Source organism: Hippopotamus amphibius, chromosome 1 (assembly GCF_030028045.1).
Source record: "Hippopotamus amphibius kiboko isolate mHipAmp2 chromosome 1, mHipAmp2.hap2, whole genome shotgun sequence".
NCBI lineage: Eukaryota > Metazoa > Chordata > Mammalia > Artiodactyla > Hippopotamidae > Hippopotamus > Hippopotamus amphibius.
Genome location: NC_080186.1, coordinates 50,857,582 through 51,001,760, shown reverse-complemented (window position 1 = coordinate 51,001,760; position 144,179 = coordinate 50,857,582). Strand labels below are relative to the sequence as shown.

Genomic DNA, 144,179 nt, shown 5'->3' with positions numbered 1-144,179 from the left:
GGTGGTCTGTTTCCCTTTGGGAACGTGAAACGGGGCAGAACCACCCATGATCCATTCTGCATGGTCACAATAGGGTCCCTGTGATTTGCTCTGTCTCGGGTCCTCCCACACCCTGTAGTGCTTGTGCTTGTGTTTGTGCTAATGGCCGCCCGGGAGATGGGCTGGAGGCTGCAGCCGCCGCTCTCAGACCCCCTGGAGGAACCCTGGCCTTTTCTTGGGTCAGCGTGGGCACTTTGGTTGGAACGCTCTGGTTGGAGCGGGAGCCCTGCTGTCCCCTTGCTTGCCTGTCTGGGCTCTCTGGGGTCTCGCCAGCAGGAGCGCGGGTGGTCATCCTTGAGCCCCAGCCCCTCGGAGCCCTTGTCTACATGGGCTTTAACTCCCTCAGGCTGCAAGGGTCAGATTTACCACCAAAAATGATAACCTCTACTTTTTTCTTTTGTATTTTGATAAACACGGAAGAAGCTGGAGTTGTTAAACTTTATCTTGGGGAAAACCTCAGAACTGGTTTATTTGGTGTCGTGGAACCTCTTACCGCTTTCAAAACACAATTAGTAATCAACTGTTTTGTATACTTGTTTTCAGTTTTCATTTTGACAAACAAGCACTGTAATTACAGCTATTAGAATAAAATCTCTTAACTATTAAAAAGAAAAGTGTACAACGTGATGATCTGACATACATATATATTGTGGAATGATTACCAAGATCAAGGGGACTTTTGACCAGAATATCTACACGTGGTCTCTCCGGCATGATGGTCCCAGATTAGTTCCAAAAGAGGGTGTTCCAGGGAACAGGGCAGAAACTGCATGACATTTACAACCTAACTTTGAAAGACATAGTCACTTCTCCCAGATTCTTTTGGGGAAAGCAGTCATAAACTCAAGCAAATTCAAGAGGAGGGAATGTAAACTCCATCTCTACATGAAAGGAAATGGCAAAGGACCTGTGATGATGTTTTAGGACTGCCACAGGTGCACGGGTATTCTTGGAATGGCCATCTAAACCTACAACTCTGTCCCATTCCCTGACACTCTGCCTGAGGAACCACCATCAACCCACAAGCCTGCAGGGCTGGCAGGGAAGGGGAAAGTGGTTGTAGGGGACAGTGGCGACCGGAAGGCATAGGCTCGAGGCTGGGCCGAGAATCCATCGCCTGCTGCGTTGATCTATTGTGAACATCTAGAGATCCAGATGTTTATATGAAATATCCCACTTGTTAAGTATTAGGAAATAATTCAAAATCTTAATACACTGCCTGAGTTAATTTAAAACTCTAATTTTTATCTCTATATCACACAATTTGAACTCTTCTGTTTTGTTTTCACATCTGGAGGAACATGAGGTAATTATTTGTTTCTTTTGCCAACTAAAAATTGTCACTTGCCATCTACCTCTGCAAGGATTACATCATGAGCTGCCGCAGCTGCTGAGCTTCAACACCCCCTGAAAGGAGTTCAGGGTGGAGATCCAGGAAAAACTGGCAGAAGAGGTTTTCAGATAGATAGACATTTTCAGGAGAAGATTTTATGAGCCCAAGTCTTGCATCTCTTTATGTCTTGGAAAGCACTAAAATCATTTACCGTGACATCTGCTCCTCGTGACTGGCAGCAAGCCTCTGCCAACATGTGCGCCTGACTGCACGTACCCCCCTTCACTAAAGTCATGTATAACACTGACCAGCGCCCCCCGGCCCCACCTCGCCTCTTTGGAGCTATCTGAAATGCTGTCTCCCAGGCTATAGTCCTCATTTTTCCCCAAATAAAACTTATCTCACAACTCTCACATTGTGCATTTTTTTCAGTCGACATTTTCAAAGAAGTATAGGTCATAAATACAGGTCAGGAGTCAGACAGCCTCAAGTTCCAATCCCAGTTTTGTCACCTGCTACTTCTGTGCCTGATGCTAAGTCACTTATGCTCTCTGAGCCTGTGTCCTCATCTGTAAAATGGGGATACTAATAATAGTTACCTAATAGGATGCTCAGAGTAAAAATAAGGCAAGAAGCCTGGCATAGTTCATGACATATAGTCGGTGCTCAGTCAGTGGTACTTATCATTATGAAGGGGAAAAACTCCTACCCCACTCTGACAAGAAACAGTGTGGAGAAATTTCACCAGGAGTCAAAAGACCTGAGTTTTATTCTGGCCAGAAGTGAGTCTAAGCTATGGATCAGTAGTCAGGGAGGCAGGAAAGTAGGAGGCCCCTGCAAAGCTGATGTCCAAGTCAGGCTATGAATTGAATAAAGTGCATGAAAACACAGGCCATGGTCTACAGAGAGGCTGAAGGACCAGGCAAACAGCATCGTGAGCCCTGGTCTTGGAATCAGGCTGTTACTTAGATGATATTGGGAATATCACTGCATTTCTTTGGAGTTTGCTTGAATTCCTCACAGGTAAAAAGGGTTGATGTGAAGATCAACTGAACAAGCTCATGTAAATTATCTGTCAATTATCTGTAGGGAAACAAACAGCTGTGAAGTAGTGATCCTAAACCCTCAAATCTGAGGCCATTTTCTCTCCCAGCCTAGACAATTCTTGCCTGGTTACTATTCTATTCAGAAGACTATCTCAGGACCCAGCCAGACCAATGGCTGCAGATAGAAATAGGTAAATAAGAATACAGGACCAGAACCAGAGGATGCACTATGGAATGGAAGAGGAGACAGAGCAAAGAACAGTGGCCACCAGAAAACATCCCGAAAGGGGATTATTCATCATGCTGCATGTGGTTTTACGTGTGTCCCAGAGCTTGCTCTGAGGCAAATCTTGAATGGTGCATTTGGCTTTCAGGCAGATTGGTGATCGTTTACTTGTTTATTCAATCCACAGAAAGGTTAATTATGCTAGTGACTGTGGCTGGGAAACAATTCTTGGAAAATGCTTTGGTAACAACAGGTTGGCAGTGTATGAAAACCATCTGCTTCCCACAAATGTTAAGGTAAACTTTCAAACTTGTGGGGTTAGCAATTACAGATTGTATAATAGTTTAGCAGAGGGAAATTACATGCTGTGTTGATGTAGACTTTCTGGGTCCTTGACACCCAGAAGAAAAGGAACACCCTGTTATAAGAAGGATGGTCTTGGGGCATATCAAAACTTTGAGTAAGTCATCTTTGTTTGCATGTATTAAGGCTAGCAGAACAAGAACATCACACAAGGGAATATAGTATTTATACTGAATGTCTCCTAAGTAAATTAAGCCTCTCTGGTTTGCTCTCGCCTTGACCCACTAATGGGAACAGGATCATAGGTGGAAGATTTGTTTCTTATAAAAATATTCAGTTTATTCTACAAAGGAACATAAAATGCTGCTTCTCTGACCCCGTGGCAGAAGCTGCTCTCAAGGGCTGCAATTGTGGTAGCTCCAGCTGCTTTGTCATGAAGAGGTCTACTCTCCAACTCTTCTGATGGCATGGCTTCACGGCTCCCCACCTCCACTCTGGAGGAGAGAAATGGAAAGGGCTAATGGGCTCCCAACTTAGCAAGTGTTGTCAGGGCTACGAATCCATCATTCTAAGGGTACTTCTCAAAGAGACAGATTCTTGTGAAAACCATTCAGCTGAAGCTGAGAGGGAATATTTTAAGGAGAGTGGAGTTCAAAATTATGAATGGCAGCAGAGAGTGGACACAAATCATACTTGCTAATGGAAGTGAAAAATCTAATTGGTCCCTTGCGGTTTCAGCTTGAATAGCAACACCTTATAATGCTTAGGTCCTAGGTGGCTTATGCTCATTACTTATTGAGGAATGGCCACATAAATATATAAATTAACATTTTAGGCAATCTCAGACCTGTAGGTGATTAACACTGTCCCCACAGCATTCTCATCTTGATTGACCGTTTATGATGCTTCTGCTAAGATCTGGAAGGGTAGGGAGAAGAAAATGGTGATAACTACCTTCATTTGTATATGTGAACAACTTGTAAGGGTGGTTAGGGAGAAAAAAAAGGAAACTTCCATCTTTGCCAGAAGACTGTAGGGCATTAAAAAGAGCACAGAATCTGGACTCAGATGCTATTTATTTTAATAGAGACTCTGCCACTAAATAGTTGACCTTGTGCTAGATATTCAAACTCTGCAAATCACAGAATTTTCATAATTAAAACTAGATTGAGGCTTCCCTGGTGGTGCAGTGGTTAAGAATCCACCTGCCAATGGAGGGGACACAGGTTCGATCCCTGGTCCAGGAAGATCCCACATGCCGCAGAGCAACTAAGCCCGTGCGCCACAACTGAAGCCCACGCACCTAGAGCCTGTGCTCCGCAACAAGAGAAGCCACCACAATGTGAAGCCCACGCGATGCAAAGAGTAGACCCCGCCTGCTGCAACTAGAGAAAGGCTGCACGCAGCAATGAAGACCCTATGCAGCCAATCAATCAAGCAATAAATAAACAAAGTTAGGAAAAAACCAAACTGGATTGATAACAAGAATATGCTTCCCATAGGTTTGCTGTATGAGACACAGCTATCTCTCCAAGTGACAGATACCTATTACTTCCTTCTTCCTTGTTAATCAGGTCCCAGTTTTGCTTAGGGGTTCACACTCCCTTTGGCTATATGCTCAGAGAAAGGACTCCTCCCCAGGCCTAAGTGGTTAATCTTGACTAGTCTAAGTCAAACATGGCCATTCCGTTGCCCCTGAGAAAATCTGCTTTAGGCATAGGCATTCTTGCCAAAGAGACATGAAGGGAAGACTCTGGAGGAAGGAGGCCTCCAGAAAATGGATTATTCACTCTTACACAGAGCCCCATAAAGACAACTTCACTTTCCTGCCTTAAGATGTGTCAGATACATATGAGACCCATAACTGTAGCAACCATATAAACCATGAGAACAAAATCAAGAGAATTTTAAAGAATCCAGGCTAGATCCAGGATGCATTTATGAATTAGCAGCCAAAGAGCCATCCTATCTCTGGACTTCTCATTATGTAAGATGATAAATTTATTCTGTTTAAGTTAATGTTTGTTTTACTTGTAGCATCCCAGAGAATCCTACCTGATACAATATAAGAATTAAATAAATAATGTCTATGGAGGGCTACCCTCCAGATATGGGATGAACCACATGCAAATGGAACCTTGCTGAAGTTGCAAACCAGCTTCAATGCATCTCAGTCTCAGACCGTATTCGTGTGATCTGTCCTCTATTGACCGTCTTGAGTGTATGGCAAACTCACTCAGGAGGAAAATGACATCACCGAGAACTTCCACAAATTTCTGTAAATAATGTCTGGCATTCAATTAAACATACCAGGCATATCAACAAGACTAAGAGCAAAAACACAGACAATGGAAAAAGAACAGGAGATAACCTGGTTTGGGGACCCATCAGACATGAACTTTAAAATAACTGTCAATAAAATGTGGGGGTGACAAGATGGAGAATGTAATCAAAGAACTGGTACTTATAAAAATCAAATAAAAATTCTAGAACTAAAAAATATAATAATCAAAATTAAGAATTCAATATGGACATAACAGTGAACTAGGAGTTAGGTCACTAAAAACTATTCAAGCTAAGACAAGGAGAGCAAGAAAAGATGAAAATTTTAGAAAGTATCATGAAAGACATATGAGAGAGGATACAAAGCTCTATTATGTATATGATGGAATTACCTAAGGGAAGAAGAGAAAGAAAGGGTCAAAGGTAGTATTTGAAAGTTAACAGCTGAAAATTATCAAAAGTTGACAAAAGATATTAAACCACAGATTAAAGCAGGATATATAAAGAGAGAACCACACCTAGGAATATCATAATAAGACTACTGAAAACCAAAAACAAAATCATTTCAAAAATAGCCAGAGGGAAAAAACACATTTACCTTCAAAGGAGCAACAGTAAGACTTAATGCCTGACTTTTTAATAGCAACTTTAGAAGTTATAAAACTAGAAAAATGCTTTTTTAAAACTATAAAAATGTTTTTTAAAGTGCTTAAAGGAAATAACCATTAACTCCCAAAGCTAAAACCAATGAAAAATGTTATATACCCAACAGAAGTATTTATGTCCTATGAAAAGAAAGTATGTATAATAACCTTCATCACAGCTTTATTATTAAAAGCCCAAAATAAAAAACAACCCAAGTGTCCATCAATAATAGAATGGATAAATAAATTGTGGTATGGTCAATGGGATACTACATGGCAATAAAAAAAAAAAAAACCTGCTGTTAAATATAAAAGATGATTCCACAGACCTAACATTGAATCAAAGATGTCAGAAACAAAACTACATATTGTATGGTACCATTTTATGAAGTTCAAGAACAGGCAAAATTAACTCAAGGTTGGAGAATACAGAATTGCAGTTACTTCTTGTAGGAAGGGTGCTGTCTGTGGGGGAGGATGGGAGAACTTTCTGGAGTGCTCTATATGTTCAAAACCTTGATTTGGGTTGTACACATAAAAATTCATCAAGCTGAACAATGAAATTTTGTGCTTTGAATGTATGTAAGTTGTTCCTCAATAAAAACAATGTCATTTATATAAAGAAGAAAAAAGCAAAGAGTAAATAAAAATATTTCTACACAAGCAAGCAAAAAAACCCTGAGAATATTTACTGTCAACAGAATTTATTGTCAATAGAAGTAGTTAGTTTCTTCAGACAGTAGGAAAATGATTCTAAACAATATAATCAAAATGCAGGAAAGAATTCAGGACACTTGGTAGAGGTACATCAAGTATATAACCTAAATGAATTTTATATACACAAACAATGATAATGTCTTGTGAACTCTAAAATGTAAGTGTGACTTGGCTTGACATCAATAACCAAAAATCAGGAAAAGAATAAATGGAGTATAAATGTTCTAAATCAGCAATATCTGGGAAGTGGTAAAAGATCTAATTTATATTAGACTATAATTAGTCAAGGGTGCTTGTAATTTCTAGGATACTAGAAAGTATCTAAGTATGGAAAAGAATGTATAACTAAGGTTAATAGAGGAGAAATAATGAAGATAGATGTGAGAGAAAACAGAAGACACAAATACACCAGCATACACATTAAGTATAAGTGGACTAAATATTTTAATTAAAACCAAAAATTATCAGACTGAATAAAACAAAACGCAACAACATGCTCCTTGTAGAAGCCATCTTTAAATATAAAGATATTAGACAAACTGTAAGTAAAAAGATCGCTTCCTAGGCTTTATTTCCTTAGAAGCAGACCCTGACACAATTTGAGTGCAAATAGTTTACTATTAAGTGATGACAGGATCTTATGTAAGGGAGTGAGAAAATAAGACAGAGAAAGGAAGGATACCGGATGCATTAATGAACAGTTTATTTCTTGGGGCAACTATAACTGAATTCTGCTGTGGACTGATGCGGGACAGTGTAAAATGTATATCACTGTTGTCTCAACGGTGGGGTGAGAAAACTGAGGTATTTATCCCTAAACTCCCACACCTTATTGGTAGAGGGCTTTGCCTGGAGGACTACTAACACCCCCTATTTCCTGCCTGCCACAGGAGTCATAAGATAAGAATGTCAGGCAGAGAGTTGAAGGTGCTTTCAGGACTCAGCAGGATGCTTTGGCATTTCCTGTAAAAGTGGGTGCTGAGGAGATACACAGGGCATCCACAGCTCCAGCCACAAGTGAAAAAATATATACCATGCAAACACTAAAAACAAACAAACAAAACAAAACAAAACAAAACAAAAATGTATGGCTATATCAGAGAATGTAGATGAGGCACATTTTTCTTTTTAATTTTTTGGCCATGCCATGCAGCATGTAGGATCTTAGTTCCCCAACCAGGGTTGAACCCATGCCTCCTGCATTGGAAGCATGGCATCCTAACCACTGGACTGCCAGGGAAGTCCCAAGACACATTTTTGCAAATTAAAAAAAAAAACTTCATAAGATAACAGGATAATTCGGCAGTTATTAATATGATCTGAACTGCATAGCTTCACAATATATGAAATATAAACTGACATAAGAAAAAAGAAATCTATAATCATAGTCAGAAATATTAGCATGCCTCTCTCAATAACCAATATATACACTGACAAAAATATCGGTAAAAACAAACAAAAAAAGATCTGAATGGCACAAATAATACTCTGGAACTAATTGACAGCTATAGAACACTGCAACTGAAAGCAACAGTAGCAGTACACACATTATTTTCAAGTGTACATAGAACATTTATCAAAATTAACCGTATGCTAGACTATAAAGCAAGTCTCAATGACTTGCAAATAACTTAAGTCACACATAATATGCCCTCTGCACATGGTGGTTTATAGCTAGAAAACAATAACAAAAATCTAAATAAAAAAATCCCTGAAACTAACAATTATGCAAAATAATTCCAAATGAACCCTAGGTTAAAGAATAAACCACAATGAAAATTAGAAAACATTTTGTACTAAATTATTAAAAAACATATCAAAACTTGCAGGATGCTGCTGAAATATAGGCTTAAAGGAAAATGTGTAGCCTTAAATGCATATGTTAGAAAAAATTTTAAAAGGCCCAAACACAATGTTTTCAGTAATTAACTGAAAGAGTAGAAGGAAGGAAATCAAAAAGAGTAGAAATAAAATAGAAAAAAAAATGTAGTCAAGGAAATAAACAAAGCAAAAGTGACTATTAGAATAGCAAAAGGAATAAATGCTTAGCAAGACTGATCAAGAAGAGAGAGACAGAGACAGAGAAAGGAGGAGAGGCGAGTGGGGAGAAAGATTTGATAACCAGGTATGAAAAATAACATATCACAACATATCCTACAGACACTTTTTTCAAAAGAAGGAAGGATAATGGAAGGATATTGTGAATAACTTTATGCCAGTAAATTTTAAAAGTTAAGTGAAATTGCCAAATTCCTAAAAGAAGAAAATTTGCCTAAACTGACACAAGAATAGAAAACTTGAATGATCTGTAGCTATTTAAAAAGTTAAACTCCAATTAAAACATTCCACCAAATGGAGAAGTCTCTAGTCTCAGACAGCCTCATTAGTTAATTCTTCCACATATTTAAGGAGTAAATATCATCAATCTCACACAAGTTTTTCCAGATAATAGAAAAGAGTAGCTAACTTCATGAGATCAGCATGACCTTGATTCAACAACCTGGCAAGGATATTGGACAAAAGAAAAATGTCAGAGAAATCTCTCTCAAGAACATGTAAAAATCCTAAGTAAAACATCAAGAAGTCCGATGCAGCATTATGCAAAAATGGTAGTACCCAAAACCAACTAAAGTTTACTCCAGAAATAAAAATTCTTGGTTTTGCACTCAAAGTTCAATCCATGTAATTTAGCACATTAACAGAATAAACAATAGACAAACATGACAATCTGAATACAATGAAAGCATTTGATAAAATCCAATACCCCTCCTTCTAAAAATTCCTAGCAAACTTGGAATGGAATGAATTTTCTTAATTGGATAAATACTGTTCTTTAAAACCTTTTATCAAATATCATACTTAATAGTGAAATATTGAAAATTTTTTTCCCTGAAATTGAGAATGAGAAAAGAATGCTTGATACCACCATTTCTATTCAACATTTTACTGAGGACTGGGCTAGCACAATAAGGGAAAAAAAAAATTAAAACCATAAGCGCTGGTATGGAAGAAATTAACAGGTCCTTATTCACAGATGACAAGATTGTATGCAATGAACAATCTGAAAGAATATACAATTAGAACTAATAAGTGAAAGTAGCAAGGTTGATATTTAAAGTGTTTTTATATAGCACTAACATAGAAAATATTTTAAATAATACCACTTACAGAAGCATCAGAGACATGAAATACTTCAAAAAAATGTAACAAAAGATGTGCAAGACTTCTGAACTCACAACTATGAGACATTACTGAGAGAAATTAAAACCAAATTAAGTGGAGGAATATACCATGATTATTTATTGGAAGACTCATACTATTGATTTAATATTATCCCACTCAACGTCCGCAGCAGGACTAGTTATTATTATAAAAAATGACCAGCTGATTCTAAATTTTGTGTGGAAATGCAAAAGGTTAGGAATAGCCAAGACAATCTTGAAGAAGACAATAGTGCAAGATTTAACTACCAAATATCAAAACTTGTTTAAATGTACATTGATTAAGACATTGTAGTATTGGTGCACAGATAGACAAGTATATCAATAGAAGACAAGAGACTGTCAAAAATTAAATCCATATATATATGGTCACTTGGTTCAGACAAATATTCTCTGCAGTGCACTCAGGAAATAATGGGTTTTGCAATAAATGAAAAGTCAATTGGAAATTATTATGGAAAAAGTGAACCCTGATTCCTTCCTAACAGCAGACAAAAATTAATACCCAATGAAATATAGATCTAAGTGTGAAAAGTAAAACATTAAATCTTCTAGAAAAATAAAAAAGGTAGAAAATAACTATGATCTGAGAGTAAGCAAAGGTTTATTAGACAGGACACAAAAATCAACATTATAAATCAGACTCTATAAAAATTAAGAAATTTTATAGCCAAAATTTTATATGCCAAATTTTATATTTCAAGAGTGAAAAGTTAGAGGGGAGGGATAAATTAGAAGTTTGGAATTAAAGTATACAAACTACTATATATAAAATAGATAATCAACAAGGGCCGACTATACAGCCCAGGGAACTATACACAATATCTTGTAATAACCTATAATGAAAGAGAATGTAAAGTGTGTTTATATATATATAAATTGAATCACTTTGCTGTACACTTGAAAAAAAAACAACATCGTAAATCAACTATATTTCAATAAAAATTAAAAATATAAATTAATGCATACATACATGCGTACGTACATAGAATGAAAAGTTAAACCACAAATTGGGAGAATATATTTGCCATATGTATACAGCAAAGAATCCATATTCAGAATTTAAAAAAAAAAAAAAGCCTACAGATCAAGAAGAAAAAGGCAGGAAACCTGAACAGGCACTTCACAAAAGGAAATGTTCAAATAGCCAATAAGCATATGAAAAGGCACTCAACTTCATTAGGTGTTAGAGAAATGCAGATTGAAATGAAAATAATACCACTACACACCAACACAAAGGGTATAAATAAAAACTCTGACAATACCAATTGTCGGTAAGTATGTGGCGCTACCAGATCTCTCATTCTCTGCTGGTGGGGGAATAAATTGTTTGAATTACTCTGAGAAACCTTGAAGCAGTACCTAATCAAGCTGAAGATTTACACTCTACAACCCAGCAATCTATCTCCTAGGTATACAACCGGCAGAAATGTGTCTCTGTTTTGCCTGTTATATCAAAAGGCAAACACAAGAATGCATAACAACCCAAATGTCCATTAATGGTAGAATGAATTTTAAAAAACACTATACAGCAACAAGAAAGAACTATTGCCACATGTAAGAACATGGATGAATCTCACACAGTAATTGAGAGGAATAAACTACAAATGAGAGTATATGATTCCATTAGCTAAAGTTCAAAAACAGGCAAAATTAATCTAAGAAGCCAGAAAGCGGAACGGTGGTTACCTTTGGTTAGGAAGAGGCACAAGGGAGATTTGGGGGATACAGGAAATCTCTTTTTTATCTCAGTGCTGATTATACAGGTACGTGTACTTTGTAAAAATTACTTGACCTCTTGTGATTTGTGCATTTTTCTGAATATACATTATAGGTAAATAAAATGTATTGAAATAAAACAAAACATTATATAAAAGTACCTTGTAAAATGAAAAATATGTAAAAGCAAAATGAATGTCCATGAAAGTACTTTGTAAAAAAGTTTTGATTGTTGTAGGAACATGATAAATGATCAAGAGATATTTGACTTTAAAAAAAAAAAGAATGTCTATATGTGTATAACTGTCACTTTGCTGTATAGAAGAGATTGGCACAACGTTGTAAATCAACAGTACTGCAAAAAAAAACTGCAAAAAAATTTTTTTTGTAAAGAGACGTTTGACAAAGACAGAAAGAAAAAATATACAAAGAACTGGGGGAAAAAAACAGTAGAAAAGAAAGGAGAGAGGGAGGGAGAGGCTGACACTGCAGTACAGCCAGGGATGTTCCACCCTGAGCCACCTCTCTCCTGCTAGCTCTCAGATTCACCGATGCAACTTGTAAAAAATTCCGTGCAACTGCAACTGTCAGTTAACTGCTAAGTACCAAGCTCTGGGCTCTTCTTCAATCGTGCCAAGTATGTATTTTATACCTATTTTGTGCGTAACTATAATGAGGCTTGGAAAGATTAGATAGTTCTGCAAAGGCAAAAAACTGGTAAGAACAGAAGCAAGGATGTGAATCCCTGTTGATGTGACTTCCAGACCACATTCTCAACTGCCGCCCTCTCCTGCTAATATAGTAGTCAGTAGTTATCTATCCAGATACGTTTTGAAGGACTAAGTAAATAGCAAGGTCTAAGGATCTCCTACATACTAAACTGCTTTCCTAATATTTATCTTCCTTTATCTTTGCTTTTAAATCTTCCTTTATCTTTGATGAACAGAGATGATGTTCTTCAGGAAAGGAAAAGTAATGACATAGCAACAACTCGATGTTCTACAAAGCTGTCTAGAGTTTGGTCCCTGGAAGTGTTTGTGGTTTGCACACTCAGGTGAAGGCAATGGGGGTCTAAAGTGATGTGACTCATGTACACTGACTTCATCACTTACCAAAGAAAACAGTCCTTTGCTCTGGAAACAAATGTGTTCCTTCCATTGCTCAGAAAGACCTCCTTATTCACAACCTGATCTTGGCCTCAGGCTGATCTGGCACCTGCAGTGTCAAAACCACACTGGAAACCCTCTGAGTGACATCTTCATTCCCCTGTGTTCTTCTCCCATCCAGGCAGCACTGTCCCTTGCCTCATTTTAACCCTGTGGCATTGTGTCGTACTTTCCTGGAAATTTCATCATATGTTTGTAGTTCACCTACTGGGTGATTTGGCCTTATCACAATTAACCTTTATCATGCATCTTTGGGGTAGCTTATTGAATTTCCATTTTGAATTGGAGGAGAGTAAAGGTCAGAGATGTTAAGAGGTGTGTTCAAGGCCATACAAATATTAAGGGGCATAGCCAGGACCTATCAGATACTAGAGACCAGTCTTTCCTTTCTACACATGCCTATATCACACCTGCAGTTGTAGACTCATATGAACAGCAAAACAGTTTGAAAAAGGGGAAGGAAGGTGAGAAACAAAAAAGCAGACAAACACGATCTGGGTGATCGTGTCTGCAGTGATCTGGGGCTAAATGAAGGACCAATCTTTCATATTTCAGTAGCCTCTGAAACATTGTAATTGAATTGCATTAGAATTATTCAGCTTCATTTTACAATTAATCAGGTCCACTTATACACGCATTCATTAATGAGGCCTTTAGTTACCAGGGGACGCCAGGTACTGGGCTGATAACTGGGATGATGATGGTGTGGACAATGACAGCATACTACCTACCCTCATGGACTTCACCATCTAACTGGAAAGTTAAACAGTTACATTAGCAACATGATAAATTTTGTGGTCTGTTATAATAGGGGAAATTATGACCCTGATCACCAAGCAAAAAGTATAATCATGATTAGGGTTCTGTTGTCAAGAAGGCACAAAAGTGTAAAATGTATTTAAAACAAGATATTATTTTAGGTAACCCTGGGGCATTTATATGTACTTGCCTTAATAACTATGTAATTAAGAAAAATGTTAACTTTTTGAGGATATTCAGAATAAATAAGAGATTATTCTAATATGACGGATTATCTGCCTTTGTTTTACAGTAAAATCAAGGCTCATTAGCATGTCTGGTTCTATCTTCTGTGTTTAGCAGGGTAGGGTGGAAAGAGCGAGGTCTTTGGAGGCACAGACACTGAGTATAAATATCATGTGTGTCATTAGTTTTTTCCGGTTCTTTTTATTTCTATTAGGAAAAGCCATTCATAAGAATACCGTGCAGAGAGCTGTAAGAATCAAGGAATACAATGCACATAAACAAACTTTGTTACCTATTATATTACTTGGAAATGTTTTGGTTGCAAATGCCAAAAATCTAACTCAATTACCTTTAAAACTCTATTTGTTAAAAACTTTTGTCCACACAAAAACCTGCACACAGATGTTTATAGGAACTTTATTCAAAACTGCCAAAACCTGGGGGCCACCAAGAAGTCCTTCAGCAGGTGAACGGATCAGTAAGCTGTGGCACATCCACAGTGATATTATTCAGCTTTAAAAAGAAATGAGCTTGTCACGCTATGAAAAGACAGGGAGGAAACGTACATGCATATTACTAAGTGCAAGAAGCCAACCTGAAAAGGCTACCCATTGTATGATTCCAGCTATATGCCACGTGAGAAAGGCAAAACTATGGAGACGGTGAAAGAATCAGTGGTTGCCAAGGATGGGGGCCGGGCGGTTGGGGGTGGGGGGGTGGCGGTGCGGACAGGGGACACAGACGGAGCACAGAGGACTTTCAGGGCAGTGAAACGACGCTGCATGACGTGAGCATGGTGGAAACATGTCACTATACACCTGTCCAAACCCACAGCACGTACAGCACCGAGAGTGAACCGCAGTGTGGACCATGGGCTCTGGGTGATCACGATGGGTCAGTGTAGGTTTGCCAGTTGTCGCCAGTGTACAACGTCTAGTGGGGGACGATGCGGGAGGCTAAGCGCGTGTTGGGGCAGGAGGCTGTGGGAAGCCTCTGTACCTTCCTCTCAACCATGTTGTGAGCCTAACACTGCCCTAAAAAATAGTCTCTTTTTTTTTAAAAAAAGAATGGTATTTAGTGATTGCCATGAAAGGGTGGGGCGGATCTCACCTCACGCGCTGCTGGGCCCAGGGCCTTAAAGGATGCAACCAGAATGCTCTCCATCTCTTGCCTTTGTTATGCTGTTGGCTTAATTCTTTCCTATGGTAAACAGTCTTCTTACCTCATCCTGACTGGCAATCCTATGGGAGAGAGGGTCTCTCGCTCCACTTTTACATCAATATATAAATAAATCTTAGGGATCCTGGTTGGCCAGGCATTCATCCTGTATTCACCCCTTGAGTCACTTAATGGGACTAGAGTATTATTGTGACTGGCTAGGCGGGTTGCACTCTTACTCTGTGGTGACATGCAAGGCACAGCAGTCCTATGAGAATACTGTGGACTAGGTTCTGGGGGAGGAGCGAACTTCCAAACAAGTAGAGGGAGTGGAGGAAAGCATGCTGCAGAGTCAAACTGCACAACCCACCTCACACTGTGACTAAGCTAAGATCTGCGGATTTCTACAGACACGTGACAATACTCCAGCTATGTGAGCTAGGCCTACATATTTCACTGCTCTGTGCTTCATTTTCCTCACCTGTAAAATAAGGCATTTCCTTTGTAAGCATTAAATGAAATAATAAACCCCAGATGCTTGGTGCCTTGCACATAGAATTGCTCTGTAGAAGGCAGCCATCACTAACAAGATTAATCCTCATCTCGAAGACCTGGGCACAACGGCTCAGAGCGGTTCTCACTTGCCCTTGGCCACATCCATGGAACACCCCCACGGAGAGATCATAACAAGTACAAGAGCCTGCAGCCCTGCAGACATCCTTTGCACTCCGGGAATTATACAAATGATTTCTCAATGATGACATCTGGTCCTGAGGGAGACAAGGCTCACTCTTAGCTGTGCTTAAGGACAATCATATAGCCATCGTTATGTCTTGTGCTGCATGGTGCTTTTATTTTTCAAAGTGTTTCCCATCAATTACATCATTTTACTCTTAAATATCCCTATGAGTCAGGGAAGACATTATCACCATTAGTTGTTGTTCTTATTATTGATTTTTTTTTTCAATGCTCTGCTTGTTATAGAGCAAATACAGCCATTCCCAACTTTAAACTGTTTCTAATACATTTTTTCATGAATTCTGGTGCTTAGCTTTCTCTGGCTCGAATTATTGTCTCCAAATTGAAAACGGCAAATTTCCTTAACAAATGTACAGCAAGATGGCTTAGGCTGAGACTGAGTAGGAGAGCTGGAAAATTTTTTTTACATGCAAACAAATGAATGAACTTCTGCAGAAGCTGGAGTAAGGAGGACCAAGGACTCTGTGAACTAGCAAACACCACAAGTTAGCAGCTGTTCACATGGGGCCCAGACAATTGCCAAATGAATGCATTTCTCAATGTAAACAGAGCCAATGGAAAGTCTGGGCCTTGTGAAATCTTGGAATCTGCCAGATTACTCCAGCTGCATGAAAATGAGTTCTCACCTTCTTTTCATATTATACAGAGTAATAGAAAGTCCGATGCAGAAAGAAGAGTTGTATCTAGGTAAAGGTCGGGAGTCCCAGATTCTACCACTCAGCTCTGCCACTGACTAGCTGTCTGACATTAGGAAAGGGACACCTGCTCTCTGAGACCCGTTAGCTTCTGGAGTGTGGAAATACCAGGAACTTCTGAGGAAGGTAGGTCTGAGTGTAAATCCAGCTTTCCTACATTCTGAGTGTATGAAAAACTATATAATTATCTGAGTTCTAATTTCATCACTTAAATTGCTTATATTTGAAGACTAAATAGCATCAGTATGTACAAAGACCTAATATAGTGCCTGCTGCATAGCAGGAATCAATAATTATTAGTTTCTCTTTCCCTAGAGCAAAACAAATGATTAAGTCTATATATATATATCTGATAGATAAATATATACATAGGTACATAGATATTTTAATTATATGCATATATAATTACTGTTCTAAAAGTAAAACTTTCAGTTATTTAAAATGATTACAAGTACATTTAATATGCAATATACATTAAACATTTTATATTCCGTATGATTTCAAATTCTCAAATAAATAATCCATCTTCAAAAAGAATATCATTATATACAAGCCAGAGTTAGGATCACTCTATTCTCTCATATAGCAATTATTTAAGGACCTTTTATGTTCCATGCATATAACAACTAGAAAAACAGATGCGGTCTCCACCCTGCATCTAAGGGAAGTTCAGGCAATGATGACAACGAACTGTTCCTCCTTGGAGAGAATACCCGGGAAGGATACCTGGGGAACACATCAAAGAGCCACCAAATTCATCCTGAACAGAATTTAGCCAGGTGAAAACAAAAAGACTCCACGATCCCAATGCAGGGGACCTTGGGTTCAATCCCTGGTCAGGGAACTAGGATCCCACATACTGCAGCTAGAGTTCACATGCTGCAACAAAAAGATTCCGCATGCCACAACTAAAAGATTCCAGTGCAGCCAAACAAAAAATTAAATACCTTTAAAAAATAAAAAATTTTTAAAAAACAACAAAAGAAAGCCAAAAAAAAAAAAAAAAAAAAAGAAAAAAAGAAAAGAAAAGAGAGAGAGTAGAGGATTGTAGATAGAGCAAAGGGCACATATGCATTAGCTCTGAGGAGGAAGCCAAGAGATGCTTCCTAAGGCAGAATCTATGGGAAATGATTGGCAAGAGACAAGATCCTTATTTAAAAAAATATAAAATAAGCAGTCACCATATGCTGAAGGTCTACCTTTTCAAGAAATTTCACCTTTTTCTCTAAAACAATCAGTGTGCTCATCTGCAAAAATAGGAAGGGGTTTAGCTGCTCAACTTGCTTTGATATCCAAAAATTCTTGACCTAGTCTCTAAAGGTAATTAGTTTCACAGCCCATCCAATGCCTTAAGGGAAATCTAGTTTCACAGTAAGGTGAGATCACTCATCAGTCACATGGCTTTGGGCAAGTCACTTAACACCTAGGCCTCAGTTTCTCCATTATCAAATGCTATAAACCAATTCACTCTTCAACCACCCACACGAGACCAACAATTTAATGAAAAATTGTATTTTGATGTCACCCCCTGAACTATGATTTTATGCATTTATAATAAAACCTGATTTTATCATCAGCTGGTTACCACTTATTAAAAAAAGAGTGGAAACATCCCTGCATGATAAGACTCTTGTGGGAATGGTAAGGGAATTGGAACTCACTTATAAAATCAAGTAGCAAAACAATTCAGCTGTTGGTTCACTCCAGCCCAGGCTGTGGTTTGCATGAAAAATGAGCTCATCTTCGAATGTAGCAAATTCTGCTTGTTTGGGTAGTGCTTCTAATCGAGGCATATATATTTTCCCTCAGTCACAGGAAAACAAATTGTCAGTGGCATATTGCTTTGATATTTCAACCATTTGCTGGATTTCCAGACTCCAAAATGTCTTAAACAGAAGCATGAAGCATGAATAGGCCAAACTAGAGAACCCAATATTTATGAGCCTATCCGAACCTTGTAAAGATTTGATCAGCAAATATGCCAATTGATACACCATAATGTTTTACAACTGCAGTTGTCTTGGTCTATAAAACTTATTATAATTCTGAAGGGATTTCTGCTTCCTTTGCAGACATTTCTGTTTTACTGCCACCTAGTGGTGTATATTAGAACTGGTAGTATTGCTGCTGAAATTTTAGGAGGCAGAAAGTAAAAAAAAAAAACAAAAGACACAAACAAAGGATCCCAGTAGGCATCTTTGTCTCCTGCCTCACTCATCCCACCTTCCCAGCCAAATAATATCCTCTGCTTACACACATAAACGCAATATTCCTGGCAGAATTTATAAGGCTCTAGTATGGATTATGGCCTACGAGGTAGGAAAAGTCCCAAGTCTATTTTTGCCTAAGAGCCCTGATCTTCCTGATCTTTAATATCTATCAGACCATAAACAAAGCTGATATTTTTACTCCCATTTGATTCCTCTTTCAAAAATCTCTACCAGTTGGAATGCAATACAGAGAAGCTTCTAGACTTCTGATGACAGAGACCAGGTGGTATTGAGGGGCCAGGACTGGTTCTTCAGAAGGATACTGGGCAGACTCATTGCTCAGGACAAGCACACAGGAATGCCAAGTGGAGCTCCTTTCTAGGAGATTCCTAGGGCACCAAGCAAAGGAAGCCAGAGAAAATTCAAGTCACAATGTATCAAGCACACAGGGAAAAGGAAAGGTCCCACACTCTACAGAAGCTCTAAGGCTTCCCACAGAAATAGTGGTTCTAAGGCTGCATAGCAATGTTGAGTCCCATTAGATCAATGATTGTCAACCTGAGAGAGTAGCATCCCCACAATAAGCATTTGAAGTTGGTGGGGGGGGGTGTATATTTTGATTGCCACAATGAATGGAGTGTGCTCCTGGAAACTAGTGCTCAGTGTCCTTCAATGGTCTAGACAGTCCTGCACAATAAAGAATGTTCCATCCAGAATGCTAACACCATCCCCACAGAGAAACAGCATTCACTCGCGGAAGGGGACAAACTTTCATTCCTTCTTTTACTCCTTAATAAAGAATTTTCTGAGTTCCTTTGTGTCAGACGTTGGGTTAGAATCTGTGGATCTGATACTAAAGACATGGCCTCCCATAAATTTCAAAGAATCCCAGTGGGTATTCCATTCATTCTCACCAACACTGTACTTTTGTTGATTTTCTTTATCTCCCTTGAGGATATGGTAACTGGCCAGGAAGCCACTTGGGGAGAGTGCAGCCTTATTACAGTCACGGATGAGGATGCCCAACAGAAGGATGGTGATTACCTCCCAAGGGTGCTGTGGTCCAGCACACTCAAAACATCACACCCTCAAGAGACTAGCAGAGCTGCATTCTGATTCTCAGAGTGTTCATAACAAAGTGGGGGGAAAAACCCTTCTTTTCTTTTTTATGTTACAATTTGTCACCTGCTTATGAAACAAGGGCTGCTTCTGTCTCTGTGTCTCAGAGTCTCTCCACATCACCTCCTTTACCATCTACTTCTAGCTAGGTACAGTCTTGCGTATGTGGTGGGGTACCTAAATCTCAGACAAGCATTGTAATGTCCATCCTACTTCCTTGACACCCACAGGAAACCACTTTATCATTTTCCTTTGGCAACTCCTCATTCCTGGAAAAATCCCTCATTCAGACCCACTACCTGAGGCTTTATTCACTACGTCAGTTCATCAGATACATTAAATCCCAGTTTAGACTCAAGCGGGAACACCCCCTCCCATTGCATAAGAGTTGAATCAAGGTCCTTACATATGTTGATGAGAAAGATAGAGATGGATAGAGGATAGATGATAGATATAATGTGATAAAATATCACATGTAAAGTGTTTGACACATACCAGGCTCTTAACTAAACTTAATATCCTTAATACATTTTTGGACAATTCTGTTGTTATCAATGCCATTTTAAAGATGAGAAACTGAGGCTCAAAGTCACAGAGCAATTAGTTCATAAAGTTAGGATTCTAGCTTATTGCTCTCTGACTCCAAAGCTCAGGCACTTTTGACTAAGCCATACTAGCTGTATATTCCCTTCTCAAAATATCTTCATTTTATGTAGATCATGTAGCATGTTCATATCACGTACAGGCAACTGTGTATACACAGTACATCAGTGTTCTTTCCTTAAATGTGGCTCTCTCTCTCATCACATTCTGACGAGGAGGTGTCCTTTGGAAGTTTTAGTCTATAATGGATAGACTGCAGCTTGCAGCTGAAGCCAAACGAGGTGTCAGCTGTGTGTTGGCAGAGTTTATGTCCCACGCAAAGTATACCAATTTATGCTGCTCTAGAGATAACAGGCAGATTATGGAAATAAGTGGATATCGTTCTTTCACTATGTGTTGTGGGTGGATAAACTGTAAACAACATTTCCTTCATTTGAAAGTGGTAAATGCAACAGATGGGGAAATTTCTGTTAATAGTATATTAGAAACCTTACATATCTTGATTTTGTTTGTAAATACAATCTTGTTCTGAATCACAGTGATTTTCTGCACATGTGGGTGTGGTAGACGTTACTAGGGCTCCTCAGTATTCCTGTCCTCCCCCTTTCCAGACACACACAGACCATACTTCCCAGGCCCTGTTTACATTACAAAGGGCCATGGTCCTCGTCTGGCCAATGCACTGTAAGCAGAAGCAGTGCATGTGTGGGTGTGGCTTCTAGAACAGAGTAACTTAGTTGCAGGTGGGTAACCTTGCAGACGTTTCTTCTTGCAACAGCCATTGTGGAATCATGTGTTGAAATGGAGGGACCATAGGGTCCACGGAGACCAGACTGCTGAGCCAACCCACACACAGAGGAGAATTGTCCTGGAGAATTGCCCAAATCCAAGGCAGAATGTGCATAAACAAAAATAAACTTTTGACTTTTGTATTCTTAAGCCACTGAGATTTAAGTGTTGTCTCTTACAACATAAGGGACATAACTTAGACTCTCCCAGCTAACACTGTGGATGAGGTCATTTCATTCACTCCTTAAAATAGCATACACATCCTTCTGTCCTAATCCAAAATAACAGATGCATTTTAATCTCATACTCTCAGGTCTTCTACAAACTATCTACCTTCCAAAATTATCTTCCACCATCCCCCAAGTGCAACGAGACAACATTCTTTGACCATATCTCACAATTTCTTGCTCTTATTTTAAATCTATGTTATTCCCTTGCTTAGCATACTGTCTCTTCCCTCCACACATATCAAATGGCTACCTGTCTGTCTTTAAAAGGCCCAACTCATATGCTAACTCTTCCAATGAAATCTTCCCTAATCCCACTATTCTGAATTTCTCTTTCCTTCAGATTTTCATATCTCTTGTTGTTCCTTCTAATTGTATATATTATAAATATTTTACATACATTAGTTTCAGATGCACAGCATAAAGATTTGAAATACATGTGCATAGTAATATGATTACCCCATCACCACACAGTTACATTTTTTTTCTTGTGATGAGAACTTTTAACATCTACTCTCTTAGCAACTTTCAAATATACAACACAGTATTATTAATTATTTGTACCTTTTGACCCCCTTCACCCATTTCACCACCCCCCCCCATCTCTGGCAACCCCCAATCTGTTCTCTGTATCTATGAGTTCAGGGTTTGGGGTTTTTATAATTTTTATTTGTATTTTTAGATTCCACAAATACGTGAGATCATACAGTACTTGTCTCTCTTTGCCTGATTTTTTTCATTTAACGTAATGCCCTCAAGCTTCAACCATGTTGTAGCAAATGGCAAGATTCTCTTCTTTTTCATGGCTGAGTAATATTCATATATATGTAAAATCCTTTTAATTGAATTAATTATATTTTTATTGTTGAGTTATATACTGTAAGGTTTTAATATGTCTTGCCAGAATTTTTTTTCTATTCCTAGAGTATGTTATTTTTACTATATGTTTTTAAGTGGGATTTGTGACATACAATTTTGTAACTTGCTTTTTAAATTTAATATATTGTATCATCTTTGCATGTCTATATCTAATTACATCACTTCCAGTGACTGCTCTGTGGTTCATTGTATGAATGTTCCATAATCTAAAATCTAATACTTGAAATACAGGATTTAAAAGGAAAAGAAAAAAAAACTACACTTCATCAACACCTTTGAACACTTGTACATTTTTTCTAATTGAGGTATAATTGACATATAACATTAGTTTCAGGTGTACAACAGAATGATTCAATGTTTGTATACATTGAAAAATCATCATCAGGAATCTAGTTAACATCCGTTGCCACACATAGTTACAATTTTTTTCCCTTGGGATGAGAACTTTTAAGATCTACTTACTTAGTAACTTTCAAATATGCAATATGGCATTATAAACTATAGTCACCATGCTGTATATTATATCCCCATGAGTTGTTTATTTTATAACAGGAAATTTGTATCTTTTGACTCCCTTAACCCATTTCACCCAACCCACACGTCCCACCTCTGGCAGCCACCAACCTGTTCTCTGTACCTGACTTGTACCTATTTGCTTTGGTTTTTGTTTGCTTATTTGTTGTTTAAATTCCACATATGATACAACAAAATATTTTTCTCTATCTTACTTTTTTCACTTAGCATAATGCTCTCAAAGTATATCCATTTTATCACAAATGACAAGATTTCCTTCTTTTATATGGTCGAATAATATTCCTATATCTATAGAGAGAGATACAGCAATCACATTTTCTTTATCTGTCCATCCATCAATGGACACCTAGGTTGTTTCCATGTTTTGGCTATTGCAAATAATGCTGCAATGAATTTGGGATGCATATATCTTTTCAAATTAGGGCTTTCATTTTCTTCAGATAAATATTCAGAAGTGGAATTGCTGGAAACATATGTTAGTTCTGTTTTTAAGTTTTGAGGACTCTCCATGCTGTTTTCCATAGTGGCTGCACTAATTTACATTCCCATTAACAGTGCGTAAATGTTCCCTTTTCTCCACATCCTCACCAACACTTGTTATTTCTTGTCCTTTTGATAATAGCCATTCTAACACGTGAGGTGATATCTCATTGCAGTTTTGATTTGCATTTCCCTGATGTTCAGTGATACTGAGCATCTTTTCATGTACTTGGCCATTTATATCTTCTTTGGAAATATGTCTATTCAGATCCTCTGCCCATTTTTAATTGGATTGTTTTATTTGCTATCGGGTTGTATGAATTCTTTATATATTTTAGATATTAACCCCTTATCAAACACATGGTTTGCAAATATTTTCTCTCATCTAGTAGGTGTCTTTTTCATTTTGTTGTTGGCTTCCTCTTCTGTGCAGAACTTTTTAATTCAATTTAGTCCCACTTGTCTATCTTTGCTTTTGTTGCCTTTACTTTCAGTGTCTATTTCAAAAAATTATTACCAAGACCAACATTAAGGCGTTTACTGCCTGTATTTTCTTCTAGGAGTCTTATGGTTTCAAGATGTATGCTCAAGTCTAAACCATTTTGAGTTGATTTTTGTGTATGATGTAAGATAATAGTCCAGTTTCATTATTTTGCATGTGGCTGTCTAGTTTCCCCAACACCATTTACTGAAGATTCTGGTTTTTCTCATTGTATATGTTGGCTCCTTTGTTGTAAATTAATTGACCATCTTTGCATGAGTTTACTTCTGGGTTCTGTTGATCTAGACATTGACATATCTGCTCTTATGTTAAGACCATGCTGTTTTGATTACTGCACTTTGTAACATGGTTTGAAATCAGGAAACATGAGGCTTCCAGCTTTGTTCTTTCTCAAGATTGCTTTGGCTACTCAGAGTTTTTTGTGGTTCCATACAAATATTAGGATTGTTAGTTCTGTATCTGTGAAAAATGCCATTGGGATTTTGATAGGGATGGCATTGACTCTGTAGATTGCTTTGTGTAATATGAACATTTTAAGAATATTAATCTTTCCAGTCCTATATTATGATCACATATGAGCATATTTTACCTCTCTGATTGGTAATCTTGAGAGGGGCATTCAAATCTGATTCATCAGTATATCCTCAACAACACAACATGGTACCTTAAAATTATGCCCAATAAATATTTAGCAGATATAGATAACAGTGATACTAATATAGTAAGTTTTATCATAAAATCAACTTCGACCATTTGGGGGCTCTATCAAGAAGTGTTCCTTCTCTCAACCACTTTCTTACTTCCCACCGGAAAGAGGGAGCATTATCCCAATCAGGCCATTTTAGCAGTGGGTAGGGATACTGGACACTGAAAAAGTCCTGCCTCTACACAAGGTCCCTCTTTTGGGCCACAAAGCAGGATTAGAAATTGGAGCTGGCTTCCCTCTTTCCCCACAAGCACTCACGAATTGAGGCGTTTATGGCACTTGGGTTTCATGACAGGTAGTAAGAAGATTAGAACTGGGACGAGAGTCGTGGCAGCAGCATTGATATTTATTGAGAATGTAGGGTGTGTCAGGACCTATGCTAAGTGCTTTATGTATACTTTATCCCTTGCTGTTTCCAAGAGTAGCAGGGAGGTGTAGAACACGGTGGATGGTGCATAAGCTCTGAAGCCGGACCGCACGTGCTTGAATCCCAGCCCTGCCACTAAGTAACTGTATAATCTAGGACAAGGTATTGAACTTCCCTCTGCCTCAGTTTCCTTAACTGAAAACAATACTCCCTACCTCACAGAATTATTGTGATGGTAAACGTGTTGGTAAATAGAAAGCACTTAGAAGAGGGCCTGCACATAAGTGCACAACAAATATTGCTTTGAAAAAAAAAAAGACTAATACAGTTATTGTTATGATCCTCCTGTTACAGATTAGGGTACCAAGGCATAAATGGTAAGCCCATTGCCCAAGGACATGCAACAGTTAAGTGATGGAGTTGACATTTGAACCCAACCTTCTAGGCTCAGAGTCAGTGTTCTCAATTCTACCACACAGCCTCTCTGAGGCCCTCCGAATCACTGGGCAAGAATGTTACAAAGAATATGCATTTTGCTTCATTTGGCTGGGTGGAGAGATGGTTAGATAAGATAACTTGTGAGATCCCTTTCAACCTTGAGAAATTTTGTGATCTATAGATGGTAAAACTTAAAATCAGGTAAGGTTCCTAACAATCCAGCGCAGTGGTAACCAGGATGGTCTTTCTGTGATTTAGAAGGTCTGCATCATTCTCTAGGACCTTTCATTACGACCACATTTCTCCAGGCCTCTTTTCTATACTCTAGAGGTTAACAACGGATGCCCCAAAAAGGAGGTGTGATGCTTTAGAGTGAGACAGATGTGAATTTGAATCGCTGCTCTACCACTTATTTGCTGCAAGATCTTGGGCAAGTTATTCAACCTCCTATCAGACTAATCTCCACCAGGTTCTTGTACTTTGTAACTTTCTGGATACTGTCCCTTCCTCACAGCTAAGGGCTTCTCTAACAATTCTGTTTATGATTCTATTATTATCTTCTTCCCCCAGTGCAACAGTTCATCGGTTCAGATGAATTGGCCTAACCCAAACTAGGCCAACCCTAGTAAATTGAACTTAGGAACTCTAGCCTTACTGGTCTCTTGAATGGAAATAATGTAAACTCATGAATTGTGGTGGGTGACTTTTTCCATGGTCTTGGATCAGAAAGCACCAACGTATAAAAGAGAAGAGAATAAATGAAGCTGATGTACAGAGAGACGCAGAGACAAAGGTTGAGGGGGAAAAAAATCTCACTGACTTCCCCGGACTGTTCCAGGGGACTAAGTTCATTTTTGCACCTGGGTTTCATGAGAAATGCCCCTTTTGCTAGCCTTGGCTTTAGTGGAATTTCTGCTATTTACCACCAAAAGTCCTATCTAATCCATCATTCTGAGGCCAGATTCCTCATCAGTAGAATAAAAAAATAATATACACCTTATAGGATCATTACTAAAATTAAATGAGATACCACACAAAGCGCCTCACCCAGTGACTGGCATATAGTAAATCTTAAATAGAAGATGCTATCCTTGGCTAAATTGTCTTTACTAATCATAATTCATATTATTATACTATTACAAATTACCCAACATGTGTTTGCTTTCTTTCACATATTTAAAATATACTTATGATCACATACTGTGTGCCAGCACCGTGCCTAGAACTGACCACACGATGGATAAAGCATAGTATTTACCACCAACAGAGAAATGGAGGAGGGAAGAAAAGATAATAAACCAGTCATTACAATTGAGAGCAGTAGGTATTAATGTTACAAACCAGGTTCATTTTTCAGGCTGAGCAGCAAGCTGGAACACTGAGACTCTGAAGTTTGTAGCAGAGATGGTTTGGTCACAAGGCAGCCAAACAAGGAGATGGAGAAACAAATCCCAAATCCGCCTCCCAGAAGGCAATGGGTGGGCTTGGGGTACTTATGCAATAAGGAATAATGAAGCCGTAGGTCTGAGATTGGGGAAAGATGATTGGAAAAAGGTGCACTAGTGGTCATTCTGTGCAGGTGTAACTAAGAGCTACAGGCCTCTGCACGTTCAAAAGGTCACTCACGCATGCCCAGTTGAAGGGTCGGCGGTCCTACTCAGTCTTGACTAGCTCCGCACAGACTAGACACAGCTGACTCCATGTTCCTAGAAAACAATTCAGACAAACATCTTATTGTTCAGATTACTTGCTGCTTGAAGGACAAGCAAGTCTTAAAAAGATCTTCAATAGTGGAGGCAGGTGAATTGGATTTAACCCATGGGTTCATTAAGACTGGTAGTTTACTGAAGAAAGCAGACCTATCTGCCTAGGAACATTGAGCTTCAGAGAATTGGTAACGTTTGATGTCATCTTGAAAGTTAGAAGCACAGTTGACGAAAACATTTCAAGCAACAACAACTTCTGCAAAGGCCTGAGGGATAAAATTCCATGGGAGGTTTTTAAGGAACTTCAGGCACCTTGACAACCTCAGCTAGGTGAGGGGGGAAAGACAAGGAGATGAGATTGGAGAAGTAACAGCCAAACTGAGGAGGGCCATAATAAAAACGTGTGTATCATCCCAAGGAGGAAGGTTAATGACAACAAACTCTTACCACGTACCAAACACTATTCTAAACATCTGTTAATTCCTCTGAACCTTACATAATTGTAGGCATTGGTACTAACCATGAAGAAATAAAGATATAGCAAGGAAAAGTAGCTTGCCTGAAGTAACACCACGGTAAGTGCAGAGCCAGATTTTGGATCCAAGCAGTTAGGGCTTCTTACAGATTGAATTATGCCTTAGTTAGCTGAAGTGACTATAGCAAAAATACCATAGATTGAGTGGTTTAAACAATAACCGTTTGTTTCTCAAAATTCTGGAGTCTGGCAAGTCCAAAATCAAGGTGCCAGCTAGTTCACTTCCCAGAAAGAACCCTCTTCCTGGTTTGCAGAGGTACACTTTCTTGCTGTATCCTCACAGGATGGAGAGAAAGAGCTCTGGTCCCTTCTTTCCTTATAAGGGCCCCAATCCCATGACTTCATCTAAACCTAATTACCTCCCAAAGGCCTCTCCTTAGATACCACCACATTGGGGGTTGGGGATTCCACATATGGGTGGGGGAGGAACACAAACATTCAGCCAACAGCAAATCATATGCCCCACAAATTCACATGTTGAAATCCTAACACCCCCCCCCCCCCCCATTATGAACTTATATGGAAATAGAATGGCTGCTGAGGTAATTGGTTAGGGTAAGGTTATACTGGAGTAGAGTAGTCACAAATGTACACACAGGGAAATGCCATGTGAACGTGAAGTCAGAAATTACAAGCCAAGGGAACACCAGGTACTGTCAACAAACCACTAGGAGCAAGGACACAGGCATGGAAGGGATTCTGCCTCACCACCCTCAGAAGCCACCAACCCCGCTGACATCTTCTTGGACTTCTAGCCTCCAGAACTGTGAAACAATAAATTTCTGTTTTTAATCCACCCACTGTGTAGTCGTACTTGTTATGGCAACCCTAATACAGGGCCCAAAGTCAACCCGTCTGAGCAGTATGCCACATGACCTTGTTTTTCCAGAGCCATGAGAGCGTTTTAAAAAGGAAAGAAACTTGTCCATATTTGCATTCTGTTCTAAAATCTGCCTGCCCTTGTTCATCTTTTGACCTGATGTCCCCCATTAGTCATAAAGATCATTGGCTTGGGTCCTGTATGTTTCTTTGGCAAAAAAAAAAAAAAAGGATATTTTTTGCAACACAACTCAGTTTACATCAGTATTTGTCCCTTCTCTTTTTGGACAGGGACTTCAATGTAAATTGCCTCAGTTTTATAGATCTATAATTAAAGTGTTCAAAAGAGCAGTGCTTTATTGCTTCCTATTTTTAAACTCATTGTATTGACTTACGTGGGCAAAAACAAAACACTGGAGACAATTTTTTTCCCTCTTCCTTAGTCTGTTTGATAGTAAATGTAAAACCATGAAGTTTTAGGAGGGGGCATTCTTTGGTCCCCTTATTATAGCTATTCATCTCTTTGGGGGGCAGGAGGGAGTGAGCTGACTCTATTGGATGGAGGTGTTTCTCTGGAATCTTTCTCTGGTGACTCGTAATCTAAAGCTGTTGAATTCAAAGAAGGCAGTTTTAACCACAGTATTTAATCTTATGGAGACGTTTATTGCAAAGCTTTTTGTTTTGTCTTGTTTAATATAAACCACTGGAGAGATGTTTCCTGGTTGTGTCATTTCATAAAGCAGAGTGTGAAGTAAAAAAAAAAAAAAAAAAAATCCTGGATAAGAAAAGGCCATTCCTTCTTAAGAATTCTGTCACAGAATCTGCTTCTCTAAGGGACTTGGAGCCTTAAAGCAATGCCAATAAAAACATCAACATTAATAGTAACAATAATAATAGCAACAACGGCTAAGCAACAACCAAGGCGGGGTGGGGTTGTGGTTATAAAGGCTACTTCCAGAGTTAGACACACCCAAGTTTTCATTGCAGCTCTGACTCTTCCTAGCTATGTTCCCTTGAGCAAGTTTTTTATCTTCTCTAAATCTCAAGTTCCTCATCTCTAAAATAGGGATAATAATAGTCCTTATTTCATAAAATTTGAGGGAAGATTAAATGGGATGTTGAATGAAAAGCTCTTAGCGCAATGTCTGACACAATAAATATTCACTGAATGTTAGCTGCTATTGTCATAAACCAGAACACTATTGGAAGCCTATTACATATCAGGTCTCTAAGAATGTTATCTCTAATCCGATAGCAATCTTCAGGGTAATTATTGTTTGTCTCCACCTTAAAGATAAAAGAGTTAAATTGCTTGTTCAAGGTCACTTGGCTAGGAAATGGCAAATCAAAGGCTCCCTAGGGTCTGAAAAAATATATCAAATTTCATCTAAATAGCTCCAAACTGATAGAAGATCTACATTATGGAAAGTCTTCTTCCAATGTCATTATAGTTCTAGTTAGCATTTATAAAACCTCTAAGTCAAGATAAGGTCAAAGGATAATCTTTAGTAGAATATTGGATTTGAACAAGATCAATTTGCTTAGTCAAGCTTTATCACAGAATTTATAGTGAAACTTCAAACGCCATTCAATCTTTTAACTGCACCCCACATAGAAACCTTAGCAACAAGAAGTTTAAGAGTCTCTGTATCAGTCAGAACTCTCTGGGTAAAGATTAATGAGGCCCATCTCAAAATATTCTAAGTAAAAAGGCAATTTATCTTTCCTCTATTTGGGAATTCTAGACTCTAGCTTCAGGTAGAGCTGGATCTAGGCTCTTTGTCTTGTCCCTTTCACACACTGGCTCTATTTTCAGTTCTGATCTGACTTCCACCTCTCCTACTGAAAAAAACGAAATATGTGTTGATATAGATGTCTGCCGGAAGCCTCAACACCTTATCCTCACAGGTTACTAAACTGTGGGTAGGTAGAAGACTCCTTTATCCTCTGATATCTGTGCACTAGTCATTGATAAGAACTATTCAGCCTACTTAAGCCTTAGAGGGTGATCAGTTCTATAAAGAAGTGAATCCTCCAATGGCATTGCATTAATTTCTTATGGCTGTTATAATCAATACATTATCAAAAACTTGGTGGCTTATAACAACACAAATTGGAGGCAAGATGCCCAAAAAGCAGTCTCACTGGGCTAAAGTCAAGGGATCAGCAGGCTGTGGTTCCTGCTGGAGGCCCCAGAGGAGAAACTGTTTCCTTGCCTTTGCTAGCTTCTGGAGACCACCTGCATTCTTTGGCTCAAGACCTCTTCTTCAAATCACTCTAACCTTTTGCTTTCAAGGTCATATCTCCTAGTTCCTCTTTTGTAGTCAAATCTCCTACTGCCTCCCTCTTTTAAAGACATTTGTGATTATATCTGGACCCACTTGGAAAATCCAGGATAATATCCCCATCTCAAGATGCTTATCTTAATCACACCTGCAGTCCCTTTTGCCACAGAAGGTAACATTAATAGGTTCCAGGGATTAGGACATGAACATCTGGGGGGCCATGATTCAGCCTACCACAAGCATAGTCCTGGAAGGTATGATAACTAATGCAAACAGGCGAAGAAAGACGCATTTGATAAAAGAGAAACCAAATTATACAGAGAATGGAAAAATCCTTTTCAGCTTCTGGGATCTGGTTTGGCTTCCTGACAGATAATTATCATAATGATGAGAGCCAACATTTATATTCCTCTTTATGTGTCAGGCATTGTTCTAAATGCCTTATTTATATAACTCAATTAATCTTTACAAAAACATCATCCTCACTTTATAGAAGATGAAACTAAGGTATAAAGCTGTTAAGTGACTTGCCCAAGATCACATTGAACTAGCAGACCCAGGGTTTGAACCCAAGGTATCTGATTCCCAGGTACATACTTTTGACCATTTAAGTTGGAACTTAAAGAATGGAGAGCAGACTGACACAATGAGGAAGCAGAAGAGTATTGTAGACAGAGGGAAGAGAGTGAACAAAGGCACAGAGGCAGAGAAATGAAAGGGAGATTCAGGCCGGTGAGTAGACCAGGTTAGATGGAAGTTGGCAAGTTTGGGAGAAGTAGTGGGATAGCGAGCTAGGTCTAGCTTGAGGCCAGGGCATAGAAGACTTTGAAACCATGGACATCTTCCATCTTCCATGGCTGATGGGAGCGCTTTGAGACATTAGACTAGAGAAGGGGGCATATCAGAGTTGTACCTTTGGAGGGCTGATCTGGTGATGATGTGAAAGCTGGACTGAAGGAGGGAAAAGGAAGCTGCCTCCTTTCATCTACTCCCCTGGCACTTTGCATATCATAGAACACGCCCCTGTGTCTTACCCACTAGAGACTGAGCCCCACAGGAGAGCCCAGGGTATCATCCAGCTCCAGAAGCACGTGCCAGTAGATGATACAGAAAAGCGCAAAACACAATACGGTTAAAGGGCAGGAGGCAGGGGGCGTGGATGCTGGGGCTGCCGATGGAAATAACACCATTTTGGAGTCAATTTAAAGCACCCTCACCCGAGTTTGCTGAAGACTTTAAGCATAATGAAAAATAATGCCTAGAAAATTTGGATATATGAGGGTTTATGTTCAAATCTTGCCTCTGTAGGGTTCTGGGTAATTTCTCAATACCCTAAGCCTGTATTCTTAATCTTTAAAATAGAAATAAAATTATTTTATTGGTAATTGTTAACTTAGAAGGTAATAGTTATTTGGCTCAAATGAGGGATGTGGCATGTGGATATCACTCCAAATTATTTTTTTAAATATTCTTATTTAATTGCATCACCAACTTACATTTATGTCCCTGTTAGTACTTTTCCTCCATTTTGCAGTTGTGACACTGAACCTCAGGGAAAAGAAGGGATTTATCTAAAGTCATAGAGTGGAAGAGCCTGGATGTGAAGCAAGTGTAAGATTCCCAGCTGCGTGCACAGCTCATAAAGGGAAATGCAGCTTAAGGGAAAGAGTGGAACAGGCGTGACCGCGCAGCTTAGAGAGTCGCGCTTCCAGAAGGACCTCACAGATCTTTGAGGAAGTTTCAAAGCCCACGTTTGAAAAGAACATCCAGGCTATTCTCCTATCAGCAGCCACACACCAGGAACCCGCGGAGGAGGCCCAACCTCCAGCAGGGAAGGAGATCTGGTCCCCGCCCAGCAACAGCCCTCTGCGTCCTTAGCGACCCGGGACGAGAGCAGCCTCCGCTCAGGAGCGGGGCCCTGTGATTGACCCGATTCCTGGGCTCGTTGGCCCGATTCCTGGGCTCGTTCCCCCGCCTCACCCCGGTCGCCACAAGCTTCCGCAGGTCGGGTTTCTGGGGAGAAGCACTGATCGCGCACCCCGAGCCGCCCAAGCGGTAAGGCTGCCCCCACTTGAGCTCTCCAGGGAAAGGACTCAGGACTGACACGCAGCTGCTGGGTAGAGGGGACCCCACAATCACAAATTCTGGTCCTTGAAGTTTCCAGATAGCTTCAAAGAAGTTGTAGGGATGGGGTTACCCTCATAGAGCAGGTCCTATTGCAGACCACACAATGAGTGAAGCTAGGGTTTGGGGAAGAACCCTGGTTTAGTTATCAGACTGGAATGCTGGAAACAGTTGTGCTCTCACTCGCTATGTGACCTTGGTCAAATAACACCCTCTCTGGGCCTTGGTTTTCCAATCTGTAAAACAAGCCTTTGGATTAGAATGATTTATAAAGGCCTTTCAATCTTTGAGATGCTCTGACAGGGAATGGTTAGACTGAGACCAGGCTTATAGAACTTCTAAGTTTCCCCTGGCATCAGACTTGTTTAAACACCCAATGAATATCTAGTGCTGGATCTCAGTTTTAGATTCACTGCATTGTTGCAGAAACAAACCAGTGATAACAAGAAAAATCCCTCTTTTCTATGCACGGTGCTCCTTCAGATGCATGATTTTATTGGTTTATCTCTAAATCCAGAGAGCAGAACTGGAATTATGCTGGTTTCACAAATGGGGAAACTGAGCTTCTAAACTGAATTTGAGTTCTTCACATGTCTCTCTTAAAGCCCTGGTTTCCTCTCTGACCTCACAAGAATCCCATCATGTGATTTGTAGTATAGGAGGGCAGAGTCACCAAATGGCTATCAACCAGTTTTGCAGACCTCTTAGGTGGGATTCCCAATTCTGCTAATTACTGTTATGTCATATTGGATAAGCTACTTAGCTACATTATGCCTGTTCCCTCAACTGTAAGATAAGAATGATAATAGTAATTAAGAGGATCTGACTCATGTTTTTATTAGAAATATTAAGTGAGATATTAACATAGGTGACAACTTGGTCTTGTTATTATTGACAAGGATGCTACAGTTGCCTAGTGGAAAATCCAGAGGAAGAGTTTTACTTATTTTCCATCCCCAAAGATTTGAAGAGGTTTTGAGAATCATGTCTTCAGTTTGGAAGACTGCCTGTGGATCAGATGCGATGCCTGAGATGGTGGTGAAAATCATTGGAAGTAAACACTTCCGATACCTTGTGGAGAAGCCAAAGATGTAAGTTTACTATTTGAAAAATATCTGTTTTGCTTGGATGATAATGAAGTTTGGGGTTTTTTTTTTAATCCAGAAATTTACATTTTAAAAATGCCGTCCATGGAAAATTAAGTCATTAAGATGCAACAGTAAAAGTAAAATAGTGTTGATAACTTCTATGCACAGTGTTTTCCTGAATTTTTCATCTTTGTAATTCCCCATACTCCTTAATTACTTGGGCTGATTTTCCAAATAGATGGGAAATATAAGCTTTGAGACATTTATAAATATTAATGGAGTATTGCTGCTTCTCCTCATCAGGTTTGTGATCTACTACATGTAATTTCTTGGGGGTGGGGGGGGAGGGAAAGAGGAAGGTTGTTACTCAATTTGTTATGGATTAAAGGAGTGGGATTAGTAATGAATCATAAATTGTAGGAGTTTCACTTACTTTTCTTCATATTCCATACTCCTCCAATAGGGGCTTCTTAGAACATAATTAAGAGGGTTTTCTTCCTCCAAACTCACCACAGTCACATTTGAAGGGGGACACTCATATATTGCTAAAACTCACTAGATGTTTGGCACAGAAAAGTATGACCAGTTCTTCCTTCCAGAGTTTTGGTGGTTTGCATAAGAAAAAGAAAATACTAGCCCAGCCTTCTATCTAGTAGACATTCCATAAATAGCAGCCAGTCCATAATTGCCTTTCCCTCCTAAAATGGTTTCCTTAGCTCCTTCCTCCATTTCAGAAACCCACAGACCAAACAGACTAACAAAAAGATCTAGCTTCGGGGATATGTGTATAAAAACAGATGATTGAACTTGGTGTACCCCCAAAAAAATAAAATTAAAAAAAAAAAAAAGATCTAGCTTCATTGAAAGTAGGTTCAGAAAGCAATGGACACCGCCCCTGGCTATCATCAGAATCACCTGGAGAGTCCTTAAAAATAAAGATGTGGGGTTCACCCCTAGACCTATTAAATCAGAATCCCTGAAGATGAGGCCATCAGGACTACTGTTATGGAGTATAGGCTTTAGAAGGGCAAACGGGCTTTGCCTTCCCACCAATCAGTACTGTTGCCTCAAGAGATTGCAAAATGAGTACTGTAATCAATTAGTAATGCCTGCCATGGCATAGGAAGCAAGCTTTGCAGCACATGAGCCATGCATTTGGGATCCCCAAAGACCTGAGAGATGTGAGTTTGAATTCTGGCTCTGTGCCTTCCTAGCCTTTTGACATTGAGATAGTGAATTAACATCTCTGGCATCAGATTCTACAGCTATCAAGTGGGGATAAAATCCATCTATCTAGTAGGGTTGTTGTGAACACCTTTCCAGTGCCTAGTAATATATTCAGCATCCTTTAATAAATGATTCTGCTGTTAATATTGAAGCAAATCTTTCCATGGATACAAGACATTAAGTAACAAATCAAATCTCTTTCTATGAAGCACTTGCCATCCCTTTTGTATTCTATGCCAGGTTATCTCTGTTTTGTAGATAAAGAAACTAAGATACTGTGATGAGATAAGTGATTATTTCAAGATCTGCTGATCTTGACAAATTCCAGTCATTGTCCAAAAAAGTAAATAAGGTCAGTTGGAATGCCTTGCTCAGTTCTCCTACCTGGAAGACATTGGTCTTCTACTAATTTCCATTCCTCTTTGAGGTTGTTTGTTTAACCCCTTCATCCACAACCCCTTCCTTTTTCCAGGGGTATCAGAGTCTAATACCTTCCTAATGAGGGTGGATGCTCGGGGAAGGGTCCTTGTCCTTTTAAAGTAGAGAAAAATTCCATCTGTCTTAAAAGAAGGTGCCTATATTTATTTCTCTTTATTCTTTAAACTTTAGGTTTGGGAAATAAGAGTACATTACATCTGCTACATTAATTGGAAATAAAAGACACAGTTCTGTTTCTTCTGTGACACAGACAATAAAAAATTGTTATTTTTTAAATATTCAGATAAACTTTGTTGCTTCTGTTTCTATGGACTTGATGTTACCTTTGCTGGAATAACATAGGACAGTTAATAAGCTTTCCTAAAATATTCTTGCATGGTTCAAAAATAAATAACTCTCAAGAGGCTTCTTGTTGCTGAGGTAAGGACAGACCCACCACTATCATGCCTTTGCATGTCCCAAAGTCTGACTCTAAAAAACATTTTAGCTATGCTACATCTACACCCTTCAGTCAGGGCCTCAAGAAGGTGTTTTATTTGGGTTGAATCAATTGAGCCCATTAGAAGAAAGAAAGAAGGAAAGAAAGAAAGAGAAAGAAAAAGAAAGAAAGAAAGAAAGAAAGAAAGAAAGAGAGAGAGAGAGAGAGAAGGAAGGAAGGAAGGAAGGAAGGAAGGAAGGAAGGAAAGAAGAAAGAAAGAAAGAAAGAAAGAAAGAAAGAAAGAAAGAAAGAAAGAAAGAAAGAAAGAAAGAAAGGAAGGAAGGAAGGAAGGAAGGAAAAGAGGAAGGAAGGAAGGGGAAAGAAAGAGAGAGGGAGGGAGGGAGGAGAAAAAAAGAAAGAAAGAAAGAAGGAAAGAAAGAAAAAGAAAGAAAGAAAGAGAGAGAGAAAGAAAGAAAGAGAGAAAGAAAGAAAGAAAAGAAAGGGAAATCTACATAAAAAACATAAGTAAAAACCAAAAGAGGAAGAAGTCTCTAAAAGGAAAATCTGGATTTAAAAATAAAAATTACAAATTAATAATTGATGGAAAAACAGAAATCTCATGTAACCACATTTAGTTCAGATTTCTTATAGGATATGTGGAAACGATGGATAGTATATCAGACATAGAAGTGATCTTCAAGGTACAAATCAGTCTATTAGTTTGCTAGGGCTGCTGTGTGAAAATACCATAAACTGGGTGACTTAGACCAACAGAAATGTATTGTCTCACAGTTCTGGAGACTAGACAGCTGAAACCAAGGTGTCGGCAGAGCCCTGCTCCTTCTGAGGTGCTCAGGAAGGATCCTTCTGTTTCAGGGCTCTCTCCTTGCTTCTCCCTGTGTATGTGTCTGTGTACAGATTTCCTCTTTTTATAAGGACACCCGTCATTGGCTTACGACTCTACTACTCTAGCATGGCCTCATCTTAACTAATTATATCTTCAGTCACCCGATTTCCAAATAAGGTCACATTCTGAGATACAGGGAGTTAGGACTTCAACGTATGAAATGGGGGGGGGGAGCACATAGCTCAACCCATAACAACCAGTCTCCCATTTTACTGATGAGGGGAGAAAACCGAGGCCTCAGTGGACTTAAAGTGAGGCCACTTATTAAGAATTAAGACTGGAATAGCACTCCCTCCCTCTTTTTTTCATTTAGCCTGTACAGTTACTAACAGGAAATGAATGGAAAATACTCAATGCCTACTTAGAGTACATATTTTTCACAAAATAGATCAATGTACAAACTTTAAAGAGTAAACCAGGTGTCCCTCAGTTTGTGCCATCATCACCATAGGTCCCTGCACCAGCCTTCCAGCCCTGCGCCCTGCCTCACTCACTCCTTCACTCTGAATCCTTGCTCCTCAAAGGGTGGTCTGTGGACCATCAGCATCAACCTCACCTGGGAGCTTGTTAGAAATGCAGAATCTCAGGCCCCTCTCCAGACACACTGAGTCAGAATTGGAACTGTTGTCAATTCCCAGGTGAGGCCTATGCAACATTGCAGTTTGAGAAGCCCAATTCTCAAGTATGGCTAGCACCCATCTTTTTAAAATGCAAATCTAATCAGATGGCACCATCACCAGCCTCAGATTTGCCTGCCTTCCTCCCCCGTGGGCTCCCATAGCATTCTTAGGGATTACTGCACTCCATGACAATTTCCAATGTGTTTCTGTGTCCCCTCGTTTAACTATAAATTCTGTGTGCACAACTGTACCCTCAGCACTGAGTGCAGTTTTGTACATATTGAAAGCCTAGTAAATGAATTAGAGTGCAATGGAGGCCAAGATCTAGAAAGACAATACTTAGTGCTACATTTTTTGTTTTTTTTAAGTTTTTCTTTAAAGTGTACAATTTGATATTTTTTTTTCTTATCAGTAATGTCTATATGGCAATTCCAATCTCTCAGTTCATCCCACCCCAACCTCCCCACCACCCCCACCCCACCCCCTGCTTTCCCCACTTGGTGTTCATATGTTTGTTCTCTACATCTGGGTCTCTGTTTCTGCCTTGCAAACCAGTTGATCTGTACCATTTTTCTAGATTCTGCATATATGCGTTAATATATGATATTTGTTTTTCTCTCTCTGACTCACTTCATTCTGTATGACAGTCTCTAGGTCCATCCATGTCTCTACAAATGTCCCAATTTCATTCCTTTTTACAGCTAATCTTCCATTGTATACATGTACCACATCTTCTTTATCCATTCATCTGTTGATGGACATTTAGGTTGCTTCCATGACCTGGCTATTGTAAATAGTGCTGAATGAACATTGAAGTGCATGTGTCTTTTTGAATTATGGTTTTCTCTGGGTATATGCCCAGGAGTGGGATTGCTGGGTCATATGGCAACTCTATTTTTAGTTTTTCAAGGAACCTCCATACTGTTCTCCATAGTAGCTGTATTAATTTACATTTCCACCAACAGTGCAAGAGGGTTCCCTTTTCTCCACACCCTCTCCAGCATTTATTGTTTGTAGATTTTCTGATGATGCCCATTATAACCAGTGTGAGGAGATGCCTCATTGTCGTTTTGATTTGCATTTCTCTAATAATTAGTGACGTTGAGCAGCTTTTCATGTGCCTCTTGACCATTTGTATGACTTCTTTGGAGAAATGCCTATTTAGGTCTTCTACCCATTTTTTGATTGGGTTGTTTGTTTTTCTGATATTGAGCTGCATGAACTGTTTATATATTTTGGAGATTAATCCTTTGTCTGTTGATTCGTTTGCAAATATTTTCTCCCATTCTGAGGGTTGCCTTCTCATCTTGCTTATAGTTTCCTTTGATGTACAAAAGCTTTTAAGTTTCATTGGGTCCCACTTTATTTTTGTTTTTTTTTTATAAAGACAATACTTAGTGCTTTAAATCCAAGTCTAAAGGCCCATGTTGCTAAAACAGCATGAAGATATACTATGGAACCCTGATGAGTAATCTGACAGCTGGGCCTATACCCAAAGAAACCATAATTCAAAAAGACTCATGTACCCCAATGTTCACTGCAGCACTATTTATAATAGCCAGGTCATGGAAGCAACCTAAATGTCCACTGACAGGCGAATGGATACAGAAGATGTCATACATATATGCAATGAAATATTACTGAGCCATAAAAAGGAATGAAACTGGGACATTTGTAGAGACATGGATGGACCTAGAGACTGTCATACAGAGTGAAGTGAGTCAGAAAGAGAAAAACAAATATCGTATATTAACATATATGTGTGGAATCTAGAAAAATGGTAGAGATGAACCAGTTTGTAAGGCAGAAATAGAGACACAGACGTAGAGAACAAACATATGGACACCAAGGGGGGAAAGCAGGGGTGGGAGGCGGGATGAACTGGGAGATTGGGGTTGACATATATAAGCTAATATGGATAAAATAGATAACCAATTAAAAAATAGAAGAAAAAAAAAGGGAAAACAAAAGGATATTACTATGGAACCCTGATGAGTAATCTGATCGCTGATCCAGAAGAAGATATGTCAGGTGACTTGAGACAAACATCTCATTCTGTAAAAGGAGATAAAAGTTGGTAATGAAATCACAAAACTTGAGGCTTGTGAACAATCCCTGGCAGAATTGCAGGCCAAAGAATAAAACATATTAGATGTGAGAACAAAACACAAAGGTGATGGGCACTAAGGGTTGATGTATGGTGACTAAGAGCATGCTAAACTGGCCCCATTCTTTTTCTCAATGACATCACTGGAATGCAGATGAAGGGAATCATAAAGCATAGGATTTGTTAATTTCAGTGAGTCCTTAGGGACAGTTTTCGCACAAAGTCCTGAAATAAGGTAGAGAATTCCGGACTGAATAGTATTAAGATAAGTGACATACCAACCTGGTAGTGATTGAGCAATGGATGTAAACACAGTGAGTTGGTGGTAAAGAGGTTGAGAGGATTTATGGTGACCCTGTTCTTAGTCAACATTTTTTTAATCCCCAACTGAAGGAAGACAGACAAATCACTTTAGTAAACAGGTAGGTAGTAGAATGCTAGGAAGACTTGGCAGGAAAATGAGCTAAAACCAAAAAGAAAAAATCGAGAGAAATACATGCAAAGTATGTCTTTAGATAAGGGAACATGCAAGTGATTATATAAAATTAATGTTTGGGCTTTACTTGCTGTGAAGTAATAGAATACATACTGGTCTCTGGGAATTCCCTGGCTGTCCAGTGGTTAGGACTCCGTGCTTTCACTGCCAAGGGCCCATGTTCAATCCCTGGTTGGGGAACTAAGATCCCGAAAGCCGCACTGTGTGGCCCAAACAATAAATAAATAATAATTTTAAAAAAGGATGCATAGTGGTCTCTGCTCCCACCCAGTTCTGGCATGGAGCTCCTAAAACTCTCACAATTTTCTAAGAGATAAGAGCACTAGGAGTATCTTTTGTTCTATTTGTCTTTGGCCCTCGTTCCTGACACAAAACTCCTAAAGCCCTTACAATTTCCTGAGTGACGAGGTGTCTTTTGTTCTAATGAGGATACTCTCGATGGGCTCCTGGATGGCTTCAGGATGGAGGTTGGTCAGCAGAAAAACCAAGCCATGATTAAAAGCTTGGAGCTTTCAGCCCCAGTCCTCACCCCATCCTCCCAGAGGGAAGAGAAGCTGGAGACTGAGTGAATGATTGATCATAACTACATGATGAAGCCTCCTAAAAATCCCCAAAGTGTGGGGCTGCTGAACACAGCTATGTGCTGGGAGGGTGTTATGTCTGTGTACTTTGCCCTCTGCATCTCTTCCATCTGGCTGTCCCTGATTTGTATCCTTTTACAGTAAACCAGTCATCTAGCAAGTAGGTGGTTTTCCTGAGCTCTGTGGGGCACTCTAGCAAGTTAGTCAAACCTGAGGAGGGAATCACAGGAACCCTGATTTACGGCCAGCCTGTCAGAAACATAGGTAACAACCTGTACTTGTGACTGACACCTGAAGGGGGCGGGGCAGCCTTGTGTGACTGAGCCCTAACCCTGTGGCATCTGTGCTAACTCCAGGTAGATAGTGTCAGAACAGAATTGAAATGTAGGACCCTCAGCTGATGTCAAAGAACTGCTTGGCATGGGGAAAACTCACACGTATGTGATGACCAGACGTGTGTGATAGTAGTGGAGAGCAGCGTGGAGGATAAAATGGAGGGTTTTCCCCTGTTCACCTGTGTTGAAGCTCAGCATGAGCCCAAGGTGTCCAGATAGAGGGATGGGGGTGGGGCATCATACTCAGAACTGGGCCTGTGACCTGGGAGGACTATGTTTCATCCTGGATGCCACATTTGAGGAGGGATCCTGGCACACTAAAGGTACAAGCACTAAAGGGGTGGCGTTATGGAAGCTCCAGGGTGTGACATGTGGCCTAGGGAACATTTATAGAATCTGGGAATTGAGTTGTTAAATAAAAGAGGAATTGGGTCCCTTTCAAGAAACTCCTGTGAGTATAGATGCTTCCAGTGAATAAAGTTGGCCTCTATAGTTCCTTCCAATGCCAAGAATCAATGACCCAAAGCATTTTATTCCATAGTTACATGGCTATTGGTATAGAATTGTTAAGCACAGGGAAAGCTGACTCCGACTTTTCATGGGAAAGAATAGCAAATGTTTGTAATAATGTACATTGATATTTAGAGCCAATAAATATAAAATTCTGATATTTTTCCACATGACTCTCCTGGAGCCCTTATTCTATCATTTTTTAATCCCTCAAAACCCTTCATATTAATACAATATTTTTGAATTTCTTGAACTCTTTTAAAGTGTTAATTTTAACAGTTTTAGAAATTAATGCATATATGGAATTGACCTCTTTTCAATGAACAAACATTACTTGAGTACTTGCTAAGTGTCAAGCCTTAGGGACACAGCAGAGCAACTAAAGTTCTAGTGATGGGAGACATACAACACACAGATAAACAATGACCGTTCAAGGGAGGATAGTGCAATGAGGAAAACTAGAGGGTCATGAGGGTAAGTGAATCACAAGGGATGTTCCCAGAAGGCCTCTCTAAGCAAATGACATTTAACTGAAACTGTGTAAAGACGAGTCAGAATTATCCAATGAGACTTACCCATCGTTATCTAGCAGTAGGCTACTAAGACTAGCCCAACTTTATCCCAGTGGATGTTGCTCACCAGATTCCAGCCTTCTGTAAAACTAGTAGTTCCTTTTTCCTTCTCCTGCCCCAGAAGAAAAGACTGCAACTTCTCACAGACCCCAAGTTCTCCAGCTATTGGACATTTGGCTTTCCCAACAATGGCTACAAACAGCACCTAAGTTGAGCACCTGGAGCCCAAGCAGATTTTTTTTTGGTACAAGGTCACCTTGTGCTTGCTTCATAAAAAGTGCCACAGTATCACTTTCCAGGAGTACAGCACCCAGAGATCAGGGCAGCCATGTAGCTGCTGATTTTCCATCCATGAGATCCAGTCTGTACCAAGTGATACCACCGGTATTCATCACCATCCTCCTGCCTCCACAGTTCTACATAGAGAGTAAACTAGACAAATAGCTGTGGAAAGAGCATTCTGGGCAGAGGGGACAGCCAATAGAAAGCCTCTTGGTGTGTTTAAGGAACAGCAAGGAAGCTAGTGTTGGTGGAGCTAGTGAACAGGGGAGGGGTAGGAAGTGAGGTCAGGGAAGCCATCAGGGCTCAGATCATGGGCCATGTGGTCCGTGGCAGGAACTTTGGATTTGTTCTACGTAGAATGGGAAGACGTTGGAAAATTGAGAGCAGTGGAGGACACGGTCGAATTTATGCTTCCTGAAGGATGGTTCTGGCTGCTGTGTGGAGGATAAACTGGAAGAGACATCAGTAAAATGAGAGAGACCATTTAGGGAGTCATTATGGTAATCCAGGCAGGAGATGGTAGCAATAATCAATTATAGTCCCTACATATAAACTTTGGATAAACACCTGGATAACCTTTGTGATTTAAAAATTCAAATACCTACTTATTCTTTTTTTTAAGAAATAACTATTAAAATACCTTATCTTTGTTTATTGCATTTTTCACTATGTAATACTACATATTCCCTTACTATCCATGAACTCAATCTCTCTCTAAAACAGAATGATATCAGAGCACAAACTATTGTCTATGTTTTCACAAGTAAGCTAAAAATCATACTTCTCCTATGCCCTTTGCACTGCATTTTTTTATTAATCTCCTATAATAGGATTTAAATTATTATTATTCTAGGCACTGTGAGAAATACAAAGGAGCATGAGATACTGCTGTGGACGTATGCCCCCAGCCCTGCGGGACATAGACATAAAGCTTTAAGTAAGAGTATACAGCTTTATGTGAGTGTCAAATCAATATCATAAAAAACTGGTGCCCATTGATCTTAAATCTTGAGACTAGGAGGTAAAGGTTGTTACCTTACCGTTTGAGTGTCTCCATTTCCAAAAATATAATAAATAGTAAAAGGCAAAATCAAACAAAAAAACACTTTACAACATATACAACAGGAAAAAAATTAATCCTCAATGTATAAAGAGCTCTTACAACTCAATAGGAAAAAGATGAGCAGCCCAGTTTCAAAAATTGGCAAAAGATCTAGACAGGCAGCTCAGAAAAGAAGCAATAAAAATGAACACAAGGTATATGTATGGTTGGGGTGCAGGATGGGAAATTCAACCTGAGTTCTTGAATGAAAGAAATAAAAGTGTTGTTAAGAGAAATTTTAACAACAGTGAGAGACTATTTTCTACCCATCAAATTGGAAATGCTTTTATAAAGGAAATACCCAGAGCTGACAAGGGTTTAGGAAAAAGAGTACTCATATGCTATTTGCTTTTAAGTATACTTATAAAAAGCCTTAAAAGTGTATGTAATTTGGCATAAAATTGCCATCTATGAATCAATTCTGCAGATTGGGTAGATGTAATGGTTTTGTTTCAAAAATTTACACAAGAATATACAAGCTTGAGTCCAGTAGGAAACAGATTACATAACTCAAATTAGGATGATTCAAGGAGGATTTGGTTACAAGAGTAAAAGAACTGCAAGGTATATAGTACAGGAATCATGAGCGAGCAGCTACAAGGTTGTTACCAGCCCTGGGCCTGCAGAGATGGGTAGAGGGGAATGTTACTGCAGTGGAAGCATTTTTGTAACTCAGGCCACCTGGAGAAAAGTAGTGACCTTTGGGCAAGAGACACAAGTAGCTTGAGGCACTGTTGCAGGGAGAACCATCTCCTACCAGGGCCAGAATCAAAGGACATGGAAGTTGACCAGCTGATCAGTCCGCAGAGGTCAGCTTCTCAGAGTGGAGGAGGAGGCAAGGAAGCAGGAGAAAAGGAAAACATCCAGCAGAGAAGCAATATTTAAACTAGTAAAAATTTGGGGACAGTGAATGTTCCCAAATAATATAGGACTAGTTAAATAAAGTCTTGTATATCTGTACAATGAAATACTATCTAGACACTTTAAATGTTCTAGTGGAGACATAAACATTGATGTGTAAGGTATCCACATTATATTGACAATGGGAACAATTTTAAAAGATCACAAAACTGTATAATCTAAGTTTGGTTTAAGAGCAAAACAAAACATAAATTCTTGTGTACGTATAGGCAAATTTTCTATAAAGAGATAATACCTTGCCACATGTAGTTTAACCACTTATAATTTTGAGAAAGCACAGGTTTATGTTTATATAGTATACTGTTTTTAGGACTTTATTTTTGAAAGCAGTTTTAAGTTCACAGCAAAATTGAAAGGAAGGTACAGAGATATCCCATATACCTCCTGCCCCCACACGTGTAGTTTTCCCCATTATCAACATCCCTCACCAGAGTGGTGCATTTGTTACAGTTAATGAACCTACACTGACCCATCGTAATCACAAAAAGTCTATGGTTTACCTTCAAGTTCACTCCTGGAGTTGTCTGTTCTATGGGTTTGGACAAATGTATAATGACGTGCATTCATCATTATAGTATCATATAGAGTATTATCGCCCTAAAAATCCTGTGCTCTGCTTATTCATTCCTCCCCTCCTTTCTTACAGGAGACTTTTCAAATCCATGGTCTCTTTACATACCCCTGATTTAGTTCGACCTAATTAAACAAAATCACTTAGCAATCATTATTGCTCCTCGTTCCCAGAGACACTGTGGATGTATCCAGAAGGTATTACAGACAGAGGAGAACTGTCTGTGCTGCATCCTCTCAGAGTGTGGATAGAAGGCGTGGCTCAGAACTGTGCCTTAAAGCACGGAGATAATAGGTGGAGAGCCCAGGCAGTTGCACAATCATCTTGCTTAGAAACAGGAGAATAAAAGTGCAAAGGACATTAAATTTCAAGCCTATAGTTGAAATTGTTGGCCCAAAGATTTAAAAACAACCCAATCTGCACAGCTCCTGGATATAATTCACCTGAGGACACTTGGATACGACGTTTTAGGTTTTTTTCTATGAAATTAAGGAAAGTGATTGCAAAGAGTTGTGCTTTATCAGAGCAGATTTTAAATACAAATTAATCTGCTTTGTTTTTTTTTAAGTGGGTGATTTCCATAACTTGCATTTATTATCATTAGTAAATTACAAGATGGCTGAAGAGATTACATTAACTCTCTCTTTTTTTCTTTTAAAATAGATTTTCCTCAGTTCCTATGAACTATGAAACATTGATCCTTCGAGCTTTAGTTTTACCTATCAACAAAGAAAGTTTGGGGGATCCAAAGGAAAGAGCATCCCTTCTGTACGTGGGTGATGAGAAAGGTGTTGATAAAGTCCTTTAATTTAGGACTAAAATAAAATTACCATTTGTCATGGGCTGAATGGGAACCAGGTTTGGTGCTACATAGTTTATACATTTTATCTTATTATTTTTCTAATCTCACAGATGAGAAACTGAAAATCAGAGATGTGAAGTAACTTACCAAAGGTCGCACAAGTTATGTTTGGGCTAGGACTCAAAACCAGGTCTCCTGGACATACAGCTCACGTCCTTAACCACTACCTGAAGTTATGTGTACATTTTGCACAATTGTGGAAAAGACCTTCCTTTTTCATTCTCTCTGCTGTTTCTCAAACTTTAGTGTACATAGGAATCATTTGAGATGTTTGATAAGAATATAAATTTTCTTGTCCTGCTTTCAGAAATTCTGATTTAATAAGTTCAGAGCGGCCCAATTTTCTGTCTTATTATCTAGCACCGTGCACAATTCTGACCCTCCTCAGGTGGTCTGAAGCTCAATCACTGGCTTTTTCTCCAAGAACAAGCCCTTCACTCTACCTGGAATACTTTCCCACCTCTTATTTTCTCTTTCAGCTGCTATCTTATAAAGCAGTTCCTTCATGGAGTCATTTCCATTCCTCTTTAGCAGATTTGGTGTCAGCCCTCTGTGACACTATATCTCTGTTTTCACAGTCTATTTTTTCACTTATCACATTACACTATAATTTTCTGTTTCAATGTCTGCTTTCCCCACTTAACTATGAGATCTTAGAAGACAACACATTCTGAAGACAGTGAGTGGATTGGATCCTCACAGTAACCCTGACTCAGAAGGTAGTAACACGTAGCTGAAAAACAAGTAAAATAGAAGAAAACATTCATGGTATAAATACGTCTAATGCTGTAGAATTGGATTTACGTGTAAAAAGAAGGTTTCAGAAGAGTAGGTATGTTGGGATATCATCTTCTGTCAGTTAATTTATCTGAAGAAAATGAAAATACTAATTCGGAAAGATATATGCATCCCAATGTTTATAGCAGCATTATTTACAATACCAAGATACGTAAGCAACCTAAGTTTCCATCAACAGATGAATGGATAAAGAAGATGTGGTATATATATATATGTGGTATGTATTATTTAGCCATAAAAATGAGATTTTGCCATATATGACAATATGAATGGACCTGGAGGGTAGTATGCTTAGTGAAATAAATCAAAGAAAAACAAATACCGTATGTTTTCACTTATGTGTGGAATCTAAAGAATAAAACAACTGAACAAATATAACAAGACAGAAAGGGACTCACAGATACAGAGAACAGACCAGTGGTTGCCAGAGAGAAGAGGGCTTGGGGGAGGGGCAAATGGATGAAGGGGTCTAAGAGGTACAAACTACTAGGTATAAAACGTGTAGGAAATGTACAGAACAGGGAATATAGCCAATATTTTACAATAACTTTATATGCAGTGAAGTCTATAACAATAGTGAATTATTATATTGTACACCGGAAACAAATATGACATTGTAAGTCAACTATACTTCAATTAAAAAAAGAAGAAAAAGGGGGGAAAAAGTTAAATCATACCAAAGAACAATTGGTGAGGGCTTCCCTGGTGGTGCAGTGGTTAAGAATCTGCCTGCCGGACTTCCTAGGTTGCACAGTGGTTAAGAATCTGCCTGCCAATTGCAGGGGACACAGGTTCGTGCCCTGCTCTGGGAAGATCCCACATGCCACGGAGCAACTAAGCCCGTGAGCCACAACTATTGAGCCTGTGCTCTAGAGCCCATGAGCCACAACTATTGAGCCCATGTGCAGCAACTATTGAAGCCCACATGCCTAGAGCCCGTGCTCCACAACAAGAGAAGCCACTACAATGAGGAGCCCGCGCACCACAATGAAGACTAGCCCCCGTGCGCAGCAACTAGAGAAAGCCCGTGTGCAGCAACAAAGACCCAACACAGCCAATAAATAAATAAAATAAATTTAAAAAATTAAAAAAATTAAAAAAAAAAAAAAGAATCTGCCTGCCAATGCAGGGGACACGGGTTCAAGCTCTGGTCCGGGAAGATTCCACATGCCACGGAGCAACTAAGCCCGTGTGCCACAACTGAGCCTGGGCTCTAGAGTCTGTGAGCCACAACTATTGAGCCCAGATGCCACAGCTACTGAAGCCCACATGCCTAGAGCCCATGCTCCACAACAAGAAGCCACTGCAATGAGAAACCAGTGCACTGAACCAGTGAACTGTAACGAAGAGCAGCCCCTGCTCGCTACAACTAGAGAAAGCCCGTGCACAGCAACAAAGACCCAATGCAGCCAAAAATAAAATTAAAAAAAAAAGAACAATTGATGATTGAACTGGTTACTAATTTTGCAGCCAAAATGGCCCTAATTTGAGAAACTCTTTTTATTCTGTAAAGTAGTATAGTGCAAATTCCATGAAAACTGCACTTTGGTTATTTTCATTGATGTCAGAATGTGGCTCAGTGCTATCAAGAGAAAAATGAGATACCTTAGAAGTAACTTGGGGAATATTATGAATCCCTTGTCTCTGGGGAGATACAAACCAAGTTGAAGGATGGCCATCTGGGTGTTCTGAGAGGGACTTTATGCTTAGGTTGGAAGATGGACTTGGTATTTTTATATACGTTATTTTTTCATTAACATTTTAAAAGAGAATCAAAATCTTATTGTTTACCGGTAGCCAATTGGTTTATTATGGGTGTGAAATTGAGGAGACATGTGGAGGAAGGAGTACATGCTTTGGAGCGCTACAGACCTGGGTCTGAGCTCTAGATCTCTACTTATGATCAGTTTATCAATGAGCAATGTACTTAATTTCTCTAATGATTCGTTGTCTCATTGGAACAATGATGATCATAATACCTGCTTTTCAGGATTATTAGAATAACATGAAAGGATTTGTGTGAACGTATTCACGGTGGCTAATGCATAGCAATGAGCATTTAGGATGTGTTAGCTAGCATAATTACAATGACAAAGGAAGAATTCAGGCATAGGTTTGGGAGTTCAAGTACTTTAAGAATCTTTCTGAAGACTAAACGTCAATGGTAATACTATATGGATGGCTCCATGGAGTAAACAAACAAAAGAAAAAAATAGAGGAAAAAACCCTCACGCTTTATCACAACAGCATTTGCTGCGTTAGCACAGGCTTTACGTTTCAGCTTCCCCATGGAGTTTGGTGAGATTTTCAGCCGCACTCCTCTCCCCAGTCCCACTTTATTTTTTATTTTGTTGTTGCCTTTTTAAAAGAGAAAAGTCTGGTTGTGCCAATTATTTGTTATTACTTCCAAATAAGAACATGCTTTCATTTACTGAAATTAGATCCCCATTCACCATGTTGGCACACTCTGGGCCGTCTTCTCCAGAGGGTTTGAGGCCTGTTAGATGGTACGCAGTTGGAAAATGGCAGCACTGAGTCTCTGCCAAGGCTGGCAGACCTTTAAGATGGCATCTGGTGACCTTTTTGCTGAGCCCCCTGGGTCCGCCATTTGTGATTTGATGTTCTCAGCAGGGGTGCAATCCAAATCAAATGTGAGATCTAGTGAGATGGAGTTGCATGGGAGGTGGGGCCACTGTGGGATCTGTACATTGCTTTGGGCAGAGGATGCTACCAGACGCCCTTGCAATGTTTCCTTCTAAACTCTGAGCTCTACGAGAGGGTAGCACTAAAGGGCTACTATGCAGGAAAAGCCCAGTGTGAGAAAGGGAACAATTGGACAGTTTTCTCCTCATTTATTTATCATCCAGCAATACTGTCATCCTCCCTAATTGCTGTAGTTCCCAGATGACACTAAACTCTTCACAGCATCCCTGAGAGCAGCAGCTGAGGTTAGAAGTACATATGAGGAAGCTGGCTGGGTCTTGCTTCCAAGATAATACTGATGGCATTTTTTTCCTTCTTTTGAAATGGCAAATTTCTGTTTACAATACTGCAGGTAGATAGCACACAAGCCTAGAAGAAAGAACAGTGGGTTTGTGGACAACGTTACAACCAATGTGTGTTGACGAATTGTGCTAACAGCAAACACATGCCGTTTCTCAGCTGGGGAGTCTTTTTCATGATAATTTTAAAGTGCTATGTATGTTGTTTGTTTGTTTTTTTTTTTTTTTAAAAACAGCTTTCACTTTGAACAGATTTAACAGGTTATTTTTGATTTTACATCTACTGTGGCTGTTTCAACAGGCAGTTACATTTCACATTTCTCAGGCAATTCTGTCCTGAGGCTGCCCACAAAGAGATTTTGAAGGCGATTGAAGCAAAGATGATTTATCCCCCTTGCCTTCATCCAGAAGAGTTAACCTTCTGTCCCAGGACCATTTTTGCTTTTAAATCCTACACTTCCTTCTTGCCTCCTCCTCTAATTTCTGTTCCTCACATATTCCCTAACTTCTATGGATCCTTTCCTGACTCTACTGGCACTTGGAACAATCGAGATGCAATCGAGAAGACTTAGACCATGTGGATGTATCCATGTAGAGCTGGACAAATCATGTAAACTGTCTGAACCTTAATTTCTTCATCCTACAATGAGAATGATATGAACACCTACCCATAGGACTGATCTAAAGAGTCAATAAACAAATGTTTGTAAATGTCTATAATGTGGCTGTCACATAGCTAAATACTCAGTAATACTATTATTTTTGCAACTGTTGCAAACCATAGTTACTTATCTTTCTGAGGAACTTCAAATAGCACTGATTCTTTGTAACGTTCACTTCCCATTTATTTACATACCAATTAGGTATATTTCATATTATTTATGTAAATTTTATGCCAATTTCTTTTAACACTTTATAGAAATATACCTATGTAATACATAAAAGTGCACATAAGTATACCATTCACTGAATTTTCAAAGACGTGATATACCCTTGCAACAAACATCCAGATCAAGAAATGGAATGATATTCAAAAAAAAAAAAAAAAAAAGAAATGGAATGATACCAAAATCCTAGAAGCCCCCCTGATATTCCCTTCTGGACTTTATACCTCCCCCCAAAGGTAACCACTATCCTGACTTCTGGAAGTAAGTTTATACAAGTTGTTAACCTTATTATTTCTGTTAATTTTGGACAGCCAAATGAAATTAAATTTCTTGATGACAGGGACCGTATATGTCTTCTCTCATTGCAGGAACTATGTGTTAAATATACACTCTTCTTCTAATATCCCCATTTTGCTCTATTGCCATTTGACTGCACCTGTCTGGCAAAGCCCCAGCCCTGGACGAGTCCCGCTGTCTGCCTTCCTTGCATCTCTGCAAGGACTACTGGGCATGTGCCCTCTCTGACTGGTACTGCAAAATCCATGGTCTTCAACCTTCAGTGGTCACTCAGTTGAGCCCAGCCAACCTTCCTTCTTTTTCTGATCAGCTACCTTCTACTCTTTATATCAGCTACTTCAAGCTGTATGCCCTTAATTCAGACTTCTTACCCCAGCGTTTCCTTTCTTGAGACCCAGCTGGTAACCATACCTTGTATGTCAAAAAGAAAATTCAAGCTGTCAGCAATTTGGTCAGCTCCTGTCACCAAATGTTAAAATTTGCCTACACCCTCACCCATCTTCCTACTTCCCCACCCTGAGGTTTCATTTCTGCCTCTGTTCTCTCAGCAATATCCCATCTTACTTTGTCAGGGTTCATCTTATTTAATTAATGATATCCTCTCCTTTTCTTTGGTCAGTTGGCTCTTCATTTAAATATATTAAAGTCCCTACTGTCTATAGTTTCTTTTTTTTTAATTTTTTTTATTGAAGTATAATTGATTTACAATGTTGTGCCAATCTCTACTGTACAGCAAAGTGACTGAGTTATACACATATAGACATTCTTTTTTTTTTATATTCTTTTCCATTATGGTTTATCACAGGATATTGAATATAGTTCTCTGTGCTATACAGTAGGACTTTGTTGTTTATTCATTCTATATATAACAGTTTATATCTGCTAATCCCAAACTCCCAATCCTTCCCTCCTTCACCCCTCTCCCCCTTGGCAACCACAAGTCTGTTCTCTACATCTGTGAGTCTGTTTCTGTTTTGTAGATAGGTTCATTTGTGCCATATTTTAGATTCCACATATAAGTGATGTCATATGTATTTGTCTTTCTCTTTCTGACTTACTTCCCTTATGATAATCTCTAATTGCATCCATGTTGCTGTAAATGGCATTATTTCATTCTTTTTTAAGGCTGAGTAGTATTCCAAAGTATATATGTACCACATCTTCTTTATCCATTCCTCTATTGTTGGACATTTAGGTTGTTTCCATATTTTGGCTATTGTGAATAGTGCTGCTTTGAACATAGTGGTGCATGTATCTTTCTGAAATACAGTTTTGTCTGGGTATATGCCCAGGAATGGGAGTGCTGGATCATATGGTAACTCTATTTTTAGTTTTTTAAGGAACCTCCATACTGTTTTCCATAGTGGATACACCAATTGACATTCCCACCAGCAACGTAGGAGGGTTCTCTTTTCTCTACAGCCTCTCCAGCATTTGTTATTTATAGACTTTAATGATGGGCATTCTGATCAGTGTGAGGTGATATCTCATACTTTTTTTTTTTTAATTTTATTTATTTATTTATTATTTTTTGGGGGGTACACCAAGTTCAATCATCTGTTTTTATACACATATCCCCGTATTCCCTCCCTTCCTTGACTCCCTCCCCCATATCTCATACTTTTGATTTGCACTTTTCTAATAATTAGCAACATTGAGCATTTTTTTATGTGCTCACTGACCACCTGTATGTCTTCTTTGGAGGAATGTCTATTAAGGTCTTCTATCCATTTTGCAGTTCGGTTTTTTGTTGTTAAGTTGTATGAGCTGTTTGAATATTTTGGACATAAACATGATAACAATAAAGCCCTATCTGAACCCAACATCACACTCCAGTCACCACCCCATCTCTCTCCTCGCGTGCAGCCAAAATTCTTCACAGAGGTATTTCTACTTTCTACCTTTAGTTTCCTTGTCCCCTCTCTTTCCTCAACCCACTTCAGTCTAGCGTCCACCTCTGTTACCTCAGGAAGCTCCCCTTATCAAGCTTCCTGACAATATCCTTATGGCTTAACTCAACAGAAAGTTTTCAGAACTCACATTTCTCAGCAGCACATGTTACTGCTGACTATGTCCTCTCTCCAGAAACATTCTCTTCACTTTCCTGCCAAGATCACACTCTCCTGATTTCCCTTCTACCTTACCTACAATTTCCTCTAAATTTCCTTTTAGGGCTCTTCCCTCTGTAAATGTAGGTATTCTTCAAAGTTCTTTCCTAAGCCTTCTTTGCTTCTCATGCTGCCATGACTAAGAGGATTCATGTAAAATATATACATATGTCAAATCTTGGCCTTATTCAAATCAACTATTGTAGCAATTGTTTTATGCTCAGATAACACAACATGCTTTAAAATGGGTTCTTTTCACTGTGTCAGTAACAACAGCTAAAATTTATACAACCCTCTAAGCATAAGGCACAGCTATTTTTTAATTTATTTTTCCTGATAATAAAATAACATTTTCTCATGTAGGAAATTTAGAATAATCGTTTTATAAAATATAATATGATGTAATATAGTATAATATAATATCCTAACTTCTATTAGGAGATACTTACTGTTTACTTCTGACATATTTCCTTCTAGATATATTATATACTCTCACACATAAACAGATATATTTATGTATGAATTTATATAGTTGAGATAATTATATTTTTCATTTATTTGTATAACTAGACATTTTCTTTTGTCATTAAAGTTATTCATGCTTCTTTTAATGGCTCCTTACATTCTCTCATATGAACATAGAATGAAATACTTAACATATCCATCTATTACTAAATACTTAAAGTTTTAAAAATTTCTTTTTCTGCATTTTTTCCTTAGTACACATTCTTAAAAATTGATTTACTAAGTTAAAAAGTTTCAGCTTCCTGACTCAATATGTTTAGTCTGGTCATCCATTATAAGAATTATATCTATTTATGTGACCTTGAACATTTGAGTTTCTTATTTCCAAAGTTTTCTATATTTAAAACAATGCTGTATAATTGTTTTGACTTATAAATCCTTAGTTATTAAACAAAGTTGAATAGTTTTTAGATTTTTGTTTTTTATTTAAATTTCTTTGAGTCATTCCCACAGGTTATATTTTCTTTTCTTGATTTAATATTAAAATTAAATGGAGGACTACTGAGAGAAAAAGAAGCTTCACAGTGAGGCAATTAAGGAGAGACACAGAGCAGAACTGGAGCTGGCAAACTGCTTTGACTTTCTTCCTTTTCTAATCTGCAAACACTGAAAATACCTATCAGACTTGTAAGTAAGAAAGATATGTAGGGTTTGTCTTTGACACTACCATTTCGTACAGCAAGGGTTTTGGAGCAGATGGGTAGATTACGAATATGAAGATGATAAAGCCTGAGAAGAGAATGCCATGGCCTCTCTATGTTAACTGATCTCTAGACAAATAATCAACGTTTACTGCTTCATTCCACCATGCTGAGTTACCAAGGTTCCCACCTCCAGACTAACACCTTCCTTTTCTTAGGCCAGCCTAGTGCAGGTAGAGTCTGCCCTGAGTAACAGAAGTGCAAAACTGTTTCTTCACAGCAAGGAGAATGAGAACTTGAAGGCAGATACTCAAACAGTGCTCCAGAAATCAGTGACTGGTATTGCAAAGCAAATGAGCAGAGACCCTCCAGCTCCTACGAATCCCACAGATCATCAAATCAATCGTGACCCAGATGATGTGGAAGAGAGCAAGCACCCAGAGGACAACCAGAAACTCCTAACAGGAGCACTCCATTGCAGACTTCTGGATGGCAAAGTGAGTGACAGTACCTGAACTTTTCTTGGTAACTGGCTAGGAAAATTTGGAGTTAAGTTGGAAACATAGATTCACACCAACACACAGTTATACTAATGGTAATATTAATACATTTTGCATCAGATAGAATTAGAATCATTTTTTTCAACCTGAAAATGAATTTGAGGTCATTTTGTATACTGCATCTTTGCTGACCACTAACTGAATTGGTCAACTTACTTTATGCGTGACTCAGTGATAGTTATACAGTGATGTGTCACCACACATACAGATTTGGGGTGTGTTTGAGGGGGAGGATTTGTCTGCTTTAACATTACAGGAAGAGATAATTTTTTTTTCCAAAATCCAATGAAATCATGTCTAGATATCAAAAAATTATCAGCCCTAAACTATCTTGATAGAAATATACATCACTGCACTCTGTTAAGAATCAACCAAACAATTCACAACAAACTAACTTGATAGTGATAAACCTAAATGATTAGTAATTTGTAACTAAATAGCAAGAGTAGCAGCAATCAAAAACTGCACCCAAACCAAGACAAACTAATGATTCATTGATAACAAAGTACTATTTTCAAAAATTGCTGAAATTGCAATTAAATGGATATATGGAGGAGTTTTGCAGTACTGCCGAGTATGAAGTGACAGCCAGATATTTTAGTAGAATCCTGAATTAGAATCTGCAGTAAACTCTAACATAACTATTTTTAGTTTATAATTTTAATAGCCCTTACTAAATCACTCAGATGTTCACTAGTTTTCGGTCATGAGACTATAAAAGCCTGTGGATTTGTGATCTTTTGCTCATGAGAACTCTGCAAAGATTATAATTTGGAATGGTTATCAGTCCACCAATGGAATGGAAGAAGAATATAAGAAGAAACTAAAACTCAATCAAAGAAAAATAGTGGTATATTTCTTTCTCGTCTTTCTTCCATGCATAGATACCGAATACAAATCATTATGTATATATTCTTTTTTATCCTGGTCTCTTAGCTTCATATCAAGAATTCTCCCCCTGGCTTCAAAAAATTCATCCTAAGCATCATGTTTAATGGCTCTATGAGAATCATACTCAGAACCAACACATAGATAGCATTTAATATGTGCCAGGCACTGTTCTAAGCTCTTTACACATATTAACTAACTTACTACTCCCAAGCACCCAGTGAGGTAGGAACTCTGATTATCTTCAGATCACAGATGAAGGAACTGAAGAACAAAGAGGTTAAGTGCCTTGCCCAGGTCATAAAGCTGAGAAGTGGCAAAGCCACAGCTGAGGCGCAGCTTCTAGATCCTTAATCCCCAAACTGTATTCATTCTTTTCTATGGCTGTAACATGGCTCGTTTAACTAATCCCTTATTGATGGGCATTTAAGTCATCTCTAGTTTTTCTCTTATAAATGAAAATTTGTTTCTTGACACTCTCCCTACCACATCAAGCTACCCATTTGGGGTACTGTTTCTGCATTAGCCATTGTAATAGGCAGAATGTTCATTGGGTAAGCTGTTCTTGGACCTCTACCATCTGGATTCTTTGCTAGCTCTGTAGTGCCAGAGGGAGATGATTTGTCCCTCCTTTCGCAGGATTTAAGGGGATTTCTTATGGGAGGCTCAGCAGGGCTAACACCTAGCCACCAAACACAGCAAGACCTCGTGAGAAGTGTAGGGCCTGACTAATTGGTTCTGTCTGCCGAGTGTATGGTGCCGGCCGACCAGATGGCAGCCACAGTTGCCTGGTACAGAGACCCTCATTACCACCTTGACTAAGTGGTAAATGGAATCCTGCCACAGTGAAAGAAGTAAACCAATCAGAACTACTTCTAGATTCTTATTCCTCACACATAGATGAAAATAAGCTTTCCTGCCTGGTGTGTAACAGGCAATCTGGACTAGCTGAATTTGCTCTAAAAGAAAAGTAGCTGCTAAAAACTTGGGCTAACATGGGTGAGTACAGGCAAGTGTGAAACTCTGTTCTAAATTACAGATAAATTTGAAGAGTATCATTAGTAGAAGGTAAGTAAAGCTGAAAATGTTGAAAATCCATGGTTTTATATATCCAAGAACAGTAAGATATCTTAGAAATCAACAAATACAAACTTCCATTTCACAAATGAAGAATAAAAGGCCCAGAGAGCTTAAAGGATGGTTCAAGGTCTTACAGGTAGAACCTGGCTCTTTTCACCGCCAGCCCTAGGATCTAGGATCTTTTGTCTCTAAATTCTCTACTTACGTGACTTTGAAAATACGTATATGTTGTTTACACTGTTTCTCAGAAGCATCAGCTCTGCCTTCTCTCAGAAAATAAAAAAGAATGTGTGACTAGCAACAAACTCAGTAGCACAGTTTCAAAAATAAAAGTGTGCTTTTTGCATCTGGCAGCATGAAAATGAAAGTGTTAGTGCTTTAATTTTAATAATTATCACAGTTGATTGGTAGTATGTTTTTTTCAAAGCCATTTTGCATATTTTATCTTGTTTGCTCTCCACAACAGCCATTGAGGTAGGTAGAGACACATGATGCTATCCTCATTTTATAGATGAATAGACAGATGTCAGGGATATTTCCACTTGACTGTACATTCGCAGCTCACATTCAACAAGTTCAAAGCCAAACCTTTGCTCCTGCCCTTCTTCCTGTGGTCTGGGTCTCACAGAATGGTCCCACAGCTCTCCCAATAGCACAAGCAATAAACCTGGGCATGCTTTCCTCCTCTCTGTCCCCAACTCTGATATCCAGCTGATCACTGAGCCCTTTAAATTCCACTTTTTTATGTCTCTCAAAAGTGTCCTCTTACTTCTGTTTCCTCTGCCATCATCCTAGTCAGACCACCATTACATATCAACAGGAAGATTTTAATTATCATAAAACAGGATTTATTTTTCTATGCTTCCCTTTCTTTATTGGTCAGCTGTGGTAATAATAATGCTGTGTGACAAACAACCCCAATACTCAGTAGTTTATAACAATAATCATTTATGTTCACATCACATATGTCAGTAAGACAGCTTTTACTTATTCCAGTAGGACTTTCAAGGCTTGGCTCCAGACTGCAGGTTTGGTTCAGGTCTGCTCTGTTTTCCTTATTGTTTTGAATCTAGTGGGCTCCTCAAGGCAAGTTCTTTTCATGGTAACGGAAACATTTCAAGAGGACAAACTCAACCACAAGTACATTTTAAGTCTTTGCTAATGCTATATCCACTAACATCCTACTGGCCAAAGCAAGCCACATGGCAAAGCACAACACCAGTGGGGCAGGCATATAGATATGCAATCTCTTTTAGGAGGAATTTCAAAACCACTGATCAAGTGTAGCCCCTACTTAAAACACTTTAACACCACAGTTTTATCATCATTGTCCTAGCAGACAATTCAAACTCCTTGACTTACCATACCAGCTTGACTCTGTTCACTCTCTACTTCTCTCCCAACCCCACCTTTCACTAAACTGAACTTGTGTGTCCCAAATAGAGTTCTGCTTCCTTTTATCTCCTATCCTTTAACTGTGCAATTCCTTTTATGTGAAATTCTCTTCCCTCCTTCTTTAACTCCTAAACATATCGGGCTCTCAACACAGATATCAGGTCTATCAAGAAGCATCATTGTCTGATCACCAAAACTGCCTTTTCTAAGGTACGTCTAAATCAATCTGTGCATACCTGTATAGCAGATGTTGTTATACTGTTAAAATAGTTTGTTTCCTTATCTGTCTCCTTCCATGAGTCTGTAAATTCCCTGAGAATATTCACTTTTGTTTCCAAAATGCATCTCTCTATATGTTAACCCAAAGCCAACATATTATTTAATGGAGAAATACTAGAGGCTTTCACATTAAAGTCAGGAGAAGTCAAATCCACTGGCTTTTAATGTTCTGTTGGAGGTGTTAGCTAACATACTTAAATAAGAGAAAGCAATCACAGGCATAATAATCAAAAAGAAAGGAAAAGCTTTTCAGATGATATGATTATATATATAAACTCTAAGAACTTCTAATGAAGAAACTATTAACACAATAAGAGAATTTGGTGAAATAGAGTATAACATCAGTATCTACAAATCAATGGCTTTCATATAGATATATAAACAAAAACTAGTTAGAAGATAAAATGGAAAACGCCATTTACAATAGCAAATACTTGGCTAAATTAACTAACTAAATAAATAAATATGATGCCTAGGCATAAACTTAACAAGAAATAATGTCCAAACATTTATGAGGAAAAATATAAAATACTCCTGAAAAACGTGAGTATATTTGAAGGAAGGAAAGGCATGCTATATATGTTCTTGTGCAAAAAAAAGTTAACATCGTCAATTTCTATCAAAATCCCAATGACCTTTTTTTTTATAAATATATAAAAACTCATTCTGAAATTCATATGGAATCTCAAGGGACCTTGAAAATCCAAAACAATCCTGAAAAAGAACAAAGCTGGAGAATTCATACTTTCTGATTTCAAAACTAACTGCAAAGATACAATAATCAAAATTGTATAGTACTGGCATAAAGGTAGACATATGGACCAATGAAATAGAATAGGGAGTCCAAAAATAAACCTTCAAGTATGTGCTGAAATGATTTTTTGACAAGGATGACAAGATGATTCAGCCAGGAAAAGATGGTCTTTTCAACAGGTGGTACTGGGAAAACTGGATATCTGCATACAAAACTATGATCACCACATACAAAAATTAACTCAAAATGAATCTATGACTTAAATATAAGATCTAAAACTATAAAACTCTTAGAAGGAAAAATAGGGAAAAACCTTCACATTGAATCTGACAATTTCTTGGATCTGACCCTAAAGGCACAGGCACCAGAATAAAAAATTGACAAACTGGATCTCATGAAAATTTTTAAATGTTGTGCATCAAAAGACACTATCAAGAGAGTAGAAAGGGAGCCCACAGAATGGGAGAGAGTATGTGCAAATCATATATCTGATGAGGGATTAATGTCCAGAATATATAGAGAACTCCTAAAGCTCAACAACAACAAAAACAACCTGATTCAAAAATGGGCAAAGGCCTTAAGTAGACATTTCTCCAAAGAAGACACACAATGACCAATAAGCATATGAAAAGATATTCAACATCACTACACATTAGCAAAATGCAAATCAAAACTACAATGAGATACCACCTCACTCTCTTTAGGATAGCTGAAACAAAGTTAAAAATAAAAACAAAGACAAAAAACAGAAAATAACAAGTGTTGGCAAGGATGTAGAGAAATTGGAACCCTTGTGCACTGTTGGTGAGAATGTAATATGGTACAGCCACTGTGCTGCAGTTTCTCAAAAATTTAAAAATAGAATTACCATTAGGTCCAGCTATTCCACTTCTGATAATACACAAAAGAGTTGAAAGGAAGGTCTCAAGGAGATATTTGTACAGCCATGTTCATAGCAGCATTATTCACAATAGCTAAACAGAGAAGAAACTCAAACGTCCATCAGCAGATGAATGGATAAGCAAAATGTGGTATATGCCTACAATGGAATATTATTCAGCCTTAAAAAGGTAGGAAATTCTGATACAGGCTACAACACAGATACTTTTTCACATTTGCTAAGTGAAATAAGCCTGTTACAAAAAGGCAAATACTGTATGGTTCCACTTACACAAGATACTTAGAGTAGTCAAATCATAGGGACAGAAAGTAGGATAGTGGTGCCAGGGGCTGAGGGAGGAGGGAATAGGCAGTTGTTTAATAGGTACAGAGTTTCAGTTTTGTATGATAAAAAGAGTTCTGTTGATGTACAGTGGTGATGGTTTCACAACAATCTGAGTAGACTTAATACCACTAAACTGTGCACTTAAAAATGGTGAAGGTAATGAATTTTATGTCATGGGTATTTTACCACAATTTTGAAGAATGGGAAAAAAACATTAACAAAATCAAGATGTCAATCCTCCCTGAGGTAATTTATAAACTTAATGTGATTCCAATAAAAATAGTATCAGATTTTTTTGTTTTGTAACTAGTCAAATTGGTTATAAAGTTAATTTGAAATAATAAACAAGCAAGAATAGTCAGTAAAGCCCTGAATAGAAAAACAGTGGGTACATGGCTAGCATTACCAGATATAAAATGTAAAATCTCTATCTCTAAAATAGTGTTATTTTGGCACATAAATAGATGAGACTGATAGAATTGGAAAAAAAAAAAAGTGAAGAAATAGATCCAATGGCAATTTTGTGTATGAGAAAGATGACATCACAAATTAGTAGGGAAAACATAGACTTTTTAATAAGCAGCATAAGATTATCTAACCACAGAGAAAATTTTTAATTGTGTATATTCTTCATGTATTTTACATGTAATGATGTATACCAGGATATATTCCAAATGGATCTGAGATTTAATATAAAAAATAACTACAAAATAGTACGAGAAAATGAGCAATTTCCTCTATAATGTGAGATAAGGGAATATTTTCTCAACTATGACTCAACATGCAGATACAATTAGAAAAAATGTGATAATTTTGACTATACATGTGTGGCCAGAACCACTGTCAGCAAAGCACATAGATACTTAACACACTGGGGGAAAAATCTGCAACTTATATTATAGATAAATATATCCCTAACACATAGAATCTGCTATCTAAGAATTAAGAAAAAAGACAGTAAACTATTAGAAAAATCAACAAAATATAGGAACAGATAATTCACAGAATGATAAATGTAAATGACCCTTAAACATATCAAAATATATAGCCTTGCTCTTAATAAAAGGAATATATAAATTAACACCACCTTGATATATAATTTCTCACCTATTGCACTGGCAAAAGTCCAGAAAATTGACAACATACTTTGATAGAAGGTAAAGGAAATTTAAAGCGAAACAACCACTTTGGAAGAAAATTAGGCAATAATTAGCAAAACTACTTCTGCTTCATTTTTTGACATGAAAATCTCACTTGCAGAAATCTATCCCAAAGGTATATTGGAAACACATTTCAAATTTATGTAGAAGGTATTCATTGCAGCATTAATTATTATATCAAAAACTATAAGCAACCTAAATTTCCATCAATAAGGGACTGGTTGAATAAACTAAGGTACATCTATACATGGAGTATTTTAAAAACTTTAATAAAACTGTAGAAAGGAATGAAGAATATCACTACGTACATGAATCATATATATATACACATATACATATATATACACATATACATATATAATGGTATGGATATATTCATGCTATATATAGTTGTATGGAATAATATAGCTAGATATATTATTAATTAAACAAAAGCAAAGTGAAGAAAATATGTAGATTATGCTTCCAAATATCTATCTATTATCACTTATGTTTTTAAAAATGAAGGAATTAATAAAAACTTTTTTTTAATGTTTACCTATTGGGACTAGAGGGAATATGACGGAGGAATCAAGACTAGAAACCACAAATCTCTGAATAAATCTTATTTTGTAGGTTTGGCTTTGGAACTATTTAAATATAAAACTAATTTAAATACTTAAAAAAATCAAGTCAAAAACTGAAAACAAAATAAAATAAATTTGTTTTAGTTACTGATTGTTGCACAACAAATTGAAAAGGTGGCCACTTAAACCCATAAACATAAATTGTCTCACACTGTTTCTGAGGGGCAAGAATCCAGGAATGGCTTAGATGAGTGGTTCTCACTCAAGGTATCCTATGAATTTCCATTCCAAATGTCAGCCAGGAATGCAGTCCCCTGAAAGGCGCATTTGAGTGGCTATTGACAGAGGTCTCAGTATCTTGCTGGCTGTGGCCAGAGATATCAGCTCTTGTCTATTTGAGCCTCTACATAGGGCTGCTTGTAACATGGTATCCGGCTTCCCCATATGAGTTATTCCAGAAAGAGAGAGAGAGGGTGTGTGTGCAACCAAAACAGAAGCCCCATGTCTTTTTAATAACCTAGTCTCAGGAGTGACATACCATCACTTGTGCAGTGTTTTTCTATTGGTTATCTAGACTAATTCTAATTAAATGTGGAGGGGGAGGACCTGCACAAGAAATGGGTAGTAGGAGGCAGGGATCACTGGGGCCACCTTGGAGACTAACTACCACATGAACCTATGTATTAATTGACAGCAAAGCCAAAGAGAGTGGAGCTATGGTAAATAACTTTAAAACATAATGACTTCACTGTATGTCTCTAGTAGGGTATATACTCTAAGGAAAAATTTTTTGAGAAGATACCGGTAAAGGTTTTCATTAACCATTATGTTGATGCTGTTCTTCTGTATGTGTGTTGTGGGGTAAAGTGAATGAGTCACTATCTTGGTGGTTTGGGGATTTGGAATGTCTGGTATAGGAGAAATGAAATATAGCTATGTTGATGAGATAATATAAAACTGCTATACTCATACATCTGATTTGGAAATATCAGTATGAACTCTTTTTTAAAAAAAATACATTTCCTAGCTTTTTCTATTGAAAAATGTAGAAACAATCCCATAGCAATGAGTACCCTAGCACCTGCATTGTGTTCAGTAAATTCTGAAGGCTGATTCCAGCTCTGAGCCTGTAACATCTACTTACACCAAAAGCAATGAAGATACCAAAGACCTCCCAAGACTCGTCAAAAAAAGACTCAGGATATAACTTAAAATGGCTCCCTCTTAAAAAAAAAAAAAATTAAAGGCTCTCACTTGTCAAAGTGGGACATTCTGGATATCAATAAAAATAATAATTATAATAGATTTAAAGGTATTCAAGATGTTTAAATCCATAAATTTATAGTGATTTTTAAAAACAAAAACAATTGATCACGTCTAAAGAATGCTAAGAAACAAACTATTTTTAAATTAGTACATAAAAGAATCAAGCATTTTTTCAATGTGCCTTTTCTCTACAAACTGTATTTTAAAGATAATTATTGATAAGGGACAGTCTTTCTTTAGAGAAATATTACTGTCAATAAATGAGAAGTAACAGTAGAATAAGAATACTACTATTTTACAATATCCTAATGAAAAAGAAATGGACTAAAGCAATGATTATCAGTGCCCATGAATATCACAAAAAGGAAGACAACCTGACAGCATTTGCTTCCACAGGAAAATACACCAACTATGAAACAACTGAACTTGACTGTGATCAAGATTCTAGACCTAATAGCTGTTTTACAGGAAATATATGGGACAATTTGTTAAACAGCAACAAAATACAGACTGTGGAAAACTTTATAGGGCAGACAACTCAGCTTCCTCAACAAATAAATTGCGAGGGAAAAAAAATGCAAAAAGAAAGGGGGGGAGAAGGAAGAACTAGAAATTTTAAAAGATGTAAGTGATATTAGCCAATTGCAATATGTGGATATTATTTGGCTCCTGATTTAAATAAACAAACTAATATTACAATTTACCAGATAATTGGGGGATTTTGAATACTCACTAGGTAGTTGATGATATTAAGGAATTTTTGTTAATAAAGAATTTTTTAGTGTAATAATGTCATGGTGGTTATGTTGAAAAAGAATCGTTATCCTTTGGTCAGTGGTTCACAAATTTTATTGTGCATTAGAATTACTGGGGTACTTGTTAAAACACAGATTTCTAGGCTCCCACCCTTAGAAATTCTCACTCCGTGGGTCTGGGGTGGGTCTTGAGAATGCACGTTTCTAACAAGTTTCCAGGTGATGCTGAGGCTTCTGACCCAAAGACCACACTGTAAAAATCACTGCTTTATAAACACATGCTGAAACAATGCAGATGAAAAAGCACACTGTCTGAGGTTCACATCATCTCTGGTGGGGGGTGATGTGGGTATAAATAAAACAAGATGGTCAGCTGATAACTGAAGCTTGGTGATGAGTATATGGAGTTTCATCATACTATTCTCACTACATGTGCCTATGTGTAAAGTTTTGCATAATTAGAAGTTAAAATTTAAATAAAATATAAATTTTTACAGAAATAAATAAGCCAAATGATTAACTCTAATATTTATTGTATGAATATGCTTTAAGTATATATTAAAATTATATATATTAATTTGGAAATACTATTTTTTTCAATTCTACATTTTCTGAAAAACTATCAAATACTTTACATGCATCTTTCTCACGTTTGTATTTATTACCACTAGTGTCCTTTTTTGGAGCCATTTAGCAGCTTTCTAGAATACATCAAGACATTGACCTAAGTTATTTAAGAAATAGAACTTTTCAACTCTGCTTTTGATGCTGTCTCTGTAAATTTTCTCCCAAGTCACAGCTATCCATTGCATAATAGTAAGATAATTTGTTGTGTTCCCTGGTCTTGGTGCGGAGTCTTCATGTCTTCAACAACGTAACCACTTAAAAATAGTTTTATTTATAAGCCATCTCTTTAAAAGACTTGTCTACACTTCCAACACCTGCATGTTCTAACACCCCAAGGATGGCTGCTGAATCTGTGTTAAATTTCTGTGCTTCGTTTGCACTTATTCTTTTAGGTCAATATTACAAAACTAGCGTCGCTTGAAGTCATTTCAGGCTGTGTCATCCATCCCCAAGCAGTATTTTGTGATTCAAAGTAAAACAAATGAGTACAGCAAAAACTGGCACAACAGTGTAAAGCAATTATATTCCAATAAAGAGCTTTAAAATGTGAAAAAAAAAATAAAATAAAATAAAACAAAACAAATGAGAGAAACTTTTAGTTATCAGAGACTTTATAGGTACTTGGACAACTCCTGAAGTCAGAAAAATAGTGATTCTTGGTCAGAATTTCCCATTTTATCTTCTCTGACACTTTAAGAACACTCTTTGATTTTGAAAAACAGCCCAGGATGATTTATATCAGTAAAGGGAAAAGCCTGAGGCCTGGCGTGCCCTTGGCCTGAACGAGACATCATCACCATTCTGCCACTGTCTTTCTCTGTTTCTTCTTCAAATTCAGAGCTCTTCTTGATGCTGGGGGTGTCAGCAGGATACAAGATAGTCCTGGCCCACATAGAGTTCTTTTTCTTTTTCTATTTTAAGATTTATTTTTTATGTACTTATTTATTTTTGGCTGTGTCAGGTCTTCGTTGTGGTACGTGGGATCTTCATTGAGGCATGGAGGATCTTTTATTGCAGCACGCAGGCTCTTGGTTGCAGCGCACAGGCTTCTCTCTAGTCGAGGCATGCAAGCTCAGTAGTTGTGGTGTGCGGCTTAGTTGTCCCGCAGCATGTGGGATCTTAATTCCTGGACCAGGGATCGAACCTGCATCCCCTGCATTAGAAGGTGGATTCCTTATCACTAGACCACCTGGGAAGCCCCCACATGGCAGGGGGAGGGCAGATTTATAACACTTAGGATTCTCATGGAGTCGTGTTCTTTAGTCCGCTTCATTCCCATTTATACACAGAATTTATTGAGTGCCTTTATCTTTGGCAGTAGAGATACAGGTGAATGAGGCAGGTATAACTGCTGGCCACCCCTCATAGACCTTTTGGAAGGAGATACACAAAAAATAGCAAACAAATACATAATATAGTTGTAGAATATACAAAATATTTAAAATACATTATGGCATTCATTCTTCACAGCATTCCTGGGAGTACAATATATTTTTCCCTTTTCATAGGTGAGGTCATAAGATTTAGTCTGTGAAGTCCAGGTCAAAAGATCTATGAGGGACAGTCAGCAGTCATACCTGTCTTGTTCACCTGTATCTCTAGTGCCAAAGATAAAGGCACTCAATACATTTGGTGTATAAATGGGAATAAAGGGGACTAAAGAACACCTTGACTCCATGAGAATTGTAAGCGTTGATAAATGCTTCTTTAGAATACTGTAACATAGAAGTCTATCAATTCTCAAAGGCAGAAAATATTTATATGTACTTGAAAATATAAATATTTTATATTACAAGTAATTTATAAAGAAATGTATTGTTTTGAGAACACTCTGAAATACCTAACCAAATACCTTACAGAATAAAACTGTTCTGTAGATGGACTGTGGAATCTCTCTCATCCCAGAGGAAAGGTGAAAAGCAGGGTTCAAATCTTATCTGCACAATTTCCTAGGAAGTAAATTTTGGGCAAGCTTAGCCTAGACCTAGATCTACTAAAAACATTCCCATGACTCCCCATTGCCTTTAGAATAAAGCACAGATACTAACAAGACTTAAGGCTGCTCACCTCCTTTCTCCTGCCTCCCTCTTCAGCCTTGCCTTTTGTCTTTCCCAAAACTTAGCCTATCCAAACCCAAATCTAACTCATCTTTCAAGCCTTGACTTAAATGGCATTGCTTCCGGATCTGGACCACCAAGTCCAGGTTGGATGGACTCATGGACTGTTTTAATAGTGGCCCTTACCATCCCATGGTGTACTGTTATAGTTGCCTGCCATGCCTCTCACCATCTGCAAGCTCTGTGAGAGCAGAGGTCATATCTGTTTTGTTCACTGTAGGGCCTATCACAGTGCCTGGCCCAGCCTAGGCAAGCCATAAATACTTCTTAAATGAAGGAATACAGTTACTTGACTTCTGTAAGTCTCAGTCTTCCAAATATAAAAAGGTACAAATACTACCTACCTTATAGGGTTGTTGTAAGGATTAAATTGAATGATATAAACAAAGTACTCGTATGGTACCTTGTAGAGCATATGTGCCCAATAAATGTCTTGTTATTATTATGCCTATGTTAGAACTCTCTGCCACTCCTGCTCACTCTGCCCACTCTAGAGACCCTCTTGATTTTTCTACAAAATGGTTCATGACTATAAAGCCTCTGCAGTTGCTATTCATACTGATAGGTTATTCATAAAACTATTAATTGAGTATAGACACGCAGTTTTCAGTGAATCCTTCTGATAATGTCTCCTTTCAATTACCTGATGTAAAAATATCCATGTGATTCAATTTGTAATCAGGATTTTATTTTAATCAGGTATGGCAAAGTGACAGATATAGAGGCCACTGACTTTGAAAGAATTACTTACGTGTCCCAGGGAAAAGGGGGCATGCCACACCATGCAGAGCCACACGTGGAAACACCAAGGTCAATCAATCAGGAGGCAGAGAGGGAAAGCACAGGCCACAGCTTCTACTGGGGTTTTCATGGGAAAGGTAATGCAGGGCAGTGTCAATAGATTCTAATTGGCTGGTTTGAACAATTCCAGTGGGCTTTGGGCACACTGGAGGCCCAAAGAGGGGCTGTCCCCAGTATGATATCTGGACCTGGGTTGGTTTGGGGCAAGGAAAATATTGACTTGGTGTGTGAGAGGTAAAGGAGGTGGTTGGAGAAATGGCTCAGGATTGGTTGGTTTGCATATGAAAGATGTGTTAGCCGGCAAGCTGCTTCTCCAGGAATTAGTTCGCCCTTGGGGGACAGTCTCTTCCAGCCAGCAAGGCCCCCAGGATGTCAAAGCATCATAAAATAGAGAAAATAAAAAGCATTATTAACGCATCATACTCCATGGCATGAGGGGATGAGATTTTATCATTGACCCTTGTTCCATCATTTATTCTGTTGTAACCTTTAATAGCATTGCTCTTGGGATGTAATATTCTGGGCGTTTTAATCTCTTCTATTCCATTCTTGACAAAGCTCATAATTGCATTGCTGCCCTTCTTGAATCTGCTAATTAAAACAGCCCAAGGATAGTCCTATCTCTAATAGGAACCCTACATTTGCCTATAAACACCTTATAGCCTACCTATTTTTTCTTTGTCATAGACACCTTTCTTGCATAAATGAAAAAATATCTAATTGTCCATTTATTTGTCAAACTTTTGTTAATTACATAATGCTGAAATTAATATTGTGGTAAGCTTTCTTCTTTGGGGATTCAATGACTTAATGACCACATGGACCGAAGTCATTTGGAACTGGGAATGTGTTTTAAGAATGAGTTGACTCACTCATATTCTTCCTTATTTTTCTCTTTCTCTTCACCCACCCCTTCTGATTCTGACTACCATTTGTCTTTGTTTCTTTAAGATTCCCAACCAGGCAAATGTCTACTGCAGCTCTGTACCAACTGGAGACCAGTCCCTGTCCTATATCCATGGCCTCCCCAGGAGAAAGCTTAGAGACTGGTCCTTAGAACAGATGGCAAGGGGCAGCTCTGAACAACCCGAGGTGTGTATCCTAGGAGTCGTTGAGCTGTTTTATATTGTGTATGAAGAGGTATTATTTGTTGACTGTATATTTTGATGTGGAACAGATAATAAGATGGTCTGAGCATGGACTGGTGGACACCATACTCCATATGTCCCATCAGCTTTCCAGGAAGCTTCCCTGGGGAGTTCACAGGCAAACCTCAAATGACTCCCCTGAGCATCGTATCTTCCTTCCCCCTTCCTCCTCCCAGATCCAATGGGTCTCTAAGATTTCTTATTCTAAATTCTCATATAATCAGAAAATTATTTTGTAAAAGATAGATGGTATACCTCAAGAAGCCTTCTAACAGAGTGTGTACTCTGAAATGATTTACTTCTTTTCTTCTCCTGAAGGAAAAGATCCTGATTCATTGTAAACTAATGAATACACCCAGATTGAATACTTACTTTTGAGTATAAGTATTCTTTTCTGTTCTGGGCAAGGCCTGAAAGTGGATGCTCTGATACCAGCCCAGCTAGGCGTCTGCTTCCTTGCATTGGCCTTTAGTCCTTTTGTCTTAGAGCCCTGTTAATTTGTTGTTGTTGTTGTTGTTTCAGGATATTGGACAGAGGCCAAGTGGAACAACAAAAGAAGACACTTTTCTTCTTGCCCTGGTCAGAAGAGAACTCAAGTCACGCCCTTTGAGTTCTGGCTTATTAGACAAGCTTCAGAAAGAGCTAAAGATCTTAGATCCTGTCTCTTCAGGATTTCTTCTCCAACCTCAGCTGAACCACATCTTCTTGAGTCTTGCAGTCCCTCTGCAGTCACCAATAGTCAAGATCCTTTGCCAGAGATTTTCTGGGAGGGGCTCTCCTGAAATGGTATGACCATCTTGCTATTTTAAGTGTGGGTTCCTTCTGTTTACTTGACTTGTACCCACCCAAGTAATAGAATTAAAAGGTAAGTTTCCTTCTTGAAAATAACCTTTACTATTGACCCCTAAGATACAAAGCATATTTATATTCATATGTGGAAATCTCTAGTCAAATAAGAGCCAAATAGAAAATAGATTTAGGTCTCTTAGCCCTGCTTAATTTCTCTTTAAAGAGGTTCCTGTCCCAACTTTCATTGTGTGCTCTTAACACCATTGAGATAGTTACAGATTCAAGATAATGGGCCCACTTGAGTCTATTTACAAGCCAGTCAGTCTACAGGCTCTGAGGTTAGAATGGAGAACTTGACGAAGATGTATCATGACAGTTCCTAGAGAGTGAGAGGTGGGAGGCATCTCTGAAATATAACTCACCACCATCATTTTACTGATTAGGAAACTGAAACCCAGAGGGGCTCAGGGCACTCAGAGAATTAATGGCAGACCCAGGACAGAGACAAAGGTTCCCCAAAGATGAGGCCAGGGTTCTTTCTCTGAGCACTGCACTTCCCAAGCTCACACTGTGAGTGAATACAAAGCATAGTCCAGGTGTAACCAAATTCTGGGAGCTAGAGGACAACATCCTAAGATAGGAAGAAATAATACCAATGGACAAATCATTAGTGAGCATGTGTTGATAGAAAATCAGGCCAAAACCAACCTCATAGGGCTAATCTGAGGGTTTAGTAATATAATAAATGCAAATTACCTGGTCTTGTGTTTAGCATGTAGTAAGTACTCAAATAAATGTTAGTTCTATCTCCTGCCCATCCCTAATCTGTGAAAATAGAATCAGTTGTATATTTATGAGAAGTATTTAGCAATACAATGTCAACCTCTTAGTACAACCTCTCTGAATCTTAAGTTCAAGTCAATCCTCCAGCCCAAGAGCTAGTTTCTATCAGAACCTTCTCTGGCTTCCCTTCTCCACTGCTACCCCCCCACTGCCCTGGAGTTGTCTGCCCACCAGAGTCCTAGCATGTCATCCAGCCCAGCAATGGAAATGGATGACATTCTCTTAGTCCTTTCCTATGCAAAACAAACAAACAAACAAAAAACAGGTCTTGAGTTTTTCACCTAGGTAAATAAGGCCTTGCTCCCAAGTAATCTGGCTATATCTGTTGAATATATGTATATAAAAGATGTGTGTGAGAGAGAGAAGCTAGAGTCTAGGTTACGCTGCTGCAACAAATAGCCCCAAAGTCTCAGTGGCTTAAAACAACAAAAGCTTATTTTTCATAGTGAGTCCACCCCAGGCTCTTCTCAGTACCATCATCATCTTAGTTACAAACACATGCTGATGAAGCATCCACTCTGGAGTATTTTTGGACATGATGGCAGAGAGGAAAAAGAGCTAGAGGGTGTCATATTTGCAGTTTAATCCTCTGCCCCGAGGTAGCACATGTCACTTCTGCTCACAGCTCATAACCCAGATGTGGTCATCACCCTGCTCAACCACAAGACAACCAGGAAGAATCATTCTACCATATATTCAGAAGGGAAAATAAAAGGAATAGCTGGTAAAAAGCATTAACAATCATTATATTATATTTTTAAATCTGTTTTTAAAATTTTAATGCTGAAACTTTTCCAAATACATTTTTATCTCAGCAGGCATTTTCTTTCCCCTACATGTAACTTAAATGAGGATGTTCTGTTTGATATTTAATTTTCAGGTGAATTATGAAAAGCTACTCCAGTTTTTAAAAGTTGCAGCTTCAGACGATCCACAGCAAAGCAAAAGAGTTGAGGACAGCAACATGAAAGAAACTCAGGGTGGTAGCCATCAAAGGTATTTTTCTTCCTTTTCATGGGCATAGTGTTTGTAGACTTCAAGAGCTGGTGGGGATCTTGAAGGTCACACACTCTAAAATTTCACCTAATGCAGAATCACTGTGCTTGTCACCAATACTTGGCTTCTGCTTATAGTTTTTTTCTCTTGTACGCAGGCCAGCATAGAAAGTTATTTGCAACAATTACCTGCTTCTTAACATCCAGCGTGTGTCTTTTTTATGAGCTTGCCGTGTGCAAAATGAAAAACCTCATTATGAAATAGGAAATCAGTGCATACTGGGGCAGAGCTCCAGTTTATAGAGTTTGATTCCAGAAACATGTTCGGTCAGTGAACTCCTGATTTACAGGCACTAGCAGAGAAAGGTTTGAGGTGCAGAAATCAATAATTCCTTCACACAATCTCAAAGGAAAGAAATGACTCAACATAAAATTAGGATTGAGGACTAGCATTAGAGATGAGGTATAGTAAAGCAGGACAGTCTCTGTGTTCTCCATGAAGAACGACAAAGGGCAATGGTTAGGAGCATCACTTCCCTGGGCAGAAGCCTGGGCTCAATTCCTGTTTCTGCCTGTTAGTGGCTCTGCAACCTTGGGCTGGTCACTTACTCTCTCTGTACTTCCATTCTCCAACTGTAAAATGGGGGCAATGATAGATTTCCCTTCACTTCATAGATTTGTAAGAGGAACTGAGCTAGTCAATGCTAAGTTCTTAAAAACAGTACTTGCTAAGGAGTAAGTGCTATATAAGTGTTTGTTACTATTTTAAAACTATCCTACCAGAAGACAGTCTTTCCCAGTTACAAATAATGTGACATAGTGGTTAAGAGCCATGGCATTGAAGTGTATCCCTTCACTCTAGGAAAAAAGCATGGTTTCCTGTAAAAATATCGTGGGGCCAAGTGATAGACTTGATTCCTTTCTACGATGTGCCCTTTTTGACTGCAATACTTCATTCAACACACATTCATTGAATGCCAGCTGCTTGCCAGGCACATTCTGCTGAGCACAGTGAATTCAGAGATTGGCAAGGCTCAGTCTCTCCCTCAAGGGCTCACAGTCCAAAGAAAGTGATGCTGCCATGTGGGTACACCAGTCAACTATCACTTGGAGCAATTGCCCTGCTGAGAGCCATAAAGCCCTAGCAATATTTAATAATCAGCAACCACATTTCATATAGAATAGATACTGAGATTTGCACCCTGAGAGGCAGCAGATGATGCAGCAGAACATATGGCCACTTATTGGCAGATACAGGTCTTATGAATCCTGGACAGAAAGCCTTTCCTGAGCCCTAGACTAGGTTATATCTCTTTGCTGTATGACCTCATAGCCCTTTCCCTTTATAACAGTCATTGTGCTTGTAATTACTTCTTTGACATTTGAGGTTAGGAATAGTGTCTTTCCTGGCCAACTCAGTGTCCAGCATAGTTCTAGCATAGTTCCTGCAACGTGGGAGATGCTCAGCAAATATTTATGTAATGTCATTGGCACCTCCAATTATCCAAAGAGCTTGCATCACTTCACTTGCAGGGACATCCGGATATCTGCTGTATAGAAAAGGTGCATAAAGACCTCTTTTTGAATTCATCAGAGAAGGTGCTACTCTATATAAACCAGCCAGTGTGTTTATGGAAGTGCAGGACAGAGGGCCTGTAATGAATCGAGGCTCTTTGTTAATTAATGTACAGCTCAGAAAAAGGCCCTCCCATGTTCTGTCAGGTAGACCCTTGAATGGGGCAGCTCTGGGATGTTTAAAAAGCCTCCATCATCACCAGTGGCAGCAGGAGTGGCAACAGCTCTCATCACCTAAGTTGGACCAGATGAAGTAAACTCCTGCAGCAGGTTTTTCTACGAAACTCACCAGCTGCAGTAAATGGGTCCCATATTACATCTGCCCAGTCAGTACTCTGTGTACTGAGCTGAAGGCCAAAGCCTTATGAATTCCTACCCACAGGAACTGGTGTTGCAAGAAAAGGAAAGGGGAGGGAAAACTTGTGACTCAAATCTGGGACAGACACATCAGATTGGCAAGGCCAATCTCTATAAGATCCACAGGACCTAAGAGCAAAACAGACTCAGCCCACGTCTTAGGGAGGTCAGAGAGGAAAAAACAGCTAAAAGAATAAGGAAGCAATTGTAATTTGAGGAAGACTTATTAAGAAAAAGAACAGAGAACTATGAAAGAGTTCCTCAAGCAGAGGCTTCAGGAGCACCAGGAGGGCTGACTGTGAGCCTTCCCAGTTCCTCATTCAGGGACATCATGTTGGCAGCTTGAAACTGGCCATGGGTAGGAGTATTAGCACCATGAAAATTAGTAATGCTACAGATTAGGGCTTTATCTTGGAGAGCTGGTCATTAAAGATTTACCAGCACACCACTGAAAGGAAACTGATTTACATGAATGGAGGTTGTCATAGAATGTCCTTCTGGGTAGGCGGCACTTAAGAGAGTGGAAGTTAGGGAAAGCTTCACTGTGAAGAGGATAGTACAGCTTGGATCTGGGAGGACACAGACATTTGAATGTTAAATGAGTAAACATCTCAAACTAGTTTCATAAAATAAATGACTATAACAATTCATTCACCCTGTTGTTTTTCACCAATTACTTAAAGTAACAATAGTCCATTAGATACAATATTTTAATAACTACTTACATTTGCATGTCAGATGGTAAGTAAATAATTGTTCCCAAACCTTTTCCGGGTTTTCCAGATACAAAGAACAGAGTTAAGAATAATGCAGGAAGTTCACCTGGTTCAAGATTTCCTTCTATATAGGTTCCCTGGTTACAGGGATCTGGTAGCACTCTTGTTTGCTTTGCTTTGCTTTGCTTTGCTTTGCTTTGCTTTGCTTTGCTTTGCTTTGCTTTGCTTTGCTTTGCTTTGCTTTGCTTTGCTTTGCTCTGCTTGTGGCAATGGACACTTTGGAAATTTGATTTGCTATCAATGATTATCTGGACTTAAGAAAAGTAAGATCAAGCAGGAAAAGTAAACTATTATGGTCACTTCTAGGTCTTTCTCACCTGGAAAAAAGAGTTAGTGGATTTAAAGTTTTGGTCTATGTTCTAGTTGAATTGTTTGGTACCTCTGGGACAACAGACTGTGGGGCTCCCTAGACTGGAAGAGAGTTTAGTTAATCTATGCAATCTCCACATGGAGTCCCATGATGAGGTTATCCAGATTAGAAGGGTTTACTGGGTGGGTTCTCTGATTCCACAGTACATCTATCGGGGTGAGAGCTGTGGTGTGAAAACACACAGCAGCTTTGAGTGGATCATCTTTTCACAGCCCTTCTCCTGCCTCTCCAAGCAGGACTGCCCCTCAAGACACCAACTCGCAGTCAGACGTGAACAAGAGCCTGCTGGAGATCTTGAAGATGGCACTAAGGGCAGCCAAGGGCAAACTCAATGTAGAGAACCTCAACCTGAGTCTTCGAAAAGAGGATCACTCATTCTCTGGCTGTCTGCCCCCACCCAAGGTAACCAAAATTAGATTTCAGATTCATTCATCTCTAGAAGGTTACCTCAGGGCACTGGGTCTATAGTAAGAAGGCACAGTCATGTTATTCACTAAGAGTAATACATATTGAGATCCATAGCTGGCTAGCTTTGAGCCAGTAGGAGTACATATATACTACGTAGTTTCAAGGGGCATTTCTGTAATGTAAGTTCAATATTTATCGTGTAAGTCTAATAATCACTTCCCAAATTTCAATCAACTAAGAGGAAAATGATGTGCTAAAGAAAACAGAATGTTTATAGTAAAAGAGTTCCTTTTCCTGTTTTTATATCTAATCCTTTATGTGATAAACTGGCCATCCCTTTGGAAATCAAGCAATTTCTTGTTTACGAGAAATTTAAAAGTGATTAGAAGACACTAAAATAAAAATGAAAGTGAAAAAAAAGGCACAGTTATGATCTGTGTTCTGCCTGTGGATTACATTACACAATTGTTTGTTTTCTGTGCCTAAGAGGAGAAAAACAAAAGAGAAAAGGAATTATGAAATGTGCTGAATTGGTCCAGGAATTACTTCCACTGGGCTGTGTTTTATGCTAACAATAGACAATACGACAATACCAAATAATATTTCACAGTGGAAAACAAATATTTTCCTAAGGCCAAGTTTTCATTTCTCATACTCTCTACCAGCTTCCTGTGAGGCCAGCATGTGGTGCCCTGTTCCTTGGGGACACCAAACCGTAGGGACTGATGTGATTTATTGCTGACAGAGATTATCATGCTATTTCAGAGCATTAATTAACAGTGCAGGGCTTCCTAGGTAGCGCAGTGGTTGAGAATCCGCCTGCCAATGCAGAGGACACGGGTTCAATCCCTGCTCCAGGAAGATCCCACATGCCACGGAGCAACTAAGCCCGTGCGCCAAAAAAAAAAAGAATAAACAGTGCAGATATGTCTCATGAAAAAAGATCCAGAATCATATTAACTCATGTGTTGTCTTTAGCCAAACAAGCTCCATTCATGAGGTTACCTTGGATACAGGTAAAATAATGACTACTTTTACTGCAATTCCATTCACAACAATTTTCATGGCCAAGCTTGACTAAGTTCTTCCTAAAGTGCCAAACACTGCACTAAATGCTTTACTTACATCGACTCATTTAACATTTACAAATAAGTATAAGATCTAGGTGCATGTTATAATACCCATTTAATAAATGAAAAACAACAACAACAATAACTGAGCCTCAGAGAATCCAAATGAAACTCTCAAGGACCACAGCTAGTAGCAAGAAGCAGAGCCAGGATTCAAAAATACAGAATACTGGAAACTGAGAGAGAATTAGAAATCCAATAGGGAGAATATATCTGAAAGATTCCACTGAGTCCAAGATACAGGAGTTAGAATTCCAGAGGAGTAGAAGGGATTGAAATTTACAAGCAAAAATTAAATAAATAAAAATTTAAAAAATAAAAGTCCTGTAGGAAAGATTGGAAAAAGTCTTTCATCCAGGTAAAAAAGGGTTAAGAATTGAGAGAGTCAGAGAATTCAAAAGAACAGGTGATGTTTAGTAAGGAAGCAAGGACACAATATGCTGAAAGTGGATTCTTATTCTAGGACAGAAGGAGCTTTCTCTGTGCTTTCATTTATCCAGTCAACTAACCACACAAAGGCAAAGCATGTGATAGTGTGTACAGGTGTGAGTGCATGTGTACTGCATACATGAATATTAAACATGCAAGCCTGTTGCACTAGGAGAGAGAATGCTATAGGAGATTCTACACATCATAAATGGCCTTTATTATGTTATTGAGAAGATCAGCGGAAATTGACTAAAAAGGAACCATTTTTTTGTTAGATTGGAAAAATATATAACAGCATCAGTAAAGCCTGAATATTCTCAGATAACATAATAGAATGGTACATAAATGACTTGAAAATCAAAATAAATTTACTTAAACTCTTTGAGTCTCAGATTTTCCATCTGGAAAACTGGGTTCCAAACATCTACTTCCTGTGTCTATTGTAAGGATTAAACAAGATAAGTATGTAAAGGCACTTAGTATACTGTCTGATACATGAGGGACTCAGTAAATGGGTTTCCCTTCCTTATATTATAAAAAAAAATCAAAAAAAAAAAATCAGTGTTTGGTGAAGTTATCACTGCAGAATAGCCTAAAGAAGGAGAATCTTTCCCAAGGTCAAGTGATGGCCACATCAAGTGCTGGCTGTCAGAACAGGCCCTGAATGTCTCCCCTCCACAGCTGGCCCTGAAAACTTAAATTTGTGGTTCATATGCAAGGAAATGGGGCACATTTTCCTTGAAGCTGGTCTGCCTCTCATGAGCCATCTGGCATCTCTTAAGACATCTGGAACTCACTCAAAGTATATTACAGTTCTGGGAGGCATGGCAAATAGAATTCTGTTTCCCCAGAACGTGAGACAAATTGAGGCCCAACAGATACTGGACACGGCAAGCAGCAGTGGCTGTACCCCAACATCGTTGCTCCTGGACACAGGACTTCAGAGGGGACTGGAAAAGGCCATCTGAGTTGGAAGGGTTTCTCTTTTTGACCAGTAGTTTTGTAAAAGAGAGACTCACAGACCTCCTTAAGTTTCTCATGAAACCTATGCACCCAGTGCCCAGAGGGAAAAAAGAACACATCCTCACAGCCAATATTTCAGAGGGTTCACAGATCATCTGCCTCTTTTCGGATAAATAAATGCAGTTTTGAAGGCTGATCTATGGGTCTTGTCACTCAAATCAGTGGCATTGTCACCATTCTCAAAGAACAGTATAAAAATGTATCTAATACCTGTCATCCTCATTCTGTGGACTCTCTCATTCTGTTCCTCTGTCACATCTTTGACACAATGATGGCTCAGGAAGAATTCCTGAGGCCACGTGGATCCACATACATTTATTTATGAACTTCCCTGACCATTATTCAAATCAGGCGTAGAATGAATAGTCTTTAGAACCTAAGAAGTTTCCAAGCATTCAGGCTCAGCTTAACACTTTTATACATAATCTATATTCTTTACCCCTTAAACTTATCCTCTTTCTGTTCTACATCATAAAGCCCTCCCAAAGTACTCCCAGACCTTCCTGCCAGGAGGAGCCATTAGAACAAAGGCTGCTCTACCTCTAGTTACTCTTTGCTTCATTTTCACACAACTCCTCCATTATCATCAAGAGAGAGTACTGTTACTGAGGAAACTGGGGCTAGTGAATGTGAAGTTCATTCCCATGGCACGAGTACAGCTATGACACTAGTTTACCAAGTGACCAGAACCATAACACATTCTTCTGCAGTTTGCCAGGCTCCTTTTTGTATTTAGTTGTTTCTATATCAGTACACTCTGCCCTAAAACGATGCATGGTTTCTACTAGCTTCCAATCTTTCCCTTCTTGCAAAGCAACAGCCAGATTTCTGGTCAATATGGCATGTTTATTCTTGCATTTAACATATTAATCAGTCAGTATGTTCTGGGAAGTGTAATAAGACACTGAGAACAACAAACTATTATGATTTCAATTCCAGAGTTCTCCAGGAGCTCAGAGAAAAGGTAGTTTTAACCATGATACAATTCTATACGTCAAATGCAGTGATGGCAATAAATTTGAATGCAGAGAAGGAACACAAACCTAGCCTTGCCCAAAAACTCCAGAGGAGATGATGCAAATACTGAATCTTAGAGGACATGTGAATGTGGCAAAGAATTGGGGGAGGGCAGAGGAAGGGATGGGAAAGGTATGCTAGGTAAAAGGTGCAGTGTGAAATGTCACTGAAATGAGAGAGAATATGGCTAATCCAACTGTAAGCCATTTCATATAGGATAACACCGTAAATGTCTGGTGGCTGGGGACAGAGGGAGATGCTGCTCAAGCTGATGTTAGAATGAAAAGGAGGAACCAGTTTTTGAAGGACCTTTCTAAGGAGCATGAACTTTATCCTGAAGCCCCAGTGGAATCATCGAAGGATATTAAACAAGTGAATGATATGATGAAATTTGAAATTTGAAAAGAGCACTCTAATAGAATGTGGAGACTTAGAGGCAGAGAGAACCTTTAAAAAGCTGTTCCAGTAATTCAAACAAGAAATTATGAGGGTTTAAACAAGGACAGTAGCAGGAAAGCTGGCGATATTAAGGAGGTAGAAAAGTAGGTTTCAGACATCCTGAAGTAAGAGAAATCAGAAATGACTCCCAAGGTTCTGGCTTTGGCAGCTTGGTAGGTGATGGTACAGTCTCTGAACTGGGATACAGAAAAGGAGTAGTTTGGGGAGGGAAAGGAAAGGATCATGCGTTCAGTTTTGAACATGTTGATGTAGCTTGAGAGATTAAAGCTAGATAATGATTTAATGGTCTTCAATATAAAGTTGAAACCTTGGGAGTAATTAGGATTCCTCAAGGACGTAATGGAAAGTGAGAAGGAAAGGTTGAGGAGGACACCTATTGTTAAGGAGTGGGTAGGTGAACAAGCCAAGAGAGGAGACTAAAAATAATCAAAAGAAACATGGGAGTGGCCAAGAAAATCAAGAGAAGAGGTTTATAGAAGGATGGCATGATCAGCTATGTCACATGCTGCAGAGATCACCTGTACTCAGGACTGAAAAGTATTCATTAAATTTGAAACTGCGGAGGTGACTAATGACTTGGTAAACACAATTTAAATAGAGTGATGGGGTAAGATGCAAATGGAGCCATAAATGGGAGGAAGGGAGGAAGTTGAGAGAGCATCTGTGCAACACTCTCTTGAGGAGCATTTTGAGGAAATGAATATTTATTTTACATGTCATTTCCTAAACAAATAGATGTTTTATTTACATTTGATTTTTAAAATGTTCTTATTGAACAGAAGAAACTATACATAACCAAACATTTTCTTACTGAACAAGGGACATCATAATGAATATTCATGCTTTAAAGGTTTTTTTAAATAATCCTGGATAACACTAAATTGCCAGGATTTTCTCCTAGATGTTTCTATTGCTCTTCCACAACTGTCAGCAGTCAGTTCTTAGCAGCCATCAATCAATCTGCTTCTAGGAAACCTGATGTACTATTTCTAATCTGCTGTTCATTTAGCCTGGAGCAAAACTCAATGTTGCCAGAAGTAAATAAACTGTTTTTAGAATAACCTCTTAATACTGATGTTTAAAAATACATTAATATGCTCTAATCATGAGGACAAGTTGATTTTTATTTATTGAGTGTAATGGCATAAGGTGATTAATTTCTACCTCTCTCAGTTTATTTTTTGCCAATCTATGCCCCTATACATTCTACTCTTTAGCACCTTCAACTCATTCATTCATTCCTGATTCATCCATGTATTCATTTATTCAATAACTATTTTTCAACCCTGTGCTAGACAATGGTGACAGGAAAATGGAGGAAACACAATTCCAGCCCTCAAAAAACCACTGTCTTTTAGAGAAGCTCTAATCAACAGATATTTACTGCCCAGTGAAAGGGGGTATAAAATTATAGTAGAGTGAATTATGCCAAAATACATGCAGTTTCTAAAAAGCGCCATGCTCTTTCTCACCCACTGTTTACACACGCTTTTCTTCTGCCTCAGATTGTCCTTGACCTCTTACTTTTCTGGCAAACTATTATTCATTTTTTTGATTTTTTTTTCATGTTCTAAATTAATATCTTTTTCCTTCCCTGACATACTCCTCTACAGATAGTAAGTACCATGTGCAAGTTTCTAACCTAGATTGGTTGTTTCCCTTCATAAAGACAAATGAAGACTAGCTTTGTGTCACTGTATTAAAATCTAGGTTATATTATTATTCAAGTATGGTCAGACCAACAGATCAGGAGGTGATTGCCATTGAAAAGACAGTTTGTTATTCGGTTCCCAAGAGGAAGGGCAGCCTCAGTAAAAGAGGTAGTTGGTTTGCAGATGAAAGATACACATGCAAACCCGTCCTTCACTATCTCTAGGAATTGTCTAGCCCTGGGAGAGAGACAGTCTCTCCAGGGTCAGGAAGACCTAATGATGTCAAAGCATCAAAATAAAAAGACATGCTTAATACAGTCACTATACGGAGCTTCCTTTTGAAATAATAATAGTAGCTACAATTTTTCCAAACACTGAATTAGACATTTCTTTTCTTCTTTCTTTGCCCTTTTCTTCCCTCCTTCCTCCTTCCATCCTTCTTTTTTCTCTCTGCCTCTCTCTCTCTCTCTTGTTCTCTTGCTCCCCTTTCTCTCCTTTCCTTCCCTCTCTCCACTTCTCTCTTTCCTCTGTCTCCCTTCTTCCTCCCCCCCACCCTTTCCTTTTCTTCATTTCAACAAGTATTAATCAAATGCTTACTAAAATCCAGTAATTATTCTAATTACTCATTTTGTCCTGAGAAGTAGAAAATATTAGTCTTATTTAGTAGATGAAGTAATGGGAATAAAACTGTTCAGTAATTTCCTGAGGTCACACACATCACAGGCAGCACATCCAGTGTTCAAAATAAGTCACGTTTTATTGTTAAGTCTTTATATTTAAACCTTATGCTAAACACACCACACACACTGTCACAACCCTAAAAGTTTGATGTGTTTGAATCTAAGTATCACCCACCCACCAACTTGAGAACTGAAATGGTTTCTCAGCTAGACTCAGAAAATACTAAGTCCTTGGGAAACTGGGTGACCCTTCATTCATCCATCCCGCAAATATTAATTGAGCATTTGGTTTCTAGACTAAGTTCCATCAGTTATTAACTGCGTGACATTGAGAAAGTCACTTAATCTCTCTAAGCCTTGGTTTCCTCATATATAAAAGGCAGATAGCAATAGTAACCTTGCTAATACAACAAGCTTCTTTGGTAAATTACACTAGATGTACAAAAATATTTGTAATTCACTTATATAATAAGTGAGTATAATTTTCCAGGTTTTGACTACCCACTCCGTGGCTGACAAAAATGTAAGATCAGCATTTCAAAGTTCAGTGGCTTCTGAGTAATGAACTATATTTCAAGCAAATAAAATTTTGCTGTTGATGAGCATTCAGTTGGACATTCTTTTCCTAAATGGTATCCTCATGGTACTCTTAGTTATTAATTCTTTGTCCAAATCATATAAGTTCTAATTATGAGAGGAAAATTCAAATCTTAATTTCATTATATTGAAATTTCAAATCTTTTCTTATTTGCAGGTCAGGGCTATATGTGGGAAACATGGATTATATTTGACTTTGAGCCTTCTGGAAACATTGCTTAACCATCAAGATTTGGGTTACCAAGATGAAATAAAGTAAGTTGATTTTTTATTCACACAGCCCTTTATTAGAATGCCAAACACAGAGATCTGTCTTTAGTTTAAAAGTTTTATCTATGAAACAATCAATTTTATCACCTAAAGACAGAGTTAAGGAATGTTTGCTTATATTAAGACCAAAAGATCTTCTTGGCCATAGGAAAACAAAAGCAGTAAACTCCCACTTCCAGTTTACTGGTAAATGATATATCAGATTTACCATTTCACCCTAAACAACTAAAAAATAGGACGAAATAAATGAAGCAATGCTTTTCAGACTTTAGTCAGGCAGCACAGAACAGTGAATCCTGAGAGAAGGAAATGACGTAAACTCAGTTTTCTAAACAAGAAGAGGGATTCTAAACTGAGCCCAGCATTCTCCTTGAGCTAAAAGGATAGAGTATGAAGTTCAGAAACGCCAAGAAGGCTAGAATGCCCAGTAAAAAGTAGCAGCGAAGAGAGATTCCCTAGGAGTCCTTTCTGGTGACTTCCAAAGAGTTGTCCTCATGTTTTCATGTGAAGACTTGGCTAATGTATGCATTTGAGGAAACTACCCAAGGCCAGAGAAAGGAACACCAAGAGAAAAAGGCAGGGAAAATTTTAGATCTCACACAGAGTTGGGAATAGTTCATATTTCCACCAGAGAGGAACACGTGTAGCACTGATTAGAGTCCTCAGAAGGGTATTGTGCTGTAGTGGAGCCTAATGCATGGGAAACTGGAGTCTCAGAAGGAGAGAAGACAAATAGGGGGAAAGAAAAGAATGTTGAAAAAATAGTGGCCGTAATTTTTCCGAATTCAAAGAAAACTATAAATTATGACATGGACCTAAGAAGTTTAATGAACTCCAAATTTAAGAGATTCACAGTAAACCATACCAAGGCTCATTATAATCAGATTGCTTAAACTAAATAAAAAACCTTAAATGCACAAGTGAAAATGACAAATTACACACAGAGCAACAAGGATAAGAATTACAACAGATTTATCATTAGAAAAAAAATGTAAGCAATAAGACAGTGCAAAAACATCCTTAAAGTATTGAAGGAAGAAACTATCAATCTGGAATTCTACATCCAGTAAAACTATCTTTCAAAAACTAATGGGAATTAAGACTTTTTTCACACATACAAAAGATGAGGGAATTCATAACCATCAGAACAACACTACAAGAAATATTAAAAGAAGCCCTCAGGCAGAAGGAAAATAAAATTTTTAATCTATACAAAGAAATGAAAAGTACAGGAAATGATAAATATGTCAATGAATAAAAATACATTTTCCTTATTTAAAAAAAAACGTTAATAATTGACTGTCTAAGGCAAAATAATAATGTACTATGGAGTTTTATAACATAATAAAGTGCAACATTTGACAATAGCATACAAGACTGGGAGGGGAAAATAAAAGTGTACTGTAAAAAGGTCCTTATACTATCAGCTAAGTAGTATAATTTTATTTGAAGGAAGAATGTATTGAGTTAAAAATACTAATAGAGAAGATTAAATAGAATAATCACATGTAAATACTAAGAATAAACCAAAAAAGAGGGAAAAGAAAACTAACAGATAAGACAAATAGAAAATAAGTACAGGGCTTCCCTGGTGGCACAGTGTTTGAAAATCCACCTGCCAATGCAGGGGACACAGGTTCGAGCCCTGGTCTGGGAAGAAACCACATGCCACAGAGCAGCTAAGCCCATGCGCCACAACTACTGAGCCTACGCTCTAGAGCCCACGAGCCACAACTATTGAGCCCATGCACTGCAACTAATGAAGCCCACGCGCCTACAGCCTGTGCTCTGCAACAAAAGAAGCCACCACAATAAGAAGCCCACGCACTGCAATGAAGAGGAGCCCCTGCTCTCCACAACTGCAGAAAGCCTGCGCACAGCAATGGAGACCCAATGCAGCCAATAAATAAAAAATAAAATAAATAAATTTTTTAAAAAACAAAGAAAATAAATACAAATAAAGATAACAGATTTATCCAACCATATCAATAATTATAGTAAGTATTAATGATTCAAATGCATCAATTAAAAGGCAGCAATTTTCAGATTTCATTTAAAAAGCAAGACCCAACTAAATGCTGTCTGAAATAAACCCCTTTAAAATATAAAGACAGACACACTAAAAGTAAAAGGATGGAAAATGATATACCTTACTAATTCTAATGAAAAGAAATCTGGGGTGTTTATGCTAAAGTCAGACAAAGTAGATTCTAAATCAAGGGGTATTGCCAGAAATTCAATTCATCAAGAAGGCATACAAACCTAAATGTTCATGTCCTTCATAACATAGCTTCAAGTTACATAAAGTAAAAACATAAAACTTGAAGAAGGAATAGACAGATTCACAATTATAGTTGGAGAATTGAACCTCCTTCTGTCAGTAATTGATAAAACAAGTAGACAGAAAATCAGTAAGAATATAGAAGACTTGGACCATATTATCAACTAACTTGATGTAAGTGGCAATTACGCTCCACACAACAGCAGAATACAGATTTACGTGTTCATGAAATATTTAAAAGATAAACCCTATCCTGAGCCATAAAATGTCTCAGTAAATTTAAAAGGATTAAATCATATAAAATATGTTTTCTGACCACAGAAGAATTAAATTAGAGATCAAAAAACAAAAACAAAATAAAGCCCTGAAATTCTCCAAACATTATGGAATTAAACAGCACACTTATGAATAACCAATGGTCAAAGAAGAAATCACAAGGGAAATTAGACATACCAGTGATCTTTGTCTTTTTTTATTTTTCTTGCATTTCATATTCAATCCATCAGTAATTCATTAGTAAATCAACACTATCTTGAGAATTTATCAAGACTCTGGTCCCCAGAATCTTGGGGACTCAACTGCACCCCATCCAAGCTACCATTATGTTTCTCCTGGATTACTATAACGGCCTCCTAACTGAATTCTTCTTCTACCTTGTCCCTAGTTTATCCTCAATACAGCAGCTACAGTGATCTACTAAAACCTAAAACAGTTAATGTCATTGCTCTGCTTATTGCACTGCAAAAGCACCTTATTTCACTCCAAGGGAAAAAAAGTCAAAGTCCTCATAAAGGGTTCAACGTGATCTGCCCTCCATCACCTCTCTGGCTCCATCTACAGCTTCCTTTGCTCATTCTGTTCCAGTCACACTGTGCTCCTTGTCTCCCTCAAACACACTAGGCACGCATCCACTTTAGCACCTATCTTCTGAATAATTCCTCAACCTAGAATGCTCTTTCCCCAAATATCCTCATGCTAACTCCTTTACCTTCTTTAAGGCCAAATGTCACCTTGTCCATGAGGCCTAAACACTCTCTTTAAAGTTGTAGTCCCCTGACTTTTTCTTCCCCTTAACCTGCTTTCCTTTTGTTTCCCTCTATACACTTATAAACTTTTAACGTAGTAGGTAATTTGCTGATGTATGATGTTTATTGTTGTTATCTGTCAATCTCTGATAAACTATAGACTACAGTGCCATAGGGCAGGCAGAATCTTTGTTTTATTTATTGATGTATCCCAAGTGTATAGAGCAGTGCCTGGTACATGGTAGGTATTTGATAAATATTTGTGGAATTAAACTGAACTAGAGGAAGAGTAAACTCAGAATACTCTGATGGATGCAGATATGTGAATTTTCCTTAATCCTTAGCTCTTGGTCAAATTGAAGAAGGCCTTCCCTAACCATCTTATTAAAATCATGTTCCTTGTGCTATACTCTCTCTTAGAGTTCAGTAATGTTCTTTCCTATCACTTATCACTATTTGTAATTATGTATTTATTTGTGTGATTTGTTAATTTAATATCTAGATAGTGATCTCCATGCTGGCAAAGAAGATGACACACTATATTCCAACATCTTGTAGGCCAGTACTTGGCACATGGTAGCTACAGAGTAAATATTTGATTAATCCATCTATTCATTCATTTATCAAATATTTATTGAGCACCTATGATATACCAATCACTATTCTAGTCATTGGGAATATAGATATGAATGAAATAAAGTCCCTTCCCTAATGCAGCTTGTATTCTAATGGGGAAGAGAAATGATAAATAAAGTAGAATATGTGACATTATCACATGGTGATAAAAGATTGTGGGGATATCAGTTGGTAAATAAATGATGATAGGAGGTTGAGCATAGCCAATTAATTTCCATTAGGCCAGCTTTGGACATGGGTGTTTTCCTTCTCTAAAATATTGGAGGTGGTTGGGTAAAGGTGAGGGAGGTGGTTAAGTAGGAAAAGCAAAACAGTGGGCTAAGAGCCGAGTAGAAAATCAATAAGCTAAAATTGGGAGTCCCAAAAAGGCATCAGTATAAAGGAGAAAAATGCAAGTGTCAAAGCTCACATTATACTGAGTATACTTGATTAGAAGTTGGAGTCCGGAACCAAGATTCCAGGTATCAGAGCTATGACAATAAGAGTGAATGAGGAACGAAGGAGGTTAGGCTACTTACAATTATATCAAAATTCTCAGTTTCCCACTATTTTATGTGTATGTCAGAGAAGCACACCAATTTTTTATTCACCTATCTTTGACCTTTGAATGTTCAAGGACATCAAAACCTTGAGACCAATAAAGAATTGTATTTATAAGTGATAAACCTGTTTCATCCTTAGATAGTCATTGGCTAAAGCTTCTTCTGTTGAATTAAATCCATTCAGTTAAGGGCTTTGTATGCAAACCTATATCCTTAAGAGATTAAAGATGCAATTTAGACACACATTTTAGAAGCTGAATGCATGAGTCGTTATTTTAGTACATATTGTCCATTAATCTGCTGTTCTATTGGGAACCCATTTGGAATGTGGCTGCCTACTAATTAGCAGGATTCTAGTGCTGAGCTGCTTCCTGATTAATGTCCTTTAGAATCAATAAAACATCAGGAGGGATTATGGTGATGTGGGATTAGCCCCATCTAACCAAATAAAATGAGTTGTGTTCTTTTCTTAAACTGTCACGTTGCAAGAGCTGACGAGAGGAGCAATTTCAAGAACACTGCTGCAAAGTTGTTGTTGTGTGTGTATGTGTGTGTTTGTAACATCGAGATTTTGTTTTTTGCCATTTGCCTACCAATTAGCAGAGACATTAGTGAATGACTGCCAGGGTAAGGCGATTTTGAGAAAGACGATTACGATTTCAAATCTCTACTAGGAATCACCCTTATGTAAAATGAGTTCAGGTTGTGTTGGATGGAAATTATTATCCCTGTTCTTGGCCAGGAACATGTAAGTCAGAATTAGCATTTAATGTTTCTGTGTGACTTTGCAATAAATGGTAATTAAGGAGGGAAGAGAGAGAACAGGAGGCAAACTAATACTCTAAAATTGTATTGGCAAAATTAAATGCATCAAACCCAGTTTAAAACATAGGCACATAAGCCAAATTGTGTCGGGGGAAGGGATAAATAATGAAGCTGCTGTGCAGGTTTTGTAAATAGAGTGGTGCAATTGACACAGCCCCAAGTAGAACTTATCATACACATCTGGCCCGTTATTGGGAGAGCAATTAGATTGAAAAGGACTGGTTTGATAATCCCAAAACAACCAGAGGATTTTAGGAGATAAAGGAAACGTGAGGTGTCTGATTCAGCAATTACTTTTTTTTTTCTTTTTGAGGTACACCAAAGTGAATCAGCTGTATTTATACATATATCCCCATATCCCCTCCCTCCCGCGACTCCCTCCTGCTCTCCCTGTCCTGGCCCTCTAAGGCAACACCCATCATTAAGTTGATCTCCCTTTGTTATACAGCAACTTCCCACTAGCTATCTATTTTACAGTTGGTAGTGTATATATGTCTATGCTACTCTCTCACTTCGTCCCAGCTTCCCCTTCGCCCCCCGCCCCCGCAACCCCGTGTCCACGAGTCCATTCTCTGCATCCGTAACAATTACTTTTTAATGGGAATAGGAAGATTGTTAGGCAGTGAGCTATCAGAGACATGGTATGAATCTGCCCATTAGTTGGGGCTTGGAAACCAGATTTGGTTTTTAAGAGTACCTTAATTCCAATCTTCTCTTCCAGAACCCATAATTCATATGGGGTAAGAATTCTAATTCTCTAATTCTAATAATATTGCTAATAAAGTTATTATTAATAATAGCCAACATTTATGTAGTGTTTACTGTATTCCAGGCAATGTTCTAAGTGCTTTATAAATATTAACTCTTCTAATTCTTACACATACCTCATGAGATAGGTACTATTACTTTTCAAATGAGGCACAGAGAGGCTAAAGCTAGTATGTAACTGATAAATGAATTCATCAATAAGGCTAAGTCAAACACAGTTTCTCTAGCTTCAGGGTCTTGGCTTTTAATACATTATACCAACTCTCCTACAAGTCCTACGAAACTTAAAGTCTTATAGCATAGTGGCTAGGCACAGGGGCATTAGGCAAACTGCCTGCGTTTCATAGCTGGGTCTACCCTTGGGCTTGGTGCTGAACACAGTTCTGGATTTGAGGAGCTCAGTATCTTCCTGACCTAGGACCTGGGAGAGGTGTAGGATATGAATACATAAGTGAGGAGGCTTTTAAGTTCCAGGAGCAGATATAATTCAAGGAAGCCCATGGCTTACAGGTAGCATCTCCTCACCAGTTTAGCACCTCCACTACCCCTTCAGCCCCTATCCATGTAGAAAGGCAGCATAAGCTCTGGAATCACGTAGGCCTAGACACAAATCCCAACACTGATGTGCACTAGCTTTGAGAACTTGGACAAGTCACTAATTTCTCTGAACCTTGATTTTCCACCTGTCAAATGGAAAAAGAATCATTTTGTCTGGATTTGAGAGTCTCTTGCCTGTGTATCAAGGAAGGGCTGTGCTTCTCACAGGTAACTGGAAGGTGAGGAGAATACAATTTAGGTTACATGATTAAGTAGGTGAAAGCAAAGAAAGATGGTGCAGTTGGATGAGCTTTCCAGCAGCTGAGTTAAATAACAACCAAAATAACCTCTTGACTCAGAAGGATTGATGCATGTGCACCTAACATGTCCAGGCATGGGGTTATATGCTGTATATGGCTTATTTCATTTCATACTTCCAACAGCCCTATGAATTAATGTTTTTATACCCACTTCACAGATGAATAAAATGAGGTTCAGCGTCCTTAAGTAAATTGTCCCCAAAGTTGGGATTCTGTAAATCTTTGTTCCTATTATGGATTGAATTGTATCCCCCCTAAATCATATGTTGAATCCCTAACCCCCAGCCCTTAGACCATGTATTTGAAGATAAGGTCCTTAAAGACGTAATTAAGTTAAGAAGAGGCCATTAGAGTAAGCCCTCATCCAATCTGACTGCTGTTTTTATAAGAAGAGGAAATTTGGACACACAGAGAGACACCTAGGATGGAACAGAGAAAAGATCCTGTGAGGACGAAGCAAAAAAGGTGACCATCTGCAAGCCAAGGAGGAGCCTTGGAAGAAGCCAGACCTACCAACATCTTGATCTTGGATTTCTAGCCTCCAGAACTGTGAGAAAATAAATTTCTGTTGTTTAAGCCACCCAGTCTGTAGTGTTTTGTTATAGCAGCCCTAGCAAACTATACAGCCCATGGCAGGCTCAATGTCCTCCATAGTCTTCCTTCTACCTGCCTCCTTTTCCTAGCATATTTTGTGCCCCTCACCTAGAATAGTAGATTACAGGATTCTCAAGGGAATGGCTCTAATGATTAAACTGTTCAAATAGTGGGACTTAACCTATGATTCTAGCAGTCTGAAGAGAGCTGGCTTCTCAGTACTACTTAATACTCAGCTGAGCTTGGAGGGACTTGTAGGAACTCACCAGACGAGAGGTGGGGAAGAGTATCTCAGAGATCGAAGGAACAGTATGTACCAAGACAAAAAAGCAAGCAAGAACGTAACAGGTTTGGAGAACCACAGACTGTCCATCTTGGCCAGAGCATACATTTCACAAGGTGGAGAGAGGTAATGAGCTTGGGAAGGAAGTACCAGCACACCTTTGATTGAAGCCTGTATGAAACTCAGAGAGAAACATGTCACCTGTAAGTAACGACATCAAGATTATAAGGATATTTCTATGAAATAGCCCCCATTTTGTGTTTTTGGTATGTTTAGACTTTTGTTTTTTATGTGTGTTAACATATGGCTTCTATATAAAACGGCACCTGCATAACAGATGACATTTTAATTTTATTAAAATTCCAATAAACAAATGAAGAGGCAAAAATAGACAAACAAAAAACAAAAGCAAAAACAAACAAAAAAAAAACCACACCAGAAGCAAAAACTAATAGGCATGCTAGTGTCAGAATCTAGAAAGAATCTCCACTGACTGTAAATACATGGACTCTGGGAAAATCACTGAGTAGGTGCCCCAAGCTTTGTCCTGCCTGTCTATAAAAAGTGCAAAAGTTAGAAGATATTTCGTCCCTTTACCCCAGTCTTTCCCTTGATTTGGAGGCCCCAAGTCTTAACCAACCAGAAAATGTCATAGGTGCTACTTTCTGTATCTGCCTGAGTACTGTTCCTCCGTCTCCTCTCCTCACCCAAGATTATACACCAGTACACTTACCCACACACTGCTTTTCTGTGCCTATGCAGAGAGCACAATTCCTAGGAATGACAAAACAGAAAGTTGGGGGTAAGGATGGTGGGAACGGCTAAACCTGGCTAAATCTGGTGAAACATAATTCCTGGAAATGTAAAGTCACCTGGGTTGGAACAGAAAGAGGGGATCCCTGGTAATTGTATATGTTGAGAAGTGTGTAAAAAATTAATATACAGAAACCTCAATTAAATAGAGTTGGGAGACCAGAAGGGGGAGCTCTCATACCCTGAGATATTAGAGCCCAGCAGAAAGGAAGACGCCTCTTCTTTCCTGGCAAGGTCTCAGCCAATGAGAAGCCACGGACACTTTGTTTATTATAGCCCTTGCAACTCCCTTTTCCTTTCTATAAAAGCATTCTCTTCTCCTTGCTTTCTGGGGGATTTGAGCCTGGCTCACCATGATTGCAGACACAAATTGCAATTCTCTACTAATCCTGAATAAACCCATCTTTGCTGGAGAAATATCTGGCAGTCTGTTTGCTTCAGGTCAACAAGTGTACCCATTATGACATACTACACCAGTTTAGTGTCTGATATCCAACAGATGTGGTGAGAAGATCCTACCAATGAAGTGGTCCCAATAGAGAGGCACAAGGCAAATGCCTGAGGAGCACCAGTTATTGGTGGGAGTCTTCACTCACTCCTGACTGAGGGGCTGAATGAGCAGTGAGTAAGGGCCAGGGGAAACCTATGAAACTCATCTGTTGGGTTGTACTGAATGTGAACAGTTCCTCACTTGACACTGAAAAGAAAAGAGAAAACCCCAACATATTAGGCCTAATTTTAAAAGATACTGCAGAACAGGGAGACATAATCAAGATCCCACAGACTCCAAATAACAACAAACTTTTGGAAATGATTTACTCTAGAAACTAGAAAACATTTAGAAAGTCATTGGTTAAAAAAAAAGAAAGAAAGGAAAAGGAAGTCGTTGGTGTTCTCTATAAGATATAAGGAGCCATGTCTGTTGAAATGAATTGTAAAGTAATAAGCATAATAAGATTAAAAGGCTATTAAAATGAAATGTAAAAAGCACTAAAGTGAACAGAAAAATTAAAATGAACTTGGTGAAATATAGATAGTTTTAAAGAAACTGAAACTTCTACACCATAATGAAGAGGTAACCAGGATTATAACTATGTTTGGTGATGGATGTTAACTAGACTTATTGTGGTCATTTTGCAATACATACATATATCAAATCATTATGTTGTACACTTGAAGCTAATATGTCAATTATATCTCAATTTAAAAATTATAAGACAATCAAGGAAATCTGAATATAGCTAGATATTTAATGATATTAAGACATTTATGTTAAATGTTTAGTTCAACAAACCTTTTCTTTGAAGAGTCAGATAATAAATGTAATAGACTTTGTGGGTCTTTGGTCTGTTGCAATTATTCAACTATGTCATTGTAGCCTGAAAGCAGCTAAAAACAGCAAATAACAAATGGCCAAGGCTGTATTTTAATAAAATATTATTTACAAAAGAAAAAGTGATAACCAGAAATCAATGAACAGCAAAATTAATACTAGAGAAAATATGGTGCAGAATGTCAAACTGGAGAGGTTTTCACAAAATCTAGAGAAAAAGAAGAGAGAGAAAAAATGAAAAAGAATAATAGAGATAGAAGAATAAGAATAGAAATTGAACCTAAGATGCCCTGATATTGTGGAATAAGAAACTAGAAGAATTGCACAAGAAATAAAACCAAAAGTCATAGCTGAAGAAACTTTGCAGAGATGGGAAAAAGAAAAACCCCTGTGCACAGACTGAATGGATTTATTATGATCTAGACTAAATTAAGAAAAAAAGTATCCATGTCTCTCCTGACAAAACTTTTGCACTACAGAGACAAAATTATTTAAGGATGCAACCAAAACAAAATAAAACTAAACCAAAGAAAATAAATGAAAAAAAAATCATTATAAATGAATCTGAATCAGACTGACCTCAAACTTCTGCAATGTGAACCAGTGGAAAGGAGGAACCACTAATATGGAGGACCAACTATAATTATACATGGATTTTTGACTGGGCAGAAGGTCAGTGCCCCTAACACACCCCACCCCCCAGGGCACTGTTCAAGGGTCAGCTGTAGTATGTTTCTTTCAATCTGGCATTTAAATACCATAATAAAGATGTTTAACTTAAAGTCAAAAAAAAAAAAAAACTTCTGCAATAATAAATATCAGAAGACACTGGAACCATGCTCACGGAATTCCAAAGGAGGAAAAAATGTAACTGAAACCAAGTTATATTACATTCATGTGTAAGGTCATAGAGTACAATGGTTAAGAATGCAGGATTTGGAGTCAGACAGTCAGGGTTTAAATCGTGGCTGCCCAATTGACCAGTGTGTCCATGGGCAAGTCATTTACATGTCTCATAGGATGGTTGTTTCAATCAAATGAGAGAATGCACACAAAGTACTCAGAACACTCATTAAAGGCCATTTTAACTTAAGTTTGGATGAAGTTAGGATTTGAACGCAGATCTGCCTGAATCTAGAATCAGGCTCACAGTCCTTGCCCTTCAATCCTGACCTCTCTGACTCAACATCAAGAGTTTGGCATCTGCTATTGTGATTAGAATTACACCCATTCTTATATTTAAATTGTCAATGACTCTTTGAAGGTCCTAGACTAATGCAAAGAGTATGGAACAAAGAAAATATTTTATTGGAGGATCTTAAGGATTTCATTGGTCAAATAAGTCCTATATACCACTTAAATCAGGCAATGTCCAAGTTCAGTACTTAGGAAAATTTCCTGCAATTTCCTTACCCTACTATCAGCAAATATTCAAGAAAGGGCAGGATAATTTCTGGTGCCATCTTGTCCAGAGCCCTTATTGAATATTTGCTAACTCCTAACTGATCTGAAAAATAAATATTATGCAATGTGGAAATGTAAATGGATCTAGGTTTTTCATGTGTTGTTGTTGTTGTTGTTCAATGGGTCAGAAGATTTTGTAACCATAAGCCTGGCCCTCCTAAGAGGATGGAATTGTAGGAAGTGTAGAAAACAGGAGATGCTTCTACTGCAGTTCATTTCCAGATCTGTGCTAATATCAGATCCTTGTATGTTTATTAATATTCCTTGAGAGTGCTACTTCTCCACCTTTCTTTTCCCTGCCTAGCATTTCAGCAGCTGATATAGTCATCAGTTTATCTGGCTTGTAGTTCTGTGTACCTATGCCTTATCTATTCCTGCACCTATGGTGACATGAAGCTCTGGAGGTCATATTTTCTATACTGACAAAGAACTTTTCTGATTTGTAATGCCATGTATAGAAAAGTTTTATGAGGTATAAGCAAAATTAGTTACATATCTAATGAATTTATGGAGGTTCCTTAAGAAACTAAAAATAGAGTTACCTTGTGATTTAGCAATCCTACTCCTGGGCATATATCTGAAGAAAACCAGAATTTGAAAAGATAGATGCACTGCAATATTCACTGCAGCACTATTTTACAATAGCCAAGACATGAAGCAACCTAAATGTCCATCGACAGATAAATGGATAAAGAAGATGCGGTACATGTATGCAATGGAATATTACTCAGCAGTGAAAAAGAATGAAATAATGCCATTTGCAGCAACATGGATAGACCTAGAGTTTGTTATACTAATCAAAGTAAGCCAGACAGAGAAAGAGAAATATCATATGATATTGCTTATATGTGGAATCCTTTTTAAAAATGATACAAATGAACTTATACACAAAACAGAAATTGACCCACAGACATAGAAAAAAAAAACTTATCATTACCAAAGGGGAAGAGGTGGAGAGGGATAAATTAGGAGTTTGGGATTAACATACACACAGTACTAAATATGAAATAAACAACAAGGGTTACCTGATGGGCAAAGAGGTGATAAAAATTCTTATCAGTTGCAGTTTGGTTGCCAGCAGCAGAAACTGTCTTTTGCTGACATAAGCAAAAAGAAATATTTTGAAAGGGTATGGAGTTACACACAAAATCAGGGGAAATAAAACTTCAGGAAGCACCAGAAATAAAAATCAATGAGAGACATAGAGACAGAGACAGAGAGTGGGAGAGAAGGAAGAAGGGATGCAGGGCTAGATGGGAAAAGTGATAGACTGAGATTAATTAGACAGAGTGGGTCACAACATTGGCTAGGAAAGGGTATGGGACATTGATTGTAGCCTATTACCCCAGAGAAACATCTTTTTATATAAATGGAGAATGGATGCTGGGCAAGCATATATAAGTGATTTTTACTACCAAAATGTTCTTAAAGTACTTCTAAGTTTTAAATGACTCCCTGATTGTCAAATGTCCACACATTGCTCAATGAAATTTCTGCTTGGGGACTTCACTAAATATTGTCTATTTGCACTTAGCACCCATTTCTTTCTGGTGTTGTAATACTTCCCACTCTTAGGAAGGCTAAAAAGAACATTTCCAAAGCTCCCTTGACATTGAGGTTCTGGAATTAAGTTCCATCATTGAGATGAAATTGCATGAGATTTTAAAGGCAGGAAGAGTGAGGAGAGGGGCAGGGACATTATAAGTATTTATTATTTTCCTGCAATAGTAGCAACTCCAAACCTTGGCAGGCACCAGTTTTTCCAGTGGCCAGAATGCCCTGTATACTGCCTAGTCACCAAACTCATGGCCAAGGGAAACTGAGACATCAGCCAGAATTTCTTGCAGTTCCCTGGAGTCTGGATTGCAGCTTCTGAGGCCTAACCCTTAGCCCAGCATCAGACACCAACCTCCATTCTACTATATCCCCTGCAATAATTTAGTGGGTACCTAATTTCCATTTCTAGTAGAGACATCTAAAGTAGTTTGTTTCCTTTTTTGCATCCCGAATGATACAGGCATCAAAATCTCCTTTAATATCACTATCTATATAAACTTTAAGCCTCATTGCACATTTTTCCAGCACTTCCTACATTGACCACAGATATTATGTTTCCTTTTCTTGCACAGATGGAAGAATTTTGTTGAGTTATTGAGCAGAGCTTCCTCTGATTTGTCATCTGATTTGCCTCCAGGTGAGTTTGGTTCATTTGTTCCTCGAGAGACCTCCCATTCCCAGAGCTCTTGTTGATGCTGTGACTTAGCCCCCATGGTTTTTCTGTGGGGTTTCACCTCATTGCTCCCAGAAATGTAAATGGCTTATCAGCAAAGAAAAAATAAGAGTGAAGTTTGCCTTAATGGCTATTCTTTTAGGTCAGTTGGATCGTAAAAGGCATAATTCTCCAAGTTGTATTACACCATGCAGCAATCTCTAGTGAGAGCCTTTTAAAATGAATGTAGCACATTTATAAAAGAAGTTCATATTACTTATTAGAATTTCAGTTGCACAATCCCTTAGATCTCAGAATCCTGTAGTTAAGTACCTATCCTACTGATATCTCGCCAAAGAACTCTCCAAGATGTGTGTGTATATATATATATATATATATATATATATATATATATATATATATAGAGAGAGAGAGAGAGAGAGAGAGAGGAACAATTTTTTGTACGTGTTTTGAAAGATGGAAACAATGAAAAGATCCTTCAGGGACCATTTAATTAAATTACAGCATATCCAATTGATAACACAATGCAGCTGTAAAATAACATGGCTGGTCTGATATAGGAAGATTTCCAAGACATATTATTAAGTGAAATGATAAAGATGAATTGGGCAAAATATTTAGCAATTAGCAAGTGTTAAATATGACAGGTGAAAAAATATGCATTGATATTAATCTGTTGTTGCAATTCTCTATTTACTACATCCATCAACCATTTACTGGTTATCCTTTGGATCAAAATACAAGGTACTGAGAGTATGGGGGGAAGCATAGTATATCAGTTTGCATTCCAGTGGAAAAACAGAAACCTCACTAGGTATTTCAAACAGAGGGAATTTATAGCAGGGATCGAGGGATTGGTTATTATCAGTATTAGAAGACTGAAAGAGCAAAAAGAGAATGATGATTGTATTCATTTCCCTAGATCATTTGTCATAACAAAGTGCCACAAACTGGGTGGCTTAAAATAACAGAAATTTCTTCTCTCATGGTTCTGGAGACTAGAAATCTGAAATCAAGGTGTCAGGAGGGCCCTGCTCCCACTCAAGACCATAGAAAAGAGTCTTTCCTTGGCTCTTCCAGCTTCTGGTAGCCCCAGGCTTTCCTTGGCTTATGGTTGCATAACTGCAATTACTGTCTCTGCCTTCACATGGTCTTCTTTCCTCTCTTCCTCTTTTTTTGTCCTCCTAAATCCCCCTCTCTTTCTTTGCACAAAGACACTACTGTTCATTCCATTTCAGGCCCACCCAAATACATAATGACATCATCTTAACTTGATTACATACAAAAGACCTTGTTTTCAAACAAGGTCATATTAACAGGTTTCAGTGGTACCTACATTAAGGGAACACAATTCAACCCATGACCATGAGGTAACCCAGAGATTAGTAATTGTAGGAAGCAGCTACCATCCTTAGCACTGAAAGAACATAGAAAAAGGTGTACTATTAGCAGAACCTAGAATTTCATAGAGTGATTGAGAGTCTGACAAACAAAAAGTTTAGGCAATGTTATACTCTATAGAGCAACAAGAGCATGGTGATACTGTTGTTTCATCGTTGTGATAGCCTGTTGCTTACTGAGAAACTTAATGTCTTGATCTCTTCCCATTTCTATGTTTCTGGAGCTATGATTATTAAATGCTCTTAGGCACAGAGTGGGCCATTTTCTTTGCTTGTTCTCTAGCCCCACAGGTTAAGTGTCATGAAAGGAAAGAAGTGGCATTATAAGAAAATAAAGACAGCTACTCATTTGGGGTGTGTAGAATTATAAATTTTCTCATTCCCATTTTCACTCAAAAATCCTACCATAACCTGATTAAAATGACTCATTTATATATATTGCCTCATATTATAAACTTTATCACATTTGGAATCTCAAAAAACCTGTGAACTTGTTTTTAGTATGTGTATGGTTATCACAAAAATACTTAATATCTGTAACTTAGACTAAGGACTAGAATGGACTAGAATGGACTTCTTGGCAAGATCAACTAGAAGACTACATAAAACACAAAATACCATACGATCATCTCAATAGATGTAGAAAAATCTTTTGACAAAATTTAACACTCATGATTTAAAAAAAACAAAAAAACTCTCCAGAAAAGGGACATGGAGGAACATAATAAAACCTAAACATAATAAAACCATATCACACGAACCCACAGCAAACATCATTCTCAATAGTGAAAACCTTAAAGCACTTCCTCTAAGATCAGGAACAAGACAAGGATATCCACTCTTGGCTCTATTATTCAACATAGCTTTGGAAGTTCTAGCCATGACAATCTGAGAAGAAAAGGAAATAAAAGGAATCCAAATTGGAAAAGAAGTAAAACTGTCACTGTTTGTAGATGACGTGATACTTACATAGAAAATCCTAAAGATGTTACCAGAAAACTACAAATAGAACTTCCATATGATCCAGTAATCCCACTACTGGGCATATACCCAAAGAAAACCATAATCCCAAAAGAAACTTGTACCATAATGTTTATTGCAGCACTATTTACAATAGCCAGGACATGGAAGCAACCTAAATGCCCATCAACAAATGAATGGACAAAGAAGATGTGGCATATATATACAATGGAATATTACTCAGCTATAAAAAGGGATGAGATGGAGCTATATGTAGTGAGGTGGATAGACCTAGAGTCTGTCATACAGAGTGAAGTAAGTCAGAAAGAGAAAGACAAATATTGTATGCTAACTCACATATACAGAATCTAAAAATGGTACTGATGAACTCAGTGACAAGAACAAGGACGCAGATACAGAGAATGGACTGGAGAACTTGAGGTTTGGGTGGGGGTGGGGGGTGAAGGGGAAGCTGAGACGAAGTGAGAGAGTAGCACAGACATATATATACTACCAACTGTAAAATAGGTAGTCTGTGGGAAGTTGTTGTATAACAAAGGGAGTCCAACTCGAGGATGGAAGATGCCATAGAGGACTGGGGCGGGGAGGATGGGGGGGACTCGAGGGGGGGGAGTCAAGGAAGGGAGGGAATACAGGGATATGTGTATATAAACAGATGATTGAACTTGGTGTACCCCCCAAAAAATAATAAATAAATAAATAAATAAGATTTCAACAACTTCAAATATATTGCTCATAAAATGTAATTATGAAAAATTTTGAAATTTCATAACAGATTTCAAAATAATGAGACCATATTAAAATACATTCATGAAAAAATGACATTAGAAAAAAATAAGCTAATAAACTAATCAACATAAAATAAATAAATAAAGAGTTTAAAAAAAAAAGGAGGCCTTTGGTGAATTCTCTATCTAAAATAGCAACTGCAATTACTTTCTATCCCCATAATTGGCTTTGGTTGTGTTTCTAGCACTTATCACTACTCCACATCATTTTACGTATCTATTTGTTTGCCCCCGCCACTGGAATGTACACTCCATGAGAAGATTCTGCCTTGTTCATTGTTGTATCATAGTAAGCATTTAACAAATGTTTGGTGAATGACTGAATGGGTTAGAATCCCAACCTAACCCTACCTCTGTTATCTCAAGCGGGTAACTGAAACTTTCATTGCTCAGTCTCCTCATCTGTCAAATGGAGATAATCCACCTCACAGGGTTATTCTTCAGATTAAGTAAGAAAACACGTGGGAAATGTCTGACATATATAGATATTTGACATATATTTGTTTCCTTCTCACAAAAGTTTCATCCAGTAGATCCAATAAGGTCAGATTCTCTCTCTCTCTCTCTCTCTCTTTCTTTCTTAGAAAGTATAAGTGGATTTACAATGTTTCAGGTGTACAGCAAAGTGATTCAGTTACACACATATCATATATTTTTTTCAGATTCTTTTACACTATAGGTTGTAATAAGATATTGAATATAGTACCCTGTGCTATACAGTAGGTCCTTGTTTATCTATTTTATATATAGCAATGTGTATCTGTTAATCCCAAATTGCCAATTTATTCTCCCCTCCCCCTTTCCCCTTTGGTAACCATGTTTGTTTTCTATGTCTGTGAGTCTATTTCTGTTTTATAAATAAATTCATTTGTATCATTTTTTTAGATTCCACATATAAGTGATATCATATGATATTTGTCTTTCTATATCTGACTTACTTCACTTAGTAGGATAATCTCTGAGTCCATCCATGTTGCTGCAAATGGCATTATTTCATTTTTTTAAGTTAGTTGTTATCTACCATGGCTTTACTTTAGGATTACCCAGAAATTTTTTAGAAGTCCCTGTGTTCTCACCCCTAGAGATTCTGATATAATTGGTCTGTTGTGACACCTAGGCATTGGTAATTTTTAAAGCTCCCCAGGTGGGAGCATTTTATCAGTCAGTGCTGAAGACCGCTGATCTCAAGTCATTAGTGGGGTGTGGGGAGGAGAGGGATGGTAGGGCTGGATGTGTAATTCTCAGAATCCACTGGGAGCCCTGTAAAACCTGGCCCTTCCAACACCTGGAAATAGCTAGAAGCCAGCTTGGCCTATTTCCTCCAGTACAAATTTTCAACTGGCAGACTAGACAGATGGTTATTATTTATCGTTCCTTCTGTGTTAGAAAGAAAAAAATTCAGCTCTGCGTTTCTCAATTTTCACATGTGCAAACCATTACCTTTTAAAATATGCTTATAGGCATTAGGAGGGAGAAAGGGAAGCTTAAAAGAGACCAGGGAGACTAGCATGCATCTTCTCCTAATAGAACTTTTAGAAGTGCAGACAGTAGAGAAACTGGACCAGGACAAATTCTAGGTTCTAGATCGTATACTAAAGGGATAGTGCACTTGAACAGTGCCCACAAAAATGCCTGGTACATCATAACTAATGTAAAGTCTTCTTTTCTGGAGAAACTAGATTGCTTAAGGTCACATAATAATAATAGTAGGATAACAAATAACACTGCCTTGTATTGGGCATCTTCCCTGTGTTAAGCATTTTATGTAGGTAATTCTTTTAAATCTCCACAATATTATTGCAAAATGCTATTATCATTCCCTGTTCACAACTGACAAAATTAGGATCTGAAAGCTTGCAGCTGGTAAAGGGAGGCAGCCAGATTATAGCATTCAGATCTGACACCAAAGTTCATCTGTAGCATCTGGGTTAGGTATGTGAGGATAAAGAGAGAAATCCTTCCTCCCACAGGGTCTGAAAAAGAATGGGAGACACAGAACTATATAGTCAGTGACTTTATTTCCCAAACTTCAAATTAAGGTACATGATCATCCACTTAGTCAACAAACATGCATTGATACTTATTCCAGCTCCGTGCTGGGGCTTCAGAGAAGATGATGAAATCACATTGCTTTCTCCATCAGGAAACTGCAGAAGATTCATAATGAGTTTTAGGTGCAATGCTTTTTTTATTTTTTGTTTTTAATTTATTGATTGATTGATTGATTGATTGGCTGTGTTGGGCCTTCACTGCTGTGTGCCAGCTTTCTCTAGTTGCAGCAAGCAGGGACTACTCTTCGTTGCGATGCATAGGCTTCTCATGCAGTGGTTTCTCTTGTTGTGGAGCACAGGCTCTAGGCACGCAGGCTTCAGTAGTTGCAGCACTTGGACTCAGTAGTTGTGGCTCACGAGTTCTAGAGCACAGGCTCAGTAGTTGTGGTGCACGGGCTTAGTTGCTCCTCGTCATGTGGGATCTTCCCAGCCCAGGGAATGAACCCATGTCCCCTGCATTGGCAGGCGGATTCTTTTTTTTTTTCCTTTTCTTTTTTATTGGAATATAATTGCTTTACACTCTTGTACTGGCAGGCGGATTCTTAACCATTTCTCCACCAGAGAAGTCCCAGGTGCAATATTAAAAGTCTAACAAAAAGATTTTTAATCCAATATGTGAATGTATTTATATAAACATCCTTACATAGATAACACTATTGGTTAACATTTATTCAGTACTTGTTATGCTCCAAGTATTTGCTTTATGTTTTCTAGTCCATTTAATCCTCACAATAAGGCTATAGATGGCATTATACCCATTTTACAGGAGAGCAAACTGAGACACAAAGAAGACAAGTTCCTTGCCCTAGGTCATGCAGCTAATAGAGAAAGGAGCCAGGACGCAAACCTAAGGTATCTGGCTTCAGAGCCTCTATTCTCCACCACTATGTTATACTGTTGCCCTCTACCTTTTGTTTAAAATTCATTGATTGAACCATTTTATTGAAAATAGCAACAACTCAGAAACAATATGTATTTGTTAATGGCATATTTGAATCATGCATTAAATATTGAAGCTGAAGCTCCCAGAAGTCTATGCTGTGTAGTGGTACGGATTTGTACACTAAATTAATAAGTTGCCAAGTCTAATGGCAGGTGCTGAGTAATGAATGAATGATGCCCACAATAAGCCTTAGAGTATTTAAACTGACGGTCTTTATGTCTTCTTCCTGTATCCTAAACACATTTCTCCTATTCATGAAGGCAGCTGCCTGAGCAACTAGCACCTGGACAGTAAAATCTCCTGGGTTAGGATACGATTCAAATCTCTTCCCATATAGGACTTCTGACCACTGAAAGGAACAAGGAAAGGGGACGACAAAGGTTTTACCCAATCCTACAAGGGCAAACTTGAGTGGAAAGGGAGGTGGAAGTGCCTGCTTCTCTAAGAGGCAGGACCACAGGAAGAGGTCCCTTGCCACTCCCCAAACTGTAAAAGCCCTCCTGTTTCAGGGCAGTTCTACAGGCTGATGTCTCTGCTTATCTGGGACTCTCCACTCTATGCACACGCCCACCATCACCTTTGCCTGGAGACTCCTATTCATCCTTCAGGTCCCCACTTTAAGTGTCACTTCCTCCAAGAAGCCTTCTCTGATCCCTCACCACTCCTACTCCTAGCCCAAAAGAAGTTTATTTTCACATTTTCCTCTGCTGGTGTTTATGGTAGTTTGTAATTAAATAATAATCTTGAGTGATTATTTAGCATTTACCTCCCATTTGTGAGCTTCACCAGGGCAGGAACTGGATCTTTCTTATTCACCAGTGTATCCCCATCCCCCTATACAATGCCAACCACATAGCAGAGCCTCAACATTTTCTTTGCCTGGGTGTATATGTGTATGTGTTAAAACAAAGAGACCAGGGACTTCCCTAGCAGTCCAGTACTTAAAATTCCGTCTTCCAGTGCAGAAGGTGCGGGTTCACTCCCTGGTTGGAGAACTAAAATCCCATGTGCCTCATGGCCAAAAAACATAAAACAGAAGCAATATTGTAACAAATTCAATAAAGACTTTAAAAATGGTCTACATCAAAAAAAAAAATCTTAAAAAAAAATAAAGAGACCAAACTAAAACCATTTTTCCTTTCTTGTCCAGGAAAGACAGGAAAGGAAGCCTGTGCTACTCCAGTGCATCCTGAAGTTAATGAGATATCTCCAGGAAAAACTGAACATACGGTATGCAGCTGGGTATATAAAGCTCAGGGAAGGGCTTTACCAATCCTTCTCCTTCTATTCTCTGATGTTGGGTGATGCCCTCCCTTCTAAATTTTTCATTTCCACCCAGTGCCTTGATATCAGACTGTCTTTGACTTCAAGCCTCTACTCTAGCAGAGAAGAGAGACAGAAGAACTCCTAGAGTGTGGTTGGTTTCTGTCCTAGCTGACATACACAAAGAAATCTCTCATCACTACTCGGTGATGGGCTTGCCACTTGCCTCCAAAAGCTGAACTTGTAGCATATGGATGGTGTCCTTCCAAAGCCTGTGACCAGTCCCCCAACTGCTATCAAAATAAAGGGTGGTTGTGAGACCTATTTTAACATCTTAAGTCCAGCTTCCAGAAACTTGGGGGTGACCTTTTCCCCAGACATCACATTTTAAAATGTAATGGGTTCTTTGATTTAAAAAAAGAAAATCTGGCAAGCAGTTAAAATTCGTTTTAATATTCCCAGCACTTAGCCAGGAGAAGATGTAGACAGAATTGAAAAACAGCCTGAGTTTCTCTGTTGTTGTTGTTTTTTAAATGCCCGGATTAGAACATAATTCATCTTCAAGTGACGGGAGGCCTCTTCATGCACTTCACACTTTGAAATATTTTAGAAAATAGTATCCATTTTGGCAAGCCTCTTGCCATGCAAGAGACAACAGCAAATGCTTTTCTCCTTGAGTGTTAAGTCTGTTGTGAATAAGATTATGAAAAAAATATACTTTGCTCTTTTATTTTGCCTCTTGTTTGAGGATTTTACTGCATCTCTGTAATAATCGATTCTTCTCACATTCCTGTGTAAGCAGCATTCATTGTCCCACTCTTTAGGAAGAGGAATTGAAGCAAAGGTTTGGTAAAGCCACTTTCCTATTGTCCCAGAGAAAATCATTCAATTTTTCATTCACTTTTTCATTCAGTAAAGGTATCTTGAGAACCAACTATGTGACAGTTACTAACCAGACCTTAAAAATGACTATCTCACAGGCCCAGCCTCCAGATCTTTGAGGAAAGGGAGAGATACTCTAACAGACAATTACACTATCCCATAATAAGTGCTCTGATAGATAAAGGGGCTACAAAGAATTGCCCCTCACCTAGCCTGGGGCTGTCAGGGAAGGCCTCCCACAAGAAGTAAAATATGAGTTGGGCCTTGAAGGATGAATAGGAGCCCAGCGCATCAAGGCATAGGTAGCAAGAAGGACTTTTGCAGCAGAGGAAACAGCGTATCTAAGACCTAAGGGCATCAAACAACTTTATTTTTTTGTCCTAGTTTTATGTGGCTGGAGACAAAGATGTATGCATTGAAAGAAGAGAAGCAAGAATGAGAACTTGAATGGTCTTATGGGCCAAGAAAGGAATATGGACTTCATCGTGACACAGGAGGACCATAACAATACAGTGTGTGTTAGATACTTACTTACTTACTAGGTTGAGCCTAATTCAGGCCCATACAGATTGCCCCATTCCCTGTCTTTAGTGGTCAAAGAAACTGTTGAACCATGTGAAGAAATAAATAATTATTTAAAGTCAGTTTCTCAGCCCCAAGGACCTCTTTGAACACTCTAAAATCATCCATCAAACTGTATGCAAATGTGCATTTATCTGGGTAGGTTATCTAACATTTTCATTGGATTTCTAAAGTGGTCCAGAGCTCTAAAAAGTATAAGAATCACTATTCTATTTACTTTATAAAAACTTTCAGCTTCTCCCAAAATTGATTTTTATCAAAGTAGAATTCTTGTGTATTAATCTCTTAAAATGTACTGGTTGCTGGTCATCCGTATGGTAAAATTTCATATAGCATTATGTTATTTCAGAGAAGACAATTCTTCACATCCCCAGCAGCAGCTGAATCCATGTTTGTTAACTTGGCCTCTTATTGAAATTACTATTTTTTTAGAGCAATGTGATTTCTTATATGAGAGAAGTTTGAGACAAGGTACAAAATTAGAGAAATTTGGGTATTTGAAAGTTGGGAGAGCGCAGATGGTATACAAAGTGGCAGGCCTAATTCAATGACAAATTAGTTGAGAATATTTGGATTGCAATTAACATAACCAACTCTACCAACTTAATTTATTAGAAGGATAAGGAATATACCAAATAGATAGATAAATGATAGATAGATAGATAATAGATAGAGATCCCCAAGGATAGAAACATAATAAAATCAGAGACTTGAACCTTAAACATTATTATGACTTCTTACATATTCTCTCTTCTCTGCTGTCAGTTTCATATCCTTCCTCTCTCTCTCTGTCTTCTTATCTCTCACCCAGAATGATCTCCATTTTCCTATCTCTGCCCTTAACTCTCACAAATGGTTCTAAAATCATTGGACACTGTGTTTATTGACCATTTTGAATTAGATGCCCAATCCTGCACAATATGCTTAGACACATGATGGTTCTCTCTACAACCACATGGATTGACAGATAGGGCAATTCCTGGAAAAGTGGGGTTGGGCAGATCAAACAATAGACGCTTTCTCTCTCTACATGACAGGTGACAGAATGTCTTATGTGACTCTGTTGACACTTGTTTGTCTACTTGTTCTAAAAAGATCTCTATTTTGTACTGGACAAGGGGTTAGGATACAAAGATGAGCTAGATATAACCTCTATACCCTCAATCTAGTTTTGTGTCTACCATTCACTATATAATCTTAGTAAATCACTTCCACACTCTGGACCTTAGCTTCCTTTGTTAAGTGAATAGGACAGACAGAACTAGAGGTGCCTTATGATCCATTACAATGAGCCCACAAGCCCAAGGTAACACCACTATTGTTTCAATCACTTTTTGTCAAGAATCTCACACTCATGATCCAGAGGTTTTCCCACCAAGAAATTATAGGCATTGCCTGTGGACCCCAGTAGCATAAAACAGAGTAGAACATCATGAAAATCTCAGCCAGTTATAAAAACCTCTGTTTGTGTAAATCAGAAATGCAAACTGAATTAAAGTCACAATTTCACCCTTCTCTTAAGAAAAAAAGAGAATACTCAACATAATAGTCTATATCCAGCAAGACTTGGCAGATGTGGTCCTGTGGCACTGAGGACTTGAAACTCATCCTCCAGCTTTACAAAGCCAGACCTACAATAAATCTTGTTGTGTAGCCTCAGTGTTGCCTGAGATACTGGGGGAGCTCTGAGTGGTGAATGTGTTGCCAGTGAGATGTTTGTGTTGTTTTGGTAGAAAACTCCAGAAAAGGATTTGCAGCCAGAAAACCCTCCTGCTGAGACTTCAGGCCCCAAAGATCTCCTGAGTGCTTCGAAGATCAGACCAGTCTCACAGCCTTTTGTCAGTCCAGTGATGAAAAACACATCTGAAGAACGTGAGACGTGGATCGACAAGTTCAGGAAGCTAGAAAATGCCCTCTACCTGTGTGATCTGAGTAATACAGGTGACATGTGTAGCTTACAGTTCACACATCTTTTTCTTTTTTTTCATTTTGCACTGGGCTCCACAAATTTTTTTATTAATTTTTATTGGAGTATAGTTGCTTTACAATGTTGTGTTAGTTTCTGCTGTACAGCAACGTGAACCAGTTATACATATACATATGTCTGCTCTTTTTTAGATTCCCTTCCCATTTAGGTCACCAAAGAGCACCAAGTAGAATTCCCTGTGCTATACAGTAGGTTCTCATTAGTTATCTGTTTTGTATACAGTAGTGTGTATATGTCAGTCCCAATCTCCCAATTCATCTCACTACCCCCCCCCCCACCTTGGTAACCATAAGTTTGTTTTCTGCATCTGTGATTCTATTTCTGCTTTGCAAATAAGTTCATCTGTACCATTTTTCTAGATTCCACATATAAGCGATATTATATGATATTTGTCTTTCTCTTTCTGACTTAACTTCAGTCTGTATGACAATCTCAGGGTCCATTCATGTTGCTGTAAATGGCATGATTTCATCCCTTTTTATGGCTGAGTAATATTCCATTGTATACATGTACCACATCTTCTTCATCCATTCAAGACAACCCTCAGAATGGGAGAAAATATTTGCGAACAAAGCAGTTGACAAGGGATTAATCTCCAAAGTATACAGACAACTCATGCAGCTCAATATCAAAAAAACAAACAACCCAATCAAAAAATGGGCAGAAGATCTAAATAGACATTTCTCCAAAGAAAACATATGGATGGCCAAAAAACACATAAAAAAGATGCTCAACATCAGTAATTATTAGAAAAATGCAAATCAAAACTACAATGAGGTATCACCTCACACCAGTCAGAATGGCCATCATCAAAAAACTACAAACAATAAATGCTGGAGGTGGTGTGGAGAAAAGGGAACCCTCTTACACTGTTGGTAGGAATGTAAATTGGTACAGCCACTATGGAGAACAGTATGGAGGTTCCTTAAAAAACTAAAAATAGAGCTACTGTATGATCCTGCAAGCCCACTCGTGGCGTATACCCAGAGGAAGCCATAATTTCAAAGGATACATGCACCCTGATGTTCATCGCAGCACTATTTACAATAGCCAGGACATAGAAGCAATCAGACACCTCTCTATCTGTGTTGCAATCTGAAAGTGGACACCTCCCTTTCTTTCAATTCTTAACAAATACAATTTGTAGATAAACCATGTGCCTGGCACTATGCTGAGCACAATCAGGAAACACAAAGATGAATCACATATGAATCCCCCACCGGGTTGCTTACAGTTTCTCTGAGCCTCACCTACAATCCAACTTTGTAATTCTCCTGATTGAAATCTTCAGCATGCCTGCTAACAGGCTGAACTCTAAACTGTTTAGCAAGGCAAAAGCTGGTCCCTGTCTACGTGACCAGTGTCTTCTCCTTCTACTGCAATTCTCTCAGCATATCCTACCCCATCATAATGAATAACTTGCCTTCCTCAAACGTGCCTTGCTTTCCCCTGTGGCTGTGCCTTTTCTAACCCTACACCCTCCACCTGAGCAGTCTGCCTCTCCTCTCTCCCTGCCAATTCCCCACCCTGTCTACCTGGCTAATTAATGCCTAAACACCTTTTAAGTTGGAACTCAAGCTCTACTCCTCTGAGACTCCCACCATTTCCCCAGACAGATCTAGGCCAACCTTTATCTGGCCTCTCAGAGTTCTTTAACACCCATTATCATATTTGATATATTGTATTTTTCTATTTGGGACTTAGTACTATCTACCCAGTAGACTATATTCCTTTTCTATGCTGAGCACCTTGCACAATTCTGTTCAACCCTTTTTTTTAGGGAACAAATAAATGAATGAATGTACATAAATAACTAAACCCAAAATAGGTGATAAATGTCATTAGAGGGTGCTATGTGGGCATTCAGAGAAAGGAGAATTCCTTCCTAGTAAGGTGATCAGGGAAGGTTATGTTAGTGTGAAATTGATCATTAGTTTGTATACAAAGGAATGAAATAGAAGGCCCTTTCTGGCAAAGGTGCAAGTTAGCCAAGCAAAGCATTATGTATGAAGCTCAATACAAGGAATTTAGTTTGAATAGAATGTAAGGGCTATTAAGAAGAATATTAAATGAAAAGGTGGAAATATAGGATGGGATCAGATCTAGGAAGGTCTTAGGTGACAGACCAAGGAACTTGGATTTAATTCAAAGATAGTGAGTAGCATGTTGAGTTTCTAAGCAGGAGAGTGGTATGGTGAAGTTGTATTTTAGAAAGGTCCTTGATGGCTATGTGCAAAATGAAGGAGAAATTTAAAGCATAAAAAGGATAAAGGATGCTACTGCAATGTCTAAGTGAGAGAGAATGAAATTCAGAATGAGGTCAGAGACCCACAAAATGGAAAAGAGGGAGCACGTACAAAAACACATGCACTGAAATTGTTGTACTTAATTGCATACTGTGGTTCATGAAGAGTTAGCATTATATGTGAAGTCTAAAAATATGGAACACATAGAAATGGTGGTGGCCAGGAAAAATGGGAAAATGTTGGTCAAAGGGTAGAAGCTTTCAGGTACAAGATAAATTCCAAGGATTTAACATACAGCATGGTGACTCTCGTTAACAATATTGTGTTGTGTACTTGCAAGTTCCTATGAGAGTAGAGCTTGAATGTACTCACCATAACAACAACAACAAAATGGCAATTATGGGAGGTAAAGAATTTGTTAACTAACCTTACTGTAGCAAACATTTCATAATACATGTGTATATCAAATCATCACATTGTACACCTTAAACTTACACAATGTGATATATCAATTACATCTCAATAAAAAAAAGTTAGTGTACATATTGGTATTTTTTAGAAGTAATCCTATAACAACACTAATGCCTTTTCATTCTCTGTGTGTTTTTGTTTCATTTTGCTTTGAATTTCCAATGCAAGTTAATTTTGGGCCACATGAAGTATAAATGCTATACAATATGCAAGGACTTCTAATAACCATACCAAAGAGAGGGAAAATGAAAATTTTAGATGAAAAAGTCATCTAGTTGAATTAGAAATTCATTTATTAAACATCTGTTATGAGCCCAGCCCTGTGCTAAGAGCTGGACCAGGAGGGAAACCAGAAGGGATGAGACATGGTCTCAGGCCTCAAGGAAATTTTAAGTAAGACACAGAGGCTGCCAATAGTTCAATGCCAGTAAAACAAAAAATTTTAAAGACAGAATATAGTAAAGTATTATAATTAAAGACACAAACTAGACTTAAAGGGTCCAAAAAAATAAAAGACAGAAGAGATGAAACAAGCTCACTGTCTAATGTGGGCAGGTTACTCAGAGAGGGCTCCCTGGAAGAGAGAACTTGAGCTGAACCTATAGGAGAGGTAGACTTTGAATGGCTGGATAGGGAATTCTGAGTTTGAAACTATCTTCTGCGAAGGCTAGAAGGTGAGAAGGAGTATGATGGGGAAGAGGGTGAGAAAGACAGTACTGAAGGTCATGCTGGATTGGATAGTGAAGTTGAGACCCTATTGTGAATCCTGCAGGCTGGGAAGAGGCTTAATTCTCTACCCAGTGTAGGTTCAACCAGAGGAGGACACAGTGAAAGCTGAGATGGATCACTTAGGGAAGATACTGGAAAAAAAGGAAATCAGAAGATTACCAAAATAACCTTTATTTCATGAGTCTAGGTATACATATCAAGACTGTGAGAGTGATGATGGGGTTACAAACAAAAACAAACGAAACCAAAACTCAAGTAGAGAGAAAAGACGTTTCTAAAGAAACAGATGCTGAGTTTTGATGATGGATGATGGATCATAAAGTTAGTTGCTAAGAGACTCCCCAGAGGCTGGGACCTTTCTCACGCTTCTGAACTGTTGTGGGGAAAAACGGAGTTTTGTTGACTTTGGGGCAGATTCTGGCAGATCTGAAATGACTTTCTCATGGCCTTTTCACTATTTATGCCTGTTTTCTCTGTTTCTATGAAATTCATTAGTTCCTTAATAGCCAAGGAATGTGTCAGCCAAATCTGGAAACATCTATAACTATCTTTAATAAGGAAGGAGGATTAACTGAGGTCATCTTGTTGGTTTATTAGCCACAGTATGCAGCAGACCACCACGGCCCTCCTCTAGACACTGAGCTGATGATCCCTTCTCTGCCTAATGATGAATCAGCGCTCTTTATTATGTGCAAGGAAATATGTAGGCCAGGGTGTTCTTCATCCAGGGTGAAGGCAGAACATCCATCATCAAATTAGCATTTCTGGGAACCTACTCTGTGCTTATTCTTTAATGGGGGTTGTCAAGAAAATATCCTTGAGGAGAAAGAGCAAGGAATGACTGTGAATAACTAACTGGTTGTGCTTTCTAAAGAAGGATGGGTAGTTGGGATAAATGTTTTAGTGACTGGCAGATCAGGAATTTTCCCAGTGAACTAAAGGTTACATAGAAAATATTTTGGAGTTCAAGGAGGCAGAGTGCAATGAGAGCACTCAAGGATATTCTCTGATGGGTCTGGCCTTTACATAGACTATATCACTAACTCCTCACGTCAACCACGTGCTCGAGGGATTAATGTCCTTATTTACAGAGGAGAAAGCCAAACTCAGAGTGATAAAATATCATCAGGTGGGAATTTGAGGCATAATTCTAACCCAGTGCTATTGGACTTCCCACTACTCCAAACTCCCATGACATACCAGAAAGATCATGAGTTTTGCTTCTTGCTTTGTTTCTTTGTGTCTTTTTTTAAAACCAGAAGGCTTATATTCAAGTCCAGACTTCACAAATTGCTGAGCCCTGAAAGCCAGTCATGTATATTCTCCAAGACTGTTTCCTCATCTTTAAAATAGCACTGATAGTAATGAAACATACCTCCCATATTTGAGAAAGGATCCAATGAGATTTAATAGTTCTTTGCAAACTGTAAAATGAAGTGTATAGTAAAGAGGTTCTTATTTCTTTCATTTTGGTTCTGGTGGGATACGGACAGGCTTTCCAGCACTAAGATGGATTGTAAGGTTATTTTATGCAGCTGTCCTGGGCATCCCTTAACGACAACAAATTAGACAGAGACAAATTTCAGTCAGTGGACTTTTGCCTGACACTAGGAATCCTCTACCAGTGGTAAAGCTTAGAATTTAGAAGAAATCCCTACCACCACCCCCATACACAGTGGTGATTCTTAGATGTATTTTTTTAAATTACTTCCAATTTTTAATTAAAATATAAACTAATTTATATATTTTTAAAAATAATTTCTTCTAATTAAAATATATTCTTATGTATTTTAAATAATGTTGATGATATAACTATTATAACTGTCCTATAATAATACCTGCATTAATGAATGCTTAATAGTTCTGGGCACTGTGCTAAGCACTTATTTTATTAATTTTCATACAACTTAATTATCCCTATTTTAGAGTCAAGGAAACTGAGGCTCAAAAAGTTAAAGTACCTTCCTCAGTCAGACACCTACTCCAAAGCCCATGACTTATATTTCCAGAAGCAGAGTATGAGAAAATATCTTGAGGAATCCAACCTAGACCAGGTCAAGAGCAGCCACCCAATCCAGAAAACTGCAAAGATGCAGTCTGCCAACTCAGAGAAAGATGCTTCTGCAGAGGAAAGGACCAGCATTCTAATAGGAGAAAGAGACAATAAATAAACCTGAATAGATTAGGCAATTAAAAAAACAGCGGACTGGATAGGATGGAATGGGGTGAGATGGGATAGGACACTACGGAATGAGATGGGATGGAACAGGATGCGATGGAACAGAAAGGGACAGGATGGGACAGAACCGAATAGAACTGAATGGAATAAATCACATGGGGACCCCAGCTGTCTGTAGTCCACTAGTAAAAACACTCACTAGAGAGTAGTTCAGAGCATCACACTCAACCTTCCTGGCATGTTTAAATAGAGCCCAACTGTAATAGACCAGCCATGGCTTTCTACAAAATGACCAGGGACCACTCCCTCTGGATTCTTTGAGAAAGAATTTCATAGTCATTATTACAGTCTGCACAAGTACAGGAGACTAGAAGAGCAACATGCTAGGATGTATCTTTCACCCCTATAAAAGATATTTAAAAGCTTAACACCTGTAGCGTAGATCTTCACAATTCATGGAAAATAATTAGAAAACAATCTGAGCTCTGCTTAAAACAATCTCTTTTCCCTCATTCCACAATATAGTATGGTGGCTAAATGCATGGAATAGAACAGCCTTGGGCAAGTGACTTCCCATCTCTATGCTTCAGTTTCTCTCTCTGTAAAATGGGTTGTTGTGAGGATTGAGTTAATATTGGTAAATTGTTCGGAGGAGTGCCTGAAAATGTTATATATATATATATATACATATATCAGTCATTATTGTTACGGTTGTTGCACTTTAATGTTCTGCATCTCTTATCACCCCAACTGGTTGGTGATCTTCCTAAGATAACAGACCACTTCTCAAAATCCTCTCTATCCCCAAGCACAGTATCTGACTATATAAGCTCACAGTTAAAGGCTTATGAATGAGTTATTGATTTTTGTTGTTGTGTTCTACACTTAAACTCCTCTCTGCAACTATCAAAATCTACTTACCCTTAGCATGACAACACATAGGCATATAACATGCCATCCTCTGGTACATATAACACGTGGTACCAGAGTATATCCTGTGACGATAAGCAGGACCATCTCTATCACACAGATTTAGACTCTAAGCCGCAAGAAGTTAGATGATTTACCTGTGATCACACAGCAAGCTGGAGGGAGTCACAGTAAATACATTTCCAGAAATGCATAAAAATGAGCTGTTTAAATCCTGCATGTTTAGGAACGTATTTGGATATTTCAACAAGAAAAACATAAGCCAGAGCAATTAGGAATTGTTTTTAGCAGGCACCCCACCATTTTCAAAAATTGGCCTTTTAAAGTTTTATGGCTACAAAGAACAAGCTAAAATTGCTTTAGAGTCTACCTATGGATTTTATTGGACTCTATCTCCTCCCCCAAATCACCTTCAAATTCCTCTCAACAACTGTGATGCATAGCCAGGACTGTAAATATCTTTTTTAGGGTATCACTCAGTTTTTAAGCTTAAAATTTCAAAATATTAGCACTTAATTTTTGCTCAGAAGTCATTCAAGCTTATTCATTTTCCTCTTTTTTGTTTTCTCTATCCTCTTTTAAAAACCTCCCACCCATCCAACCCTATGATAGGAGTCCTGGAGAAGGAACGAGCCAGACGCCTCATTCACAACTACAATCTCATTTACAACCTGTCCCTGAGCCCTCGGAAAATTGACCAAGCCTTGCGGAGATTCCGTGCTGGAGAAAATACACTCTTGGAGCCAGCGCTTCGGTACTTAAAGGAGCTATGATAACAAGCCCATATTGTGAGAACAGATGTTCCCTTTATCTCCCTTTTTACCCAGACATGTGTTTCTCCCCAGCCCGAGTGCAGTGGTGGAGGCACTGTCAGAGTTGAGGCCTATGCAATTATTGTAGACACTTTGAACTTGGACTTGGTTTCTGGCTATGCGGCTCACTCATAAGCAGCTCAAAGTGAACCGAGAAAACCAGGTTTTCTCTTCTGAGGTGGCAAAAACCCAGTTTCTTAAAATCGCTTTCTATTCTTATAAAGCTGATATGAATATTCAATGATTTTTTTCTATGTGGCTGATCAAATTGTGTTTCTACAAACCCTGCAATTCCATATAATAAAAAGCATGCTAGGTGTTGTCAGCTCCCCAAAATGCCTGTCACATAATAGACCTGAATACATCTTTTATGGATGAATAAGTCAGCCTTTCCTCTAGTAACTAGTCTAGGATTTTCACATTATAAGAAAAATAAAAGTATTAGCAATATATTATCTTAATACTAAGCAGCAGAAGCAGAATTTCACGTGAAGTTTTCTGAACAAGTCCAATACTTTCTATAGTACAAAACTAGAGGATGTTACATTGTCTCCAAGGATATTTTCCCAGAGCATTGGATACTAGTTTTGAGGAGGGGCTCCTGGAACAAAGGATTCTGGAAATAGGTAACATCTTCTTTGCTTCCTCTGGCAGGAATATCTAGCAAAATTTCCCACCAGTTCCCATAGTTCTTCTAGTCTTAACATCTACCACCCCCCAATATGCACCCCCCACACGATACACACACACTTACATTCACATCACACCTCACAGGCGGCATGAGCTCATTGAAGAAAGCCCAGGACTTCAGAGACAGAAGTATTCCCAGCACCATCATTAATGCTGAGTGACCTGGATCCTGATTTTCAAATCTCTGTGTGTGGGAGACAGGCTAAAGGAGTTAAGTCAAGGGAAAAAGCAAACAGAAAGATCGCTGAGTATCCCCTTTAATACATTTTATATAATGGAGTCTCTCCTAAAATTTTATGACTTAAACCTTAAGAACAAAGTAATTTGGATCCACTAACATAAATGATCTCTGAGGGCCTTCTAGTCTGTCCTGCTCTAGTTTTTATGATTCTCAAGTTGCCCAGAAAAATGCCTCTTGAGGCAGACTGGCCACACCTCTAACATTCTAGAGCCCTTGGGCTTGCTAGCTGCATTTTAGAGCAGAGAAGTAAGCAGAAAAACATGGCTTTCTCATGCTACCAAAGTGCCAAATGAGGGAAATTAGAATATTAGATCAGACAATTTAATATGCATTGGGCAACTACCGTGTGCCGGGAACTTGACATATTTTGTTTCATTCAAATTCATGTGGCAGATTTCACAGCTGCATTTTACAGGTGAGGAAACAGAGGTTCATAGAAGTGAAGCAGAAGAAAGCTGTTGGGTTGTGCTTATGGATAATTGTCTGGGGGGATAGGACCTTCTGGAAAGCACTGGGCACAGGATACTTAAGAATGCCCTTGCATATCTGACATCTCTGTGGGGAAGGGGACTGGAGAGAGCCTTGGGGTGAAGGAGGGCCCTAAACATGAAGCTGGGGTTATCAGACTCAATCATAAGGTCCTGAAGGGCAGTGACTTTACTTTGCCTAATTCTCTGTGTCCAACATCTAGTATAGCTCCTCACAGACAGCCTCAGCACCCACCCACTTACACGACTGGAGGGGACTCCATTGACACAGAATGAAGCGTGAAGGGTGCCGCCCAAAGCTGTGCGCCACATGTCGTGTCTACTCTGTACTCCTGAGGCTCTGGATGAGTGAACGCTTCTATAAGTGGGGTAGCCATGGCCAGATCTGAATCCACAGTCACCTCCTAATCACCACCACTCACTCTGTAATAGAGCAGAAAGAGAATAAGCTTTAAAACCAGCCAAAATCCAGCTCTGGCACTTAGTAGGCGGCAGCCTTGGCAAATGTTAAATCTACCCGAGCTTCAGTTTCTTCACGTGTAAAACGGGAGTAATTGTACTTTTCCGGAGTTTTATAAATGCTGAAAGCCATGTCATTTGGACACGTAGTAGAGATGGGCCTTTCTTATGTCCCTTCGCTTAGCTGCTGAGCCTCTGGAAGTTTGAACAATGTATGAAATGGCATAGAGCAGTAAGTAACCGCTATAGCACAGATGAATTTTGAGATTTATCTGCTTTCTAGAGCCAAGTGCCAGTTGCTCTTGGATCATCTCCTGTCTGGAATTCTCCACTACTTTACCCCAGGATGTGTGTGGTATGTGCGTGTGAGGGGGTGTATTTGCAAGACTTGCCCCTGTGAAAGTAAATACTCAGATTTTCTCTGAGTAAGCATTAAAAAATAAAAAATTCAACTTAAGTCATAGAAAACAGCTTAAATATCTAGGTGACAAAGTGACAACAGAGGTTAAATGAGGTCAGGCTCTAAAGCAAACCACTGGACACAAACAACAAAATGCTATGAGATCATAATGCCTCAGAATATTTTTTAATGACCTCTGTGCTAGGACTTCTCCACAGTTTGCTTATGGAAAATCTGTTACCTTTCTCTCTATTTTTTCTTTTTCTCAGATCAGAGGTGTTTTGTATACTCCCTGTGACTGTGTCATTGTAAACTTCTAATAAACACTGGGTAGAAGGAGTCTGGTGTCTGCAATCTTTCTGAATGGGTTTCTGTGTGCAGCGGATGCCCTGGAGGGACTTGGTGTCAACTGTGTCTGTCCCAGCTCTCCAAAAACCTCAGCCTCTAAAGATGGAAAGAGCACTGAAGACATAACAGAGGATGGATCTCACCATCTGGGCAGACTCTTTCCCAGATGTGTAACCCTGAGCAATCCTCCACCTTCCTGTAGAGTCACTCACATTGAACGGGAGAATGAGTACAAGTCACCTGATGCTATACCTGGCACGGACGCCAGCTCCATAAGGGGCAAATAGCTTTCTATTTTATTCTTAGACAGTGTTTCCTTTTACCCCATTCAATGGGCCAAATAATTACGCACCCTTTCCAGATACAGACACCTTCTAAGTTAGTGGTTGTCTCATTGATCATGTGGTCCTAGAGGGCAGAGACCAACCACATCCTCCACATTTCTATGCTTCGTTTTCTCGCCTGCCCTTACTCCTCACTACAACCCAACTGGGTTGGCATTCCTATGCCCATTATACAGATGAAACACTGAGGCTAAGGTGGTAAATGGACTTGCCTAAGGACTAACAGCTAGTGAGTGAAGTCTGGACCAGAACCCAGTGCACAACTTCCAGTCCAGCGGTGCCCTGCAGGTCACATTTAGAGCAAATAACTCACAGAATTTCCTTTAGTGTGTGTGGTCTGGCTCCCCAGCAAGTCTAGTGGACACACTAAGCCAGGGCCAAGGTCTTCCTGGTCTTTGTCCCCAGCACAGAGCCCAATGGGCACCTGCAACGTCTGTGGAATAGTGCCCCCCACACGAACATTGGGAAAACCCAGCAGCATTTTGCCCTCTTCCAGTACCCCCAGCTCATCACCATCTTCTAGGGATGGAAATAAAGGGTGTTTTTCAGGACTCTGGGTGTGATAGGTTCACACAAGCAGAAGCACAACTGTAGAAATCACACCATCCAAAGAGTTTGCTAAGTGTCCACTGACTCTTCAGAGGAATTTTCCAAGATCATTAAGAGAAACAATAACAGGGTTTGATATTCTAATTGGGATCAGAAATTGGACAGCTTTGGAGCTGGCTGGAGAACTCTGCAGCTCTGAAAACAAACACTCGCCTTTCTGCTTCCACTCTCCTCGCCCCACCCCCACCCCCCACCCCTTTTGGAGAGTCTTTCAGCTCTGCTTCCAAGGCTCCTTAGCAACAAAGGCAGGGGTTCTCCAAGCTGAGCCAGTGCCTCTGGAATGCCAGCCGTTCCCCTCATTAGCATTCAGGGCCCCTCATCTGCCTGCACAGTTGGCCAAGGGCCTGTGCAAAAGGCAAAGTGGCTTGGGGGAGGCCTAGCATTTAGCGTGATTGGTTGGGACATGGGAAGCCTCCACAAAGAGTTTCCAAACAAAAGGCATCAATATTATTTGTGGAGCCATCAGCCTGCCTGGGGCACAGTATGGCCCTGGCTCAGCCCCACACTCTCTCCCCAGGTTCTGTGTGAAGGTGTGGTGGGCTCTCCCCAGACATAGCTTGGCCCTGAACGCCAGTGCGTTGGATGGTCCCCCTCCTCCTCCCTCTCTGGACTGCCGGGTCTCTCCTCAGACTCAGTTTATCCAGGTCAGACAATGGGTGGACTCTGACGGGTGGTGGGAGTGCCCAGGGGAAGGGGGCTGACAGAGGGTAACTGGTCAGATGGAAGCACCATCACGAACAGATGGTGCTGCTGGGAATGGATTGCAGACAAATTTGCGAGCAGACTGAGCTCTGACAAAGAATTATCTGCTGGAGAGCAGTTGGTGCCTGACACCAAGCCCTTGCTCAAAACACACATCCCGCTCTCCCACACAATCTTGGACAGTTCTGTGCGGTTTCATCTCATCAGAATTCCAAAATATTGATCCATAGGCCAATCCCTGGGAGATTCTACCCAGCAAAGCTATTTTTCAGCATTCGCATAGAACTGGTCCTTAGCAGAGTTTCCTTCAGCCTCCCTGTGTTTGAACAGCTTCAGAGATGTGGCTCTCACTACTTGTCATCTTTTCCTCTCCAGACAGCTCCAATTTCTTCTTCTAAAACTGGTTATCCTTTGAATCCCTTTTCTACCCTCCCTTGGGGCCAAAAGAGGAGGAGGAGGTGGAAGAGGAAGAGGAGGGGGACAAGGAAGAAGAAGAAGAGGAAAAAGAAGGAGGAGGAGGAGAAAGAGAAGGAGAAGGAAGAGAAGGAAGAGGAGAAGGAAAAAGAAAAGGAGGAAGAGAAAAGGGGAAGGGAAGGGAGGGGAGGCAGGGGAGAGGAGGGGAGGAAGAGAAGAAGAGGAAGAAGAAGAAAGAAAGCTTTGTTTCTTTCTTCCAGAACTGACTCAAGCTGGGGAGTTTCTCAGGAGGGAGGGGGAAATTGTGGATGTGTAAGCAAGATCCTTGGACTGTGAGGGAGAATCTGTTTTGTACCTCTTCCCTAGCTTCATGTGGTTTGTTGGCAATCTTTGGTGTCCCTTGGCTTATAGATGTAAATATCACCCAGCTCTCTGCCTTCATCTTCACATGGTGTTCTCCTTGTAAGCATGTCAGTCTCTGTGCCCAAATTTCCCCTTTTCATAAGGACACATCATATTAAATTAGAGCCCACCATAATGACCTTATTTTAAGGTCATTACCTTAAAATAGAGTACCTCTGTAAAATCCCTAGTTCCACATAAAGTCACATTCTTAGGTCCTAAGGGTTAGGACTCTAACATGTCTTTTATACAGGGATACATTTCAGCCCATAATAGCAAGAAAATAATTGTATGTATGTGACAAGCACTTTCCTAGATTTCTCCTGGGATTGAGGAGGGCAAACAGAGGTGTAAATGCTCCACTTGAGTAGATCAGTGAGAGCTTCCTGGAGGAGAAGGCACTTGTGCTCACCCTGGGATGCTGAGTGGGATTTTTCCAGGTAAGTAAAGGGAGATGATCTTTCCAGGAAAGGGAAGAGCATATGCAAGCCACATCTAATCTCTTTTCCACCTGACTATTTTTCAGAATTTGCCATCCTTTCCTCCCCAACACATATACACACGCGCGCACACACACACACACACACACACACACCCCAGATTGCATAGACTCTTCCCTCATCGCCATAAGCCAGGATTTGGGGTCCTTTCCTCATCATGTGTGCTGAGGAGAGAGCATGGAACATAGGACTCCAGGGATGCTGAGAGGAGCTAAAGTGAGGAAGACAGTACCTCTGCCATTCACAGTATTGGCAATCTGAATCCTTTATTTAATGCTGAGTGACTGCCAACAAGTGAAGTTGTGACTCTCCCCTGAAATTGGTGGGCAATCCTACAGGAACTTCCAGTGCCCTAACTCCAAAGGGTAGAAATTCTGAGTCCCCTGTAGGGTGTATTATATTATTTTTCAACATATCTATTGTTATAAACTTGTATCCTCTCCCTAGGGGGTGATACCTTCCCACTCATTGATGTCAGGTTTGGCCTGTGACTCATGACTCCCTTCCCAGTGAGAGAATTGTCAACCCCATCCTGTTGATCCCAATTATTTACTTTGGTCAATAAAGATGGGTAGAAGAAACATGTCACTCCCTAACAGTAGCTTTAAAAGACATTGGATGATCCTTCCATGTTCTCTTTTTCTTCTGTGACAACCCAGAAAGCTCTCTGGGAGCAGCCTGGGACCAGGAGCAAAGGCACTGTGGAGCCGGGAGGAAATCAGTATAATGGACATATACATAAACAAAAGTCAACCTTGGCGCATGAACAAAAATTAAACCACTAAGAATTTGGGATTGTTGGGACTTTCTTGGTGGCGCAGTGTTTAAGATCCCACATGCCATGGAGCAACTAAGCACGTGCGCCACAACTACTGAGCCCACGTACTGCAACTACTGAAGCCATGTGTCTAGAGCCCATGCTCCATGTAAGAGAAACCACCACACTGAGAAGCCCATGCACCCCAACGAAGAATAGCCCTCACCTGCTGCAACTAGAGAAAAAGTGCACGTGCAGCAATGAAGACACAACGCAGCCTAATTAATTAATTAGTTAAAAGTCATGCTTACAGAGAATATTTAAAAAAAGAATTTGGGATTGTTATCATGACAAAACTTGGCTAAGCTTACTAATACGCCTTTGAGAGTCAGAGAAAAGGAGACATGATTCCATCAATAGCCCTTGGAACTCTGCCATGCAAAGTTGCACATTCAGACTCTTTGAGTTTCCTCTCTCTAATTCAGTCATGGAGTCTTTCTTTCAGACACTGTGGCAGAGGTAGCTAGCTGTCCACCAAAATTTTTACTCCCTCTTCTGTAATGGGGAATTGAAGGTGAAAAAAGTAGCTGTGCAGCAGAAAATCCACTTCCCAGCAGCCCTTGCATTGAGGCATGGCCTTGTGATTTGTTCTCACCAGTGGAATGTGAACTGAAGTCATACGTGTTCCTTCTCAGCCAGATATTTTAAGAAGTAGCTGGGCCTTCTGCACTTTGTCCTTCCACCATGCTCTTAATGATTAAAACCATTCTGCTTCTTAATCAAAACTACAATGAGGTATCACCTCACTGGTGAGAATGGCCATCACTAGAAAGTCTACAAATAACAAATGCTAGAGAGGGTATGGTTAAAAGGGAAGTTTCCTAAACTGTTGGTGGGGATGTACATTGGTGTAGTTACTGTGGAAAAACAGTATGGAGGTTCCCTAAAAAAATAAAAATGGAGTTCCCATATGATCTAGCAATCCCACTCCTGGACATATATCCCGAAAAGATGAAAACCCTAATTCAGAAAGATACACGGAACAACAACAACAACAAAGATACACGCCCCACAACGTTCACAGCAGCACTATCTACAACAGCCAAGACATAGAAACAACCCAAGTGCCCATCACAATAATGTAGATCAACTTTACTTCAATAATTAAAAAAAATAACATTATTCTTTACTTCCTTTCTGATACCTATAGATCTGTATTTATCAGACTGTGTTTCCTGGAATGTTGAGACCGAGTGGTGCTCCTCCAGACAGGTGTTCCATGTTCAAGTAAGCTTGGGAAGCATCCTAGGCTATCTCCCTTCCCCCTTGGCGAGTCTAAATGCCTAATGCATGTGCAATTGAAACAAAACAAAACAAGACAAATTCTCTTACCCTTATTTAATCCAAACTTTTTGACCAAAGTACTTTTTATTTTCAAATAATATTTTAACATTCCTCAAAATTAGTGTTCTATGCAAGATACGAAGAAATTCTATCCTAAGTAAAGTTCCAGCACCTTACATCTTAGAAGCCATCTGCCACACTGATTTATTCAGAAAATACATATAAAGCATATACTATATCCCAGGCCCTGCACTGCCAAAGTGTCAGGGCCCTGAATAGGATCTGACCTGTAAGAGGCTATTAAATATTTTTGAATAAATACAAGTGCCACAAAACTGCATACTAACTAAACAGCTGTCTATTACCAACCAAATAAGACCAAATACAGCTTGGCTAATATCTTGCTAGAAATGAGCATTTCACTGCATTCCTTTGTCTCACCATTGCCTCTCTCTCCTGCCTCATTTGCCATTAGTTCCCCATTTTTATTTCAGCCACAGGGACCATTCACTGCTACCTAAAGATATTATGCGTGTTCGTTATTTCTTGCCTCTGCACATGCAATCTTCTCCTATTGCAATAAACACCCTTTTCAATACTTAGTTTTAATTGTTGAGTGCCTTTTTATCCTGCAAGATCAAAATCATATGTCCCTCACTGTATAAAATTTTCTATAACTCAAACCCTGACCTATACCCTCCATGTTTAACCTCCATATGTGTGCACCTCTGAATAAGCAGCCCATCCCAAATAAACCATCTCAAGCTCAGAACTCCCACCAGGGCTGACCTTGGTTAATGACACTTCCTGCTCCTTACTCAACCATGGCGTCACCTGTCCTCATAGTCAGCATGTGGGAGAGAGAGTGAAGGAACAGAAAGACAGGTGGAAGAGGTATTCTGTTCCCCTTTGGGTCCAAGAGTAGGATGAGGAATGAGGAAAGTTATTAGGGAGATTTTGGTTGAACTCACTAGAATAGACATGCAAACAATCAGAACTGGTGAACAGCAAAATGGGCTGCTCTATAAGGTAGGCAGTTTTCTGTCCTCAGAAGCATTCAAGAAGGATGGAAATCTGTCAGTAATGGGAAAGATGAGTGGTTCCTCCCAAGTATAGGACAATATGAATGACAGAACGGTTGGGTTATGAAGCATCTGAGAGGTTGCCACATCTTGGCCACCTTATGCCAATGGCAGATAAAGAGAACAAAGGTACCAGTACCCCTAAACTGGATTCCTCTCCTCTGCTCTTTGTAACTATCACCACACTTGTAATCACATCAACATGTTCCTCAGTTGACTTGAGGTCCAGAATACTCCTGCTATCTCTCAGGCAGACCTAGAACAAAGTCCTGTGCACAGCGGCAGCTTCCAGAGCCTGAGATCCAAACTATGCCTGCCTCTGGAAGGAGTAGTAAGGGCTGGTTTCTCTCCGACCTCCTGGAGGGAGTGTTTTCTGACCAGGCCAACTGGGATGGCCTATGCGTTTTCTAGGGCACATGTATGCTCTCTGTCCTCAGAACAAAACACAAGGATGGCCCAGGGATGGAGTGGAATGCAAGAAGAATGGTAAGCATTTTACAGACGAGGATGCTGAGACTCAGAGAAGCTCTGGGACTTTGCTAAAGGTGCAGGAGGAACTGGAGACAGAGACGGCGATATGCCTTCCATTGGCACAGTTCTCAGTGGTCATTGCTTGCCAAACCTTCCAATCCTCCTCTATCCTGGCTTATTACCCAGCTTCCAACAGCTGGTCTTTCCCATAGGGTGCAAGGAACTGTACTTCCACACATCGCTGTGGCTTGGAATTTGTTTCCTGCTGCCTCACGCCAAGGTTCCCTGAACCCAAGAGAAGAAGGAAACTCTCAGTATTGAACACATGCTGTGGGCCAGGTGCTATGATCTCACCTAATACTCATGACCGCCTTCAGAGGTGGGAATCATTTATACTTTATGAAAAAGAGCTGAGGTTCAGAGCCTCAGCAGGAGAGTGGTAGAGTCGTAATATACACACAGACCTTTCCAGCTCAAAGCCCTTTGTTATCCTCCATTCCACGCTGTCTACAGGGGCCAGGTGCCTGGGGGCTGCTTCCTCCTGGGGTTTCTAATTACCCTGGATCTCTTGTGTCTAGGGAGGGAAAAGAAGAGCTCAACCCAATATAGTTCTTTCTTTTTTACTTAGGTATTTACTGAGCACCTACTGTGGTCAGACCTCAGTAAACAGTGTGGATGGATTTCCCAACAGACAGAATATTTTCCAGACATCCTAGGTAAGGCCTATACCCAAATACCACGGACTAACTTGGACTTCCTTCCTTCCAATATTGACCCTGGCCTGAAATTGGTCTGTTGGTAGCTTCTCACCCTGGAACTTAGCAGATCAGGAAATGCATGTCCACTTCCATCTACCTGTCTCCCAGCTTAATCCCTCCCACTCAGAGAACAGCACTTGGGTGACACTATGAACTCCTTCTGCCCTCTCTGGGATCCTTATGAGCCATTAGTGACTTACTCCTGTATGGAAAACTTTGTTATTTGTTGATCTGAGGCCATGATGAATACCACAGACATACTACATAGATGCTTTAACAGGGAGCTTTTCTCATTCTTATCCATCCATCCATTCATTTATTTACTCATTAGTTCAACAAACACCCCACCATGCTTGGAGCTGTTCTGGGTACCAGGCACACAGAAACGAGTAAGGCAGGACTTATCATCTGTCAGTAAAAGCAGACACTAGAGCTGCTAAGTACAACAGAGTATAAGCGCTAGGTGAGAGGAAAGCCAGGACAGGAAAGCCACCACAACAGAGGGGCACTCAGCTTAGCCCAGCGATGGGAGTGTCACTGTCATCAGGCAAGGCCTCCTAAAATATTTATGACTGAGCTGAGTCCTACTAGAGGGGAAGCAATTGCCAAAACAGGGACAGAAGTGGGGTAACTTGGATGGCAGGGCTGAGTTTTCCAGGTCGGCCAAACAAAATGAGCAAAGCCCCTGAGATATGGACCCTCTGTTCTGGGAACTGCAGCATGATGCCACAGGTGAACATGAAGGAGGCAAAGCAGGAGAAGGTAGATCAGAGCTTGAAGACCCTGGTGCCCACCTAAGACTCCATGCAGAGGACAAAGGGCTATGATGAGATCAGGTGAATGTTTTGATTACTCAGGGGCCATGTTGGGGAAAGCTCTGACACACAAGAATAGAAGCAGGAAAAACTCTTCCACCACTACTGTGTGACTAGGGTATGTCACTTAATGTCATTGAATTTCAGCTTCTTCATCTGTAAAGCAAGCTTTAAAGTACCTACTTTGCAGGACCACCATAAGGGAAGGGCTGGGTATCAAGTATGGAAAACACCCCATCCAGTGCCTAACACTATACAGGTCTCATAAAATAACTGCTATGTATTTATAATGTTCATGTTCTATAATAACCTGATCTCAAAGACAAAGGACCTTGCAATGAGAACGGCCTTTCTTAGGAAGGGTGTGAGGGATAATGCCATCAGTGGAACAGCTTCAGGGAGTCGTTGACACTGATGCACTCACAAGTAAATAATTTATGTGTTTGGACCATTTTTTAAAAGCCTCATTATTATTCCTACTCCCTGCCTCACAGTGATGCTGGGAGTTGCAGTGCATTAGTTAATTTCATGGCCCTGTTTTGAATCTTACAATATTTCATCCTCCTGATTCAAAATATTCTTTCCAAGTGGTTCCAACTTCACAAATAAATAATTCCTGTTGGAAAATGGAGTTTTCCCATCTGCACAGCCCATTTTCCATCTGTTCCTACAAGCTCATGGTAGGATGGATCTGGGTCTTGAGGCCCTGTTGATTAGTCCTGATTTAAGAAGGAATGGCTTTCTCCCAGATGGATTGTGCATTAGTGATAAAGATTAGTTTCCACTCTTATTAGTTACTATGTTAGGAGACAGTTTTAGAGATCTGGAAGTGGATCAGAAAGTACATGCTAGACAGGGGAAAAGAGAGAAAAGTCACATTGACTTAGCTCCCACCATGCACTTGACATTCTTCTAGGCACTGCACACACCGTACACAGGTAATTTTACCATTGCAACAGCCCAACAGGTAGATGTGATTATGTTCATCTGACAGATGATGGAATGGAGGATCAAAGGATCTTAAAAAATTGCCTAAAATAACATAACTTGTAATTAAGGGAGCTAGGACTGATTTCAAACCTCAGGCTTTCTCTGTAACACCAGAGGTTCAAAAGAGCACTGTGCTTTCTGAATGGAAAGTATGTTGACCAAAGAATTGTGATTTTGTTTCTTTCAATAACAATGTCATATTATAATAAAAGAGCAGGCCATGAAGCAAAGGTAATTTGTTTTCAAGTCCTTAAAATGATGTGGAACTTAACAGAAGAAGGGAGCCACTTAATGATATGATCAAAATATAGTCCTGTCTTAGACAAACAGTAAACTCTGAGTTAGAAAACTTACACTTATATTTTGGATGCCCAACTTATTATCTTAAGGACAAATCACTTAATTGCCTGAGTCTTATTCTCTTCAACTGGACATTGACAGTCGATCTTATGTTGCCTCTTTAGTAAACCTCACAAGATCTGGAAGGCATGTCTATAAGAAGCATGTAAGTATGTAGAAGGGAGCACAAACTGTCAACGGTAAAGTTCTGTGCAAACATTAGATGCCATTTTCATTTCTGTGCCTGCTTACAACAAAATGCTTGCCTGCAACAAGATAAGGAGTTTGTGTCAGTATATAAATCTATGCAATGCTTCCTTAATTGAGAAAATCTGGCTACAAAAAAAATTAGGTGAACAAAATGATGTGCTTAGAGATTCAGTTGATTTACTTCATCACAGACTATAAGAAAGCTGTCCATTCGCAGACATCAGTCTGTGATCCACACATTGAGTCTTGCTATATAGGCCACCTTGAGGAAAGTAGATGGTCTAAGCACTGAAGTATACAGTCTCAGCTCCCTGCTTATGAGTTTACCTTGATCAGTGTATTTAATCACTCTGTACCTCAGTTTCCTCTTCTATAAAATGGGGTTAACAATACCAAACCTGGGACTTCCCTGGTGGTGCAGTGGTTAAGAGTCAGCCTGCAAATGCAGGGACACGGGTTTGATTCCTGGTCCAGAGAGGTCTCACATGCCGAGGAGCAACTAAGCCCGTGAGCCACAACTACGCGGTCTGCACTCTAGAGCCCTCAAGCCACAACTACTGAGCCCATGCACCTCAACTACTGAAGCCCACTCACCTAGAGCCCGTGCTCCACAACAAGAGAAGCCACCACAGTGAGAATCCCATGCACCACAACAAAGAGTAGTTCTACTCACCGCAACTAGAGAAAGCCCACATGCAGCAGCAAAGACCCAGTGCAGCCAAAAAAAAAAAAAAAAAAGTAACTGCTTAAAAAAAAAAAAATACAACTCATAGGGTGACTGTGAAGATGAGATGAGAATACACATGACTACACAGTCATAGGGACATAGTAAAAAAAAATATCATCAACCTGAAGCATCTGTCCTACTGGTCTACCACAGTGTGAGTATTCCCAACATTAGGGGTTGTATCTTGGTTGTTACAACTCATGGAGTTTGTGATGCTACTGGCATCTAGTGAGCAGAGGCCAGGGATGCAGCTAAACATCCTACAATGCACAGGACAGCCACCCACAACAAGAAATCATGCAACCCACAATGTCAGTAGTGCTGAGGTTGAGAATTTTGTTAGAGTCATTCCTTGAGGTTGAGGTCTCCTGCCACCCAATGAAGATCTAATAACAGAGTTGAGGCTTTACCTAAACTTGTGGTTTCTTGGAATGTCAGACTTAGAAGAGACCTTTGACCCTAAAAGTAACCATTGTGTGGTCCAATTACCGGTTTTACTGAAAGTGAACATCATAGGGGCAAGAACTTGCCTTCTTCCTCTCTCATCTAGTGGTAAAAATGATATTTCTGTTTCTCATGTCCTTCAGTCTTGCCTCCTAAAAGCATACTTCCCCAGATTGATTAGAGAGATCCAAGGTCAACGTCATCAGGCTACCAAGTGAGAGAGCTAAAATTACACTCCATGTTTCCAGATCCAGTGACTGAGAAGCTCAAGTAGAGGGGTGGTCAGCGTAGCCCAGGGCAGCTGCAAGCTCAGAGACTAGGCTCCTGCATCTCTTGACCCTTCACCCTGACAGAGCCTGGTCCAGAGGAAGGAGGTGTGCAGGAAATGGAATAGCATTACAAAGCACTGGACTTGGAGTCAGACTTGGGACTGACACCTGCTCTCCAACAACTTCTTTGTGTTATTGGTCAATATATGAAGCTTAGACTATTAGCACTGAAAGTATCTTTCGAACACTTCAGGGCCAAAGTTTTCAAAGTTCATTCTCCCTCATTCATTTCCTCTCTCTCTGCCTCAGATTGTCCACTAACAAAATCATGATAATAAAATGTACTCACTGCATAGAGTTCTTTGTAAGACTGAGTGACATCAAAAGTACAAATGCAAGTTGTTATTAATGGTTAAGAGGACAGATAATTATCAACTTCTGTGTGACTTCTGAAAAGTCACTTAACCTCACTCTGCCTCAGTTTCCTCATCTCAAAAATGGGAATATTAATATTGTTACCTGCCTCATACTGCTGTTATGAGAATTTAATGAGTTAATACACCTCATGTACTTAGACCAGTGCCTGGCTCACAGCAAGTTTTATGCAGAATGTTAGCTAATATTGTAACTAACCATCCTTTGCCCTTCTGGTTCTTCCTAGTGAAGTCTAAGAGTCACTCACATGCAATCGTCCTAAGGAAATCACAGAACTCTACAACAGCCACCAAGAAGAGGCCAAATCTCTCCCAAACTCCATGATGGTCCAGATTCTACCAAATCTCTATTTCAGGATTAGGAGATAACAGCTCCCTCTGCTGCCCAGAACTGAAATAGCACTATCCTCTCCTCTGAAGGCTTCATTAATATTCTGTCCTTTCTGCCCTGCCAGTCTTGAAAACGCGCTTCCCAGACTGATGAAATTGCTTCTATGTACTAATATCATCAGTGAGGCATTTTCCTAAGCAGCTGACTCATGACTTTTTTTTTCAATCAAAAGGAACCATCCTTCTAGGCTCTAGTTAGAATTTGAATAGCTGCCTGTTCTCCAATTCCCATTAAGAAGCAACGCTCTGGAGCCTCCGTAACTGAAGAGGACATTCTCCCCACTGGGAAAGAAGCAGCGGAATTGGAGAATTATAACAAATTGTTCCCATCCAGCAATCACTTTGTAATGTGACTGTTTTCAAGGTAAACTCATTCGTCTTGTTGAACAGATGGCAAAAAAAAAAAAAATGTGCTCTGTCTTTGCATTTCTGACTCCCTTCAGAAAGACTCTATCCCAGATTCAGAGGTGAACAAATAGGCTTTATGCTCAGATGGGTCCCACAGCCTGAGTAAAATAGGATGCGGTGTTCCTATTTTCCAGGAAGAAGGCTAGTGCTCATTGAAAACTTACTATCCATACATTTTTAGTATTATATCCTTCAATCTCCGTAACAGTTGTGTGAGCTAAAATTGAGCTTCCCAGTTATAGATGCAGGAACCGAGGCTCTGAGAGGTTTGGGAATGTGGGTGCAAGGCTGCATGACCGATAAGTACTAGAGCCAAGGATCTGAGCTTTGTCCACTCTCCATGCCATCTCCCAGAGGCTCCAAATCATTCTGGGAAAACTAGCCTGAAAGTTGGTGAGATAACACCATAAGTGATCAGGGAAAGGAACCCTCCATGTGTGGTTTGGAGAAATGGTTTCCCCTGTTCTTCTAATGGGCTTGAAGTGGGACACGCCTCCAAACCCTCCTCAGGAAGGACCTTCAGTTATCCTGGAGCTGCCTAGAATATGAAAAACCTTCAAAATGATGGAGTCTACTGGAAAATTCTACCAAACATTTAAGGAAGAAATAATATCAATTCTACACAAACTCTCCCAGAATATAGAAGAGGCAGGAACATCGTCCAATTCATTTGGGATACTCAGATACCAAAACCAAAGGCATTACAAGCAAAGAAATCTGCAGATCAATCTCCCTCTTGAGCATGGACACAAAAATCCTCAACAAAATACTGGCCAATCAAATCCAACAATACACAAAAGGTTAAGTAGCCAGTGAGGTTTTTCCTGGAAATGCAAGGTTGAACAATCAAGAACCAATTAATGCAATTCACCTTATCTACAGACTAAAGAAGAAAAACCATATGATCATCTCAATAGACACAGAAAACGCTGGTGTTTTCCAGGTGAGAAGCTTGAGGCCCAGAATGGAGAAAATACATTCTCAGTATTACAAATTTCTGACAAGTCCAGATCTAGAATCCAGCTCTCCAGACCTGAGAGCTGTGTGGCGCTGTCACCCAATTCTGGGGGCCAGAGAAATCTCTGAAGTATAGAGAGGCAATAATCCGGATACTTCCTTCACAGCTTTCACACGGCAGTCAAAGTCAGGGAATGGGAGCGGGCTAACTCCAGCCCACACCATGCTAGAAACTACCCGAGCTCCAGTTCGCAAGCATAGAATCAAGGGAGAACTGGGTTGGTGGGGAGGAATTATGTTTCCTGTAACTTTCCCAAGGAGGTGGAAATTGCAACTGTTGAAAATACGATATAAAAAGAAGCCGCTTCATAATTTGAGAAATATGAACCAGAGCTATAGTTCTTTTGAAAGAGAATTTTTGAAAATCACAGAATTTTCATTAAGATGGGGGGTGAAAGGCTAGGAACACTTTGGTGTAACTGAAAGGACTGGGACGTCTCAAACCTACCACCTAGATGGGGCTCAGCTCAGTGACCTTCACTAATGTTCAATTTTGTCAACGCCCTACATCAAACCACTAGGTAAAAGCTTTCTTATTCTTCTTTACTAATTTAAGATTTTGGTCACAATCACAAAGCTGGTAGTTTCTTTACTCTTAGTTGTGATGATTAGAAAATAAAATCAAACCAAAGTGTCTCTTTCTTCTCCAAATTCTCAGTGGTTCTGTCTCTGGAAAACCCTCTCTCTATCCTCCATTTCCCTCCCCCAAACACACACACACACACACACACACACACACACACCCCCCACTCCCTTCTCTGACTCTTCCTTTACCTGGTTCAGAACTCATGGGTAAGGTGAATGTAAACCACGTGGGTCATCAAGGCAATAATTGACTACAAACTACCCCCAATCTCAGAATCTTCACAGGGAAGCAGAAATTGAATGTACCTTTCCTCCCTGCATTTCCTCTCATCCTTTTAAGTTGACTCAGGTTGTTTTCGAGCTTACAGTTTAAAAGGAACTCAAATATTTAACACTCCTGATTGTCTTGTAACCACAGTTTACAGACAAGGAAAGTGGAGCTCAGCGGAGTGGTCAAGTTTCCCCCACTCACCCAGTTGTAGATGGCAGGCTCCGTGGCACCCGACCTCAACGAGGGCACAGTCTCCTAGGGGGCATCAGGCAAATATGTAAACAGTGACTTAATAATAGCTCTTACTGTTTCCACGTACTGAGCGACATATTTTCTCTTCTGTATCTCATTCAATCCACGTCTCCCCAATGGAGTGGGTGCGATTATACCGGATCCAATAAAGGGGGAAATGCAGCTGGAAGGTCATTTAATATGTCCAAAGTTATACATAACAAGTAAATGGCAGACGCAGGACATGAACTTGAGCCTGAGGCCAAAGTCTGGGCTCTCCGCTGCACTTGGCTGCGTCTTGGAAAGTCAAGGGTACCAGAAGAAGTGCAAACAGTATGTTGCGGGGTTAAGTATGCAGTGGAAGTAGGGTGATGGGGAAGGGGTCCGTGGTTGAGAAGCCGTCGTAGTTGCTTAGGAAAGGCGTTTATCAGAGCAGATTGCGTGGTAGTTGAGAGCTGTCTTGATTGATGGACAGGATTTGAAAGGTAGAGATGAATAAGGAAAAGACCAGATTCCTAGAGGTGCAATGCTGCAAACATAGGCTCACAGGTAGGAAAATGTACTTCATATGCAGATAATAATAACCCTATTCAAAAAGAGGACATGGGCACTCACTGTCATGACCAGTTGTGAGGTGTTTTTGCAAGAAATGCGATACGAATGGTAAAGGATAGAAGTTTTATTTGACGTGATTTTTATATAAATTATAGTCAAAATTATTCCTGTAAACATCATGGTGCCTGCACTCGAAAACCTTGCCTTCTATTGGGAAGACAAACAAACAAGCAATTACTGCAGAGCAATAAGTTCTATGAAAGGGTAGGCCCAGGGTGACCCTGCCAACTCAGCCTCCAGGAGGGCATGCTAGAGAGTGATGGCCACGCCGAGAACTGAGGGACAGGTGGGCATGAATCCCATCCCACGATGGGATGGGATTCTGGATGGAGGCGACCACTTGAGGGACCCAAACAGGAGCCAGACCATAGCTTGCTTGGGAGGTTACAGGTGTTGAGCAGGAGAGGCGAGCAGGTGGGAATTGGTAACACGTGAGGCCAGAGGGGCCCACGAGAGGTCAGCTCATGATGAGGCCGCGTGCTGTGTAAGAGAGAGAGAGGATGTGGAAAGGTGCCCGGGCCCGGCGCGGGCACAGGCTGGCTTCCCATCGCAGTCAGCAAATCAATTACGCCCTCCACCGACGTTCGCCTTGTGTATTTAGAACGCATGGAGTTAGCCTGCCAAACATCTGCTCTCGCTATTAAGCATGCCATGGTAACCATTGCACTCCCATGCGTCAGCACCACCAGGACTGGTAATAATCACAAGTGTCAGAAACCAGAAAGAATGGAGGAGGAAGGCTGTGCAAAACCCAGTGGCAGGATCACTGGGCTGGCAGCTCCGCTCTCAGGCCCCGCCAGCTGCTCCTTCTGCTGCCCCTGTTGGAGGCTGGGGAATTGATGCGACTCTGGCCTCCTCTTGCCCCTTCTGTTGGTCCCTCTCCCTGTATTATTCATCCACGGCTCCAACTGACATTGGAAAAGGCGCCTTGCCTTTGCCAGAACAGCATATGTGCCCCTGCATCATTGTGTGTGATAGATAAACCCGCCAACAGCTCCCAGACCCGGGGGCCCTCTGGGTGAAGACCCCACATGGACACAGGCAGGCCGCATGGTGTCCTGGCAGGAGCGCAGCTCTGCAGACAGACGCACCCGGCTTAGGATTTCAGCGTCGCAAGTTCACAGGCTTGAGACCTTGGGCAAATCTCTTACCCTCTCGGAACCCACCTGCCTCTTTTGTAAAATACAATTAGGAACACTTCCTTCACCAGGTTGTTTGGGGGCTTAGAGACAACGGATGGGAGGTGGCACAGTGATTTTCACAGAATAAGGATTCAAGCTTAGCTACTACGATCTTTCTAATTGAGCTCTCAGAAAAATGCTAGGCACGACGCTGTGCACTTTATTCAAATTACTGACTCTCCACAACTAGCCTGTACAGTAGACAACATGATCCCCATTTTACAGGTAAGAGGACTGAGGCTAAGGGAGGCTAGGTGACAAGTCATAGAGCTGGTCATGGCAGGTCAGGAGGTGAACTCAGTCTTCCTCCACAGCCCCTCTTCCTGCTTAAACCATGCTGCCTTCCACACGTACAAAATTCTTTATATGTTGAGCTGAAATCTCTTTCTCAATAAAGATTATTCATAGGTCCAATTTCTGCGGCTAGAGCCACATAAAATAAGCCTAGTCTCTCTTCCAAACAAAAGCTTTTTAGGAATGCAGAGCCAGCTCCCATCGTCTCCTCACCCCCAATCTTCTTTTTTCTGAACTAAAAGTTCCCAAGCCTGGTTCTCATACAGTCCCTTCCTGCAGGATACCCTCCAAACTAGCCATTGCCTTTCTCAGAGGTGTGCCCAGAACCCCGTGCTCCTGGATGCCTGGGTGGGGTTTACATCCTCCCTCCCACCACTACGAGTCACTGCGTCTGGGGTACACACACAATACCTGAACCTTCAGCCTGCAGAGCTAGTGCCATCACCTGGAACACCCAGATGGCTTTTCTGCCTTTGCCTGGATCCTCTTCTCCAAGCCGAGTGCGGTACCATGGGCTCCAGCGCCCTCTTGTGTAAAGGGAGAGAAATCTGCAGGAAATGAGTATAGGATTGGGGTGAAGACCCACCAGAGGAGGAGAAAGCTGATTGTTGTTTAAACAAGAAAAAGCCCACCCACCCATCTTCACAGCTACTGTAAATTTGCATCTCTGGCTTGAATGTCCCACCAAGGTGTGAGATGAAGGATTACCCTGCAGACAAGCCTGACTCCTCTAATGATGTCAGTCTATTAGGAAAGAGGCAAGTGTGTCTCCTTATCTTCACCTTTAGTAAAATCTCATAAGAGCCCCCATCCCCAGTGTTCTCTCAGCTTTGCTAAGGACAGAAGGAGAAGGACATGTAGCCACACCTGGGCCCAAGCATCTAAAGTGAAGAGACCCTCCCACCTCTGCCCCATAGAGCCAGGGAGGTGACAGCAGTTAGAGATATGGGAACAAGAAAGGATACACCCAAGGCAACAATTGGGGGATAATTAAGAGCAACCTGAGGTCAGCTGGCTCCTTGAGTTGTCTCTGAGGGTTGCTGAAATACTCACTACTGGTCCCACTCTCCAGCTTTATGCAAATATTATCTGGAAGGGCTGGCCCAGTAACTCAAGCAACCATTTCTTTCTCTACCGAAAATTCACGGAGGGTTGTTAAGCAAGTCACTTATCCTCTGGGCAGGGTGGTGTCAGATGTCCCTTCCACTGTCATAATCAATGAGCTCTAATATAACCATCCCCAGGTCCGTTTCAGCCATCTAGCAGACTCTGGAGGGACTGGGCCCCAGGATTGCTAGGCTTTTATAATGAACCAAATATTACAGAGCACATTTCCATGGAACACGAGTTATCATCAAATCTTTGTTGAGCATCTAAAGTATTCAATTGATATGGTGTTGATACCATGGTTTTCTTCCTTCATGGTAACAGGTCGGTCTCCAACAAGCTGAGAATGAACAAAAACATGAAGGTTTTTTTCTTTTTATTGCTTATGTGCAGGAATCAAACTCAGCAAGTACATTTTTCTTATCCCTCATACAGAGGATTATAGAACATCAGCTTTTTCTGATTAAAACTCTTCAATGGTGCCAAAACTTTATGAACATAGCATGAACCATTGAGTTACAACTTTGGACAGAGCAGCTGGGAGAGGCACAAGTCCATCACAAAGACAGAGCAGATGTGCTGTTTAGTCGTCTGCGTGCTCCGGTCCCCCCAGCGCCCACCAGCCCCACAGCTTCATCCTCTGACTGGTTTTGTCACTGTCCCTGGAGCCACACACACTGTACTTGGCCATGCCCGGGACAATGAACAGAACCGGGGTGGCCCCTGGCTCTGCTAGACTGACCACGGAGAGGACCTCTGGAGTGAGAGCCGGCAGCCAGCTGCCCTGTTCCCGCTGTGTCCCCTCCCCCCACCCCTCCTCCCTGGGACTCCAGCCTCTCCTAGAACCCCAGCAGCAAGCTTCTGCTAGGAGGGTCCAGTCACTTATTTGTGGAGGGGGCAACTGGAACCAAGAGGGGAAAGGAGTGAAGTGGGTGGCAAGAGGAAGAGAAAAACAAAAAGACAAGAGAGAGATAAGTAGCAAGGGAGAGGAGGAAGAGAATAATGAAACTGTGTTTGCTATAAAATAAATTCCAAATATTTTCATCTGACTCCACTCAATCCCATCTCTTGTTTGGTAACTTCAGAGATCTTTTTCAAACAAACATTTGTCGGGGGAAGGAGAGGCAGGTACCACAAGGTTTTTATTGAGAGCTATAGTGCTGGTTGCAAATAAGCCATTTCTGATTCGTCTCTGTTTCCTTTAATGGTATCTTCTACAGATGGAGATCCCAGTGAGGGCAGAGTTACCTGCATTGCTTTCAGGTCCTATTCCACACCTTCGGGAGAGCAGGGAAGAATTATTCTAGCAATAGAAGCTTTGTGAACTGAGGGCTTTGTCAATGTGAGACCCGCAGCCCTGGCCAGGCTGGGAGACTACCCAGCAATTTGTCTTTCCACATGCGTTGAAAAGTTGGGTCTTTGACCTTGATCTCAAGACACAAATGATTCTGATTTCAAATTCATAAAAATGCTAAGAAAACAGTACTATACTACCCAAAAAGGCCAGTAGATTAGTCCTTAAACATAGCACTTTACAGCATAATCCCACCATGTCTGCACCCAGTGTAGCCCAGTTCTTCTCACGTGATAGGAAGATGAAATGAACTTTGCCCCGAGACTTAGACACAGGAGGCAGAGGCTGTGCTGAGTGTGTTTTCCATCTCATTCAAAATTAAAGCCCAGAAAGCTGAGCCTTGCTCACAGATACACGCTCAGAGATGCCACACACAAAGGCAAGTCTCGTCTGCAGGAGGCAGATAACAAGGCAGGTGCAGGCAAGCAGGGGCTGCTGCAGCCTGGAAAGGAAACGCCAACCCAGAGGACGCCTTGATAACAGAATCCCCATGCCTGCTGCTCCTGGTAGGCCATGTTAATGCAGCTTAAGGGTTATTTTCTTCTTTAAAGAATAGGTCGAGTTTTAAAACCGGTCTTCTTCCAGCCGACAGCCTCATGCTTTGCCAAGCTCTGTTAAACACTGACTCATTGGAAAGGAACAGCCCTTTCTAAAGAGGAAATTAGATGTATATTTGTATAAACCTCCTTTAAGAGGTTTGCATAAACCCCTTGTGATTACATGGCCTGGAGATTTGTTCCTGGCTTTTTGGCTCCTCCAGCAAGAGCTTTCTTTCGCAGTTATCTCAGCTCCTTCATAAAATTTGTGTAGGCTTTTGTATCTGGAGTTTTCAACCTAAACCATAAAACTGCATCTGCTCAAAGGCTGGCTGGTTCAGAGACAGAGGCCAAGGTCACATTTCAATGGGAGGGAAAAACAGGGAAGCTCGGATATACATTGTAAATGCAAAATGATTGGATTGTGGCATAGTGTTGCCTGAAGCGCTTAGATTTCCTTGATCTAAATACCCTGAGTCCCTTTCCACCACCCACCACCAACACTATCTGAGCCATAAATGCCGTGACTTCACAAGGCATAAACAACCACCCAGAAAGTAAAACATTCAATCGGAGGTGTTAGCTTTGGCAATATGGATGAAAATGTATACTATTTACCTCTTTCCCCCAAAGTAAATTCAGCCAACTTAGTTGGTATGTGAAGACAGTCACCACCGAAGACTTTGTCTGCTTTCATTGCCACTTACCCTTTTGCAAAGATGTTTCTATAAAGAAATCCAGCTGTTGTTTTTGTGCTATTTTTTTATCAGCCCCACCTGCGGGTTTGGGGTTTTTTTTGTTGTGTTTTTTTGTAGGAAAACCTGCTTAGTCTTACCAGCAACCAGGAGAATTTCTGTTATGTGTTTGTGCTTCATGCATTAGGTATGTCATCAGTGTGTAAAGCAGGAAAAACATGGCCTTGGGAGTCCAGCAGGCCTGTGTTTCATTCTCAGTTTTGCCATTTAACATCTGCATGACCTGCCTGAGCCTCAGTTTTCTCATCTGTAAACTGGGAATTGTAGGAATGAAAAAAATCCACATAATGGGGTGCTATGATGATTCAATTAAATGAAACACTAAATATCTTTAAGGTATCCTGGATGTAGCAGGCCCTTCAGAAATGTCTCCATGAAGGACTATAAGTAAAGACTGCCCTGGAAGGCTCTGGACACAGGTAAAGATGAGGAAGGAGAAGAGTGCTGTTGTGAGAGGTTGAGGCACCATCGTAAGACGACTGGGCTGACCTTACATTACTACCTGGCTAGGGTCAAGCTTAATCCATATTACTGGGACTTCCCTGGTTGCCCAGTGGCTAAAAAAAAATCTGCCTTGCAATGCAGGGGATGCCGGTTCAATCCCTGGTCGGGGAACTAAGATCTCACATGATGCAGGGCAAATAAGCCCTCATGCTACAACTACTGAGCTCATACGCCTCAGCGAGAGAGCCCACGTGCCACAAACTACAGAGCCCATGCACACAGGAGCCTGCAGGCCACAACTAGAAAGAGAAAACCTGCACGCCACAACTAGAGAGAAGCCTGCACACTGCAACAAAGAGCCCTGCACTGCAAAGAAAGATACCACATGCCGCAACTAAGACCCGATGCAGCCAAAAAAAATTTTTTTAATAAATAAATATTTTTAAAAAATCAATATTACTTCCATCTGCCACCATCTTGCTTCTGGGCCAATTAATGACAGGACAAGTAAGCATCCACAATACATGTCAGAAAGTAGCATCAGATCTTGAACATCACACCTCTTCCAAAATAACCCTACCACACCCCAAAGGCATGGGACGTTACCCATGACTTTACAACTTACCCGAACAATACAAAATCGTAATACCTTGTGATCATCAGAGTAACACTGTAATATCATGTTCACCACAGCTCACTGCCATCATTCCACTGAGATGCTGACCCCAGGACAACCACACAGCAGACACAGAAAAGGGGTATGTAGGAGTCCATGCTGCCACACAGAAACTGGACCACTCTGACAGTGGGCTATCACTCACAGTGTCTCTTACACTCTGTCTTTTCTTGAAAACCTGATTAATCCTTTCTCACGTTGGTGGCACAGCGTTGGAGTAGCCCAGGTCTCAGCCCTCTGACTCTGCTCTTCTCTATCTAGACCCACTGTCTAGTTGATTTCATCTAATCCATGGCTTTATACACCACCTACATCCAATATTTCTAATGTATATTTCTAGCCTGGCCCTCCCCTCTGGACTACTCACTACTCATATCTTCACTTAGATATCTAAGCTATCTCAAATTTAAAAGTTCCAAAAATTAACTCCTAACTCCCCACCACCATCACAATTCCAAACCTGCTCCACCCTCTTTCAGAAAATGACAACTCAATTGATCAAGCCAAAACCTTAGACTCATTCTTGACTCCTCTATTTTTCATGAACTCCATATTCATGTTATCAACAAATCCTATAATCTCTCATCTCACAATATATTCTCAATCTGATCTATTCTTGTGAACTTTCAAATATTATTCTAGCCAAAGCTCCCACCATCTCTCACCTAGATTATTGCAATAGACTCTTCTTTTTTTTAGCTCTTTATTGGAATGTAATTGCTTTACACTCTTGTACCAGATTTTGAGGTACACCAAAGTGAATCAGCTGTATTTATATATATATCCCCATATCCTCTCCCTTCCGCCACTCCCTCCCACTCTCCCTGTCCTGGCCCTCTAAGGCATCACCTATCATCAAGTTGATCTCCCTTTGTTATACAGCAACTTCCCACTAGCTATTTTACAGTTGGTAGTGTATATATGTCTATTCTACTCTCTCACTTCGTCCCAGCTTCCCCTTCGCCCCACCCCCCACCCCACTCCACATCCTCTAGTCCATTCTCTGCATCTGCATCCTTATTCTTACCCTGTCACTGGGTTCATCAGTACCATTTTTTGAGACTCCATATATGAGCTAGCATATGGTATTTGCTTTTCTCTTTCTGGCTTACTTCGCTATGTATGACAGACTCTAGGTCTAACCACCTCATTACATATAGCTCCATTACATTCCTTTTATGGCTGAGTAATATTCCATTGTATATATGTGTCACATCTTCTTTATCTATTCATCTGTTGATGGGCATTTAGGTTGCTTCCATGTCCTGGCTATTGTAAATAGTGCTGCAATGAACATTATGGTTCATGTTTCTTTTGGGATTACGGTTTTCTCTGGGTATATGCCCAGTAGTGGGATTTCTGGATCATATGCTAGTACTATTTTTAGTTTTTTAAGGAACCTCCATACTGTTCTCCATAGTGGCTGTATCAACTTACATTCCCACCAACAGCACAGGAGAGATCCCTTTTCTCTGCAGCCTCTCCAACATATATTGTTTCTAGATGTTTTGGTGATGGCCATTCTGATCGGTGTGAGGTGATACCTCATTGTGGCTTTGACTTGCATTTCTCTAATGATTAGTGATGTTGAGTATCTTTTCATGTGTTTGTTAGCCATTTGTATGTCTTCTTTGGAGAAATGTCTATTTAGGTCTTCTGCCCATTTGTGGATTGGGTTATTTGCTTTTTGGGTATTAAGCTGCATGAGCTGCTTGTATATTTTGGAGATTAATCCTTTGTCCATTGTTTCATTGGCAAGTATTTTCTCCCATTCTGAGGGTTGCCTTCTTGTCTTGTTTATAGTTTCTTTCACTGTGCAAAAGATTTTAAGTTTCATGAGGTCCCATTTGTTTATTCTTGATTTTATTTCCATGATTCTAGGAGGTGGGTCAAAAAGGTTCTTGCTTTGATGTATGTCATAGAGTGTTCTGCCTATGTTTTCCTCCAGGAGTTTTATAGTATCTGGCCTTACATGTAAGTCTTTAATCCATTTGGAGTTTATTTTTGTGTATAGTGTCAGGAAGTGTTCTAATTTCATTCTTTTACATGTTGCTGTCCAATTTTCCCAGCACCACTTATTGAAGAGGCTGTCTTTTTTCCATTGTATATTCGTGCCTCTTTTGTCAAAGATAAGGTGCCCATATGTGCTTGGGTTTACCTCTGGGTTCTCTATTCTGTTCCATTGATCTTCCTTTCTATTTTTGTGCCAGTACCATACTGTCTTGATCACTATGGCCTTGTAGTATAGTTTGAAGTCAGGAAGCCTAATTTCACCAACTCCATTTTTCCTTCTCAAGATTGCTTTGGCTATTTGGGGTCTTTTGTGTCTCCATACAAATTGTAAGATATCTTGTTCTAGTTCTGTGAAAAATGCCATTGGTAATTTGATAGGGATTGCATTGAATCTGTAAATTGCTTTGGGTAGTATAGTCATTTTCACAATGTTGATTCTTCCAATCCAAGAACTTGGTATGTCCCTCCATCTGTTTGTATCATCTTTGATTTCTTTCATTGGTGTCTTATAGTTTTCTGCATACAGGTCTTTTGCCTCCTTAGGCAGGTTTATTCCTAGGTATTTTATTCTTTTTGTTGCAATGGTGAATGGGAGAGTTTCCTTAATTTCTCTTTCTGCTCTTCCATTGTTAGTGTATAGGAATGCAAGAGATTTCTGTGCATTAATTTTGTATCCTGCTTCTTTACTAAATTCATCGATTAGTGCTAGCAGTTTTCTGGTAGAGTCTTTAGGGTTTTCTATGTATAATATCATGTCATCTGCAAAGAGTGACAATTTTACTTCTTCTTTTCCAATTTGGATTCCTTTTATTTCTTTTTCTTCTCTGATTGCTGTGGCTAAAACTTCCAAAACTATGTTGAATAATAATGGTGAGAGTGGGCACCCTTGTCTTGTTCCTCTTCTTAGAAGGAATTCTTTCAGTTTTTCCCCGTTGAGAATGATGTTGGCTTTTGGTTTCTCATATATGGCTTTTATTATGTTGAGGTAATTTCCTTCTATGCCCATTTTCTAGAGAGTTTTTATCATAAATGGATGTTGAACTTTGTCAAAAGCTTTTCCTGCATCTATTGAGATTATCATATGGTTTTTATCCTTCAGTTTGTTGATATGATGTGTCACATTGATTGATTTGTGTATATTGAAGAATCCTTGCATCCCAGGGATAAACCCCACTTGATTATGGTGTATGATCTTTTTAATGTGCTGTAGGATTCTGTTAGCTAGTATTTTGTTGAGGAGTTTTGCATTTATATTCATCAGTGATATTGGTCTGTAATTTTCTTTTTTTGTGACATCTTTGCCTGGTTTTGGTATTAGGGTGATGGTTGCAATAGACTCTTATCAGGTCCCAAATTTCAATCGTGCCCCCTCCCGATACAAACTTTTTTTTCACATAACATAAAGGTTTATTCTTTTAACATGTAAGCCAAATCATGACAACTGAGTTTCTGTTTGAGGTGATGAAAACTTTTGGAACTAGATTGTGGTGACAGTTACACAACACTGTGAATGTAGTTAATGCCACTGAATTGCATATTTAAAATAGTTTAAATGGAAAGTTTTATGTTACATATACATACATATTTTACCTACAACTTTTAAAATGTGAGAATGTAATAACAAAAACCATTGAATTGCATGCTTTAAATGGGAAATTTATCACTCAATGTGAGATTATACATATACAGGTAAGTTAATTACATCTTAACAAAGCTGTTTAAAAAACAAAATATCGTGAATAAAATAGAACAATTTTTTAAACTATTGAAACTTTAATAAAAAGATGGTGTCTCATCAGTTCTTAATTATTGGAGATACTTTTGAGTTCATTGGGAAAAACAAAGTATTCAAAAGCTGAACATTTGCAAAGAGCTGAAATGGGCTCTTTTCAGAGATTAATGGGATAATTGGTCTACTTAAACACCCCAGAGTGAAACCAAATTCACTTTTAAACTTGTGAAACACAGTGTCAATATGGTGTCCTGGCAGACACTGAACTCAGAGATACCCCAGCTCATCCCCAGCGTTACCATTTTCTTGATGTGTTGCACTATCTGTTGACAATGAGGCAACACCAATTATATCAATATTCAGTTATAACATTATGACTATTTAAGTGTTGTTCACTGCTGAGCCTAGTAGTTTGCTCTGATTATACTTCTCATTCAATTTTTTGTCCTTCCAGGATTAATAATTGCCTCTCTTTCTGTTTGTTTAGTTGTTTCTATCACCAGCTCTAATTCTTCCGTAACTCTCCAACAGTCAATTCTGAATAATATTTTTCACAAGGTCAAATCCATCACATAAACCACAAGGTGTTTTTTCCTGGAGACATCCTTATTGAAGCTCTTCTCCTCCAGCTCCTGTTAGAATGGTTGTTCTCAGACCTGCCTCATGGCTTCCATCCTGTGTTTTCCTTTGCCACTGTCTTACTAAAATCCCAGTATTATGAGATGTGTAGATTATAGATTTTCAGTTTTCTAGGTTTATCCCATTGACTCGATGTAACATGTCCTTCAGTAACTTCCTACACAGGGATTTGGGGGAGGTCAATTTTTTAAAACATGCATTTCTAAGAAGTCTCCATTTCGTCTTCATTCTTTTTTATAAAACAATTTTATTGAGATATAATTCCCATGCCGTAAAGTTTACCTGTTTAAAGTATACAGTTCAATGGTTTTTAGTGTATTCACAAAGTATATGAACTTTGCCATAAGCCATTTTCAGAACACCTCATCACTGCAAATAGAAACCTCATACCCATTAGCATCACTTCCTAGTCTACGCCTCACCCCACCCCAGTCTCTAAGGATTTGTGTAGTCTGGACATTTCACATAAAAGCAATCATACAATGCGTGGTCTTTGTCTGGCTTCCTTCAGAAAGCATAATGTTTTTGAGATTTATCCTTTTTGTAGCCTGTATCAGTATTTTCTTTCTACTTTTTGATTATTATGAATAAAGCCTCTATAAACATTCATGTACTCGTTTTTGTGCAGACCTATGTTTCCCTTTCTCATGTGTGTGTATATATATATATATATATATATGTAGGAGTGGAACTTCTGGGTTATGTGACAACTTTATGTTTAAGATTTTGAGGAACTTTCAGACTGTTTCCCAAAATTTCTGCACCATTCTTCATTCTCACCAGCAATGTATAAAGATTTCATTTTGTCCACATCTTCAGCAATACTTCAATTGTATGTCTTTTTTGTTATAGCTATTCTAGTAGGTGTAAAGCAATATTTCACTGTGGTTTTGATCTATATTTCCCTAATGACTAATGATGTTGAACATTTTTTCATGTGCTTATTGGCCATTCATATATCTTCTTTGGAGAAATGACTATTTAAATCCTTTGCTCATTTTTAATTGGGTTATTTGCCTTTTTTATTATTGAACTGTAAGAGTTATTTATGAACAGGGACCCCTTATCGGGTACAGATAAATATTTTCTCCTATTCTATAGATTGTCATACCACTTTCTTGATGGTGTCATTTGAAACACAAAGTTTTTAATTTGGATGAAGTCCAATTCCCATTATTCTATTTGATTTTCTGAATATTACCTAATTCCCATCCTATGAAACCTTTTAGAGTCATCTCTTTACCTGGTGCTCTAAAATTTTAAAATAACATACAATCATATGGGTCTTTTCCATGCATTGTGTTAGATACTCAGTAAACCCTTTTAGACTGGAGACTAATGTCCTATAATCTGGGAGAGTGTGTATCTGTGTGTGCGTGTGTGTGTGTGTGTGTGTGTTGTAATCCCTCTCACAATCGAATTTTCCTTATTTGTTCATCATAGTTAAGAAGGATGCATTTGAAAACTGATTGCAAGGTCTGTGTGCAAAAGTAGAAGGGAACTCAGGATTTCTCCACAGACTTTTGCTAAATCCTTCAGGTTTCATTGTTAAGCCTCTCCTTCGTGGTCTGCTATGACTGCTGTTGCCAGGTTTGGAGGCTTTCTGGTTCAATTTCTCAACAGAGCAATTTCTTTCTCTCTCATCCTGCCAGGATAAAGAAGGGGTAAATGCCTGCCTGCAAAGGATAATAGAAGAACTTTATTACAATATAGAAATAGAAAGAATACAATATTCTTTCTAGCCTCATGAATCACCCCCACCTTCTTTGGTTCCTGGTCCTTCAGTTTCTAGAGCTTTCCAAGATTCTGCAATGTGGGTTGAACTTGCTTTTTGCTGTCATTTCCCTGGTGTTCAACTCTCATCTCTCTGCTAATACCTCCATCTTCTTTCCCTTAG

General features: G+C 39.3%; 1 protein-coding gene across 1 annotated transcript; it reads left to right on the top strand.

The window, feature by feature from the left end:
* The first annotated feature begins 33,600 nt into the window (after window positions 1–33,600).
* On the top strand, window positions 33,601–113,758 carry C1H1orf87 (chromosome 1 C1orf87 homolog). The gene is made up of 11 exons (XM_057710548.1): window positions 33,601–33,707; window positions 54,192–54,408; window positions 68,336–68,476; window positions 69,055–69,318; window positions 71,045–71,160; window positions 74,474–74,639; window positions 81,790–81,887; window positions 95,453–95,517; window positions 102,867–102,946; window positions 106,177–106,384; window positions 113,598–113,758. The coding sequence occupies exons 1-11, from the start codon at window positions 33,601–33,603 to the stop codon at window positions 113,756–113,758; spliced, it is 1,623 nt and encodes a 540-aa protein (XP_057566531.1).
* Window positions 113,759–144,179: the final 30,421 nt, after the last annotated feature.

Excerpts from the sequence above, each read along its gene's own strand:
- C1H1orf87 (XM_057710548.1), top strand. The coding sequence starts at position 33,601 with ATGTCTTCAGTTTGGAAGACTGCCTGTGGATCAGATGCGATGCCTGAG. Across the intron at positions 33,708-54,191 it reads CTTGTGGAGAAGCCAAAGAT|CAAGGAGAATGAGAACTTGA; the intron begins GTAAGTTTACTA and ends GTTTCTTCACAG. Across the intron at positions 54,409-68,335 it reads GCAGACTTCTGGATGGCAAA|ATTCCCAACCAGGCAAATGT; the intron begins GTGAGTGACAGT and ends TGTTTCTTTAAG.